The sequence below is a fragment of the Cupressus sempervirens genome, chromosome 1 (assembly GCF_028749045.1).
Source record: "Cupressus sempervirens isolate cs-2001-9-10 chromosome 1, ASM2874904v1, whole genome shotgun sequence".
NCBI classification, from domain to species: Eukaryota; Viridiplantae; Streptophyta; class Pinopsida; order Cupressales; family Cupressaceae; genus Cupressus; species Cupressus sempervirens.
The window spans coordinates 646614651-646758829 of NC_143118.1; the positions used below are offsets into that span (position 1 = coordinate 646614651).

Below are 144179 nucleotides of genomic sequence, written 5' to 3' on the forward strand. Positions count from 1 at the left end.
ATTATTTGTTAAATCTTTGAATCCAGTTGTAGTTGATCCCATTGGCACTAGCATTAATGAACCTTGTGCAAAAAAGAAAAAAGTTATGACAATTACACCGCCAACAATGCCAGTGGTTACTTAACTAATGTATGCACCAATAGCTTCTATACAAAACCCAGAAAAGAATCCTAAAATGCTAGGATTTGGAATGGGCCATCTTCAATCTATTAGCAATCCTCAAAATACAATTGTAGGTGGAGTAAGTTTAACTAGAGTTGGAGGAGCACACAAAGATACAACTGATAATTCACCTTTCAAACACTCAATTGTGTCAGCAAACCCAAATTTTAGTTTGAATGAGTTTGCATTAAAATTTGAATAGAAAAGCGAAAGAAATAGGCAAATTATGAAGACTTTGAAAAGTGATGTAGTTGTTGAATGTCAGGGATCTACTAACAGAATATTTCCAACATATGATCCAAACAATGAAATGATGAACTTCATGGCTATTATGCCCCTGGGTAGAGATAATAATCCACTACAAAATGTAATAAATCCTAACGATATACAAGTTACCAAACTTCAAATGGATTTGTCAAAAGTGAAAAATATTGACAAAATCAATATATCAAAAAGAGAGCAACAAAATGGTCTACTCTACACTTTTGAAAGTAGAGAGGGAAAACAAAAGGCTTACAAAGCAAATAGAAAAGTTATAGGTAGACCTTGATAATGTGAAGGAGAAGGAGAAAGCAGTAGACAATAGGTTCAAAGAATTGCAAAATAGGATAAAGAAATCTTCTCCTACAGAGGAAATTGTCTAGCAAGAAAAGATGAATGAACAAGTGCAAAAATTGACTAAAAAATTGGATGAGTGCCAAAAAAGACTTCAGCATGAACAAGCCTCTACTGCACAGTTGTTCAAGTCTGTAGAGAGTAGTGCATAGGTCAACAATAAATTGAAAACTAACTTGGACTATTTTGTCAAGGAAAATAATATTTTGAAGACAGAATTGGAGAATGAAAAGAAACATTCAATATCTAGGGCAAATATGGTTTTTAATTTGCAAAAGGAATTGGGGAATGAGAAGAAAAAAGAGGAGTCTAGTGCAAAAACAATCGATGATTTGAATAAGCAATTGGAGAATATGAAACAAAAAGAGGAGTCAACTACAAAAACTATCAGTAATTTGGATAAGGAATTGGAGAATGTGAAGAAAACAGAGTCTAGTGCTACTGCAAGCACTAACACAATCCACCACAATCGGAGGGAATTGGAGAATGCAAAGAAAAAAGAGGAGTCAGCTACAAAGAAAATCTTCAATTTGAAAAAAGAATTGGAGAACATGAAGAAAGAGGAGTCTACTGACTCTACTCGACTCCATGATTTGAAGAAGGAATTGGACAATGCGAAGAAAAAGGAGGAGTCCACTGCAAAGACAATCCATGATTTGAAAAGGGAACTCGAGGATGAGAAGAAAAAAGAGGTAACTACTGCAAAGACAATCCAAGATTTGAAGAAGAAATTGGAGGATGAGAGGAAGAGAGCAACTAATTGGCAAGGGCAACTAGAGGAAATATAGAAAAAGAGTGAAAAAGAGATATCTCAAATGAAGAAAAAGATGGAGAATGTAATGGCAGAAAATAGAGCGACCTCTTTCGAAGACCATCATGTGAAGGATACTATAATAAATACAGTTAAGCTTATCAAACAAGAAAATTGGGACAAAATAATGAAGAACAGTGATGGTTTGTTTGAATGGCTTGATTTAAATAGCAATATCAGACTTGTCTATGAAAATGTAAAAGGTGATATTTTTGGTAAAAGACAAATCTTCACCAATTCCTTAAAAAATTGTTCTGACCAAATTTTGAATAAAGTAAAGATATCCAATGACAGGGATTTGGCAAACCATGGAATAAAAAACCACTTGGATGCCTCTGTAATGACCATTGAAGTCAGTCACCATTGTGAACAAGTAACAGAAATAGGTGAAGCTCTCAAATCTGCTTCCAAAGAATTGAAGAAGATGAATAACATCATATTGAACTTGCTAATTGTTGGATTACCAAATCTAGCCAACTCAGATGGAAGATTCATTGAAAAAGAAAATTACATGAAAAGGTTGCAGGACAACATGAATTATGATTTAGGTAACTTGCCTGAGGAAACCACACTAGAAAGAATCGCAAGTTGCATCAAACAATTGTCAACAATGAATGAAGTTGTAGATAAATTCCTGGATTCATGTAAAAATATCTCTCAGAAGTATTTATTGTTGATGAGGTTACAACTATTTAGCTACAACCTCAAACAAATGGAGCTTCCAAATGATGCAAAATGGAGTACCCTAAAGAAATTCTTAGAAGCTGGCTCATCTTCTTAAACTGAAGCTATTACTATAGCTATCATTGGTAGTCATGACTCATAGCTGATAGTACTAAGAAGTAACAACTTAGTAAGTGATAGTACTATAATCATTTTTTTACTTGTTGCTCTTTAATTACAAATTTTGGATTTAATTTCAACTTTGTTTAATGTTAATTGTTATAGGAATCAAGAGCCAACATATCAGGATAGTTGGGCAGCCAAGAACTGGCATACTATTACTACACAAAGCAAATGGAAAAAATTTCCCTGGTCCTACTACTTGAAAAAATTGTACAATTGGCAATGTGGCAAATTGGCAATGTGATTATATAGTACCAAAGTAACAAGAATCAGAATTGGATCAGAATCGGCAAGCTCGAATTGAATCGTGAATCGAATCGTCGAATCGTGTGAATCGTCGTGATTCTTGGAACTATGTTGTATACACATAATGTATTATGTAGTAATAATCTAATTATATATACAATTACAAACCGACCTACAGCTATTGTTGCTCCCTTATATCTGCAAAAGGGAATTCAGGGTCATTTCAATTTGACATTGAGTCATTTGCAAAGGGTTGTAACTGTTTATAATTGACAATTGTTAAATGTATTATGTTGCAGGTTGAGTTATAATTATAAATTATAATACATTTTTTTTTAAATAGAGCTTATTCTGTTAAATGCATTATGTTACAGTTTTTTAAAGAAACTAGAATCAATGAAAATCTCAACATGTTAAAAAAATGCAATCAATGAAAATCTCAACATGTAAGTTTGTAACATCAACATGTTCAAAAAATAATAATTTAAGCGTCTATAAATGGACAGTGAATGAAGGCTATAAATTAACTTCTACAAACATTTTACATAATTAATTAGTAGGTAGAGTCTTAGATCAAAGCTACTAGCCTACTACTTGACTCACGCAGAAGTTAGAACTTGAGGTTGAGACGCTGCTATAGTTGCCATTCCGCCTAGACTGGCTCAGCATCACTATCATCAAAATCCTCCTTATTTATTGCATACAATATTTCATTGTCCGTTGTGTTTTCTTCAGATTCATTGTCAGCATCAGACTCACTATGCATGCCAAAGTCAACATCATCTTCATTGCTTACAATATCAGGATATGAACTACCGCTACTGCCACTACCACCACCACTGCCACTTGGGTTTAAAATGTTGGCAATCCATCTTCTTTGACATTGCTTTCTCCAAATGCTAACAACCCTATCATAAGGAAAATTTTCTACCTCATACCTAGAATTATAGAGCCTCAGACAATTATGCAAATTTTTCTCTAATTTGTTTCTAATCTTTGACTTCAGGAAGCCCAAAGTACTAAAAACTCTCTCATCCTCCATTGAACCCAATATCATTGTCAAACATAAATCGGTAAGCTTGAAATATTCTAGTATTGCCTCTCTCAACTAATTGCTCTCACCAAGGTTTTTCCAAAGCTTTGTTACCGCTCCCTCTTCATTTGGGTTCTCCATAAGAGCATATTGTTCCCTCATTATGTTTAGAAAAGAATATGATTGATCTCTCAGTTGAGATTCATCTAAAATTCCATTTATAGTGACTCCATTGATCACTTTAGGTTTGCAAAAATGTTAAATCAAAGCCGTCATCCTTCTTCGAAAATCAGTCAGACAGTTTAAAGACCAATATTGTGGAAAAACAATTGACATTGCTTCAAGCAGTTCCTCTAGAGGGAATCTAAATTTGATTTATGACGAAAGATTGTAGCAAACTCGCTTGACAAAGTCAAGCATAGAGTCTTTGATCTTCTTGAATTCTTCACTTGTAACACGTGAAAGTACCTTCTCTGGTACTGATTCAACTTCACTTCCTACTTCGTTGGAGTTGGAGTCAGGGTTGATGCGGGTATAGTACTGCATTGGTATGTGAACTCCACATACCTTGGCATATACCTCATCATTTGCACCAATATGTAAAAAGTTTCCAGGATTGTTCAAATCTGAGATTTCTAACCACTTTGCAAACTTTGTAATGGTATTAATTAGTATAGAGTATCTAGGCTACTACATGTCATTTTATGCAGCTTATTATATTCTTCAATGTACATAGCTCTTTGTTGAACCTTTTTTATAATATTTGTCATGTCATGTAGCATGGGGAGAATAGCTACTAAAGTTAAGAGTACCTTAACATTAGTTAGGCTTGAATATAGCCAAGGGAATCTATCTCACACAAAGTGGATTAGTCCAAGCAATGAAAAGTATTCAGACATTACTCGATGCACTAGTCCATCCAAAGAGATCCATCTAGTATCAATGTCTTTAAGAAGCTTCTTCCCATTAGTAATTCCTTTAGCAAAGTGTTGAAATTCCTAGACTCATTTTGGACTTCGACGGAAGTATTGGAAAATCTCTTTGATTGGATATTCCACTTTACTTACACAACCAAAATTGCTGACAATTCCAAAAGCTAGATTCATTCGATGGGCCATGCAATGAATGGGAATAGCGTAAGGTGCCAAATCATTCGTGATCTTTTTGCAAAGACTGCCTTTATGACCTTGTATAACCGAAGCTCCATTCGCTCCAACACACACCAACTTTTGGGCAATCTCCATGATATCCAAACCTCCAGATTCAATTAGAGTAGTCTTTAATAATTCATATAAATTTTCAGTTGTCGCACTACGATTCAATTTAGCAACAAATAGTAGAAATGGTTGACGACAAAGATTGTTTACAATATAAACATACATGCACACCTAGGAAGTATTATCAATTGATGTAACTTCATCTAGAGACAATGCAATGAAATTAGAGTCTTTAATTTTTTCCTTCATATCTTCTTTTTCAACCTATGAAAGACATCTAGCCCCTTCCCACCCATTGTTCACTGACCAGTGACTGTTCAGATAGTTTTGAGTTTTCAAAAAGTGTAATAAGGCAAGAATTGAAGGGTAGTTCATTGTAGGACGTCCTCTTTTCAATATATAAAACACAACACTTAATTGAACTACTTTTCCCATATTTTGCACTTTCATTGCTTTCCTAATGAAATCTTCAATGGAACCTTTTACTGCAGAATGCTTCTTCCGTAATTGCTGGTGTAACTCATATATTTTGGCATTCTTGATATGCAAACAATTCTCCTTTGTTTTCCAGGTTAGCATGGATTTTTCAACTCCATCTATAGTTTCCTTCTGGTAAACTTTACTGACATGCTTTTCTATGGTATCAATTTTAAGCTGCAACCTCTTCTCCTTCTTTGTTATCTCTGTGCAAATCTTGCATCTGCATTCTGCAAGAGACTCACCAATTTTATGGAATCAATTTTGGTTTTCTCACCCGATTGGTTTGGGACCGACTCCAACTCTATAATCTCAGTTTGTGTCTCCCTACTTAGGGGAAGTGCCTCCAAATCTTGTTCAAGTTCGTCCTCGACTAAGATATTAGGTTCACCAACTTGAACTTTAATACTGTTCGAGGGTCCAACTTGTGATGAATCTCCTTTTTCAATAACCACTTGAGATCTAACTTGTAAATCTTGTAGGTTGCCAACATTTCCACCACCAAAATATGCCACTATGGTTCTGCGTTTTGGTAATGGTGGCCTCTCTTGGCTTTCAAGGATCCTACTGGAACCCTTGTTACCCCTCTTGTTTGACATGGTAAACCGATAAAGGCTACAAAAAAATATCAACTTAGTTGTTGAACAAAAGACTCAACTACTTAGACAACATATAATAACAATAATATGATTCATTCTCAAAAAAAGTGTACTACTGCTATGGTACTACAGTCTACGATACTACCCAATATAATTCGCAAACCTATAGGCTATCCTAGGATGTGAGATGTCCAGTCACCATCAGACACTGGACAATAAAACTTAAAAAAAACCAGTACTATTGTACCAGTGGTCCAGTACCACTGTTGACATAAAAAAATAAATTAAAAATCACTTGCCTTTTACAAAAACCAGAGTCCATGAGTCAATGGCCAATGCACTCAGCATTCTGAAAGTTCGGCAGCAATAAGAAATGCCAGTCTCCAAACTAGAAAATAGCGAATTGTGTAGAATAATAATATCTTATAGTCCAATCTAGGTTGGCGAATTAGGCAGGATTAACAAGCAGGAATGTCAAATGCAGGCGAAACACACCTTCTTATGCAAGCCCATAGTATTAAACAGTTGGCTAAATGGGGTTGGTGATCAACACACATTGGTAAAATGGTTGGCGACACCCAACCCAAGGGAAAATTATTTGGTTGTAGTAATGGTGAAAGAACATGGGCCAATAAGAAATAACATGCAAGGGCTGGCAATATGTGGAGTTTGGACTGATATTTTTGACCAATCATGTTATAACTAATGGGCGACTCCCCCGGGCGTTGGACCCAAATCTGATAAATATCTGACAATGTGGTTGACCTGTGTTGCATGCACTATTCGCCAAATGACAATTGACTCGTCAGACGAGATCGCCAAAAGGCAAATATTCGCCACTAAAGTAATCCATAGAGATTTCTCTAATTCAAAAACTTGCAAGCTAGCTGCTAGGCTTTCCAAATAGACTATAAGGGGAAGGATGCTTTAATATGAAAGGAAGGGGCCAACATAATTTTATCCATCCATCTAACAAACTACCATCTTTTATTATCAAATTCATGGAAGATATGGAATTAAAAAAATTATCCCATAACAAAATTAGGCCAAAATGCGATCCCATGACTTTATCAAAAAAAAAATTGAAAGATATGGAATCCAACTTCACTAAGGAACCCATTTTGTTATGGGATAAATTTTTTTTGAGCCACTACTTTAATCCTAGTAGCCAAGGCTTTAGCAATAATTTTATAGGAGGTATTCAACAAAGCAATAGGGTGTCACCTTTATATTGTGTCCTCATTTTTACCTTTAGGAATTAGTTTAACAATTTCCTTGTTAATATCAAATCCTAATTAACCTACCTTAGTGTGTTCCTTATAGTAGGACCTCATATTGCACTTAAATGCATATTAAATTCTAACAAAGTTCATCCTTCCACCTTAATCTTGTTCAAACTTGAGGTTGGCTCTAACTTCTTTTTGGATTTCCCATTTTTCCACCTTTCACATTATTCATCTTAGACCTAGGTCCTTTACATGCATTTTTTAGAAATTTGGATTTGTCCTTACTTCCTAGAGGATTGTGGTTTTCACCACCCCATTTTGTCACACACCCCTAGGTCATAGGAAAACTTTCAAAAGCTATGCCTAAACAAGGTTGACTAATTTATCTTGTCTTCTAAAAGGTATTTTAAGTCAACCTTGTCTGAGGGTATTGTAATTTAATGGGATCCTAGGCTGATGTAGTGTTTTTTTCTTCCAAATCTTTAATCAGAGTAAGCCTTGTGTGTTGGAAGTATAGGTGGAGTAACTAGGGGGGGGTGAATCATTACCACAAAAACATATCCACAAATCCCTTAGATGTCTTATAAAACTAGTTATTATTGTCACTCGGTAGCCACAGAAAAATGTTGTAACTCGATAAATGCAATGTATGTTATCATTAACAGAACTTAAACATTCATAGTGATTAACATGCAACCATAAAGAAAATAACATGAACACAAGACACCAGATTTAATGTGGAAACTCAATATGGGAAAAACCACCAAGTAACTAGCTACTAATTTTCACTCTTCTGAAGTGAGCCCTGTTAGGATCCAACTTTGTTAAAGGTTACAAAACACACTGTTAGGTGTGACCTTGTTAAAGGATTTAAACACCATGGTACGAGTGGCCTTGCTAGAGGACTTTAGAACAATTCAATAGAACTGTCACCTTGTTAGAGGATTTACAAAATGGTTGTTAGACCAACTCTATTAAGAGATTTAGAAATCACTGCTACAATGGTGAGAAAGTAACAATGAATTGACGTAAATGAGATGCAACTGAATTGCTGATACAGATCTCAGTTCTGCTTCACTAGATCCTCACTGATTGAATAAATCTTTGCTGCTCCTCAAGTATATCTTATCCTTCTTCAAAATTTGCTCACACTTTCCTCTTCACACAATCAACACACTTGCATGCTTGCTCATTCATTCATACTTTAGAATTCACAACTTGACCTTTTATTTATACCTTACAAATTATCAAGTTGGCTCATTTACAAGTTAAAATTACCAATAATCATTACATCAGTCGGCTACAATCATTACATGAAACAATTAAACTTATTTCCCAAAACAATGAAATCCTTTATTGGTCGACCCTGCTCGGTAAACACTGCTCCAAAAATTATTTCCAATGTTAACCAGCTGAAGCTCAATGAACACTACGAACTTTGCAAAATCCCTTGGAGACCAAGTGAACTCGGTGAACACTAACTTTCTTTCGCTAACCTTGTGAGCTTAGTTACCACTGACTTCTGCCTCGAAATCCTTCAATGCCAGAGTGAGCTCGATAAGAACTGTTTCCATAGAGTAACTTCCAGGAATGCTTGGTAGACTTTGGAATTTTCTTTGTTGACCAATTGAGCTTGATAGATACTGAGAATTACCTTGCTGACCAAATAAGCTCGGTAGACTCTGTCTGATAATTGATATGACATTTGTGTAACATCAAAGACAACACACAATTGAACAATTGTATCCAACATTGTGATCTATGCTCTAAAATGTGTATAAAAGTTGATCCCTTCCTCTCATTTTCACATCACACACACATGCAATTTATCATACATCCATTGTGTACTCAAGAGATTCAAGTACAAGAAAGAATCCACTAAAGGTATCCCTTATCAAGTATTCAAGCCCATTAAGCATTCAAGTGCAAGGAAGCCATCAAGCATTTCGTGTCTTCATTCCATCATTTCCATATTGTATTCAAGGTATTTCCTTCCTTATATGTATCTCTTTTCCCCCATTGTATGCCAAAAAAGGAGTTTGACATGAAGGAAGGAGATTTTTATTCATCTATCAAGTCTTCTATTTCTTCCTCAATTTGGAACATTGTGATGAATTATAGCATTTACTATGTATGAGATTTTGTCTTGCATGATTTCCTTTTGGTTTCTATGTTGAGTTAGAGTTATTGCATCTATTGGAAACTATAATTGAAATAGTTGTTATGTTGTCATTGGTGTCAAACCTTATTGGTGAGACAGTTTTGCTATCTGATCTAAGTGTTGTAACTATTTGATTGATGAAGAGGATTTGAGAAGTTGTTCATAACAAAAGTATCTAGAGGATATGTTGAGTTATGAAGAGGAAACTATAGATGGGCACTTGATTAGTTAGTCTTTGATAAGATAAAGTTATTGTTTGAATCATGTTGTAAGTGAAGAAGACAGTTACATTGAAGCCTTGAAGAAGAGATCAAAGATAGACCAAATGCATAGGCTTGATTAAGCAATAGAGCAGAAGATTAAGAATTTGAAGTATATGTGGAGTGATGCTAGTCTCGACTGAGCCACAGTAAGTGTTGAGAAGAATTAGTGTTGACCAAGCATCAGTATTCACTGAGTGATAGTATATGTACTAAGCAAGACATCTAGTATTGATCGAGTAACACAGTGATGACCAAGTGTCAGAACATAGTGTTGGTCAAGGAACAACATTTTAACATTTTATGAGAAATTGTAATTTACATCTGACTAAGTTGATCTCTTGGAATATGGAAAGCATGTTGAAGATAAGGATGGATGACCTAGAACATTCAAATAAAGAAAAGTTATGTTTCTACATTTCTATACAAAGATTTGTGAAGAAGTTTCTAGAAAAGAAGAGGATGAACAAGGTGGACAGATTCATTGTATGTGTTAGATCTAATTGTAACCCTAAGATCTATGGTGGTGTTTAAGTGATAATAGATCAAACTTTCCTATTTAAGGAGGTGCAAGGGATATTTTTCAATATGGGTTGAATATTGGAGTAGTTGTTGATATTATTGACTAACAAATTTAAGAAAAAGGCTTAGATGAATTAAGTGGAGGTGAAGAGTTATTGCTTGAAGGGTTGCCAAGCAAATTAGAGACTGGTATGACAATGAGGGCCAAACAGTAAAGCAACTTGAGAGACTAACTGAGATATGTATTTTCAAAGTGAGTTTTACTTGACCAATGTAAACAATAATTGAAATCATTTAGTCAAGGTTGACCTAATAGTCATATGCAAACCCTTTAATCAAGGTGGCATTCTAATGGAATGTTCTAAAGTCCTCTAACAAGGCCACTCCTAACAAGGTGATTAAATCCTTTAACAAGGTCACATTTGATAGTGTGTTTTGTAACCTTTAATAGGGTTGACTCCTAATAGAGCTCACTTCATAAGAATGAAGATTAGTGACATCTTATTGGTGGTTTTTCCCAAATCGGATTTCCACATTAAATCCTAGTGTCAAACTAGTGTGAATGTTATTTGTGATGATTTATTGTTAATGTTTACATTTTGTAAGTCTGTTACATTTAGGATAGTGGACAACTAGTTGATGTTACTGAAATTTGACTATATTGATCGAGATATGGAATGTTAAGATTTGAAGTTGTTTAAGTGTTTGTTTATTAAATTGGTACATCTCGACCTTGGACAAATAGTTGGTACTGGTGATGCTACACTAAAGTTTGTGGACAATGCATATGTGGAGATAACAACAATCCCTCTGACTACTCAACAACTAAAAGAGAAGCAAGAACACAATCAAGCAATGTTAGAGATTGCTTTAGCCCTAAGTTATGTTGTTTTATGACATAAAAGATTGCAAGAATACAAAGGAAATGTGGGATAAAGTGAAGACCAAATATGGAGGAGATGATAATGTGATGAGAGCCCAATCAAAAAGCTTGAGAGGAAAGTTTGATGAAATAACAATGACAAAAGGTGAGAATATAGCTCAGTACTATACAAGAATCAAAGAGGTTATCAATGCTATTAGAGGTGCTAATGGAAAGATTGAGGATAAAACAATAATAAGGAAGGTATTGAGAACTCTACTTCATATTTATGTTATTAGGGTTTTTGCAATACAAGAACTGAGATGTAATCCAGGTAATACCCTAACTCTGGAAGGTGTACTTAGTAGGCTTACTACTTTTGAGATGTCTAATTTTGATAACTACACTCCTACCACTATTTAATATGCTTTTAAATCACAACTAGTTCTTAGGAAGAAAGGAAAAAGAAAACATGTGAAAAGTGACTGTGATACTTTTGATGATGAACTTGAAGCACTGATGGCTAGAAGACTTGGAAGAGGCAAAGGGATATACAGAGGTAAAATTCCTATAATCTTTTTTTATGTAACAAAGTTGGTCATATTGCTGCAAGATGTCCTAACATAGAGGACAAGGATGAGAGAAATGAAAGCAAGTACAAAGAGAGAAGAGAAGACCAAGACAACAAGAGAAAAAAGGACTACAAAGATAAAAGTAAGAAATCTCATTGTATTTTGATGAAGAAACTGATATTGGATCTTAAAGTAATGATGAAGAAGTTGTCTATGTTGCTTTGAAAGAAGATTCTGATGAAGATGAGAAAACTACATTAATCTCTTATGTGAATAAAAGTGATAGATGGATAATTGACAGTGCTTGTTCTAATCACATGACTAGTGATAAAAGAAAATTTGAGAACATTAGACCATACAAGGGTAGTTGTGTTAAATTTGGTAATGATGTTCCATGTCTTGTGAAAGGTAAATGATTAATAAAACTAACTTATAAGATCAAATGTGACAGTGTATACTTGGTCGAAGGACTTAACTATAATCTATTGAGTACTTCAGAGTTGAACAAATTAGGTTATAGAGTTGAATTCCATCATAGAAAGGCCAAGATATTTGATAGTGATGGTAAACTGATTGGAAGTGGTGATCAAACAAGAGGTAACTTGTTCTATTAAAATTTATCAAGTGAGACATGTTTGTTTGCACAATATCAAGATATTTGGTTATGACACAAGAGGTTATGTCATGTAAATTTTGACAATTTGGTTAGCATTAGTAAGATGAAAAGAGTAAGAAGTTTTCCAAGATTGAAGAAACCTGATAATGCCATGTGTAAACAATGTCAACTGGGAAAAATGAAAAAGTCTAGTTTCAAGAGCAAGACATATTCATTTTCAATATTTTAGAATTGGTTCATAATGACTTATGTGGACCTACTGGTGTTCAAAGCTACTATGGAGATAAATATTCCATTCTATTTATTGATTACTACTCTAGAATGATGACTATGATGTTTCTTAAAGAAAAATATGATGCTTTTCAATTATCTAAGTGGTATTTGGCCAGAGTTGAAAAAGAGACAGGAAAGAGTTTGAAGTGCTTAAGATCTGACAGAGGTGGTGAGTTCATTTCCAATGCTCGTTCAACATATACTGCAATGATAGAGGAATAAAAAGACATGTGTTAACACCTAGGAACCCTCCTCAAAATGGAATAGCTAAAAGGAGAAATAGATCAATCATGGATTGTGGTAGAACACTAATGATGGAGAAGAATGTATCACATAAATATTGGAGAGAAGTTGTAAGTAAAGCATTTTATACTTTAAATAGAGTACAAGTCATGAAAGGTATAAAATCTAGACCTTTTGAATTATGGTATAGATGTGCTCCTAATGCAAAGTATATTAAAGTTTTCGGAAGAAAATGTTACATACTAAAAGATAACAGAAATGGAAAACTTGATGCAAAAAGTGATGAAGGCATACTTCTAGGTTATTCCACTAGAGCAATAAGTGTTTGAACTCTAACACTAATAAAGTTATGGAAAGTGCAAATGTGAAAGTTGATGAGTATGCAAAAAAAAAAAAAAGTTGAATGCAAGATAGAACCTGAAGACTACAATTCATTCATATATGTGAATGTCAGTGCTCCTAGCACCCCACTTGAATGGAAGATCAATGATGTAAATCAACAACAAAATGAAAATGTCAAGCTACAACAGCCAATTGTTGAGCAGTAGACTATCGGTGTCGAGCAATAGTTGAATGATGTCAAGTCATAGATAGAACGAACCAAACATTAGGAAGACAATGTTGAGCATGTATAATTTGAACTAGAACTTGAACAAGAGAGGGATAATGAGCTTGAAGTCATTTCTCAAGATGAACCTGCTGAAGAACAAAAAAGGAAAGAACCTATACTAGCAAAATATGTGAGAACACATCATGCACCTAAGCAAATCAGTTGAGATAAATAATCTGGTGTTATGAAAAGAAAAAGACTTAGAAGTGATACATGCTTATTTTGTGAGTTTGAGCCTAAATCCATGAAAGATACTTTGGAAAATAAGGATTAGATTCAAGCAATGAATGAAGAAATTGAGAAGATTGAAAAGAACAAAACATGGGCACTGGTACCTAGACCTAAAGACAAAATATTATTGGACCAAGTGGGTATTCATGAACAAGTTGAATGAGAAAGGTGAAGTCACAAGGAACAAGGCTAGACTAGTATGCAAGGGATATGCACAAGAAGAAGGTGTTGACTATGGGGAAACATTTGCCCCTATAGCAAGACTAGAAGGAGTTAGAACACTACTTGCATATTGTTCTTATAAAGGATTTAAGGTATATCAAATGGATGTTAAATTTGCATTTTTGAATGGGCTATTTGAAGAAGAAGCGTATATAGAGCAACCTGAAGGATTTGTTGACTCGAGCAAGAAGAATATGGTGTGCAAGTTGCAGAAGGCTTTATATGATTTGAAACAAGCCCCTAGAGCATGGTATGAAAGATTGGATAACTATTTGGTTAAGATTGGATTTGCAAGAACTATTGATAACAACAAGTTCTACTTAAAGACTAGCAAGAACAATGAGGTATTTCTATCAAAAATATTTGTTAATGATATCATATTTGGAGGTAAGGAAGCATTGTGCAAATCACTTGCTGATGAAGTGAAGAAGGATTTTGAAATTCCAATGTTTGGTGATATCAAATTCTTTGATGGATTACAAGTATATCAAATGAAGCAAATTATCTTCACTACTCAATCCAAATATATCAAGGAGATACTAAAAAATTTTGGAATGGAAGATTTGAGACTAGTTAGTACACCTATGTGTATTGGACACAAGTTATCTAAGAATGTGATTCTACTGATGTGAACTAGACATTATATAGATTAGTGATTGGAAAACTATAATATGGTGTTCACAATAGACTGAATATTGCATTAATAGTTGGTATAGTTGCAAGATTTTCTTCAAGTCTTATGGAGAACCACATGATGGTAGTGAAAAGGATACTGATATATTTGAAAGGAACAAAAGACTATGCATTGTATTACAAGAAGAATGATAAGTTTGAACTGAAGGTATTTATTGATTTTGATTGGGCAAGAAATATTGGTGACAAAAAAAGCACAAGTGGAGGTGCATTCTTTCTAGGAAAGAGACCAATTTCATGGACAAGCAAGAAGCATAATTACATTTCCCAATTAACAACCAAAGCTGAGTATGTGGCAGCAGTAGTAAATTTTTCAAATATCATATGGATTAAGTAATTGTTGAAAGGTATGAAGGAAGAGATTACATATCTAATGGTTATCTATTGTGACTTGGCAACAACTAGCACTCGACAACAACTAAAACTCGATAACAACTAGAAACTAAAACTCGCAACAATTGGCACTCGACAATAACTAGAACTTAGCAGCAATTGGCACTCGGTAGTAACTGGAACTCGGTAGCAACTAGCACTGGGTAGTAACTAGAACTCGACAGCAATTGGCACTTGACAGTAACTAGAACTCGACAACAACTAGCAGAATGAACAAAAAGTGCAGGACTATAAGGAACCCTAGGATGCTCCTACATCAGACACCCCAGGTTCACAAAGATGTTCTAATAGTTGGAAGAACATCTTCTGGGATTTAACACATAAATCCCAAACTTGTTCTTCACATACATATCCTTGAAATCTTCAACTTGTACACTCTTTCCCTTGTTCTTCTTCTACTTCTTCACATCCATTTTAGGTGTGCTACAAGTCTTCTTTCCAGATTGATCAAGATCTTACAACCCAACTTCGTTGCCAATACTCAAGTTCCTCCTATCGAGCTCTTCATTTTGCAAAGGAATCAGGGAAAACTGCTTGCAACCTTTCTCAACAATAAACACATTCTTGACACAATCATGCACAACCTTGCAATCATATTACCAAGGTCTACCAAGCAACACATGACAACTGCTCATGTCCACAATATCACACAATACTTGATGCTTATATTACCCAATCTGGAAGGCATTGCTTTCTCACTTCCAAAGCATGTTCACCTTGCAACCAACTGATCCTATAAGGATAAGGACGTCTCACTCTCTTCAAACCAAGTTTCTAAACCATCTCTTTAGCAAAAAGGTTATTAGTACTACCACCATCCACATTCACTTTGCAGACTTTACCACCAGACTTACAGCAAGTCATAAACAAACTAGTCCTCTAACAAGGATCCAATGTCCTCTCACCAACCAGTACTCGTCAAGCCAATAAACTTTCTCCTTGCTTAGGCTGACTATCCTAGACCACAACCTCATTCACAATAGTAGTTGTCCTTCCAATTGGACATTCAAAAGATATATGCCCTTCTTGACCACACTTGAAATAATTACCTTTGAACCCACCTCCACCTATCCTTCTTTTCTATTCAACAAGTTTTGGTTCACCTTCTACTTTCAGTTTAACTTGTGTTGAACTATCTTGCTTCTCCTTCCCTTGGGAACTACCTTGATTCTTCCTCTTTAGCTTCTCCTCTACTCTCAAAGTATACTAATAAGCATCCTCAATTGAAGAAATATTCAACATACCAACCTCATCCTGAATATTGAATCTCAAACCATTAATATATCGTGCTACCTTTTCCTTTGACAATTCTCTATGACCAGACTGAATAGTCAACTTGTAGAACTCCTCTGTATAATCTTTCACAATCATATCCTTTTGTTTTAGATTTTGCAACCTCTTAAACAACTCAAGTTCATAATCAACAAAATGAACTTACCCTTCAACTTAGTCACCATCAATCTCCATCTAGTGATCTTCATTTCACCTTCCTCTTCTATGTCTCTTTGTAGTTCCTTCCACCAAAGAGTAGCATGTCCCTTCAACTTTGTTTGTGCTAACCTCACTCTGTGTGGATCCTTAATATCTCAAGCTCAAAGTAGTTTTCCAATTCACCAATCCAATCAATCATGTCTTTAGGATTCAAAGTACCTGAAAATTTAGAAACCTCCATCTTATCCTTCAGCTTCAACTGAGATCCTGGTTGAGCAAACTGACTAGCCCTGTTTCCCATAGGTCTCTCCATACGATCAGTTCTGGCCTCACCACTTGATTCAACAAATTCAAAGTCTTCAACAACTTCCTCATAACCATCTTCATGTCATCCCCAAAAATTTGGGCAAAAACACACTAACAAATTTTTATTTTTATTTTGAAGTAAAATGACCCCAATGTTTAAAACATGTTACCTCGAAAGATATAGAAGTTTGACCAAGGGTTTAAAGAGAGTTTGATTTCATTTAGATACAGGGTTGACCCTTCAACCAAACTACACAAATTTAGAACAATCAAGTCAAGATACAACTGATACATCTTGTTCAGACAAAATCTTGAAGATTACACCCATTACCTGGGTACATTCGGGTTCAAACCATAATTAAGGACTGAGTCAACCTTACTTTAACCATTCTGTAAATCACATTATTAAGTTTATATAATTTCATAAGTTGTGTTAGTTTATCAAGTTATCTCATGTGCATTCGGTGTGCTAACTCAAACTCCTAGGTGATACTAGTTACATCTTCAAGGAGTTGACCTATCACGTTAGCACTTGATTCTAGTTATTAGCAAAGGGTATATGTTATGGTGTTGTGGTTGATGTCTCTTGTTGGAAAAATCCACCTTCTCCCTAGTCTAGTTCAATGTCGAACCTGTTGTTCAAACTTGGATGGGAGGGAATGTTTGAATTTGTCTTCATGTTATGATTGGTTATCTCCCAATCAATTTCCATTCTCTCCATGATCACTGTGATGTATTGTGGACTTGATAATGGATTCCTTGTTAAGGGTCAGGAAGGAAATTTAGAATTGTATTGGATTTCAAATATGTTGGGAGGTTCTCCCTCAGGATAATATCTTGTGTAAAAATGTACATTTAAACTTATTGTTAAAGTGACAATGATGTCGGGTTTTCTTACTGGTTCTTTCCTAGTGGAGCCTCTGAATCAGGTGGTTTAATAGAAAAAGAGATTGAGTAATATTCTTGCATTTGAGTCTTATAGTATTTCAATTTATGCATGTGTGTATTGAAAAATAGATAAAATGGTGACATGCAATTTATGCAATTTTGAGTTCAATTATGTTAAGGAAAATTGATATGGTTGGAACTTCAATTCACTTTCATGTTTATTAGGAGAAAAATTAATCTTACATTATTGTGAAAATAAACTATTGAACTCTAAGTTATAAACACATTTAGAAAAGAAAAATATTAACCCCCCCAACTTGTTATAGAAATAAATTGCTTGAAAAAAAATCTATACTTAAAAAAAAAGATAGGCTTGAGAAAAAAATTACCCCCTCGAGTAAAAACTCTCTGGAGTTTGTATGGAGAAAATTAATTCCCCCTTTTTGAGCCAGAGAATCTCAAGAGATTCTCTCAAATGTCCTTTTTTGAGTTTATTAAATATTATTATTTTTTAAATAATAAAAGAAAAAATATATAACAAAACAAATAAAAGAAATAATATCTAAACTACCCTTCAATACCCACATGTCTAGGTACACCACCTAAAGCACTTACAATTTTAGTAATCATGTCACTCTTCATCAATGCAATCTTAGATCTGAATTATGCTCTCATCTTCTTTGAGATTTGTTCTTCTACAGTATTACTAAGATTAGCAATTGCCCTAGGGTCCAATTTTCTTGGAGGCATCTTCCAAAAATTTAGCAAACCCTAAGCAACAAATCCACCAATCCAAAAGATCAATTGGCCACCAGATCAACCTTCTTTGCAAAACCTAGTGTAAACTGCCTCAGCTTCGACGATCTGTCAACACACTCAAGAAGAACCTTGGCTATGATACCACCTGATGCAGTGCAAGGCAAGAGAATCCCCAAAGGAGATGTCCTAGCCCCCAATAAATAACCACAATGGAAACACAACACAAAACAACAATAATGCAAGATCTGATACCAAATCACAACTCTTTATTCATAGATATAACTAATTACATGCAATATACCCAGCTGTAAGGCCTTCCGAGTTATTGCCAAATACAAATAGCAATTACAAACAATCAGTTGTGCAAGATATGACAAGATCCAACTTACAAATCCAATCCCAACTAGTCCAGATACACAACTGGATAAGAACACCAAGAAGAATCCACACTTTTACCCATAGGTCCACCAAGAGATCCTTTAGTTCCTAAGCCACAACTCTAGCTCTTCAAAATTCGCATCTACTTCCTCCCCCAAAACTTCACTTCCAAAAGACTCAAGAAGACCCTTATTTATACTTGCCAAAATGGCTTATAGAACATTCTAGAACATACAAAATAGGAAGACCGACCCAACAACGGTCAGGACACATCCCAAGAAAAGATAAATATCACGATCGAAATAAATCTTGCAAGTCAACTCACAGAAATCACGTCCAAATGCTGACACTTGGCATAAATAGGAAAACTTAGCACACGAAGGGTCACTCAGCATACATTGGCTAACTCAGCACATGAAGAGTCACTCAGCATACACTAAGTAACTTGGCACATGAAGAGTCACTTGGCATACACTAGGTAACTCGGTAGTAACTGGAACTCGATAACAACTGGAAATTGGAACTCAGTAGCAACTAGCACTCGACAGCAACTGGAACTTAGTAACAACTAAAAATTGGATCTCGGCAACAACTAGCACTCAGCAGTAATTGGAACTTGGTAGTAACTAGAACTCAACAACAACTGGCACTTGGCAGTAACTGGAACTCAGTAGCAACTGGCACTCAATAGTAACTAGAACTCGGTAGCAACTTGCAGAATGAACAAAAAGTGTAGGACTACAAGGAAGCCTAGGATGCTCTTGCATCAAAAATAACATAAAACAACTTCCCCCCAAAAGAAAGCTAACTGTTGGAATTCAAGAATTTGAATTTCCAAGTTACATTTAATTGATTAAAACAACAATCTAACTTTGCCAACTTGCCTAATAGGTCCTCTAGACTGAATTAATAAATCCTAGACTCCTAAAGACTTCACGTGAATCCATAAGTCCTTTCTATCCATAAATCAAAACATTTGAGATCCTAAGGTCCTTCACATGCCCATTAGGATTCATTACAACTTTGTTATTTTGAAACCTCCTAAGGCCATGATAGGCTCTAGAACATGCCAATTAATTGGTGCATAGTCTTCTTTGCCTTCATCAACCTTCCATCTTCCATGATGATCTTTGCTTGTGCTGATGCTCCTGCATCACACTCCCCTCCTTCAATGAAACTATTGTCACAAGAGTTGATTGTCTTAGACCAAGCATTGACTTGTGGTGGTTTCTGATTTTCTAGTTTAAAGTAACCTTCCTAGGTGACTTTCTTCTCCATCAAGTGTCCTACACTCACACACAAAGAATTAGCAAAATAAGGTGCCCTTTTTTATTTCCTTGATGCAAGACAACAAGATGGTTTTAAAGCCTTCATTGTTGACGCATTCCTTGGATAAAACATATGCCCGTTCATTGCTAGTGTAGTTCCATGTTGTGGCCTCATTATAGGACATTTCATTGCCCCAACTTGAATATATTGTAGATCCCAAAGCTCTCCTCCTTTAGTATTGTTTTCACTTCCATTTGACTGCACTTTCTTCATGCCATTCCATCCAATTTCATACTGGATCAACACCTTTTATTCCTACCCAAAACACATAATGATTGGATCTTCTTGCTCCTTAACCAAAGAATGTAACGCATAATTTTTGCCTTCATGCTAGACTAAATACTTGTTGGTAAAATAATCATGTACAACTCTTCTAGATCATTGCCAAGGCCTTCCTAAAATCAAATGTCCACAACTCATATTAAGAACATCACACCATACCTTATTGTACTTTCCAACTGAAAACTCAATCATGACTTGATGACTAACAAGCATATGCTAATCCATGTACACCCAAGTAGCATAATATGGTTGAGGATGTGGAAACATTTAACTTCTTAACAACTTCATAAGATACCATATTATGACTTGCCCCTGAATCTATAATGAATTGACATACCTTACCTTGGATCAAACAAGTGGATATGAAAATGCTTGGATTGTATGGTTGTCCTCTTCCCATTAGCAATCATTCTCCTTCTTCAAGTAAAACCACTATGTTTCTAGACTCCTCTTCTTCCTTTGATTCTTCTTGGGTTAAAGTGACTCCTATCTTTTCCCTTGTCTTCAATCCACTTAGGACATTTGTATGACTGATGACCCATTTCATTACAAGTAAAACATCTCCCTGTGAATATTTTATTAGTTCTTCCTCCATGTCTTCCTCCCCTATATCTCCTCTATAGACTCCTCTAGCCTCTCATGTGTATGGTTTGTCTTTATCCTTACCATTGTTGTTTTGAAAACTAGTGGTACCTCTACCACCTCTTCCTCTCATGGATGAACCTCCTCTTGTGTTACTTTCTCTCTCTTTGTAGTGCCTCATGTTTTTGCATTTTATACCTTGTTATATTTTGATTTTGACAGATACTTTGATACTCATGTTAGATGACATTCAAGATGACCTAATGGTCAAATACTATATTTTGATTGACAGTATCATAGATGTTTGATGTTATGTTGTTTAGTTTGATCATATTTGCATGATGATGCATATTGATGTGACATGATGCTTTATGATGAGATTTGGGAATTTGTATTCAGACATATACTCTGTTTATGATTGTATGATTGACTTATTGGATTGTGGATACTTGGATTTGATGCTATGGTTATTTACTTCAGTCTTTCCTTGTGATGTTTTATGGTTTAGTGAGTGATTTAAATAGATGATTTAAATGTGATTTAATACATTATCGCTTTGACTATATTATTATATACAATTGCACTTGATCGTGTTATTCAATGTGCAAGATTCATATCCCTAGTAGTGGCACATGGAGTAAGTGATTTGACTATACTTAGCTAGCCAATGTTGTCCCTATATGGTTAATGTATCTTATTTAATTGATTAATTAAACCCTCTAGTGATTTAATAAATTTAGACTCATTTGCATTATGTGATTAGACCCATGAGCGTGTCTGTGCATTTAGAGGTTCACATTTGTCGCAAAAGTTATTAAGGAATTTTTTGATTTAATAGTTTAAAGGAATTTTGAGCTTAATCTTATTTAATTTAATTCTCAGTAGCTTTTTCGTAGTTGAATTCCAATTACTTAGAATAACATGTTTTTGTTTGGGTTGATTAAGAGTTTAACTAGGTGATCTAGTTAATTACCCTAATCCTTTTATTCACTTGAAAAGTGAATATATATCCAAAAAGGATTTTTATTCCTCACTTTTCACTTTTGAATTAGAAATTTGAGAGAAAATTCCAAATCCTCTTCAAGAGGAAATATTGTTATGTTCGTTTTAGGAGCTATGGGCGTGGGATCCTCATGAGGTTGGTCTTGTTGGATCTATCTCAAGGAGACCTTGGATTGCTGTGACTTTTGACAATTTCTACGAGATTTTATTTTACTTCTAGAGTTTCCATATTTTCCCTTTTGGTTATTAGGTAGGGCTCTACTGTTTTACTATTTCAACTTCATTTTTTGGTAGTTGTTTGTTAGGAGGTTGAGAACTAGTTTTCCCCTCCATTTCTAGTTGCTAGCTTTACCCAGTTGTGTAGGTATGAGCATCTCCCTATTTTTTGGGATAGGGGTTTGGGGTTTCAGGCCGTTATGCTGGTCATTTTTTTATACAGACTCTGAACCCAAATTTTATTTGATATTTGTGGCTTTTGTACCCAAAGTCATAATGGGTATTTCAAGTTTTTGACTTATTGGGTTTTTACCTTGATTTGTCTGTTGCTCTGATTATCGAGTTTTCTTGGCACTGTAGTTGGTCATGGATCCAGATTATCCGTAGGGATATCTTTCTGACCCTTGATATATTTTTTCTTATTGCATTGGGATTCATGTTGAATCCGTACTCTTGGATATAGGTTCGTTGAGTGATTTGTTTACTTGTGTCTCTTGTTTCTCATCCAACCATTGTTATTTATGATCTTCATATTGTTGATTTGCCTACACACTAGCACATGCATGTGCATTTGTTGGGTGCTTAAGAGGCCCGAACTCTCAATTTTCATCAATGGAGTTATGATATATTGGGGTTGGATTGGGAAACTGCATTGCCTACAGGCACTCATCATGTGATGAGCATGGGTATGTAGGGTAAACATTTGGAGGGGCTTCTCTCGCTATCCTGATTACATTCTTACAAGGTAGCATGAAGAAGTTTCTAATTAAGTGATAACTAAATAAATTACTAGGTAATAAAACTAAGATAATTAAAATTTGAGTACCTAGCGGTTGATCTGAGGGTATAGGCCTGGCGGTATATCTAAGGGCATGTGTCTATATGATTACCTTCTAAGGACACAGTGTGATGGCTTCGCAAGGGAGAGTTTCCGCATGATATTTAGCTTGGGCACCGAGATGCCAAGCAACCTACTCTCCACCAGAGTCCCTACATAGTAGTCCCATAGAGTATCTAACTAGGACTTATTGTATTGCATTGTCTCATGATCTTGGTTTTAGTCCTTTATATTGCTTGGCATGAGTGTTAGCTTTAGATGATTGTCTTGTGTGTGTTTGAGGTTGGATCACTATCTCCATCAACATGATAAGAGTGGGCCTAAGGGTTCCACATGGTTGGGAGGCATAGCTACCTTTACCATTATTGAGGATCAACATACAAAATTGGTCTTTCTCCCTATTTAGTTCTGGAGTTGGATGCTCACTTCGTTCTATGTATCTTTCAAAGTATGTTCCCTACGATTTATGTTATTTTGGTTATAAAGATAGTCGATTTGTGCTCATGTATGTTCATTGAGATGTTACTTTCTACATGTTACTAAATGCTATAGATTAGACGGTTAGATGGTTGATTTGTCCTTTCTAGCATGCTTAGCTATTTGCATTCATTTGAGTGTGTAAACCTCAATATTTGTGGATTCAATACTCCTCAATGTGGAGGAATTATTCTACTTTGCACTTCATTTTATGCTTTCCTTTTTGGCTATTCTCAAACCTTGTGCCAAAGAGGGGTTTCCTCGTGCAAGAATGCATTCTCTCATGTGAGAAAACCAATCTCTAGCATGGAGCATGGTGAATGCTCGCACAAGATTGTACTCTCTTGTGCGAGGCATGCTATTCACTCACGTGGAGGCAGGCATTCTCTCACGTGAGCCTTGGTCTTAGTGCTAAGAGTATTGCTAGCCAACTTTATCATTTCCTCACATGAGAATTATGTTTCCTCACAAGAGAAAGTAGTTTCTCGGATGTAGTGATGTACTTCCTTGCATGAAGATCACAAATAAGTGGTACTTCCTCATGGGAAGAAGTGTTCTCTTATGCGAGCCTGGAGGTTTGTGTCTCCTCGTGCAGAAAATAGGGGGTATCTCTGCTAGTTTTCAAGAAACATGTTTAGGTGTTGTGAGTACCCTTTAGGATTGCACACCTTTCAAGCCTTCGTCAGGTCAAAGATTCTAGGTTTCGTAATTGTCTCTATTCTCATAGTCAATTTGAAAGTGGTGGTAAGTAGTGATTCTTGGAGATCGTTGGTTATTTGGATTGGTTGGTTAAGTCTTCCATTGCAATCTAATGATCGATTGCATGTTGATGTTGTTTAATTCCATGCTTGTTATGTAATAATAAAAATATTAGCTTTTATTCATCCTTATTCCAAGGATCTTCAGGGCGGGGCATTACACTCTCACCTTCTTCTAATCTTTTCCTCAACCTTGATGGCCAACTTGTAACACTCTTCAACTGATCTAGGGGTAGCAAGACTAAGTTCATCTTGGATATTAAACCTAACTCCCCCCGTGTACCTTGTAATATTTTCTTCTACATCTTCATCATGACTCACCCTTATGTCCAATTTGTGAAACTCTTCAGTGAACTTTTGTACATCCATGTCTTTTTGTTTAAGACCCTGCAACTTCTTGCATAATTGTACCCTATAATCATTTGATAGAAATTTTTCTTTCATCTTATAGTAGAGTGTGTTCCTTCAACTTTGACTTTGCTATCTTCAACTTCTGTCCCTCTTCAATATCCTCATATTCAAAAAACTTCTCCATGACATTGAACCAATCTATCAACTCCTCATCATCCATCTTTCCTCCATACATAGGAAAATATGCTCTTGCCCTTGTATCTCCACTCTTTATGACTTTTACAAACTTAGCCATCTTTATGTCTTCAGGTTCTAGTTGTTCCTCCTCTTGGGTGCTTCTTCCTCTTCATCTTCAACTTCTACTTGCTCATCCTATCTTCTGCCTTTATCTCTTTTCTCTAACTCCAAGAGTCTTTACATCATAATCTCTAGTGTCTTATCCTTCTCATGACTCTCCTTCTCTCTTTGCTCTAGTGCTTCCTTCAACTTCTTGTTATCAACCAACTATTCTTTGACTATCCTTTTGAACTCCACATTTTTCATCCTTGTAGGAAAATCTCCTTCTCCTTCAAACATGGTTCCTAATCCCCTTGACAAGATGGATCAACTCAAGTGCTCTCCTTAAAGGATACTTCAGCCCTAAGGGCTAAATAAGGATCCAAACTATCAAAGTTCTTGAGACCACTTTCCCTACTTCCAAAGGATTCTTACTAAGCTCTAATAACACTTGATGTAGAGGTAAGGGTGGCATATAGATGGCCCAACTACAAGTTCAACAATTTGTGTAAGTTTCCTAGTATTCCCAAGGCCTTAAGTGCCCACCAAGATATCCTTCCAAGGTTCCAAGTGGTAGGGTTGATATATTTTGATGGTTATGACTTGTACTTAATTACTCTTGAGGTTTTACATAGGTTTCAACTCCCCAACCCTTCTAAACTCTTCAATTTGCCTTTTAGGCCTAGTTGCCCCAATTATGCCTCTAGTGATAAAGATGCTTGTTTTAATTCCAACTTTTCAAAAGCACTAACTCAACTCTATGGATTTTTGGATACCCATTTGTCCATTCTTGAATAGATCCAAAGATTACCTAGGGTTCTTTTGGACCAAATCTGACTGTCCTAGTAAGGTGGCTCTAAAATGTATAAGAAAATGGAAAATTAACAAAGGAACTATAAGTTCTCTTCACTTTCCAATCTCCCCACTTTATTAAAAAAAATCTTAGGTCTTCAATGTCATAAATGCAAAAGGAATTGGACTCAAAGCGTCTGCAACACCAATAGCCCCAAATTGCTTCCCCCAAACCCTTAAAACTAGGGCTTTCTAATTAAATGTTGTCCCCACACTTCTGGGATCAATCAAAGGTGGATTAACCTTTTCCTTGGTGTACTTAATCACTTCCAATCATAAAACAATAGCCTCCAATGGCTAAAACTTTTGTTGTTGCTCTGTACCTACAATTTCCTTCACCATTTTCAACCATCAACAAACTCTCATTTGCATATGTTAGGGTTAGTACATCATTGTACAGGTTAGGAATGATCCACTTCATGAGAATCAGAAAGTCATTCATGGAATGATCATCCAAACATCAAGATTTTACAAAATCAACAATAAAGAGCACTATACCTAATGTTGTTTGCACTAATATGCAAGACCAGAAATCAGCAAGCAACTTCAAAGCATGCAAAATGGATTCATATTCAATATACATTATTTTCCAATGGTAGAACAACTTCTAAACATAGAACTAAATGAAAAACATCAAGACTTCATTCACAAAATGGAGTTTTTCTTGATTTTCTTGCACAATCCATACAAATGAATGCTCTACAATTGTTGCCCCCCATACAATGCCTTCAAAGGTTCATAAAACCTCCCTCATAACTACTCCACCAGATTGGAATTGATTTCCAACCATAGTTATGCATAAAACAACTTTCCCCTCGAAAGAAAGCTAACCGTTGCAATTCAAGAATTTGAATTTCCAACTTACATTTTATTGATTAAAACAACAATCTAACTTAGAAAACTTGCCTAATAAGTCCTCTAGACCAAATTAATCAATCCTAGACTCCTAAGGACTTCGTTTGAATCCATAAGTCCTTTCTACCCAAAAATCACCATTTGAAATCTTAAGGTCCTTCATAGGCCCTTTAGGATTCATTACAACTTTGTTACTTTTAAAACCTCCAAAGGTCATAATAGGCTCTAGAACATGCCAAGTAATTGGTGCATAGTCTTCTTTGCCTTTGATCAACCTTCCATCTTCCATTATGATATTTTCTTGTGATGATGCTCCTACATCAAAAATCCAAGAAAATAGACCCATACTAGGTCAACCAAGTTGACATCATCCTTTGGATATGATATTTTCATGGATAGAAGTTATACGCATCAAAGTTCTAGATCGAGAAACTTACCTGATTTTGATAGCTCTACAATAGTCAAATTTAGATATCAAGGTCGATCCTCCTCTTCTTATTTTTAAGGAAAGTGCATTCCTTCTTTAGTCATTTATCACACTTTATATCATATTTACATCTGCATATCATTGTCATCCCTATCAAAATGATTCACAAAAACCCCACAATGTGTAGATCACAAATTGACACCCTTACTCTTTAGTTGATCCAATGTATATAGCAATTTTGGTGATCTAAAACTCATCACCATTTTCTATATCACTATTATAGAGTTTAAATGCACAACTTTAATATTACACCATATGAATTGCTATCTACAATTTTCATACATTGCATTTAATCTTCACATATAACTAATAAAGCCATATGAAAGTAGGTTTAGAAGATAAATCTTGGAAAAAAAAACTTATGCATCTTCTATACAAAATGAGTGTGTGGAGCTTAGGGGTTCTAGCTAATAATGTCTTGAAAATTTATAGTTGTAAATCATTACATAGATTACTAGTTGATAGAAAGTAAATTGTTGTAGTCATTGTTAATCCACATAAATCAAGGTTTGATGATTTCCCAAGCCTTTAAATTTTCTTGGACATGAAAGTTCTACAATGTTGAGATTAACATGAGAGATTATATGGAATGAAATCTATAGTGTTTATAGGATTATCTACCACAAGGAGAATATAAGGAGATAAAACTCCTTATCGAGAATTTATAAGATCCATTACCTTCAGTAGCACAAACTATCCACTTGGAACAAAGTGTTATTCTCTAAGTATGGACATCTCTTAAGACTTACACTACCAGAACCTTTGAGGAACACAATATAAATATCAAGCCATACTTTAGGATTCTTTATTGCGGTAAGAGTTGGACTAAAGAAATTTGCATACAATTTCCACTAACTTCTTATATTTGATGTCCTATAAGGCACTCAACATGAAGAATAGTACATATGCATAATAATTAATATTTTATAACATTTATTTGAAGTTCACCTACAAGTGAAAGTGACTTGTCAATCCAATAAGTCTTTTTTTTCCAATCTATCCATAATTTATTGCCAAATTTCAAATAGAAACCTTGGAAGGAAAATGAATAATTGAGGAATTTTAAGATCTTACCATGGTCAATATGTATACATTGCCCATAGTATTTAACCCAAAAAGTTAGGGTGGGGGCGGGGGGGTGCAGAGAAAAGGCATACCTATAAAATTGAGTCTTTCTCCATGAGATATTTGAACTAGATGCAAAATAAATAAGAAAGCATCCAACACTTGAATCTTATTTGATATTATTTTTATTTTTTTATCAAACTAAGGAAGGATTGTAAATGAAATATAAAAAGATGTTGTAGGTAATTCTAGGCGAGAAATACCTCTCACAAGCTTATGCAAGGTAGCATTAGGAAGAAGGTAACTAAGACTTTGATAATTGGAACATAAAGAGAAGTAACGCGAGTGTGCAATCGTTTGATGATTGAATGAGCCTACATCTTATTATTGTTATATTTATGTGACTAAATCTTGCATTGATAATATAAATTAATATCAATAAAAGGTCAAAATTAATACATGATGACATAAAACTACATTAAGAAATAAGAAAAAAGGAATGTAAGTTCGCTTCTGACAAACCTAAAATAGAGAAGAAGAACAAAGTAGCACAGAGAAAATATATGAAAATAAATCACATTTCTGATTATTTGATAGGTCACATCATTTCTATAATTCTAACATAAGATCTCTTCCTACTATTTTTATAAAAAATAAAATACAATATAAAGAAATATAATTGTAAGTATTAAAAGTTGTAAAAACAAATTTTTTATTAGATGTTGATTCAGATTAAACATCCCTCATAAAAAGAGCGAATTAGTTATAATCCTTATAAATCTTAAAGTCTTTAGAAAAATTATGCATGTTATTAAATTGACAAAATAACTCAACCTAACCTCATAATAATATAAAGAACATCTAAAAACAATTGACAAAATAACCCAACCTAACCTCATAAAAATATATAAGGAACATCTAAAAACAAAGTGACTATAAAATAAAAATATATACAAAAACACAAAATTTGATTGTCTTAAAGGATATGTGAACAAACTTTGAATTATATAAAGGGACACTCAAATTCTAAGATAATTACAATATTAGTCTAATGTACATACTAGATGATCCCATCCTCAAAGTCAAAATATATACACTATAATAGTGACAAAGCAAGTAAAGAGATTCAATTTGTTCTAATCACCTCTTGCTCGGCTATCTACGAAAGTCCTATGTTGTTTCTTGCTCGTTAGCTTTCTGAGTACCTCTGGTTATGTTTCCAACTTTAGAGCTTCGATAAGTCTATTGTTTTTCAACACCAATCACTAGTCTCTCTCATTTTTCAGTTTTGTTTTTACTTGTTTTTGCTGCTCTGAGAGATTTCAGCTTTTAGCTATGACAGATTATCTTTATCGATTGTCGATATTTGACTGGCAGTCTGTAGCCTGCTAGTTTTTATCCAGTGCTGAGTTTAAAGAGAGATACATTTCAGAGATATTTAAGCTAGTGATTTGTCATGTTAGAGAAGGGTCTACTTTAGAATGTCGACAAGCTTACACTTGATGTTACAAAAAAGTCATCACAATATATAGATTGAAATTCAAATGCTTAGTAATCAAGTTCTCATTATTTCACATTACGAGAGAAGCTAATAACAATTCATTCCCAAAACTAAGAAACTAGCCATGTTCTCACACTCTATGAATTAGATGTGTCATTTCCTCTAAGACATGGTGACTTCTATTTGTTTATTTATTGTTATTTGCAATGCTGTAATAATGTCTGTTTTAGTTTTGTTTGAACAAAAATTTATTAGAGGAGTGAAAAAAAAAAATGTGTATTAAAAAAATATAATCTAAATTTCTAAATTTATCTTTTCTACATTAAAATAAGTTCATAAGATTATGTTGTAATAGTCATATCGAATAAACATGCTAAATATTAAGTTTGAAGAGAAATTTGTTTGTAACTTTTATTTTATGCTATTTTTTAAATTAATGTTTCACATATATATTACATTTAAGTTAAAAATCTAAAACATGTATTACAATTCACTCTTATTAAGTTTTATTAAATTTTAATGTAAATGTGCAAAATAAGATAAGCAATATAAAAAAAATTGACTTATAACCAAGAACTACACAAAGTAAGATTTCAACAACAAAAACTAAGTCTTGACCATAAACTACCAAGAAACCTAAACTCACAAATGCTAAACTTTATATTTGAATATAGCAAATACTAAATACTTGAAAATGTTTAAATTTCATTCCCGATTCAATATGGTTTGATCCATAGAAATACATATTCACATAGGTTCTTATGTTACAATCTCTACATAATCTTGTCATAATACATCATATATTATGATGCAATACAATGATAGATAAAATACACATGTTCCACAAAGTAAAATTGTACTAGTAGAACACTCAAAATTATCATGATATGGACTCATTATGATAAGCAAATGAGAATGTGAAGATTTCTGTAACATGGTAGAAGTGTTCTTAAATGCTTACATGATCAATCACATACATGTTAGAACAAAATTAAAAGGGGCATCATTTCATAATGAAGATAGACCATAAACATAATTTTAACCTTTGATTCAACCATAAACACATTCTTCAATAAAATTTGATAGAAGAATAATAATTATAAACTTAGAATACATAAATTATAGTTTATAGAATGATGTAAGTGGATGCAATATGTCATTTGAGCAATATCTAATTACTTTATTCATATTCAAATATAACTTGAAAAAAAAAATAGACGCACAAACAGATAGAAATCATTATGATTCAAAGTAGGAATGAAAGAGAAAGACACCATAAAGGTAGGGAAGATTTGACAATTAAAGAACTTGATCGCAAGTGAAATACTATGGGAATGAGACATTGGCTACCATATGACCATGAAAGAAAAACTCAAGATGATCAAATTATAAAAATAAGAAAAAGAATGAATTAGAAGAGGAGTCTGAGATTGTGATAAAACTAGATGTTCAAACAACCATAAGAAAAACAATTGAAATATTTTATTGATGTATATATGTGTAATCCATATGTGATGGAAGGTGTTCTATTAATATATGCACTTAGGTATTAGGCATGTACAATCTTAAGTTTGAATGTCAAGAGAACAAATGTGAGAAAGGATTGTGATTATGATTATAAGGGTATTATCAAGGTTTGTCAACACACACACACATGCATGCATGCACGCACACACACACGAACGAACGAACAATAAGACTAGATGTTCAAACAACCATAAGAAAAACACACACAGACACATGCATGCACACAATAAAACTAGATGTTCAAACAACCATAAGAAAAATAATTGAAACATTTTATTGATGTATATATGTGTAATCCATATCACACACACACATGATAAAACTAGATGCTCAAACAACCATAAGAAACACACACACACACACACACACACACACACACACACACACACACACACACACACGATAAAACTAGATGTTCAAACAACCATAAGAAAAATAATTGAAATATTTTATTGATGTATATATGTGTAATCCATATGTGATGGAAGGTGTTCTATTAATATATGCACTTAGGTATTAGGCATGTACAATCATAAGTTTGAGTGTCAAGAGAACAAATGTGAGAAAGGATGGCGATTATGATTATGAGGGTATTATCAAGGTTTGTCTCTCTCTCTCTCTCTCTCTCTCTATATATATATATATATATATATATATATATATATATATATATATATATATATAAACACACGCACACACACAAACTAGACAAATAGTTGAATTTTGTTTGTCTAAGTTATTCCTGTAGATACCATTTTTATGAACTATATAGAGATACCATACTTAATGATAATCCAGTGACATTAAAATTCTAGTCACCAAATTATAATCCTTGGCATTTGGAATAGGGCTATATTCCATATAGTATTAAAAACCATCATAATTAGGAAATGAAGATGCCGAAAATAATAAGAAAACATGATAAAATGTGTATTCAAAAGCATATGAAGGCTTCATCCTTGGTAAATCAGAAAAGTAACATATATAAGTATAGATGGGTAGTTTAGAGACTAAGTAGACAAGATCTACACAATCATGAATTCCATTAAGAAGCATAAAACTAGAACAATTTAAAATTGATTAACACCATGAATTAGAATTTTTATATATAAAAAAGATGGCACATCATTTACTTTATCATATGGAGCCTTAAGTGTTAACGAAAATAACAATTTTGTGCAATCATGACACGTTATCATCAAGGTCTACAAATTATTCTACTACGCACGATAATTGAAGAAACAATAAGAATAGGGAAGTCATATATAATCAACACCAAAACCATTTGTATTTGTAAAAATAAATTTTGGCAATTACGCTATAATGTCATTTTATAATGCACATCCAAATAAACTTTAACTATATTGTTACAAAGGGGTTAGAAATTTCAATTGAACTTATGCTAGTTTGGGTCAATAATACACAAATCACAAGCCTTAATTTTGTTAAAAGCAAAAAATTATATAGGACATAGAGAAATGATAAGATTGACATTTATAGCAGTCTCACATGCTGATTTTTTAGAGTCTTTCCACCATTTGTATACACCTACCATAAAAAGATGAAATCATGAAACATTGTAAAAAAATAGAAGTTGATATTAGAAATTAGAAAGTTCTTAGAATTGTAAGAGTACTCTCTCTCTCTCTCTCTCTCTCTCTCTCTCTCTCTCTCTCTCTCTCTCTCTCTCTCTGTGTGTGTGTGTCTCGCGTGCGCACGCACACACACACACGCACACAAATCACACCTTTTATTGAATATTGGAATAATGCTCAATTCAAGTCATGGTCCTACTTTGAATTTGGATGAATATGATATGGTTTAGTAGTTCTCAGAGGATTTTTGTACATAGACAACAAATTTGGAGGTAGAATTAATATAAAAAATTAACACCTTCATATTTGGTAAACGAAAATATTTGATTCATTGAAACAATGTTGGAAGTTGAAATAATTAACTTTCTTTAAATATTTAATCCAGGAAAAGTTACAAAGACTAATAGCTACACAAGGTAGCTAGAAGAAAAATACATTGTTTAAAACAAATCAATACAATACAAATGGAGCAAGACAAACCACTAGCAAAATATGCCAACAATTGGCTTTACAATGAGAGAATGTGACAAAACACTTTGCAAAGATCCTCATGGCAATTACTTTGAAGATGATTCATTTGGTCTTTAAGTTGTTGTAGTTGAGCCATGGCTGACGGATTCCTTATAGATAAATCTAAAATTTGATTAGCGTACTACATTAAGATCTCCCTTTCTTAAAAATAGTTGTTTGAAAAAACTGCAATGCATCTAGCTTTCCAAATATCTCTTAAGATAACTTTCTTAATAGAATTAGCAATAACATCATTATGAAAGCCAAGGCCAAGGAGAGCTTCCTTCCAATTCCATTTATGGTGAAAAATCGCTGAAAAGGTTTTTAAAGATAACATTCCATTATTTTTTAATGTAGGGATAGTCCCATAATATATGTTTCATTTCTTTAGTGCGCATACAAAGGGGGCAACTAATTAGTTACACTGAAATATATTTTAATTTGTCATGTACAAGTAATTTGTGGTGTAAAAGCTTCCAAGCCAACAATTGAGAATCCACATAAGCTTTGGATTTCCAAACTTGTGCACTCATGTTGATCCATCTTTTTGCACTGAATTTGCATTGCCATTTTTTATTGAGATGGGGAAGGATAAATCAATGAGGTAATGAATGCAAATACACTTTCTTAAGAAGAAGATAGTTAAATAATATGAAGAGAACCATTTCCAATCTTTTAAAAATTTACATTCTCTTGGACTATAGATTTTAATGGATAACTCAAGTAGAACTAATGGCCGCACAAATATGATAAACAGTTTATACTTGTTATCGAGATCAAACTATTTTTTAATCTTCAGCCATGATGCCCACTCAAAAATACTAAAGTCCCAAATGTCTTTAAAGTCTCTCACACCTTTCTTAAACATATAAGAGGCATTCTTTGGAAAATAAATAACAAGGGGTTGATTGTGGTACTGAACCAACTTGTTTCACCAAATGGATGAAGAAGAAAAGCTAAAACCATGTTGCAAAGAGGAATCATTCCATTGAATAAAATGACAAACATGTTGCCAAACCCTCCAAATGAATTGCGGGGGAAAAGATGCCCTGATTTTTAAAAAAGAACCATGATAATCTTGTCAAGCCAATTGATTGTCTGCCATTTTTTATTTGCAGTAGCTTGCAACACTTTGTTACGAACAAGTATTTTCCATGTTTCATAGCCTTTAGAAACTCTCATTATCCATTTATTAGCAAGACATGCCTCCTGAGTCTTAGGATCAATAATTCCCAACCCACCCCTATGCCTTGGTTGAATGCAAAGAGAACAAGAAGCACGAATAAATCCATCATTGTCGTCCTTTTTAGACCAAAGAATTTTTTGAATAAGTTTCTTCAAATCTTCATATTTTCTCTTTGATAGCATCCAATACGATTAGTAGTAAACATGGGAAGTAATGCAAATTTTATTTGCTGCATGTATTTTCCCCGCTAAAGATAGGAATCTATTATTCAAACAATTAAATAATTTTTCTTTAAGTATACTAAGAAACCACTTCCACATGTTTGAAAGAGAAACCCGAATGCTGAAAGGAATGCTCAGATATCTAGTGATCTCCCCATGCCTAATGTGTCTCCATTCCTTAGGAATCCACTTTGGAAGTTGTCCATAATGAGTCATCATAAATTCAATTTTATTGTGAGCCAACTAGGAACTAGATATTGCACAATATAATTCCAAGATATCCAAAGCATGATTTAACTCTTCTTTAGAATTTTGCAAGAAAAACATGCTATCATCTGCAAAATGAGATTTAATAACCACCTGATTTTGAGGAATGGAATTTTTTTTATTAACTTTCAATATTTCTTGTATAAATGCAGTTACAATATCCATGACACCATTGTAAACTAAGATCTTGGTTAATATAAAGATAAATTCCTAAAATAAATATTTAAAGTAGGACTCCAATTAATTTAAATATTATAGGTCATGACCATATTTTTTTATAATTAGAATTAGCTAATTATTGGAAAATTATTGTAAAATACACTACACAAAATAACATTGAATTCCATTTTATTCTTTGATAGAAAGTTGAGATCCTAGATAATATTTTTTATATGATATATTATATTTTCTATGGTTATGAGTAAATGTACGCAACATAAGAGACTTTTAGTTATATATATATATATATATATATATATATATATATATATATATATATATATATATATATATCCATGATAATTAACGAACACTTGTGTGTTTTTTTGTACATATTAAATCTACATTGAATGTGTTTGTGTAGATGTAAGTGAATGCTTTCATTTTACACAAAAACACATAAGTGGAGGGAATGAGTGTGTATAGAAATTTGATTTCTCTTTTTATGTATATCTATTTGTTATATTAGTGTGTTACTAGGAATAAATTTTTATATAGAATTTGAGGTGTTTTCAAACATGTACTAAATTGGATTTGTTTCCCCTAATAATTAGGTGAGTGTATCTACATTATCTTTGCTCATATGAAAATATGGTGTTTGGATGTATCTATACTAGATTATTTTTTTAGATATGGGTGAATATTGAAAGAAATATTTCTACTGTACTGGTATGTATGTGAATCATTTTTTTTTTTATTGATAATGAATATATGCTAACATATATTTTAACTATCAAATTTAAACTTGGTAAACATTTGAAGGCAAAATAATTATTAGGCCAATGACTTTTACAATTTCCATTATGAAGGTATTGAAAAGGACTAAATTAAAGGAAGGTCAAGGAATTGTGATAAAAATAGATAAATTGGACAAAAAGCAAGCATGTGTGCACAACTCGAATCTGTGCCTAAGGTGGGGTAGGAGGAGAACATATATGTGCATAGACTTGTTTGATCATATTAAAACTAAGTTCCTTCTCACATTTCAATAGGAAATCAATAAAAAATCAAGAACTCTCCCATAAGGTTTATATTGTTAGAGTAACAAGACATTTTCTTATTATCTAGATAGTTTACTTAAACTAAAGTTTAGGCATATAATAATAAATTCTTCTATTAATTATTATCATGCAACCTAGGTTACTTAGCTTTTAGGGTTTTGATCTCCTTTTATAAGGATTGATCTTGCTTTGTAATTCATTCAGTTCCAATTTATCCTTTGCACATCAAGAATGTTTCATCTTTTGTGGATCTATGAATTGAAGCATCCACATCTTTGCGTCTCCCTTTCTATGACAAGTGTTTGCATGCAAGTGATTCTTGGAAGCTGTGGGTTGAGCTTTTCTCCATTTCAACATGGTATTAGAGCTAATGAGATATTTTCTTATTTATTAAATTAATATAGTGCATGTAGAATAAGGCACAATATATGGTAGATCTTAATAATACCTTATTACTCTAACATTGTGTTGATTAAGTGTCATGGGGGGTTGATGTTTTGCCTTTATTTGTCATCTACCTTTCTCCAACAAGTGTTCCTTTTGTGACATTAGCCTCATGACGTGTTTAAGATTGATCAGCTCAGTACACTATTATGTATTTATATGTGCATCTTGATCGTGGTTCCTTGATGTAGTTCTATTAGCCCACTTTTCCAATTGCATGTCACCTCACCCTTGTGGGCATTGGGGGGTCTCCTTGTTATTTCTTATGCTTCCTTGGTTTGATGGAGTGATCTATGTATTCAACATTTGTTCCTATCTACTAGGAAGATGTAGTGGTTGGGTACCTATAATTCCATTGAGATGGATCATTTACAATATAGACACTCTTCTTTTTGCTCCTACTTTGGTTGCAACCATCATGTTCAATTGACCAGATCTTCAAGCTTTGGTGTTTTATGTCATTTGTATCTTTAATTTTACTTGTTTGCCTTTGTGTGCCTCCTAATTCAAGTACTTTCATCTGAGGGCACTCATGCAGATTATTGTCTTTTGTACTGGAGGTCAGGTTCTATTTCAAGAGGTTCTTTAGATCAATAGTTACTTTTGACAGAATTTGTAGCTTTTGTATGCTTCATTGGTGTTCTTCATGATCATCCTCGTGTTCCTATTTTCTAGGACATTCACTAGTTTGGAGACTTCTATAATCCTTCACTAGTCTTTCAACCTTCTATCCATCTCTTCTTAGTGTAGGGCTTTTTGCATGTGGTTTTGTCTATTTTTCCACTTCATAGAGATTTGGTTGTGATTGGGTACCTCATTAGTTTACACCATCTATATCTTTGAGTTTACTTATTTACCTTTGTGTGCCTCCTAATTTGGGCACTTTCATTTGAGGGTACTCATGCAGATTATTATTATTTTATAACTAGTTAGGTTATATTTTAGGAGGTTCTTTAGATCAACAATTACTTCTGATAGAGTTTACAACTTTTATATGCTTCAATGGTGTTCTTCATGATCATCCTTGTGTTCCTATTTTCCAAAACATTCATTAGTTTGGAGGCTTCTATAGTCCTTCACTAGTCTTTCACCCTTCTATCCATCTCTTATTGGAGTAGGGCCTTTTGCACGTGGTTTTCTCTATTTCTCCACTTTATAGAGTTTTGGTTATGATTGGATAACTCATTAGGCCTTGTTGTTAGGACCCAAATATACTTTCACTGGTAGTTTCTAGCTACTCCCTAAGTTTATTTTAAGGGGGTTTTAGAGTAGTAAGATATTTTCTTATTATATCTGGTTTACAAAAATTGAACTTTAGGCATATAATAATTAATTATTTTATTGATTATTATTATGCAACCCAGGTTAGTTACCTTTTATGGTTTTGATCTCCTTTTATAATGATTGATCTCTCTTTGTAATTTATTCAATACAATTATAATTTATCTTTTGCACATCAAGAATATCTCATCTTCTGTGGAGCTATGGATTCAATCCTCCATCATTTCCTTTCTCTCTTTGTGTGATAGGTGTTTGCATGCAAGTGATTCTTGGGAGTTGTGGGTTGAACTTTCCTCAACTTCAACATGTGTAACTTGCAATCGATGCTTTCCATTGATATGTTGTGAATTTAGCTTTGTGATGTTTTCTATTTCTTTGATAACTATCCATACTTCATTTACTTCTCTAATTTTGAGTGTACACATGGGAAAAGTAGACAATGTTCATGAAATTTGCAAATAATCCCTCAAGTTTTGAACTTTGCAAGAAAACCCCTTTTGTGTATAGCCATCTTATCATCTTCCTACTTTCTTTGAGGAATCTTGTCAAGCCATTTACATGCCATATCTATGCTCTTTGTCATTTAATTTGTAGATCTTTGTCAATAACTATTTCTAAACAAATTTAATGAAATTTAATTATAGTTTTCGTGTAGGACCCAAAATTATTATTTCTTTTGATTTCTTTAAGTTTGGAGAATAATTTTTCAATAAGGACTAAATATAGTTTTAATTTTAAACACTAAATATAATTATGCTTGACATTTTGTAAATAAAGTGTATTAAGGCATATCTTAGGAAAAAATGTTTGGAAAAATAAGTACAACATATAAAATAATGAACCAAATTCTTATGGAAGGTATAATAAGCATTAATAACCTAAAAAACATATTCAAGTTTACAGCTTTCAAGATCCTAAAAGAAAAGACATCAAATAGAACTATAATGTAACTAAACACCTTCCTTCCTAGAAACTGATAAAATCTTAATTTTGGTAATCATGTTTATAAGTTTGTATTGATTATAAAAAAAAGCAAAAAAAAAAAAATAGAAAAACACATGTTGATGTACATGTATTTGCGTGTTGGCTCTAACTAAGTTTAATATTCACTAACAATGTAAAAGAGCTAGCTTCTATATTTGAATGACATTTGAAGCACTAGCTACTTAAAGAATTATTTCCTTAAAATTGAGACTATTTGTTTTCATGTAAAAATTGGCTTTATAAAGTTCAAGTTTTAGACATCCAACATAACTAGATGGGGATTACTTGAGTGTGATAGGAAAATTCAAATGATAAAGTGTGACCACAATAGTCAAATGATCAAGCTTTAGCATGTGATATAATGGGTTTCAACATTGCATGGTTGTGATCGATCAATAAGTACAACACTAGTAACATAGATGCATAACACCCTTTCCTATGATGACTTATAAATTTGAAGTACATAGGTGTCCTCAGTCACTGATACAGAATATTTGTACACAAATAAAATACAAAATCTACCACAACCAGTTGCATAAGGTCAAAATGAAAATAATTTACACAAGAAAAGGAATCTCCACTAGCACAAATACATGAATGAATTAATAAATAGGTTTTAACATATTGACATTAATTTTCATTTGATATAAACAACTCATATCTTAATTGGTTTAAAAATATAAGAAACATCAACGTAATCATATTTTATTATTCACAAAACCATATTAGGGCTAGAGCATAGAAGACACATTATCCTTGACCTTTCACATAATAGATTTAACTATATCCTTGGTCTAGTCAATGTGACTTTTGATAACTTTGACATCTTGCTCACCAACCTTGTCAACCTCGTGAACACCTCTTCCTATGACATTGGCTTCCTTTTCAACAACCTCTTCTACTTGAGAAATCACATTGCAAATATTGTGTCTTGTTAGCTCAACATAATTCACAGTAGTGTGAATGACATCATGAGTGCCCTTCTTTGCAGCATCCAAAACACTCTTTCTCTCACATTCCACAACAAAACTCTATGCCCTTCACTCCCCAAAACTATTGGTTTCTTTCTTTTAATGCTACCTCGATGAACAAGTTTTGGCGACCATACTTCATAGGTCACCAATGACAATAACACCAAACTCAATGTTGCTACCAAATTCAACATCTTCACTATTGCCATTTCTTTATTTGCTCATAATTTTAGTTAATGTTAAGTGTTCTATTTAATCTCATGTTAATGTTGCTCATAGTGTTCTATTCTTTGCAACTTTGAACATTTAATGAGATTTGACAATTGTCCATCGGTTTTTAGTTTGAATCCATGCATAAAACACGTAGGAGAGGTAGATGACATATGCACTGTCTGTTATATGCCAACTGGAAATTTTGCAAGAAGACAAAACAATGTACCTCCAAGCCCATTTTTCTACAAAATATTATGTTTATTAAAATAAAAAGACCACTAGAAAAAAACCCTCCACCAATGAAAAATTAGAGTTTACAGGTCAAAAATTATGTTTAATGAGAATAATGAATTCAACATAGTTTTGTGGGAATGTTTGGTTTCCTAAGTAAGATTAATTGTAAATAGTCACCTGGAAACTATAATCCCCACCTTTAGAAGACAGGGATTAATAATAAGTGTTAGAAGGAAAATATGATCTACATAATACATGATTTGATCACATTTTAAGGGATTCACTATTGGAGCTTGATTTTATGAACACATAAGGTTTAGATTCATTCTAGGGAGCTTTATGTGCATGTGTGAAATATCCTATTCAAAATGTTTGATGGGAAATTTGAAGCTATTTCCAATTTAATTTTATATTTCAATTAGTTTAGACTCCCCTAAAATATAGATTAAATGTTTCAAAAGTAAAAATTTTCCCGTTAATTCATGCTATTAGTTTTCCTATTTCCAAATTTATAGATAAGAGGTTCACTTACATACACATATAAGGACATTCTAGAGAATTTTTATAACTACTTTCTAAAGCACGTGCATCCACATTTTCAAGGATGTTCACACTTATTTATTTCAATATACGACTCTTTAAGAATGTTATGAATGAAGACCAAATGTGGGAAATATAGATTTTAGTTCAATCTATTATTATGAATCAACTATAATTAATCAAAATCGTAACAATTTTTTCTTTTATCCACCATTAAAATATTTATTGGTTCAAGTATTCATACATGTTTACATACTTTTTAATAGTGATAAATATTTTTGAATTCTGATATATTCTTTTTTTTTCTAAATAGTTGCAAACAAAATATATGAATTTTTTATTTGAGACTCTATGCTTCTAAAACAATTGCCAATCACTAGATAAAAAGAGTTATATGGCTCACACTATTGAAATATAAAGACTTCATGCCATCAATAGTCATTTTATTATTCTTGGTGTAAATGAGTATATGCTAATAATAAAGAATTGAGATGGAAAGAGAGAAAAAAATCTATAGAAAGAATGTATGGTTTGGAGGACCCCAGAGCATATAAACTATGCATTTTTATCATTTTTTTTAGATTAATCACTAAAGGATCTTGAATATCAAACATGCAATATGTGTTGATATTTTGGTAGCTTTAGTAGGATAAACTTGTGAGATCAAAGAGAAATTAATATAATTACAATGATATATATATCATATTTTTTAGATTAATCACTAAAGGATCTTGAATATCAAACGTTCAAGATGTGTTGATATTTTGGTAACTTTAGTACGATAAACTTGTGAGATCAAAGAGAAATTAATATAATTATAATGATATATATATATATATATATATTGTGGATCACACTACACCAAGTCATTTTTTCATGAGTAGTGAATCACCCAAATCCATCTCTCATGAGAATAAATAGAACACTTAACACTCACTGGATCTAGGTGATGCTTACAGAGGTGAAGCATTGAGACTTCCTGGGAGGTCACCCATCCCATTACTAGTTTAGCTTGAGTGCGCTTAACTATGGAGAAAACTTCATAGTTAGGTATGCTTATATTGGGATAGGTGATCTCCTGGGAAGTCCTGATGCTTCACCTAGATTCAATGAGTGCTAAGTATTGCATTTATTCTCATGAGAGTGGATTTGTGTGAATCACTCAAACTCATTGACTCATGTTTCATGAGTGGTGAATCACACAAGTCCATCTCTCATGAGAATAAATGGAGCACTTAGCACTCACTGGATCTAGGTGACACTTACAGAGGTGAAGCACTGAGACTTCCTGGGAGGTCACCCATCCCAATACTACTCTAGCTTGAGCATGCTTAACTATGGAGAAAATAGAGTGGGTTTAACTATGAAGAAACCTCTGTGGTTAAGTGCGCTCAAGTTGGAGTAATATTGGGATGGGTGACTTCTTGGGAAGTCTCGGTGCTTCACCTTTGAGAGCATCACATAGATCCAACGAGTGCTAAGTGTTTCATTTATTCTCATGAGAGATGGATTCGTGTGAATCACTACTCATGAAACATGAGTCAACGAGTTTGACTCAAAAACTACACAGTTAAATCCCGCTAGCATTATCACAATTTAACTTGTTCTGAAAAATATCTCCTACTTATCAATAATTCCAATGCCAAATCTTATAATAATTATGTCAAGAAATATAGCCTACAATTACAACTCTTCAAAGAAGAACAAAGCCAATAATAAACCAAAAAAATACAACACGCGAATGTCTCTAGTAAAAGATTTGAGTTCACATTTCATTTGATTTATTTTTTATATTTAAAAACAAAGACATTTCATTTTCATTTATAAAATTTAACTATCTCAAATTTGATTTGATTTTAATGACTCAACTTTTAGAACTTGGTATAGATATTTCTTACATACCTACTCTATATACTAATTTCTAAAGAAAACATAACAACCTTTACTTAAATTCCTTTCATACTCAATTTAAAACACAATTGCTACTTTAAGCTGCAGGTTGATAGTGCAACACAAGGCACCCCACGACACGCGTTCAACCACAAATTATAATTCCTTCGAGCCGTTAAACGTCAGATCTCAGAATCAATTTCAACTCCTCTAAAATTGCATGGAATTTCTAATATCACATCATTAAAAAAAAGCGCAATGATTCCATACGAGATAATGCAAGGCCAACGGTTTTAAGGGAATTTTAAAAAAACAACCAACAACATGTGCAACGACTGATTCGATTATTGCATTTCTGACTGGGCTTAAAAATAATTAATACTTAATTTTGACAACCCAACGACGTAATTTTGACATTTTCGTTGTGGACGAAGGGATCTTTCAAAACTCCCCCCGTCTGAGATACAGACGTCGCCGTCATGCCAGCTGGCAGGCTCGGCTCGCAGTACAGCAGCGACTGACGGCGATCCAACGGAGCATCATTCCCATCGGCCCCATGTTTGTCTGTGTGTGGAAATGCTGTTTCAGTCTTTCTCATAAGTTCAGAGTGAGCCAAAATACGGGGCTCTGTTGATGTTCTGTTTGTGTGACGTGACTAGAACACGCGACCTCACGGGAGGGGAAAATTGGAGAAAACGGTGTAGATATATGCTACTGGATCCGCGCAAGGTAAATGAGGAGAATAAAGCTGCTAAGCGGATAAATCAGGCGAATGCACAGGGATTTATGTGAGGAATTGTGAGGTTACTGTTTGTATTTTAGTTGTCCCTTTCGGGCACGCTTCGTCTGGCACCGCTTCGCTTCTCTTTGTCTTTTGCGCTTGTCTCTTGTGATGCTTTAGCTTCTTCTTCGTCGTCGTCGCTTCGATTCCCGTCAAATGACGTAAAATAGTCGGTGAGAAGAGAGGAGAGAGTCTGTGCTGGTGCTGCTTGCGCAACGACGGAGCTTTTCCTCGGCCTCTCTCGTTGCTCTCGGGGAGGAAGAGGAGGACAGGAAAGGGGGAGTAATACGGGGTCCTTTCGGCGTAGTGTTTGCCGTTTTTGTTGCGGCAGTGGAAGAGATTAGGGTTTCAAAGGCGATAAGATGATTGAGCAGTTTATCAATTTTGTGATTCGGCCTCCAAGGCAAGTTTAGCATTGCCTTTTTTGGTAGTTTTAGGGAGAAAATAGATTGAAGTTTTACGAGCTGTGATTTTTTTGTTTTTGTACTTTTCTGAAATTTGTGTGCACTGAAAAAGAACCAGGTCAAATTTTCAGCTAAATTTTCAACATTATCTGTCGTTCCGTGAATTTCTTCATTTTTGAGATTCAGTTACGAGAAACGGAAAAATATCTTACACAAAATTTTGGCGGCTCTTTGTTTCTGCCTGCGGGGAAATTAGAAATGGTTGTAAGGTTGTCTTTAATTTCTCCATCTGAATGTCCGGGTTTTATCTGCATAATATATTTCTAAAATTTTATTTAAGAGGAAATGCAAAGGTTTTTCTTCTTTCATTTTTCCTTTATTTGGTTAACCTGACTTTGAAGGGAAAGCCTTGAAGTGCCTTTCCAGAGCAGCTGTCTGACGCTTTTATTAAGTCATTTTAATGACACAGAATATAAATTAATTAGTAAAATTCAAAATATGAAAAGACAACCTAACCCAACTGATTCAACGTGACATGATTTTCTTCTCTGAATCCTGTTAAGGAATTCTTTTTTTTTTTCCAAAGTTCACACTCAAATGTCATGCGCCATTTTTACTTATCATTCTTAAGTACGATACATATTTATGCCGTCATTTTCAAGTTGATTGAAATGACTTCTTTATACATTTTGGTCTTTCTCAAATTCAAACAATTTTTTTTTTTTTTTTTTTTGGAGATGGAAAAAGTGCTTAAGCTTTTGCGCTAGGAAACTCAAATTCGATTTTCAAATTGGTAAGCAAGATTTACTCTGTTGAAAATAAGAACATGGTTCATGAGAGTGAATTATTTGTTCTGCAAGCCATTCTACTGTTATTTGCATTAGGATCTTTCTGAATTGTGAGAGAGATTTCACTCGTTAATATGCCACAGTAACTGCCAAATGAGATGCTTATGTTGAGCTGCAAGGATACATCGATTACGGGCTTCCCACTATCACACCTATTTCCAGTGTAGAATCTTGAAGGTGGTGTGAAGCATAATGGGGAAGATTATCAACCCCTTTGAAGGAATCAGGTTTGCAATTTACAAGAATGTAGCATTGATTTCTCTCCCCTTCATGTTTCTTGCAACAGATGCCTGTACATTGTGTCTGGGACATTATTAATCCCTCTGAAAACATTGGATTTGCATCGTGCATTCAACTAGAATTAAACTTGGATGTTGTTCAGTGCACGGATGATCATGGTTGAGATGATTCTTTCATGAATCCAGAGGAGGTAATTTACCAATTAGTTTTTCTTCTTGGGGAAGGTATTGGGTCAGGCAGTAAGTAGAAGTTCGTTACAGGGCAGTTGAATCTCTTCAAATTTAATTGTAAAGGACAATTAGTATGATATTGTCAGGCTCATAAATGGCCAAAACATTAAATGACAGTAACTGTGCTGCCTGGACACTGCAAACTGAGGTTGTTTATTCTATATAGCAACTTATGGGGTGTTCTAAATCTGGCAGAGATGAGGGCACAATGTTGAGCATTTGAGGATAAACAAATAGGAATCATTAAACTCTACCGATAAGTATATTGTTAGTGATAATTAATGTGCTCCCACATGTTACACGGGACATATGTAAATCAAACAAACTTGAAATAAGCTGAATTTAGTAAACAAGGTCATTAATGCCAGCGAAGCATTGTGCCTCAAAAGGGCATTATATAATTTGGAGGTGGATGAGGGAGAAGTTATGACAGAGGATTACACTAAGTTGAAAGAAATGAGAGATCATTTTGCAGCAGTGGGGGTGTAATGGATAATGAAGACTTACCTTCAATGATGCCAACCAAATTGCTACACAACTCTACGATGGCAGTGAATGCTGTTCTGGCGAGAAGCAGTCATTTGAACTTTGCAAATTTTATCTTATGATTTTTCAAGAATGGCAAGCTAACACTTTTAGCATGTTACACAGGCAGTCAAAGAAGCCATTAACAAAGGAAGGACACAAGATATAATTAGAGACAAAAAGGCAAAAGGTATTAATGATTTTTGTTGGAAATGAAGTTGGAGGGATGTGTCATGCAGGAGGAATTTGTGTTATATGCACTGTGGGGAGGATTGTGGAAAATGGTAATTGGCAATTACTCTAATATAGTAGAAGGCAAAACTTATTGAACATGATTGCATGAATGTGGATCATATGACGATGAAGGCTAGAATAATAAAAGTACTACAAATTTGTATATCCAACTGCGTAACATAATGGTGAAGTTTCGGTTGGCATGTGGTATTTTCAGTCTCAAGTAAGTGAGAATTTTACAAGCAGATAGGCTTGGTACCAGAAGTGCAGGGACACAAGGATAATACAGAGACTACTATGCAGTAATATCAGATGCAGGAGATACAGGAAACGAGGACAAGCTCCATTGATGCTAACAAGATGGGAGAAAAGTGAAATATGGGATATTCTGCATGTTCCAGTTTATTTAAAGTGAAATAAACTATTGTATATCTGGGTTCTTAATCTATATCATACGCTATTATGTTGATTTTAAATGGTGATTTGCTTGTAACTTGGGAGAATTGTATCCCTATAATTAGAGTTTATATTTTGAATCTCCATATATTGGCAATAAGTATGGTCTTAACAGAAAATAGCAATCACAAGAGTTATTTTTGGCATTGCTTTACAAACGACCTATGTGGTATATGCACGAATTCATTTATGAATGTTTAACTTGGGGTAAATTGTAAGCCATAGCTCTAAAAACCACACTACATAAAATTTCTACCTTGTTGACACCTTTTTGTGTTATCATACGATTCTTCTCAGTTTTGCAAATTAGTTTCTTCTATTATCATGTAGGTCTTTTCAGTCTTTCAATTTACTTGCCTTCTTATGTTATCATTCAGTTCTTCTCAGTTTCCTAGATTACTTTCTTGTGTTATCATTCAGTGCTTCCCAGTTTTGCAGATGATATGTTCATGCCAAAAAACTATGAAAATGGGTTATTTTAGTGTGTATAAGAATTCTATTCGGATCAGGGATGTATTAGTGGCTTGGTAATTGACTTTCTGAAGAGTATTTCAGGGCGGAGTATAGTCCAGATCAGTACCTGTGGGAGAAGGAATTTAGTCTTGCAGGACGGAAGTACTGTAGACAAGATTTAGAGGCAAGTATGATGGATTAGAATTTAACATAGTTTAATTAATTTGCACATTGAGAGCTCCCTTTTCTTGTTGGTACCATTTGAAGAGCAATAGAAACTTTTTGTAAAATTAGAATTCTTCAGCCCCTCAAGTTCTAAACTTCATAGCTAGTTATTTTTTCTTCTTATTTGCAGATCAAGAACGATCGAGGCCATGCCTTGCAATGCAGTCATTATCTTCCATCCCCATTTCTAGAAAACACATCACTTCCTTGTGTTATTTACTGCCATGGAAACAGGTTAGATAAACATCTCTTGTCTAGATTTTTAATTTCTGGATACATATCTGATTGCCATATTCGTAGCTGGCACTTACGTGTGAGTAATTCATGCAAGTAAATTTTGAATGTACTTATGTTCTAAATAAAATAAACATTAATGAGACGTAGAACAACATCAACCAAACTATCATAAAATAGTGGTTGTGTCTGTTCCTAGTAAGTTAAGAACTAAAACAATACATAAAAGTGTTTTGATTTAGAATGAACACTTTTTGTATATTTCTGTGCTTTAAATTATTTCATGAATGCTTTATTTAAATTTGTTAACATTATTGATTTGAGGAAGATTTGATTATTAGCTCACTATTGTTATGCATTGCATGCATGCCTGCATCAAACCTTGTTTTCTGAAGTTTGGTGGAATTGTTTCTCAGAATTGCTAAATCATGTTGAGTGGAAAAGTAATTTTCACATTCCTTTGTGGAAGTTCTAGAATCAGTTTGCAGAACCACAGTCCAAATTTTTCATATAATCATATATTGGGTTATGAATGGATTTTGGTTATTGGCTATAGCATTTGTTTTAGTTTAAGGACATCTTATTTTTCAAGGAGTTAGTTAGACCTTGCAATTATTAACCCAACTTTTTTGACAATCCAATCCTAAGGTTTACCATTCAGTTAGAATTTCATTTTTTATAAGGAAATTTGTTGAGATTTTAGATCAGAGTTCCACGGAGTGGCCTTTTATCCTGGTCTTTGATCTTCACTTTATCTCTATTATTATTTTTGAGTTTGGACTGACTCTATTATACCTTCAAAAGAGGGAATGCATAATCTGATTCATGTCTGTACCTATATGATCGTATGGAGGCTAAGGAATTTTAATTACAATGATCGAAACATCGATATTTAAATACTCCCATTGTTCAGAATTGCACGATTTTGTTGGTCCATAATTAGTTTTTCAATATGTTTTAAATTTTCTTCAAACAATTACCCACAACATCATCTTCACAGGAATCATACATTTTGTGATTGCTTCTTCCTAATTTGCTCTAGAATTTGCTAAAAAACCACTATGGCAACAAATTACGGTTTGCATCTCACCAATTTATATATCCTTGTGATAATGCACCTCAAGACTAGAATCTTGTAACCAAAGCAACATATACAAATATCCACACACACACACACAACCAGGGTTAGGCATCAAATTCTATTTATAGATTATTATTAATATTCCACAAATGTATTAGAGTTGGAAGGAGAGACATGATATGTCTGCCTAAAGCCATTTCTACACCAATCCCAAGAGGAATGCCTACCACAATCCTCTTACTTGGTGGCTTGTTCCTGTTTTCCCCATCCCGCCTCATCTTTCAGAAAACTCGCACCATTTTGTGAGTTGGGGGGTAAGGTTATGAGTGGGTTCCTTGTTTCTTTGGTGTAGACCCTCTGGTTCATTCTAAGATGGCCTATTACATAGTTTTGGCAACCCCTTTGCTTATGTTTCAGGTTCTTCCTTTCACAAGGTGGGTTCTAGATAGTATGCGTAACTATTCTCAATTACCATCTTGTGGAGTTTAGAGGAGGTTGCAAGTGTGTTTTTTGACTGTTCAACTTAAAGACACTGGTGCATTCTAGGATGGCTATTTTGCAACTTTGGCAACCCCCTTTGTTTACACTTAATGCTCTTTCTATTAGACCAGTTGCAGTCAATCAAGCACATCCTTTTTGATTATAGCTAGTCCAGATCCTAGCTAGATTTGATCATTGTGCCCTTTTATCAATCAATTACATTTTATATCACCTTCTGTGAATAGAATGGGCTGAAAGTTAAATTTAACTTGTAAAATCTATTGGCACCAAAGAGGGCTGTGTAAAAGTGTACAGGATCTCTGATAGAGTAAAGTAACAAGTTCTGATGATAATTCTCTGTAGGTCTGATGTCGAATAGAACTGATTTGAAGATTATATGTATATGAAAGTCGCTACAGAGAACAACTTAATTGTTGACTAAGCCTATAATATGTAGTAGTTCTTGTGTAACAGTAAGTTCTGTATGTGAATTTATGACTGTTGATTATTAAATTTGGACTGCAGACAATCACTACTGAAGGTGAATGCCGTTGTAATTGATTACATTTCTCATCAGCAGCAATTCATATATATATATATATATATATATATGATTGTAATGGGCACCCCTGGATGTCCCAAAAAACTAAACCAAATTGCTGAAAGGAATTATGTCAAACAGTTTGCATCCAACTTCTTATTTCTCCGTTTAATGTTTTAAACCCCTTATAATTCCGGAAATCAAACATTTATTGTTTGTTGTGTTTCATGCATGGAATTGGTATCATACAACATAAACAAGAAAGCAACTACAATGATATGCAAAGTGGAAATGAACTGCTGCTAATAAAATGTTATTTTCAGAATTCATAAAATCAAATACATAGCAGATTTATCAACTCACTAATTACTTCAGCAATATTGTCATAATACTCCAGCCTATGCTTACGAACTTGCTGCTACAATACTTTGTCCTCCAATCAGTCCACTACCTTCATAATACCATTCCCTCCAAGCGGCATAAGCGTCGGACAAGTAGTGAAGAAGATATGAGCAAAATATCAAATCTGCCTGTAGCCGGAAATGCAACTAAACTGCCTGATAATGAAGCCAATAAGAAAGAATTCCAAAGGCCAAACCCCAAAGGAATGACGTCTAGAATGTTACAAGAGAGGATAGACGTCCTCAAATGCCAAGAACAGAGCTGCAACTCACACACCAATTTCTTCTCATATTCAACCTGTCTAATGAAGCCACAAATGCTTCCTTTTATTCTATTCCCACGGGTCCCCTCAACTTATATGGGCAATGTGGGATAAAAGATGTGTAATATAAAACATATATTAAAATACCCCTTATGTCTCCCTTGGGTACACATCACCATAAAATAAATATTAAAGTAACACTTTAATATTTTACAATTAAATTAGACGTTACTTTAATAAAACTTCAGGCATTAAAATGTATTAGCAATCGGACTCCGAATAATGCGAGTGATAGCTCATCGGAAAGCTCTCACCGAGGAGTATTGAATCCAATCACCAAAATTGACCTGCACTATGTCCTGCCGACTTACTAAAAATAGTAAGTATGCCTGAAACTAAGTAAATCAACTTCGTTTTGGCCCAAACTGGAAATGACTAGGCCAAAACACTCCAAGATCCCATTAAACCCTTCGTTAGCCCTCGGGACCATGTAGAACAAGGCTAACGCGCACACACTTGGTCAACTGCTAAAATGGGGACATTACAGTCCGCCCCCCTTGAAATTGCTTGTCCTCAAGCAACCTCAGTCCAGCCTGCTGAATAACCTGCTCACTCTCCCATGTAGAATCTTCCTCCGGCAGGTCTTTCCATTTGACCAAATACTCCTTCACTATCCTGTTTCTAAGCTTCCTCTCTCTGGTATCCACAATAGCCTCAGGTACTAACACAAGCTTCCCCTCCTCATCCAAAGGGGGTAAATCTGCAGAAGGCACTACACTCTGACCAATGGCTTTCTTAAGCCTAGACACATGAAACACATTGTGCACTCGATTGCCCTCTGGAAGCTCAAGCTCATAGGCGACTTTGCCCACTTTGCGAATCACCTTGTAAGGACCATAAAATCTAGGTTTCAACTTTTCAGCTCCGCTCTTCTTGAGCGATGATTGTCTATATGGTTGTAGCCTCAAGTAAACCATATCCCCTTCCTCGAAGCTACGCTCTATTCGGTGCTGATCAGCATACAATTTCTGTTGATTCTGGGCCTGTTGTATATTCTCTTTGAGTACTTTCAGGATGTCCTGACTATCCTGCAATAAGTTTTTGGCTTTGGGCACTCTACTGTCCCCCAAAACTAAATCCATGAAGCTAGGTGCTTCATAACCATAGAGTGCCATGAAAGGAGTCATCTTGATGGACATATGATAAGTGGTGTTATAACAATACTCTCCCATATGCAACCATCTGATCCAAGCCTTTTGTTGTGTAGTTACATAGTTCCTCAAATATCCTTCCGCCCATTTATTCACAATCTCTGTTTGCCCATCTGTTTGCGGATGATAACTAGTGCTAGGTGTAAGATCTGTACCACACAACCTAAACAACTTTTGCCAAAAAACACTCATAAACTTACTATCCCGGTCGCTGACAATGAATTTGGGCAGCCCATGTAACCTGAATATCTCTTTAAAGAAAAGATCTGCCACCTGTGTTGCTGTGTAAGTGGACGGAATAGCAAAGAAGTGAGCAAACTTCGTCAAGCGGTCCACCACCACATAGATGCAATCCCTTCCCTGCACTCGTGGTAAACCAGTGATGAAGTCCATCGAAATACTTTCCCATTTCCTATCAGGAATGGGCAAGGGCTGTAATAAACCTGCAGGAAATGTGTGTTCTCCCTTATTCTGTTGACAAACCATACACTCCCTGACATACCTCTGAACATCATCCTTGAGCCCTTTCCATGAAAACCGCTCTCGGATCTGCCTGTAGGTCTTGAAGACCCCCGGATGTCCTGCTGTGGGTGCATCATGAAATGCCTTCAATATCGCCTCTCTCAAATGTGATGACGGAATCAAATAAACCCTGTCCTGAACTCTGATCAATCCATCTATCACCTCATAGCGATCATCCTGTATGGTACCTGAAATCAATCCAGAAGCCCAAGCATCTCCGACATACTCTGCTATAATCCGATCTCTCCAATCTCCTGAAATCTCTGCCAGAGCACATAAGTGAGGTCTCCGAGATAAGGCATCAGCCACCACATTTTTCTTACCTTTGACAAACTCTATGTCAAAGTCATAAGCCTGCAATTTAGTCACCCATTTTTGTTGCCGGTCATTAAGATCACGCTGGCTCATGAAGTATTTAATACTGTTGTGATCAGTCTTGATCACAAAACGTCCACCTACCAAATATGATCGAAATTTGGCCAATGCATGCATTATGGCCAACATCTCCCGGTCATAGACAGAATAACTTTTCTCAACTCCTCGGAGCTTCCTACTCTCGAATGCAATGGGATGCTTCTCCTGCATCAATACTGCTCCAATCCCATCACCTGATGCATCACAATGAAGCTCAAAAGGCTTTGTGAAATCCGGTAGAGCTAGAACTGGACATGAAGACATTACTTGCTTGAAATGCTCAAAACACCTCTGTGCTGCCCCTGTCCACACGAAGGCTCCTTTCCTGGTAAGATTTGTCAAGGGTGTAGCAATCTGTGAGAATCCCTTAACAAACCTTCTATAAAAACTACATAAACCAAAGAATCCCTTAAGCTGTGTAAGGTTTGTGGGAGTAGGCCACTCTACAATAGCTCTAATCTTTTCGGGATCAACCTGAACGCCATTTGCACTAATGATATGCCCCAGGTAAAGGAGCTCAGTCATGCCAAACTCACATTTAGATTCCTTGGCATACAATGACTCTCTCTCCAGAATAGATAACACCTCCTCCAGATGATGTAAGTGCTCCTCCCAGGTCTTACTGAAGACCAAGATGTCATCAAAGAAGATCAAGACAAATCTCCTCAGCTGCTTCCTGAATACCTGGTTCATGCAACTTTGAAATGTAGCAGATGCATTGGTTAGACCAAATGGCATAACCATGAACTCAAAGTGGCCATAGTGACATCGGAAGGCTGTTTTCTCAATGTCCTTTGCTCTCATCCTGATCTGATGGTATCCGGATCGCAAATCAATTTTGGTGAAGAAGCATGCCCCATGCAACTCATCAATCAGCTCATCAATCTTAGGAATGGGATACCTGTTTTTAATTGTTTTCTTATTCAGTGCCCTGTAATCGATGCACATGCGCATTGTCCCATCCTTCTTCTTTACCAATACTACTGCTGAAGCAAAAGGGCTCTTACTGGGCCTGATATGCCCCATCTCCAACAAATCCTTAATCGCCTTCTCTATCTCATCCTTGCGTTTCTTAGGATGACGATAGGGAGTAATCATAACTGGTTTGGCTCCCTCCTCGAGCTCAATAACATGTTCCATCCCTCTATCAGGAGGAACCCTATGAGGAATATCGCTAAATACTTTAGCGTGTCTATCAAGTATCTTCTGGACATCTAGTGGATGACTCTTTTCTTGTGGCTCTGGTGAAGTTGGCATAATGTGGCACTCTGCCGCCCACTCTATGTCATCATGACGAAAAAGTCTCTGCATTCTCCTTAAGGACACTATTCTGCAACCTCCATCTGAAAGCCCTCTAAGTACCACAGTTCTCCCCTCATGCTGGAATCTCATCTCCAATTTCGCTAGATTGAGTGTGAACTCAACTAGTGAAGCCATCCATGTCATGTCGAGGATGACATCATAATCTCCCATGTCCACAACATAGAACTCATCTTCCAACTTGTAGCCATCTCCAAACCTGATGCGAAGATTAGATATCTTCCGAGTGCATAATAACTTATCACCGTTAGCCACCATGACTCTAAACCCATCATGCTCCTCTGTCTGTAACCCTCTCCTGGCTACCAACTGTGCATCTATGAAGTTATGTGTAGCCCCAGTGTCAATAAGAGATATCACTTTCTGCCCCTGGATAGTACCCCTGACCTTAAATGTGACTGCCTTTTGGGCCCCTGTCAAGCGTGCCAACGATCTATCATCCTTAGGAATGTTGCTCTCCTCTATAGTGTTATCCTCATCTGAATCGGAGTGCTGATCCTCCCCTTCTGACTCTGACTCTTCTGCTGAAAAATACTCCATTTGATTTGCCATAGCCTTGAGAGAACATTTATGAGATAAGTCCCAAGGCTCTCTACAATGGAAGCACAGCTTCTTCTTTCGAAGTTCATTCAAGGTTTCATTGTCTAGTCCTTTTGATCCTTCTTTGGGTTTGCTATACTCTTTCTGAAATGATTTTTTGTCTTTGTCCTTGCGGTAGGAAGAATCTGTTGAATGGTTTTTTCCTTTGTATACCGAAGGGGCTAAATCTCGTGCCTTTTTAGTTGCTTCAGCTAACGTGAGTGGATCATGTCCCTTCACCCAACCTCGTAATGGATCAGCAAGACCATCACAAAATAACACCACCAATCTCCTAGGAGAGATATCAGTAACAAGTACAGACAAGCGCTGAAACTCGGCAATGTAAGCATCCACAAAACCTGACTGTTTTAACTGTGCTAGCTCCTTGAAATGTAACTCGGGATCCTTAGTGTCAAATCTCCCAATCAATGTTTCGGTGAATTCCTCATAAGATGTAATCTGATTATGCCCCAAAGTCACCATGCCATGATGCCACCATTCATGTGCAACGCCATCCAAGTGCATAGCTGCATACTTGATAGCCTCCTCCTCAGGCATAGGATTAAGCTGCAAGTATGTATCTACCTTCTGCACCCAAGCTCGTGCAGTCATCTTCCCTGAAGCATCATAATAAGGTAAAGAAAGTTTTCCAACTTTCTTCCTCAGCTCAAAGTTTTGATTCCTCCCTCCTGCTTTAGGCATGTGTCTCATCCTCAAGTCCATATAATCTCAAAGAGAAATATCCGCCTGAAACTCTGGTCCACTAGCCTCCCAATCCCTCCTGAATTGATCCTGTAACTCGGTAATCTGCGGTTCGTTTACTGGATGAACCGGATCTCTGGGTGGAAAAGTGGGTAGAAGAGGTCTCGAGCTCACAGTCCGTGCTGGGCGTGCAACGTGTCTAAAGTTATCAGCCTCATTCCCATTGTTGCCGTGTCCATTATTACCATTAATGTTATTCTCAGGACCATTGTTGTTGCCTTGGCCTTCATGGTTATTGTTTCCCCTGTTGTTATTGTTTCCCTCGTTGTTATTGTTTCTGTTGTTTGCATCACCTGGATTAATATTGACACCCATCTGTCTAGCCATGAGCTGCAACATCATGTCCATTCGCCTATTCTGCTCCTGCTGCATACGCTGCCCCTGCTCTAATGTATCGAGTAACTGTCGGAATAGTACCTCCCCTTGATCTGGACCAGTATTTCTGCCTCCGCCTAATCCTGTATTCCTGTCATCTCGATCACCCATATTATTGTCCTGATCACGGAATATCTCCTTTGTGTCTGTATGGTTGAATTCAATATCCCCCTGCACGGATGTACTAGACTGTTTGCTTTGCAAGTCTGAAATCCTATTTTGTCTTGCTCTGGTATCACGGAAATTATAAGACCCCTGTCGCATGCTCAAACATAAATGCTTAGCTTGTGTTTTTTTTACTTACTTTTTCCCTCTATCCGGCTGTTCCAAATTCCCTATAAGACCTCCACAGGATGGCAGGACTTATAGCTCTGATACCACTGTAATGGGCACCCCTGGATGTCCCAAAAAACTAAACCAAATTGCTGAAAGGAATTATGTCAAACAGTTTGCATCCAACTTCTTATTTCTCCGTTTAATGTTTTAAACCCCTTATAATTCCGGAAATCAAACATTTATTGTTTGTTGTGTTTCATGCATGGAATTGGTATCATACAACATAAACAAGAAAGCAACTACAATGATATGCAAAGTGGAAATGAACTGCTGCTAATAAAATGTTATTTTCAGAATTCATAAAATCAAATACATAGCAGATTTATCAACTCACTAATTACTTCAGCAATATTGTCATAATACTCCAGCCCATGCTTACGAACTTGTTGCTACAATACTTTGTCCTCCAATCAGTCCACTACCTTCATAATACCATTCCCTCCAAGCGGCATAAGCGTCGGACAAGTAGTGAAGAAGATATGAGCAAAATATCAAATCTGCCTGTAGCCGGAAATGCAACTAAACTGCCTGATAATGAAGCCAATAAGAAAGAATTCCAAAGGCCAAACCCCAAAGGAATGACGTCTAGAATGTTACAAGAGAGGATAGACGTCCTCAAATGCCAAGAACAGAGCTGCAACTCACACACCAATTTCTTCTCATATTCAACCTGTCTAATGAAGCCACAAATGCTTCCTTTTATTCTATTCCCACGGGTCCCCTCAACTCATATGGGCAATGTGGGATAAAAGATGTGTAATATAAAACATATATTAAAATACCCCTTATGTCTCCCTTGGGTACACATCACCATAAAATAAATATTAAAGTAACACTTTAATATTTTACAATTAAATTAGACGTTACTTTAATAAAACTTCAGGCATTAAAATGTATTAGCAATCGGACTCCGAATAATGCGAGTGATAGCTCATCGGAAAGCTCTCACCGAGGAGTATCGAATCCAATCACCAAAATTGACTTGCACTATGTCCTGCCGACTTACTAAAAATAGTAAGTATGCCTGAAACTAAGTAAATCAACTTCGTTTTGGCCCAAACTGGAAATGACTAGGCCAAAACACTCCAAGATCCCATTAAACCCTTCGTTAGCCCTCGGGACAATGTAGAACAAGGCTAACGCGCACACACTTGGTCAACTGCTAAAATGGGGACATTACAATGATGTTCAATAGTCATGTCACATAGGGACATGACTCTACGTGGCTATTGCCACATAGGGTCATGTCCCTATGTGGCACGACCAACCTTTAATTAACAATGGTCTTAACAACCATTTGAAAGGTGCTGAAGTTAAGAATCCAATCATCCTGTTCAAGTTATCGGGTGTTACAAAGAAGCCCAATCAGATCATATTTAATTTATTACATTGGATATATATATATATACACACAATTTCTTGATTTAACTTATACAGAAGCTAATAATATACATACAATATGATCTGTGGATGATTCAATTCGATTGATGCTATCACCTTTGACAGGCTGACTGGGCTGACTGGGCTGTGGCCAGAGTCAAAATTAAATTGTAAAATAAATTGGCACTAAAGCGGGCCGACCTTGTAATTAGATTTGTAAAAGCTCATATGAATATTATATGAGGCAGCGATCGGTAACTTCTATAATGCTGTGATCTGAATATTCTATAAGGCAGTGATCTAGTCTAAGAAAAGGTAGCGGCGAATGTGACATACTTGTGAGTTACAGGCTGCAAATTATAATTCCTTGACAGTGAATTATCATAAGGTCAGATCTGGACACACATCTCTTCATATATATATCATTCTTCTAAGGTCAACATCTATTTATGCATTGGCGATACCTCCTTGGTTGGCGATATTACGGATTTGCTTCATTGATCAGTGATTTTCAGCAAATCAATAGCTGACTGTTATCTAATTTGGTTGATAAAAGGGCAATATTAGATGATCTAATTTGGTGCCTCCTATTAGGAGGTTTTCCCAGGGTGATTGTGTTGTGTTCTTGTGTTTCTCTCTTTGTTTTCAATTTGGTGTTGCCTCTGATCACTAAAATTAACAATCTGATATTCTACTATGGGCATTCATTTAAGCATCATCTATTCTTTATATGCAGCTAGAATTAATTTAAAATTATACCCAATTACTTGTAAGAAGTAAGGATGCTGAAGTTGGTCAATGTTATTTAACATCAGTTTGCTGATCTGAATAATTCGATAATTTCTTGGATGTAAGTGCTGATCAATATCTACGAATTGACTTTAGTTATTTTTTGTGCTCTTCATGCTGATTACTTAGACAATCCTTGATGATTATTTTTGCCGATGCAAGGAATTGGTGAATGTATTAAGTGTTGGATGATCTGCTCATGCCTCGTATTCTGAAGTGTTGGATGATCTGCTCGTGCCTCATATTCTGCTCTGCTCTTTAATGAGTACTAATTGCTGATTATTTATTCATTCACAACTTGTCCCCTTCAATCTTTGAAATCAGTTCTCCCTTATACTTTATTTGTGGAAGGGTCACCACCTTCCATAAGGATTGGGTGACCATTTTTAATTGTTACCTTCGGAGAATAATATAATTTTCCCCAAATTGATCTCCCTAATGCCCTGCTCAATGAAACCTTCTGCCCTTTTATATCTTCCAATGTGGGGGAGAGTCACACTTCATCATCTTGTTTTCCCCTTTGCTATGGGTTCAACCTTTCACAATTACCATCCTTTGAAAGAGCCACAACCCTTCAACATTTCTGCCATTTGTAAGATTCAAAACCCTTCATAATTGTCCCTTTGAAAGAGTCACAACCTGTCATAGTTGTACCTCTTAGTAAGAATCACAACCCTTTCGAAGAGTAACAGCCCTTTTTAATTTTACCCCTTTGAAAGAGTGGCATATTTTCTTCACATTCTTTTCTTCTTCCATTAATTCTATGCTCTCCTCTTCATCCTTCCTACATATCCCCTTTTAAATGAACTCTACTCCCTTTTATAGCTTATTTTGAGGGCATCATAACTCTTCATTATGTATCTCTTTACCTTTATTTAACTTAATTTACTTGTACTTATATTATATTATTATTTATCTATTTATTTGTTTTATATATATATATATATTGATGGGTAATGGGCCGAAGTTGAGATTCATTATTAGTATTTGTTAAATTCAAGTAGACTCAAACTCAAGACCTCCCAAATTAGAGACTCCAACTTACTGTGTGCTGTAGGCTGTTACCTATTTGTTTTTATATTTAAATTTTGTTATTATAATTTATTATTTAATCCTATTTCAAAAAGGGACATTACATTGTATAAAGTGTCTTTATAGAGTTCAGATTTTTTTTTTTTTGCTAAATGGCAGCCTTTTAAACTGGCAAACACTCCACAAATTTAGACCCATGAGGTCAATGGCCCATCATTGTCACAAAGCTTGCAAGCACAATGTTTCTGTGGGGTTTGAATCTTGGTGGCAGCCTCATCAACAAAGTGTTTTTAGTGCTGTTTTAAATGAGTCACCCAGAGCTCAGTATTTGTCAACATAACACGGGATGTTTTTATAAAAGCAGAGTTATTCATATTTATAGCAACTAATGGTTTTCATATTGGAGGAGCTCTTATCCTACTTAGCAAGTATGTACCAAATGTTTTCAAGTTAAGAAACTTATTGTTCTAGGTATTTTTTAAAGTGAGATAAGTTAAATTTGTTTTTAGATAAATGATAAGTAGCAGGTATAATTGGTTGATTTTTCTGACCATTTGGTTGGTGTTGCAGTGGCTGTCGAGCAGATGCTAATGAGGCAGCAGTTATACTTTTACCTTCGAACATTACAGTTTTCACTCTTGATTTTTCTGGCTCAGGCCTGTCCGATGGTGATTTTGTGAGTCTAGGATGGCATGAGGTAAGTAGATTCTTTCCATACAGCTCAAATTGGTATGATTTTGAGGGATTGTACCTTCTATTTTCAGAAATTAGTTCTTGGTGTTTTCTATGCTCTTATGGTATGTCTTTGTACGCAGAAATAATTGGTATTTCTTAAATGTGCAGAAAGACGATCTTAAAGCAGCTGTCTCATATCTGCGTAATATGAAAAATATCTCTTGCATTGGACTGTGGGGAAGATCAATGGGTGCTGTTACAAGGTCTTTACTACAATGTCTATCAACACTCCCTTTTTAAATTTCCTTTTTTAACAGTGGGTAATATTTACAAATATAAGCTTATACAAGCATTTAAATGTAAGATTCTATGAGGTGCAGCTACCAAGGAGCACAAAATCAAGACAGTATAAAAGTAGAACAGCTCACAAGGAGCATAATATCCCAGCTACTATAAGTCTATTAATACAACAAAACAAAAACCAAAGTAAAGAGGACAGAACATCCACACAGCATCAAGGCTGCTTTCCTTCTGCCTTTCCCTTGGCTGATTCTCATTTCTCTAGAGTTTCTGAAACCTGTTTAAATAATCGTGGTGAGGACTCGTGAATCCTTACCTGAGTCAGGTTCTTTGACTCTCTAGCCTTGACTCTCAGACTCAAAATATTTGAAAATCAATTTGAAACAAAAAGATCCATGAAACACACAGAGATATATGTATATTTTTCCTTAATTGCTGAACTTTGGCACTGAATTTGGGTCCAAAACAAAAAAAGGCTTGCCAAGTCCTAGTCAAAGGCTCAACAGATATGATATAGAAGGGAAAACAGTTCATTAGAAGGGCATATGGAGGAAGGAAGAAGAGGAGAGTGTAAGAGTTGTGATTATGAAGAGTTGTGACTCGTCAAAAGGGTTGCAGTAATGAAGGGTCATGACTCTTGCCAAAAGTCAGACATGGTGAAGAGGTGTGACCTTCCTTTATACGGGAAGATGTAAAAGGGACAAATATTCATTTGAAATGATCCAAAAAGGATCAATGAAATAAAAGGAACTAAGTATTTGTTTTGTAATCAGAAAAGGAGGAATCAGAAGTACAGATCTGATCTAAATAATAAGTGTAGATCTGATTTAAATAAGAAGTACAGATCTGATTGTGAAAGGTTGTGTCCCTTTCAAAGAGCAGAAATGATAAACAGTTGCAGTCCTTAAACTGCGCTAATGGTGAAAGGTCTTGTCTCTTGACAAAGAGTGTTTATGATTAAAAAAGGGTGGGACTACTTCCTCCCATTGAGATATATAAAGGGAAGAAGGTTCTTTTAGGAAAGGAGACATCACACTTACCCATCAAATACTAATTCAAATTTTTTATGAAATAATATTTTCTTAATATAGTTATCTTTTAAGAGGAACAACTTCTTCCATTGGTGATGCCTTTCTAATTGCATGTGTGCCCAAATAAGAACAGTTGAGTTGAGCTGGAACCATCAATGTCTACGAATCCCCTTAATATGGTAGAAATCCATGGAGACCCTTGAAGCTAGAACCTTCTATTTGTATTTCAGTTTTGTGGGCCAGTTCAGTTCTTTTAATTAGTTTAGTTTATCTACTGCAGTTAGCACATTGATTCTCACTACAAATAGATACCTCTATTTTAGAAATATCTGAAAAGACATGCTCTACAAGAAATGAGGAAAACATTTCGAAAGAGAGACTTACCATTTTTGACTCCTACTATTTTGTAACAAATATTTTTAAAATTTTCCTTTATTTGGTTTCCCTCCAAGCCATCCAATAGAAAGCTGCTTGTTTGTCTTGAGTATTTTTGTCTTTCATTCTAGCTAATTCCCTACCATGACTTTATTCTGTCACAAGCCCTTTTTTTTTTCAGATGTCAAACATATGAAGAATGTGCATTTTTGTTCCTTTCGAGGAGTTAGGCATGACCATAGTCCATTCCCCTTGTCTCTTCCTTTCTATGTGTAAATGTGCTACACTCAATAATTAAAATTATAGATTTTAAGGTGAGATAAGCAATGACTACAGCCATGGTGGGGGGGTGGAATGTTTCTAACAAGGTGTTTTGGAGAGGAGGGTAGGGCATGGGATAAGAGAGATTTGGGGCATTGTCTCCTAAAAATGACCCTCATTTCTTCTCATACATTTAGTCTTTTTATATTGTAGTTTTTTTCTTAATAGAGAACTTTTGAACCACTTCCTACAATGATAAAATTCCCTTGATATCGTAAGTTATGCGCTTAGTGGGTCTAGTGCTGAGAATGTTGTTGATGTTAGTTTTGTACCACTGCATAACATATTAGCAATTGAATATCTGATACGGAGTATCAAACACACAATTCCTCTCTTGAAAAGTTAATACTTATGCAGACATAAGCAAGAACTCCAATGTTCCTTACACCTGTGGATACTGACTCAGTATATCGATGTGATTTTCTGGTAATCATGTAGGCAGGCTTACGTTATTATTCATTCGAATATAACTTGGTGGTACTTCGCTTGCTTGACTTATTCTTTTCTACTTGATCACTTTCACTTTCAACTACTACCACTAAATGCTTATTGCTCTACTACTACTCCTATGGATGGAGAAATTAGGAAATGGACAGGGATCTAACCAAATGAAAGCTTGCCAGCGACGCTACCTCTATTGGTGCAATGATTCTAAGGGATACTCTTCAGATTTTCACATTGACATCTATCTTCCAACGCAACTTGAAGTACAAGCGGAAAGATAATATGCAAGTAGAACTTAGGAGCGATGGACAAGATTACCACACAAGGCTTCCTAACAAGCCGCTAGGATGCTAGTGGCCTAGTATATAGGTCCCTATCAAACATTCACTAACATCACCATACAATTAGCCATCTACTTCTACTCTAACAACATGAAATGAAATCCTACTTTAATATGAGAGATGGGAAGAACCATGCAATACACCAAAATGATCATGTATATCCACCATGCAAGCCACAACAATGAATAGAGAACAATTTTGATAGTATTTTGGCAACGATTCTCCAACATAACTCTCACAAATGAGAGCAAAATGGCCTTATATAGAGGCTCCAAATTACAATGAATGGCCAAGATTAAGAGGCAAAATCGAGGGCCAAGATTATATCTTACAAACCCCAATTAGGGTTACCATTATTCAACCAATTACATGAGGGCACCAACTTTGTGGGCCAATGAGAAAATTACAATAATTTGTCAACCAATGAGAACATAGGACACTTGGCATGATTTGATTGCATGCACATGAAAGTGCCAACTCATCAACCTTATCTTATAAATTTATTCAATCCTTGAGATAAGGTGAAGCCTTGGATGCTTGAGCTTGTCCTTAGAAACTTTCTCATCATCACTTGAACTTGCTTGTACTTGATGTCTTGACCCTGAAAGGATGAGGTCTTCATGCACTTGGGGTAATCTTGCCTTGGCCTCGATGGCTTCCCTGGATATGAACTTCTTTGCAACTTGAGAGCCTTGCTCTTGGCCACTACCTTGAAATCAAACTTAACCTCCCCCATTATCCTTGCCTTCCTTAACCTTCCTGGTCTTCCAACCTTCCCATTCGAATCCAACCAAGCTAGCTTGCACGAATAGCCAAGACTTGCCTAGCCTCAAATATTTTCAAATCTCTTTTACTAATCCGATCTTTCTTGAAACTGTGGGGCTTCTTGAATCTCAATCTTCAATCAAATTCGCCCTTGACCCAATTTCATTCTTCACCAAAGCTCGCACTTCAACCTTTGCCGGCTTGCAATCAAATAGAAGGGCTAGGACCCCATGTAGAATTGCTTCTAGTTTTGTACTGCCCTAAGTTGTAACTCTAGATTCTTGCTTATAATTCTAACCCAATCAAATTTTCTCTTTCCATTTACAATTTCATCAATAAAGTAATACATCCAATTCTCGAATTGCATTCCTTGAGCTAAGCCCATGATCCGGCTGAGAAGCACAATGAGATCTCCATATTCTGATTTGAAGTCTGCCATTGTGAGCCTCGATGATCTGGTGACTCCTTTCCTTTGTGTAGCCAATCCTATTTTAGATGCATGAAATAAGCCTCTTGGTTATCTTGAAATGACTTGGCCGCTTGGTCCATCATTACCACTGTCATGCTCTTGTACTGGGGAATGTTGAATGCTTCTTCGATCGCTTGTCCGCCAATGTTGGCCAACACTCTTTCCCCTTCATCAAAAATGATGGATTTGCTAACCAAATCAAACCTGAATGCACATTCCATAACCAATTCTAGGCAAGGCAAGGTAGGAGGAAAGGCCGCCGAGTGTACAATTTCGCTCCTATATATCTTTTTTGCCATGGGGAATTGTCCTTTAGTTTGTCCTTTACCTGTATCATGTTTACTGCACTGACACTGGTATCAGTTATTCACCTTATTTTCGAGAAGAAAGTTGTTTTGGACATCATATCCTCTTTGTCTTTCTTAATATTTGTTCCCTTAGGGTTCTTGCTTGCACTAATATCTACCATCCTAAACGATTATTTTTTCGCCTTCGTTCTAAGTGATATGAACTACCCTTATCGATCTACAACCTTCTTTCTATCGATGGATTCTAACTTATTTCTGCCTCGCCAAGTCCTATCATTACACTTATCAATCTCCAATCTTCAACCCAGGGGTGGGACTACCACTTATTTTTGCCTCTTTGTGCCTTAGGATGGACTACACTTATATCTCCCAACTTCAACGTAGGGTGGTCTAGCTTATTTCTGCCTCTTCAAATGTCCTATCATGGATTCTACTCTTATCGATCTCTAATCTTCAACCTAGGATGGGATGATGAAGTGGTGGACGATGAATGCAAGAAGAACCAAGAGAAACAAAACTAGACAAGAACAAGGAGCGAAATCTACTTAAGGACCACTTTCAACTCTAAATGAATTGAATTTACCTTTACTAATGGCTGGGTTTTCTTTTGAATTTCGGATCAGACCTTAGAAAGTGCAAGCCCTTTGCTAATATTGATGCCTTAGTTGAAGAAATCAGAATTTTGTCCACTTGAAATTGCCCATGCATGTGCGACGAAAATCTAACTTTATCATTTGTTTTCTTCACCCACAAAATCGTCCAATCTCTAGGAGAAAATCACGTCTTTGCAAGTAAATCAGACCTTAATAAGAATTAGCTAGGGCAAAGAAAATCAGATTTGCCTTAAAAATTGCCCAAACATGGAGGAAATCAAACCTAAACCATGAGAAATTTGCCTTTATTAAAAAACCACCAAGCATGGAATATTCTTTTAATTCATAAATCTGCCCTAGCAAGAACTTAAACACTTGCAGATTTGCTTCTTATCAAGCAAAAAATCGTCCAAGGTAAGAGAAGCCTGTCCCCAACATGGAAGAAAATCACTAAAAGCTGCTGCCTTAGAAAATTGCCAAACAAAATGCAAATCTGTCCTTTGCCAAAATCGCCAAGGCACACTAAATCTGCTCCAAGCATAAAAGAGGAAGACGGAAGAATGAGGAGACAACGGGAAGGAGATCTCTCTTATACCTAATTCACTTGCCCTCCCTAGCTGGCCGACTTGCACTCAGGAGAGGAAAAGAAACAAAAAACATTAATTAGTGCACAATCTGGTCCCAATTAAATGATAAGCCAAAATTTAATTTTGCCACAATGAAATTTGCATTTTTAAATTGTTGGTTACACCAAATTTGCAAAAAATAAATAAATAAAGCCTTGGAGATGCTAAAATTTTTCATTTAATGATGTTTTAGTAATTAAAATATCATTTAAAATTGGATTTGGTAAGCCAAAATCGATTTTTTCAATTTTTAATTTACCAATTTCTTTAAAATTTTTAAAATCTTCAAGGCAAACTTGACCTATTTAATGCCAATTTTTGCAATTTAATCTAAATTGATTTTATTATGCAATTTTAATTTTTTAACAAAAATAAAATTATTTATCCAGAGTCTAAAATCGATTTTCCTATTTGATTTCACCATCACAAACTTAATTTTTTCACCAAAAAATTCAAGATTTTCCAAAAAACCCAATCTAACAAAAATTTCACTTCTTGAAAATTACTCAAGTTTATACAATCATATCCAAATTTTGAAAAACATCGTATAAGTACAAAATTCACAATTTTGTCTTGCCAAGTGTTGTTTGAAATTTGTTCGACCTAAGGATAAAATTGGTCGTTCCGGAAAATCAAGCTTAAAACCAGGTGAAAAATAAACCTAAACCTTCCTCCCTCTGGGCCTGAAGGTGTCCAAGAAGTAAAATTTTCTAAGATTGGAAATTTTTGGACAACTTCAAAAATTATTGCCAAGGCGACTGAAAAAGGGGGTCCCCAAAATTTTGGGGCGATGGTGTGAGAACCTCACAATAGAGTCTGTCTTGTTCATTTCTTGAATACATTTAACAAGGTTTAGAGATTAAAGGATGTGCTTAGTTGTTAGTCTATGGTAGGACCTGTACTAAAATTGGGTTGAACTCGATAAAGGTTCTTAAGTTATCATTGACATGGTTACAACATTCTACTGACACTTAATTGCTTTGAGTTCTTGGTGTTTTGAAGTGAAATTAGGCTTAGTAAAAAACCATACACTTGCTTCAACGCCATTGTGGTTCTCCAAACCCTTTGCAAGCTTCATTGCTTGCAAGCCAAACAAAAGATTGGAAAAGAGAAAAAAAAAATTAGAAAAGAGAAAAGGCAGTATCAAAGTGAAAATAAAGATGAAATTTGGTCTAAGGGTGTGCAATCATCTCTACCGGTGCTATAAAAATAATCACTAAAGGTAGAGCCATGATTGTGGTGCCATAGCGATAACTCCGTCGAGGCTATAGATACCTGACTGGCAACGAGGCTCTATCCAGGTTGCTTTTGAAGCAAGGATATTTACAATAGCAAGAGATTATCAAGTTCTTGTCAAGCGGGGAATACATCATTTGCACACACGTGAGTAACTTATGGTCAGGGTGCTTAGGAGCAACTTGAGAGTTTTGATAAACCATCTTGAGATTTTTGTTCTAAGTTATTTTATTTTTGAAATGTTCAGGAACATTTCACCAGTGGAGTCGCCAGATATTGTGAGGTTTTCACACCATCGCCTCAAATTTTGGGGACCCCCTTTTTTCTGGATCACCTTAGCAAATTTTTTGACTTTGTCCAAACTTTTCGATTTTAGAATTTTTTTTTGCCTTGGATGCCTTCGGAGCAGGAGTGAGGAGGTTAGATTTGTTTTTCACCCAATTTTAACTTGATTTTCTAGGACTGGTAATTTTATCCTTAGGCTGAACAAATTTCAAAGACAATATTTTTTCGATAATTTGGACCATACTTGGCATGATAAAATTACAAAATCCTGGACTTAGACGATTTATTTTGAAAATTGGATGTAATTATGGAATCTTTAGCATTTTTAAAATAAATAAATTTTTTAGATTTAGTTGTTTCGAAATTTTTTATTTTTTGGTGAAAAATTGATTTTGTGATGGTGAAATCAAATTGTAAAATTGATTTTAGACTCTAGAGAAAAATGTTTTTATTTTTGTTAGAATTAAAAATTAAAATTGCATGGCAAAATCAATTTTGGATTTAAATTGCAAAAATTGGCATTAAATGGATTAAATTTTGCCTTGAGGATTTTCAAATATTTAAAGAAATTAGTAATTTAAAATTGAAAAAAATAATTTTGGCTTGCCAAATCCGATTTTTAATGATATATTGATTACTAAATCGTCATTAAATGAAAACGTTTAGCATCTCATTACTAAATCCGATTGATTACTAAATCGTCATTAAATGAAAACGTTTAGCATCTCCAAGGCTTTATTTATTTTACTTTTGCAATTTTGGTCGAACCAGCAATTTAAAAATGCAAATTTTATTGTGTCAAAATTAAATTTTGGCTTATCATTTTATTAGGACCAGATTGTGCACTAATTAATGTTTTTTTTTGTTTCTTTTCCTCTTCTAAGTGCAAGTCGGCCAGTTAGGGAAGGCAAGTGAATTAGGTATAAGAGGGATTTCCTTCCCCTTGTCTCCTCATTCTTCCATCTTCCTCTTCCATGCTTGGAGCAGATTTAATTTGCTTTGGCGATTTTGGCAAATGACAGATTTGCATTTGGTTTGGCGATTTTGTAAAGCAAAAGCTCTTGGCGATTTTTTTCAATGTTGGAGACAGGCTTCTCTTACTTTGGACAATTTTTTTTGCTTGATAAGGAGCAGATCTATAGGTGTTTAAGTTCTTGCTAGGGCAGATTTATGAGTTAAAAGAAGATTCCATACTTGGCGGTTTTTTTTGTAAAGGCAAATTTCTCATGGTTTAGGTATGATTTTCTCCATGTTTGGGTAATTTTTAAGGTAGATCTAATTTTCCTTGCCCTAGCCAATTCTTGGTAAGGTTTGATTTACTTGCAAAGAGGTTGCGATTTTTTTCTAGAGAGTGGACGATTTTTGTTTGTGAGGAAAACAAGTGATGAAGTTTGATTTTTGTGCCACACACATGGGCAATTTCAAGTGGACAGAATTTTAATTTGTTTATCTAAGGCATCAATATTTGCAAGGGGCTTGAAAAACTTAAGTCTAATCCAAAACTCAAAAGAAGACCCAGCCATTGGTAAAGATAAATTCAATTCATTTAGAGTTGAAAGTGGTCCTTAAGTGGATTTTGCTCTTTTGTTTTTGTCTAGTTTTGTTTCTCTTGGTTCTTCTTGCATTCATCATCCACCACTTCATCATCCCATCTGAGGTTGAAGATTGAAGATTGATAAGGGTAGAATCCATGGTAAGACATTTGAAGAGGCAGAAATAAGCTAGACCACCTTAGATTGAAGTTGAGAGATATAAGTGTAGTCCATTCTAAGTGACAAAGAGGTAGAAATAAGTGGTAGTCCCACCCCTAGGTTGAAGGTTGGAGATTGATAAGTGTAGTGAGAGAACTTGGCGAGGCAAAAATGAGTTAGAATCCATCGATAGAAAGAAGGTTGGAGATCGATAAGGGTAGTCCATATCACTTAGAACAAAGAGGCATAAATAAGTGTTTAGGATGGTAGATGTTAGTACAAGCAAGAACCCTAAGGGAACAAATATTAAGAAATACAAAGAGGATATGATGCCCAAAACAACTTTATTCTAAAAAATGAGGCGAATATCCAATATCAATGTTGGTACAGTAAATATGATATAGTTGAAGGACAGACTAAAGGGAGGACAATCCCTCATGGAAAAGAAGATATACAGAAGTGGAATTGTACATGCAACAACTTTTCCTCCTGCCTTGCCTTGTTTAGAATTTGTTATGGAGTGTGCATCCAGATTTGACCTGATCAGTAAATCCATCATTTTTGATGAAGGGAAGAGGGTGTTGGCCAACATTGGTGGACAAGCAATTGAAGAAGTATTTAACATTCTCTAGTACAAGAGCATGACAGTGGTGATGATGAATCAGGCAATCAAGTCATTTCAGGATAACCAGGAAGCTTATTTCATGCATCTAAAATAGAATTGGCTACACGAGGGAAAGAAAGGAGTAACCAGATCATCGACACTCACAGTGGCAGATTTCAAATCAGAATATGGCGCTCTCATTTTGCTCCTCAGCTGGATCATGGGCCTAGCTCAAGGTATGCAATTTGAAAACTGGATGTACTTCTTTATTGATGTAATTGAAAAAGGAAAAAAAAGATTTGATTGGGCTAGGATCATAAGCGAGAATCTAGAGTTGCAGCTTACTACATGGGATCCTATCTATTTTTCCTAATTGCTAGATTGTATAAAAGTCCGGGACTTAAGGCCTTAGGAGAAATTGGTAGTGGGTCGAGGCAATATTTGGTGCATGAATGCTATCCACAGCTTCATTTGCACAACAACAAAGATTACAAAATGTTTTGTGATGCTTTTGCCATGAAGACAGTAAAGGTATTACAAGGGACACCTGCTAAGAGACTTTCATTGGAAGCAGAAGCAAAGATAAAGAAGAATGGGAGTTGGTTCATCCAATTTCCACAATTCACCTACATTAGAGTAGCAGGAAGCACAGTTTGTCCCAAGAGGCTTCCAAGATACCCCCCCGACAAGGTAGTTTTGATGGAATTGGGTGGGCAATTTGAGCATTATGACAGAATAATGAAACTCGAGGGTAAGTCATGGATTACCTTCTCATTCAGAATTGGCAATGATAGTTGCCCCAATCGTGTCACCTTTGCAGTTGCGGAGAAGGAATTGGAATGGTATCATCTAGGATGGTACAGAGCAAGGCAAGGATTTGATCCTAATGGTCTTATCAAGGTATCTTATGGAAACACATTTAAACATGCTCCCACTATAGAAGACTTTTTGGCCAATGCCAAGAATGACTTTCATGTGAGAAAGCTAGCTTTCTCAAGATTGTCGGTGAACATGATGAGAGATATTAGATGGAGAGGCATCGATACTCTCGATCAACTAGAAGATGATGGAGATGTGCTGAGAGAAGATTATGATACAGTAGAAGGAACATAGTTGAATCCAGTAGATTGGGATGACCATCAGGATCCCTATTTGGAGGCAGTTACAAGAACAATTGATTTACACACCGAGTTGTGGTACAATGAAAGATTAAGGAAGCTACAAAGTCAAAGGATACCCCTTACTTATGAGAAGATGAAGCCAAAAGAGGGTCCAATGGAATCAGTCGAACAAAAAGGTGAGGGAAGTAACCGGCAACAAGAAACAATTAGAGGCAAGAAGAGAGCTTCAGAGGTTGAGAAAAACAAAAAAAATCTGGAACCTCTAGCGAAGAGACAGCATGTGGCACTGTTAAGGGAAAGTATATTTGAGGCTAGAGGCCAAGAAGATAACACAAGTGAACAAAGGATTGCGGTAGAAGTGAGCTCTGGTTTAGAGTCGAGTGGTTATAGCAATAGCACCAAGTACTCTCCTCTCATAGAAAACCAACATGGAGATGACATGGTCGTTACTAGTGAAGAAGAAGATGGGCCGATTGATATTGAGGAAATGAGTCAGGCGCTTGAGGCCGTTGGTGATGCTTTGTCAGTCGAACCAAATCCAGATTTGGGAAGGTGCACTGCACCACTGTGGTTAAGGAAAATGCTTATGCCAAGAGGCGAGGTAGTAACTGCCCGAACAGTTGAAGACATCCAAGGACTAATAGAAAAGGGTGATGGCGAGAACCAAAAACAAATGGCAAAAACGGTGGCAAAGGTAATCAGGAGTGACATTGATGGTCACTGAAAGTTTCAGATTTCTATATCAACAAGGCATTGGATGAGATTGCAACTCAAGAATATGAAATAATAAAACATAATTTGGTAAGAAACACATATGACATGGAATGTGAGGATATCTAGGAGGGTATAGCTTCAATCAAAGAAAGGTTGAGAAAGACGAATGAAAGGATCATAAAGTTGAGGCTGAGAACAAATATTGGAGAGATTGCCAGCCTATCCAACAGCTGCACCAGGCAACCCTTCCTCAAGACAGCGGGAGCAATCTAGAAGAGATCGGCTCAGCTACATGAAGTCAAGGATTAGATCCATGATATAATCCAAGACGGGTGAAATTTCTTGCCTTCCTTTATCTCGACAGTCCAGTCATTACTGACTGTTAGAAACAAATTTAGAGTATTTGAAGAGGAGTGGAAAGATTTCCTTTCGGTCAAGGATTTAGCTTTTCCCAAGCTACAGGCTTTCATTGGGCTACATGAGACATATTTGGAAAGGGCCAAGTTGATTGATGAAGGAGGATTGAGTACGGTTGAGTCTTGGTTTGTTGCCTTAACTACTAGATTGAGAACACTCGAGGAGATACATAATGCAATTGCATAGTACATCCCAGGTGTCTACACTTCCATTTCAACCATGATGAGCGATGTTGGGGCAACACTTGATTTTCAAGACATCAGAGAAGAGGACATCAATGAGACAGGGCTTGGATCAAAATTGGATGAGTTAGGAAAGGCTGCTATGAAGAAGAAATATTTGGGCACCCTTTCCTCCCTCAATGCTTTTATTGGATACACAGAAGAGTATGAGAAGGACCATGAGAAGACACTATAGGCAGCAAGCAACATGATGAAATTGGCCGAGCTCAAGATAAAACATACACCTTGCCCTCCCATGGAAGAAGTCAACAAAAAGCTAGCTAAGTTCATTACCTTAGCTAAAAGAACAAAAGAAAAAGGGAGATTTATATTAGAAGATCATTTGATGTAAGCCCAAGTGGCAATTTCTCTTTCTTCTAAGGTAGGACAAGTGTCTAATTCTGATTGGCCACCATTTTGGTGCCTTCTCATTGGTTGCTACTTTTCCATTTTTTTCATTGGTCCATGGACGTGGTGGTGTCTTCTCATTGGCCGATGGGGTGGCAACCCTAATTAGGGTTTCTAGGATTCAATCTGGGTCGTTGGTTTTGCCTCTTTATCCCTACCGTCGGTTGTACATTTTGGCCTCTATATAAGGCCATTTGCTCTCATTTGCAATGGTCGGAGAAAAATGTTGCAAAGAAAATGCCAAAAAATCGCTTTTATTTCTCATTGTTGTGACTTGCATGGTGATTAAGAGCTTTTCGTATTGTTGCATGGTTTCTACTTCCACTAATTAGAATAAGATTTTTATTTTGAAATTGTTAAAGTGGATTGCATTTCAAGTTGTTAAGTAAAGAGTAAAGTAGATGAATATTTGCATGGTAGCATTGGTGGATGTTTGATAGGGATCTATAACTAGGCCACTAGCATCCTAGTGGCTTGTTGGGAAGCCTTGTGTGGTAAGCTAGTTCATTTTCCTTTGAATCATTGCATCTATGGAGGTGGAGCCGCCGGTGAACTTTCATTGGATTCGATCCTCGTCCATTTGCTAATCTTCCATTCATAGGAGTAGGAGTAGAATAGCAAGTAGTTTAGGAGTTGGAGTTTTGAAGAGGAAAGTTAGGAAGCTGTAAGTCACAAGAACATTCACCCTCCATCACCATCACCTTCTCCATCGACATCATTTAGCATTCACACTGAATCACCATCACCATCATTCCACCAAAGTCCAAGTCATCTTCAAACAAATAGTGTAAGGCTGCCTATGTGATTACCAACGAATCACATCGATATACTGAGTTAGTATCCACAGGTGTAAAGAACATTGGAGTTATTCTCATGTCTTAATGAGTATTAACTTTTCAAGAGAGAAATTGTGTGTTGGATACTCCGTATCAGATATTCAATTGCTAATATGCTATGTAGTGGTACAAAAGCTAACATCAACAAATGTGTGTAGGATATGCATTATAGTTTGTCAGGAATCAACAAAATGTGTTCATAGGTCTTCTAGAAGTCATCACTTGAGAGATGTTTTTAGAATGCTATATTTGGGACATTAGTTGGAATTATTACCTAGCTTAGTTAATTGGCCTTTAAAGTAGTTAACAAAATCTCAATTGAAAAGATAGGAATTCACATTGGATAGGCAAAAAGGATATAAAATTTTGTATCAAGTTCTGATTTCCTTATAGTAAAATTTGTAATTTTTTGTTTTTGAGATAGGGTTTAGTGCATTGATTATTCTGTTGGTGGCGTTGTTCGTGGGAAACATTATTCTTGTATAGGTGCTATTTGATTAAAAACCATTTGAGAACCATGAGAAAATGAAAAAATATATGGTTTATGCATATGCGAAAGTAACTTATTTGTCAAATCAACCCCTTTTGCATAAAGGTGTGGTAAGAGGAACTTTAATTCTTTATTAGTATATAAAAGATCCACATTGGTAGATTGGAGTTTGATAAAAGAAGGTTATGAAACAAATGAGAAAATAAAACATTTATTAGGGGTTGGGTCATCTATCAAAGTGGGGATGAGTAATATAAAGGTGGGCTTGAGGAGGTGACCTGATCTTAAATTGGTCTTTACATGCTACGGTAGGTAGAATTTTTGCTATGGAGGGAGCTTTCTTACTTTGTTTTTGTGAAATGTCCACTTGTTGAAATATAATTTATTAATAAATAAATATAAATTAAAGTATAAAGAATAAAAATAAAATTTAATATATTTAAACTTTAGGTGAGTTAAATGAATGAATAAAAGGCATGTAATAAAAAGTTGCGACTCTCACAAACATGAGATATAATAGGGAGAGAAGAGAACTTCATATGGGAGGGGATATATGGAGGCAAGAGGAAAGATGGGAATGGATTATGGAAGCATATATGGAATAGACATTGGAGGATGTGACTCTCTCTCACATTGGAGGATGGAAAACGATGAAGATTTTGTTGAGGAAGGGATTCAAGGGAAATCAATTGGGGAACACTATATTATTTCTCAAAGGCACCAATGAAGAGTGGTGACTCAATCCTTATGAAAGATGGCGATCCTTCCACTTAAAAAGTATTAAAGAGCATAGATTCCAATCATTGAAGAGGACTTATCAACCACCACTCACCTATACTTGAAGGCTTCAATCAAGAAAATCGAACCATTGAGCAATAATACTCTTCCAAGAGAGCAGCAATCAACATCCTAAGAGAGAAAAAAAGAAGACTTGATCTTTTTAGGTGCTTGGAAAAGATTTAGGGCAATCCTAAAATAGGGACACTACGAATTGTATCAAAGCTTTGGTATTGCCAACCTACAAGGTAATGATAGGATGATGGATACAATGATTAAGATGATGTTTTAAATAGTTATGTGAGTACTGTAAGTATTACAAAGTAATTGGAAAATATTTGCTCGTTATTAACAGAGACCGAGAGGTCAATTTATACAAGAGACTGAATGATATTCCCGTAGGAAACAATCGTAAAGAATAGAAACATTCTATTCTAGAAACATAAATCTAAATATTAGAAACATTCTAATATTTACATGAGATTACAGTAGATAACCATTAGATACTAAACAAAGATAATATAAACTATCTATTATCGTAATACCCTCCCTTAATGGTTAATGTATGTAGAGCATGAAGTTGTCAACAAGCGTAAAAGGCAAATTTTGTCTGCTCAAGGTGCTTCGCACTGTTCGCTGTGTGCTGCGAACCAGGTTGCTTAGATAGGGCAGCTAAGTGCTTCTGACATTCAACCTTCATGTGCCCAAACTTGTTGAAATAGTTGCATTGGATGTTTTGCTTCTGGGAGCCCCTTCTGAATCTGGAGTAGAGGATGTCTGCTGAAATTGGCAGCAAAGGCTTGCTCTATGGAGGTGGAGGTGGAGTTGCTACTGATTTGTTGTTTCCACCAATCTTGCTAAAGCAAAAGTGTGTAGAGATCAGTGTTTCAGATCAACACTAGAAGACGTGATGTTGAGAGTCTCAATAAAATGCTCACAGGACTTCGGTAAACTTTGAAGAGTGATAACCACAACATCCTCTTCCTCCATCTTGTGACCAATGGAAAGCAATTGATCACGGATCTCCTGAATCCTATTCAAGTGTGCCTAGAGCGAGGTTCACTCATCCATGACATTAGAAAATAGAGTGTTCTTAAAAAAGAAAGCTCTGCTTTTGTCAGAAGTCTCATGAAGACCTTTGTGATGTGTCCAGATCTTGACAGTTGTCTTGCCAGATGGAATCTGAGAGAGCTGATCATCAGCCACGGATAACTTGAGAAGCATCACTGCCTCTCGATTATTCAGATCCCACGTATCCTAATCAGGACTAGGAGCAGTCGGACGCTTTGTAACACCCAAAACAAGTGGATTGGTATTTTGATATTCAAAGATTGCGATGATCCATTGCTTCCAAGTGCCATAATTTCAACCATTGAATTTTGAGTTGCGCTCGAGCATAATGTTTGTTAGAGATGCCATGGCACATTTTTCAATGGAAAAATGTGAAAATATGTGAAGGCACGTTCTTCGAGAGAGAAAAAGGCCAAAGATATTCTCCAGTTATATTGCACTCGAGTGAAATTTCAAATTTAGAACCTTCAAATGTAAGAGAAGCTCTTCGACACCAAACTTGGAAGGATGCTATGATAGAAGAACATAATTCCATTCTCAAGAATGATGTCTGGGATATTGTTCCCAGACCCAAAATTAAGTCAATTGTATCTTCCAAATGGCTGTTTAAAATTAAATATGCAACAAATGGAAGCATAGAAAAACAGAAGTCGAGATCTATTGCAAGAGGATTCTCTCAAAAGGAAGGCATAGACTATGAAGAAACATTTGCTTCTGTTGTTAGATATACCTCTATTAGGACAATAATTGCCATTGTCACATCTAAGGATGGAAAATTCATTAGATAGATGTAAAGACTGCCTTCTTGGATGTAAAGACTACCTTCCTGAATAGAGTAATAGAAGAAGTTTATTGAGAGCATCCTAAAGGATTTGTAGCACATAAAAAATAGTCTCATGTATGTAGATTGAAGAAAGCCTTATATGGTCTCAAATAAGCTCCCTGAGCTTGGTATGAACGAATTGATCATCATCTATCTAAACTTGGGTTCTCCAAAAATGTCGTAGGTCTTCAATATACAAAAGGGAGATGTGTTGATTTTGGTGCTTTATGTTTATGATTTGTTGATTACGAGAGATGATCACCTCATAGCCAAGTGTAAACAAGGTCTAGCATCTGAATTTGATATGAAAGATTTGGGATTATTTCAGTACCTTCAAGGTTTAGAAGTGTGGCAAACCACAAATGAAATAATTCTAAATCAAGGGAATTATCCAATAGACATACTGAAAAGATCCAGAATGATGGACTATATGCCTATGTCGACAACTATGGAAACAAATTCGCACAAGTTAAAAGAGGCAACTGCAGACTTGGAAAGTGTTGACCCAACTCTCTATAGATAGATCGTTGGATCCCTGATGTACTTAGTGTACACTAGACCTAATATTTGTTATGTAGTAAATGCACGTAGCACAATTCATGTGCAAACCTAAGCAAGTACAAATGTCAGCAACCAAATACATCTTAAGGTATCTTCGTGGCACAATTGGGTATGGTTTAAAATATAGAGATATAAATCTTAATCTACATGGGTACATTGATTCAGACTGGGCAGGATGTTCAGTGGATTGAAAAAGTACTTTAGAATTTTGCCTTAGCCTAGGATCAGCAATGATATCTTGGTGCAGTAGAAAACAATCATCAATCGCACAAAGCTCCATTGAAGTAGAGCATATTGCAGCATCCACGGGAGCACAAGAAGCAATAAGGTAAAGAAAACTTATAGTCGGGCTATTTGGAAAACCACTAGAGCCTACCATCATTCATTGTGACAACTAGAGCTATATCAAACTCTCCTCGAATCTAGTGTTTCACAAAAAATCAAAACACATTGAGATATCATATCACTACATCTGAGACATGGTTGAGAAGAATATAGTTAAGCTGAAGTACATTTTTATGGACAACTATATAGAAGACATCCTTGCCAAACCCCTTGCAAAAATAAAGGTGGAAAACTTCTGAGGTAAACTTGGTATGATTGTAATTACTAAGAATAAGTCTCAGCATATTTGATCATTGTACTAATGAGATTATATTTTGTGTATTTGGGATCTTTGTACATCACGAGGAAGTGACGACTTCGAAATGATTATCAGTTGTTTTCTTTATAAGTTATTGCAAGGTGACGATCTTACAATAACTTAATCTCTTATCATGATGGGTACACATGATTGATATCAAATGCAGATCATGTTAATCTATATCTTGTAAATCAGTATCAATTAAGATATCATTTAATGATTATCTATGAGTTGTGTTGTATAGATATATCATGGTGGATTCATTATTTGTAGGTAGGCCATAGATTAAAATGTTCTATGGTATGCATCATATGAGTGATACGTGCGCACATACCTTATGAAAATTTCTTTGAGTATTTGGTTAATATCATTAGATTTGATATTTGTAGACCATTACTCTTAGTATTTTGTAGACAGGCCATAGATTAAAATGTTCTATGGTATGCATCATATGAGTGATATGTGCACACATACCTCATGAAAATTTCTTTTGAGTGTTTGGTTAATATCATTAGATTTGATATTTGTAGACCATTACTCTTAGTATCATTAGATTTGTATGGTAGATATCTTGTAATAAGTTAACCATGGATGTGCCACACAACATGGTGGAGATCTTGTAGTAATTTATCTTGGTTATGCCATATTATCAGTGTAACACTAGTATTGGGGTACGTCGGGGCGGAGGAATGCCAAGATGTGTTTTTGGGATGGGGGAAAATGGGCCTTATTTTCAGGATGGTGGGGGGATGGTGACAAGTGGTGGATGGGGTAGGTAGGGGTGTTGTATAGTATACGTATAAAACTTGAAATGCTAGTTATGAAGTGAGTAGAACATACCAAATTAAATACTCAAATAGCGAAATTGCAACATGAATTAGAACCATTGAACATTCAACATAGTAACATATTACATACCCAATAGTAACATTCAAAATTCAAAATATAAATATAAATTCAAGTACTCATCTTAGCGGTGGCATGGTTGCAGAATGGTGGAGGTGGGGGTACTTGGGTACTCAAGTACTTGGTGCAAAAACGTCTCAGGGATGGCTACTTAGAGGTTTGGGAGGGGGTGCGAGTCCCCGAGTTACATTGCATATTTTCTAATGATCTCTATGGTGAATATCTTGTAGTAAGATATCCTAGATATGCTATATTATCTAATGATCTCTATGGTGGATATCTTGTAGTAGGATATCTGTGGATATGCCATAGTATATGGTGGATAACTTATAGAAGATATGGGGGTACTTGGGTACTCAAGTACTTGGTGCGGAAACGTCTTAGGGATGGCTACTTAGAGGTTTGGAAGAGGGTGCGAGTCCCCGAGTTACATTGCATATTTTCTAATGATCTCTATGGTGAATATCTTGTAGTAAGATATCCTAGATATGCTATATTATCTAATGATCTCTATGGTGGATATCTTGTAGTAACATATCTGTGGATATGCCATACTATATGGTGGATAACTTATAGAAGATATTCGAGGAGATGCCATATTATATAGTATTATCTAATATCACATTAAGAGTAATTTATTTATTATCCTTCCTAGCTAAGAGGGAGTGTTGGTGATTTATAGCTTTAGTCAGATAAATATAGTGTGTAAATATGGATGAGACATAACAACGAATAATTGTCTATTATATATTCATATATTTATTGAAGAAGTTGATTTTAATAATTATAGAAATTAGATATACACATATATATTTGCATAGATATGTTCTTAGACACTAATTTCATAAAAATCAACTTAATCGAATGACAAATATCAGCTTGGGCATATATTTAACTAATGATTGTTTTCTATTAGCAATTGACTACTCGCATGGTCTGATATGGAAAGACACTCATGAATGCATGTTTCTGCCACGTGGGAAGCACGTCCATTCATGGGTGTGCCTTCCCATATCATGAACCTCCTTATTTATACATAGTCGCTCTAGACATATGAACACCGACGAAAACATAAATATCAAAAAGTCTTGTACGTGATTAACTTTCTGCTCGACAATACCTATCAAAACAGTCTAATCTGCAAATAAGGATTATACAAAATTGTGAAGTTTAATACACAAGAATAATCTAAACCATAGTTCAAAGTCTTGTTCTCTACCACTTATCAGCGAGGCAAAAGATAAAGTTCTCAGCAAATATCAGAGATAAATTGGCAACATCTTGGGAAAATATTGGGAATTTTAAAAGTGACTTAAATTTAATTACAAATTCATTTTTTTTGCAAAATACCATAAGGATATGATGAGTAAACAAGCCAAACAAGCTGAACTAGATATATATAAATGTAATATGTAACAAACTTGCATCCTCATGTGGAATGTCGATAGTTGGCAGCCATATTCAAATTCTTTGAACTCTAAAAAAAACTAGAAATAGAAAATTGTCTTTGTAAAAAGATACACAAATACAAATGTCAGGTAAAATATGAAACTAATCTACATCTTTCTCTTCCCCTTCCTATTAAAAAGAAAAAAGTATTTAGAAAACTTACTTGTGAATCTAAATTTGTGTGAAAAATCTTTTTTAATCTACTTTGAATCCACTTCAAATCCACTTGTGATCGATCTATAAGGTTGCCAAAAACTATTTCTCTCCGCCAAAACCCTTCTCTCCTCCAAACACTCAAAATTGCTAAATAAACAATGAATGGGCAAGTTATTGGGTGTCCCAATTTTACTGGCGCACCCAAGAGAAGTAGTTAAGCTATTGCAAGAAGATTGCTGTTTATCTGAGAGAAGTGGCCAACTTATTGGTGATAATTTAAGTTCTTCTCAGCTTGAAATTCTTGCCAAAAAACCAGAAGTTTTCTCATTTAGCAAAAGTTCTCGAAGTAGAGATATCTGCCACTTCTCGGAGAGATTTTAATCTATGATCTAAACTATTTGTGAGGTTCTGAAATTATTGTAACACAATTTCAGTATGACTTATCAACTATTATATTAAACAGAGATTAGAAATATTTTACAAATCTGATCTATCGATTTTATCATTTTAGTGGCATTTTGGGGCCATGAAAGCATTCTTCTCCTGTTTTTGAGCCACCCAAGAATGAAGACGCCTCATTTTCAGGCAATTTCAACATTGTTTCACTGAAGGACAAGTCAAATACAACATTTTTTGGCATTTTTAAAAATAGCAGGCAGCCATTTTTTGCAGAATAGCAGGCGACTTTTTCTGCTGCATTTGTTGTACTCACAAAGTTGTCTGGGTCATCTACCATCATATCTTTGGTCGTCTAGCACAATAAACATTTTCACATCGTCTAGCAACATTTTTTGTGGGTTGTTTAGCACAACAAACATTTGTGTGTTTTTTTGTGGTCATCAGTGGCAAAGCCACATATTTTTCTAGCCATGCAGCTACCTGTAAGGCTTTTTAATTTTTTTTAATTGATCACTTATTGTTAGGAACTTAACCAATTATAAATGTGCATTATAGTGCTACATATCTGCATATATGCTTCAAAGCCTCGGACTATAGATGCCCTATATGTTTTCTTTTTATTTTTTTAGTAGTGCCACATATCTGCACATACACCTCAAAGTTTTAGAAACCATTTTATTTTTTGATTCATGAATCAATTTGTTTTTTAATTTTTTTTGCTTTGTGTCGTTTGTAGATTCAAACAATGGTTGTAAGTGCTTCTAGCACCGATAATGCTTGCTTCAAAATAGACAAATGCTTCCCACTATGGAAATATGTGGAAATGGTTCGACCAATGCTAGGTGGAGGAGGTTATTTGTGAACTTGCAGCCATTGCAAAAAGGAATCTAGCAGCTCTTATAGTAGAGTGGAAGCACATTTGTGGTTTATTTCTCAAAAAGGCATTAATTTTGTACATGAAACCCAATAGTTAATGGGGTGCTACCTAAAACCTTACTTCCAAACCACATTGTAAACAAATATATATTGCAGAATAGTAGGCAACTTTTTTTGTCCTACTCTCATGAGCATGTTGGTTGTCTAACATCATACTAGCACAACGAACATTTGCATGTTGTCTAGCAAATTTTTTTTGTGGGTCGTCTAGCGCAACAAACATCTTTGTATTTTTCTTTGGTCGTCTAGCAATAAAGCCACATATTCTTCTAGCTATGCCACTACAAGCAAGGCTTTTAAACGATTTTTAATTTATCACTTATCATATTAGAAACTTTATCAATACTAAACTGTGTTATAGTGCCTCATATCTGCACATACACTTCAGAGTCTCAGACTGTAGAAGCCCTCCATGTTTGCTTTTATTTTTAATAGTGTCACATATCTGCACATACACTTCAAAGTCTTAGACTGAAGAAGCCATTTTATTTTTAAATATTTTTGCTTTGTGTTTGTAGATTCAAACAATAGCTGCAGGTGCTTTTAACACCGATAACGCCTGCTTCAAAGTTGACATGGAAATATGTGGAAATGGATCAACCAATGCCAGGTGGAGGAGGTCATGTGTGCATTTGCAACCATTGCAAAGAAGAATCCAGCAGCTCCAATAGTAGAGTGAAAGAACATTTGTGCTTTATTCCTAAAAAAAAAACATTGAATTTTGTACATGTAACCCAAGAGTTAATGAGATGCTACCTAAAACCTTTCTTCCAAACCACATTGTAAACAACTATATATGTTATGGTTTGGTCAACTTTTTTGGGGTTGGGTTAGGGTTTGTTATGGGTTGAACCATACAAGTTTATCTATTTATATATATGTAAAAATGTACAGCAACAAATAAGTTCATACACCACTTTGCTAATATTAAAGCAACTTAGCAAAATACACCATCACATATATTAATGATTTAGTTTAAATGACATAACAAGATTTTAAAACACACCACCATATGAATGTTTCAATTCAAAAACAGTAATCTTAACTTTCCTAATCAGTCATTTGTGATCAAGTATCATTAAAAGTTATGAACTAAAGCATACATCATTATGCTTTTGCAGATTAGATGCACTAATAGTGCCACTAGCATCATTACTAGCAGCCTTAGGATCAACTTCAACATCATTAAGTATCTCATAATCACCATCATTGATAGCAAGTGCATCAAATTGGGCTTCCAACTTTGCAGACTCTGGTTCAACATCCCACTTTTTTGCCTCACCTTTGTTGTAAGTATTCTCTTTGTTTGTTGTGAGCCTCAATTTTGAATGCACAAATACCAAGTTATCTGCCTTCTTGGAGTTTAGTCAGTGGATGGAGTATGTGCCCTAATTACTCCCAGATGATGATGAGCTAGCAACCTATCAAGACTTACAATTTTAAAAGTAGAGAGTTGAGAATTTTGAATATTCATCAACAAGAATTTAGAAATTAGAATGTTAAGATTAAAGAACTTACTCGTGATACAATATTGATGGCAATGGGTTGCAGGTGCTGGTGCATTTGTTCATGGAAATACCACCATTAAGTCATTAGCATTGTTCTCGTCTTCAAGAGCTTTGAGACCACAATTTATTGGTCCTTGCGAAAATGATAAATTCATATCTCATTGCAGGTCGTAGGTGCTCGGGAAAGAGTCTTCAAAGGGCTACCTTGTACCCTTAACAACTTCAAGATCTTTGTATTGGGCAACTTTAGTGTTACCCCCTTGAGGATCGATTGGCTATAGAACCCGGGGCTCAGTGCAAAGGCAAGTAGATGCAAAGGGGTAGTCATTTTGTTCCATCTCTCTACCATGGTTACTTGTAGCTCCTTGAAGAACTTTTTATCAGGATCTCCCTCTTTCATTTGTTATATTTCTAATATTTTCAATTAATAGGTCAATGCCATTATATACCTCACCCAAGCAAGACCTACCCATGTTAGTGTGTTAGATGCTCAATATAGGCTAGGTGAACTCCAAAATGTACTCATAACAATCTCACCAAGAGTCATCTAGTATTACTTCCTTTATGACAATTGCCTTGGCACTATCAGATTGTCTCCATATGCTCCAATTGGCACTGATTGCCATTCTAGACAATACCTCTTTAACCTTGACATCACACCTCTTATGGACATTGTAGTAACATTCACCAAAGAACAATTTCTCACATTTTTCCATCCATCAGATACTATTGTCACACCTATTTTGATAATGAGTCCTTGATGGGCTGTGTGGAAGCCTTTGCACTAGTCACCTCTCTATCCAATAAAGTGGTGCACACCTTCAATTAATTGCTCGTACCAATTTTTGCTAATATGGTGAGTGAACAATATTAAATGACAACCCATTTGCATAGATGCATCTTGCTATGGCTTGCTCGACAATGTCTCTAGCTTCATTTTGAAATGATGTTTCAAAGGGCTCCATTTCTCTCTTACTTGCACTAGTTCTTGAGGGGAACACAAGAGTGGATTGTCGTCCAGGGTGTTTCATTGGAAGTGGTAGTTGAAGCCATAAATGACATTTTTGCTTTTTTCCTAACATTTTACAAAGGATGAGAATTTTCCTTCCCAACAGCTTCATCTGCTTGTGTTTGTTCTAGAATATATTTGTTTACCATGTGGTTTGGATAGGTAACACCCCATTAACTCTTGGCTTTCCTATAGAAAATTTAATGCCTTTCAGGAATAAAGCACAAATGTGTTTTCACTCTACTATAAGACTACTAGATTCCTCTTTGCAATGGCAGCAAATCCACACATAACCTCCTTCGCTTGGCATTGGTCGAAGGGGAGCATTTGTCTATTTTGAAGCAGGATTTTTTGGTCAAGAAGCACTTGCGTCCATTGTTTGAATCTTCAAACAACACAAAGCAATTTTTTTTAAAACAACCAATGAATAAACTAAAATAAAATAGTGGCTTCTACACTTCGGGACTCAAGTGTGTGTAGATATGTGTCACTATTACGAAGAATCAACATTTGAGGCACTAAAAAAAAAAAAAGAACCAAACATGGGGGCTTCTATAGTCTGAAACTCTGAAGTGTATGTTTAGATATATGGACTATAACACACATATTTTAATATTGATTAAGTTCCTAACAATGATAATAAACACATTAAACAATCGTAAAAAAGTTTTACCTTTAGTAGTGTAGTATAAGAATATGCAACCTTGCTGCTAGATGACCACAAAGAATGCATAAATGTTTGTTGTGCTAGATTACTCAGAGAAATGTTGCTAGATGACACAAATGTTTGTTGTGCTAGACGACCAAAAGATATGTTGCTAGATGACCTAGATCCCTATGTGATGGGTAGGAGAAATGCAAAAATTGGGTGTTCAGTTTTCTGCAAATGCCAAACAACACTATATTTGACCTGCAAAAGACATTGTATTTGACCTGCCCTTCAATGAAACAATGTTGACTTGGACCGAAAACGTGATGTCTTCATTATTGCGTTGCCTAAACAATATTTAGGGTTGTATTCTTGCATGTTTCGAAAATGAGAGAAGAATGTAATTATAAATCTATAAAAATAACCGCTAAAACTTTGCAAAAGTTAAAAAACTTTATTAAAAAATCAAGTTTACTTGACGATTAGGACAATTCACTCAGAAATTACTGCGAAATTGTTTTGGAGTCTATTTGGAATTTTCAAATTCAATGACACTCGTTAGAAAATTGCATAGGGTCCTACTGACCGATTTGGCAATAAATGACAGAGAAATACCAAATGTGTAACGAATCAAAATTAAATCGAATGTTGAACTAACTACCAACTTTCGGGTTCAACATACAAATGTGGTAACTTAGTTTTTGAAAGAGTACTATAGAAGGCAAAGAGTAAAATGATATACGAAGTTCTTAGTTCATTTTTTTGTAAATGAAAAGGATTTGTTTTCTCTTCATTGTGTGTGGGTCAGTGTTGGGTAGGACACCATTGTTGTTAATGAAAGTCTTTCTATTCAGCCTTAATATTACAACCCAATTAACAATCTTGGAACTTGTTTGATATAAGCAAATGATTAACTTGTAGATTGTATCTAATTTATTATTGTGGTAGAGTCTTTTGGTTGAAAAAGATTCATTTGGAAGAGACCATTGAAAGGATGAAATGAAAGACCAAGATAACTTCCGCAAGAGATTGTCAAGACAATTGCATGAAGATGCAAGAATGTTATTATTGATAATGGACTTGATTGGCATCTAATGGATTGATTTAAAATGTACATAATAGGCCTCCTTATATAGGAGAGGCGATAAGAGACAATGATAAGGAGAAGATAAGCTATCACCTACACAAGGTGGAATCACATGTCCACCAAAGGTGAATCATCCTCTATTATGCAATGAAGTATGTGCAATGATGAGGATAATAATGTGATAAATGCACTAAAGGTGGAATGAGATGACAATTATGACCACCTAGTGTGGAATTCTTGTACACCATGTATTTAATTGAGATGCAAACTCCTAAGTCTCTCAATCACAAACTACTATGCAATGCATTATCCTAAGTAAGCTTAAGTAAATGTAATTAGTGAATATTTAATTGCACTAACAGCCCCCCCTAAGTGCAACTTGGGGAATGCACTTATATTCACAATGCAAGACGGGTCCTGTCTACTAGGCCATTTTAGGTACCCATGTACAATATGCAATGCAATACATGAAATGTAATCTCTCATAAAGTGGAGAAAGGGAGAAAACCTCATGGGAAAAACCCTCCTCCAAAAGGAGAGATGAAAACAAGATGCATAGATGGATGGAGTATTCAAGACCTCCCAAAAATTGCATACATTATGTATATACAAAGAATGATCCCCCCCATAGGAAGGAAATAATGAGACATGATATCTACCCCATAATGAAGAAGCTCCAATGTAGATGAAGAGTACCTGCAAACAAGAGATAATCCAATGCCTGCAAGAAACATCTCCCCTTATGAAGAGAAAAATACATCAAATGATGAAGAAGCCACTCCATGTAAAAAGTGGGGGAGGAAGAAGGTCTCCATGTATGCATCTCCGAAGACTGAATAGGTGTCTCCAAGCATGAAGATTCTATCACACCATCAAGCCGACCTATGAGATGTGAAAAAATAAGAGAACATGAATAGTTGGGAAATCCAATCTCCAAAGAAGGTGAAGAAGTATCTCGAAGAGAAACCTTTTTAGTTGTATTGACCAAATTTGCATTATGAGACTCATCTGAAAGAGCATCTAAGAATTCATCCCACATTGCAAGATCTAAAGCATAAAGATCATCTTGTTGAATAGTAGAACTCATGTCTAAAGAAGCAGGAGGTGGAGGAGTAGGAAGTTCAACACTGGTCTCAAGAACAAAATGATTCAAATGTCCAATGTTCTCCTCACATGAATTATTCACCCTTGATAAAGGGTTAGGTACATCATTAATATCATCATCATTATCAACAAAATGTGCAAAAGAATACGAGCATGATGTATGATCAACAACTTCCATAGCTATAACATCTCTAGTCCCCATGTCCCTAATATAGATATAATCAGGAGTGAACTCAACAATTTACCTTGTGCCCCATGAGTAATTTGATAAATGGAAAGGAGATTAGTGGTCAAGGATGGTACACAAAGAACATCATTAAATGTACCCTCTCCCATAGGAATAGAACCTTTCTCATAAACCTTCATATATGTATTATTACCCATCAGTATAGGTGGAGAAGTACAAGACTCAATAGAAGGAAACATATCCATAGAAGATGCCATATGATATGATGCACCTGAATCAAGAAGCCATTTACCTTGCTCAGGATGTGTGGAAGCAATGAGTGCTTGTCCTTTGCCTTTGGATGATGATGTAGATGTAGAAGTTGCCCAATGTGTAAAAGGAGTAAACGTTGATGAGGGCAGTTGGATATTGTTCTTTTGAAGAATGTGAGTGAGTTCATCAATTTTCTTATGGAAACATTTATGCTCATCATGTCTTAACTTTTTGCAATTAGCACATTTATCTCTCTTTCTTCTAGATGATTCCTCTCTTGAAGAGGACTTGGATTCAATATTATGTTGTGAAGGAGAGTCATCATGTTTCCCTTTCCTTTGGGAGCCTTTAGAGAGGAGTCATTTGCAACCAACGCTTGATACTTGGAAGGCTTCAATCGACCCATGTGTGCTAACTTTGCTTCTTCCCTTGTGAGCTGAGCTGCATATTCATCAAGAGAAGGTATTTTGTATGGACTGCCAAGAGCATCTATAGTGGCATAGAATGTGGAAACAAATATTGAATATTCAGGATCTAGATTGGAAAGAATAGATAATATCAATTGCTCATCATCTTTAGTAATGCAACAATTAGAAAGTTCCAATCTAATGAAATTGAACTTAGAGAAAAAGTCTTGAGTATTGTCAAAATCACACAGACTTAGACCTATAATCTCATTCTCCAATTTGAATTTTCTTATTTTATGAGGTTTACCAAAGATCCCTTCCAATGTTGTCCAAGCATCATGAGGATGTGTGCAAGATGCAGTGTGATATAGCAAATCATGAGAGATGGTAGATCTAAGAGAGCCAAGTGCTTTATCCCTTCGATAAAACCATTTCCTTCTTTCTACAACAGTTGTAGTTGGTTCTAAATCTAGTCCAAGAATCATTCTAAGCAATCCAATACTCATCAACTGAGTAAAAATTGCTTGTTTCCATTCGTGATAGTTATATGGAGTGAATAATTGAACTTTTGAAAAATCTATAATGAATCAAAGAATGACTGAAATCAATTGAGAACTCCTTCAAATTATTGATTCAATTAGGAAAATTGAAACTCAAGTATTCACCAAGTGCAAATGTAGCAAAAAAAGATCTATTTCTGAAAGTGATATGTCCACTCCAAATTACTGAAATTTGATTACAGATCTGGAAATTATTTTTTCTGAATTATCGTCGCCGTACCTTCAAAATTAAATGGCTTTAGATTTGGCCTTAGATGTCTGATTTGGATGAAACAAAATTCAATTTAGGGGTTTTTGGACCTCTTCTATATGATGCCAACCTTTGGTTTGCACCAACAAACTCCAATTTTCACTTGTAATAGAAGGTGACAAAATATGAATCCCGAAATCTCCTCCAAATTGTAATGTCCAAATTGCCAATGCTGCACCAACAATAAGTCAAGCCAAGATTGCACTTCTTGAGAAGAGGCCTTCACACCTTGAGAGATTTGATACCAAAAGACCAAGATAACTTCCACAAGAGAAGATTTTGGGATTCATATTTTGTGAGCTTCTATTGTAGGTGAAAATTAGAGCTTGTTGGTGCAAATCACAGGTTGGCATCATATAGAGGAGGTCCAAAAACCCTTCAATCAATTTTTTTTTCATCCAAATTGGACATTTGAGGCTAAATCTAGAGTCATTTTATTTTTGAAGGTGCGGTGGCGGCGATTCAAAAAAAAAAATCTTAGAGGTGATTTTCAAACATCTCCCTCATACAAACTCCTTTTTCCGAGCTTTTTTTTTTTTGTTTTGGGGTAGAATTTCACAATCTACACAGTGGTGTAGGTGATATTTGGTCTCTATCTCTGAATTTTTCTGAAAATCGCACATCCCATTTTTTGCAACTTTCAAGGTTCTATTTGGGCACATTCGGTAACATTTTCATATGCAATTGTTTTGAAAATGCATGATTTTTCCTCTACTAATCTGATTTGAGTGATTTGGAGTGGACATATCACTTTCAGAAATAGGTCTTTTTTGGCTATATTTGCACTTGGTGAATATTTGGATTTCAATTTTTTTAATTGAATCAGTAATTTGAAGTAGTTATCAGATTATTTCAGTCATCATTTGATTTCATTATTGAGTTTTCAAAAGTTCCATTGTTCACTTCCTATAACTATCATGAATGGAAACAAGTAGTTTCTAATCAGTTGATGAGTATTGGATTTCTTAAAATGATTCTTGGATAGGATCTAGAACTAGTTACAGGTGTTGTAGAAAGAAGGAAATAGTTTGATTGAAGAGATAAAGCACTTGACTCTAGATCTACAATCTCTCATGATTTATTATATTATATTGCATCTTGCACACATCCTTGTGATGCGTGGACAACATCGGAAGGAATCTTTGGTAAACCTAATAGAATAAGAAAATTCAAATCGGAGAATGAGCTTATAGGTCTAAGTCCGTGTGATTTTGACAATATTCAAGACTTTTTCTCTAAGTTCAATTTTATTAGATTGGAGTTTTCTAATTGTGGCATTACTAGAGATGAACAATTGATATTTTCTATTCTTTCCAAGCTAAGTCCTGAATATTCAATCTTTGTTTCCACATTCTATGCTACTATGGATGCTCTTGGTAATATGCATACAAAATGCCTTCTGTTGATGAATTTGCAGCCTAGCTCACAAGGGAACAAGCAAAGTTAGCACAAATGGGTCAATTGAAGCCTTCCAAGTATCAAGTGTTGGTTGCAAATTACTCCTCTCCAAAAGCTCCAAAAGGAAAGGGAAACAAATAACACAAGGATCCTAAGCAACATGACAAAGGTGATGACTCTCCTTCACAACATAATATTGAATCCAAGTCCTCTTCAAGGGAGGAATCATCTATAAGAAAGAGAGATAAATGTGCTTATTACAAAAAGCTAGGACATGGTGAGCATAAATGTTTCCATAAGAAGATTGATGAGCTCACTTACATTCGTCCAAAAAACAATATCTAGTTGCCCTCATTAGTGTCTTCTCCTTCTTCCCAACATCAGGCATCTTCTACATCTACATCATCATCCAAAGGCAAAGGACAAGCACTCATTGCTTCCACACATCCTGAGCAAGGTAAATGGCTTCTTGATTCAGGTGCATCACATCATATGGCATCTTCTATGGATATGTTTCCTTATATTGAGTCTTGTACTTCTCCACCTATATTGATGGGTAATAATACATACATGTAGGTTTCTTAGAAAGGTTCTATTCCTATAGGAGAGGGTACATTTAATGATGTTCTTTGTGTACCATCTTTGACCACTAATCTCATTTCCATTTACCAAATTACTCATGGGGCACAAGGTAAAATTGTTGAGTTCACTCTTGATTATGTCTATATTAGGGACATGGAGACTAGAAATGTCATTGCTATGGGAGTTGTTGATCATACATTATGCTTGTATTCTTTTACACATTTTGTTGATAATGGTGATGATATTCAAGATGTACCTAACTCTTTATCAAGGGTGAATAATTGATGTGAGGAGAACATTGGATACTTGAATCATGCTGTTTTTGAGACAAGTGTTGAACTTCCTACTCCACCTTTTGCTTCTTCAGACATGAGTTCTACTATTCAACAGGATGGTCTTTATGCTTCAGATCTTGCAGTGTGGGATGAATTCCTAGATGCTTTTTTAGATGAGTCTCATAATGCAAATTTGGTCAATACATCTAAGAAGGTTTCTCTTCGAGATTGGATTTACCAACTGTTTATGTTCGTTTAATTTTTCACATCTCATAGGTCAGCATGATGGTGTGATAGAATCTTTGAGCTTGGAGATACCTATTCAGTCTTCAAAGATGCATACATGGAGACCTTCTTCCTCCTTCCTCACTTTTTACATGGAGTGGCTTCTTCATCATTTGATGTATTTATCTCTTCCTAAGAGGAGATATGTTTCTTGTAGGCATTGGATTATATTTTTCTTGTAGGTACTCTTTATCCATATTGGAGCTTCTTCATTATGGGGGGCATATCATGAATCCTTGTTTCCTTCCTAAGGGGGCATCATTCTTTGTATATACATGATATATGCAATTTTTGGGGGGTCTTAAGTACTCCATCCATCCATGCATCTTGTTTTCATCTCTCTTTTTGAAGGATCGTTTTTCCCATGAGGTTTTCTCTCTTTCACCATTTTATTAGAGATTACATTTCATGTATTGTGTTGCATATTGTACATGGGTACCTAAAATGGCCTAGTAGCTGAGACCCATCTTGCATTATGAGTTTAAGTGCATTCCCCTAAGTTGCACTTAAGAGGGGGTGTTAGTGTAATTAAATATTCACTAATTACACTTAAGCTTTTTTAGGATAATGCATTGCATAGTAGTTTGTGATTGAGACACTCAGGGGTTTGCACTTCAATTAAACACATGATGTAGGAGAATTCCACTCTAGGTGGTTATAGTTGTTATCTCATTCCACCTTTAGTGGACATATCACATTGTCATCCTCATCATCACGCATACTTCATTGCATAATGGAGGATGATCCACTTTTGGTGGACATGTGATTCCACCATTTGTGGGTGATAGCTTATCTTCTCCTTATCATTGTCTCTTATCGCCTCTCCTATATAAGGAGGCCTATTATGTGCATTTTAAAATCAATCCATTGGATGTCAATAAAGTCCATTATCAATAATAACATCTTTGCATCTTCATGCAATTGCCTTTACAATCTCTTGTGGAAGTTATCTTTGTCTTTCATTTGATCTTGGGGGTGTTGTAGAGTCACCTAAAATTCTAATAGAAAGGGTGGATGAAATTTAAGAAACACCAATTCAATAGAATGGCAATGAAAAAGAATCAGAACTTGAATTGCATTATTATTGGAGATCGGGAATATCCCAAACAAGCTTTTATCAAGGCAGAAAGAGCTCGACTTAGAGAATAATCTTTTGAAACATTTTCAAAAGTTCCTCTAGGTGCATCAATAACTTGTAATATTTTATTTGCACACGAAGAAGAAATCAATAATTCCTCTCTTATTCAACCTTAGAGTAGAAAATTTGCTGATTCCCTTCCACTTAAACTCATACCCTCCAATCAGAACTTGAATTGCATTATTATTGGAGATAGGGAATATCCCAAACAAGATTTTATCATGGCAGAAGGAGCTTGACTTAGAGAATAATCTTTTGAATCATTTTCAAAAGTTCCTCTAGGTGCATCAATTACTTGTGATATTTTATTTGCACTTGAAGAAGAAATCAATAATTCCTCTCTTATTCAACCTTAGATTAGAAAATTCGCTGATTCCCTTCCTCTCAAACTCATACCCTCCTAGCTTGGCCTCCCTGCATTCCACCACCCTAGAGCTGCAAGACATCATTTAGGTGAATACTAGTTCCATAAATCAGAGTTCTGAAAGTATTAGGGGTATAAAGTGAACATATACCGAAAGTTTTTTTCTTTAGAGTGAAACCAAGGGTTGAACCTTATTGCAAGGAAAATCCCTAATCTCAACAACAATATTAGTCCATCAAGAACTAAGCAACACATAAGCTACTATTACCTTATCATATTTTGTTGAAAAATAGATGAAGTCCAGCCAAATATCCCAGAGAGCACAACTTAATCCAAAATTGACAGACTTAGTTTCTTGTAGCATAAAATAATCTAACCAAAGAATTTAGCATCACATTTCCTATCTTGGGCTTTAAGCTCTCTTAACATTCAAATGTAAGTTACAAGATTCTCTCCCACTACCCTCAAAGTCTGGTTCAATTTTGTACAAGGTCCGGTCGGTGTCAAATCCTCCCCAAATTTGCATATAGAGCCACATATTCATTGCAAATTTTGTAGAGGAATTTGGGCAGAATATTGAGTGAAATTTGAAGAATTTGCTGCCTAATGGCCGAACCTAGGCTGAATTTGGTTCGAAAACATTTTTTAGCTTATTGATATGTTCTTTTGCCCAATTTGGTCTATTTGATCCTCCCAACCCTAAATGTGAGCACTAAAAAGGCCAAAAAAGATGGTTTATACGCCATTTATGCATTTGCGAGTGAAAATGAAAACTTGCTTATAGAGGAATTCCAAATTGACAATAGGTGAATTCCAAATTGACGATTATAGAGGAATTTCTTTAAAAAAAGAATGATATCTTTGAATCCAGGGCTTAAAATTTGATTTTGAACTTTTGTTCTAGCCTGGTTAGAAATTCTCTAACCAATACAAAATAAATATTCAGATAACTGTAGTTATCTTTTGATGATTCCTGTCATTCTCACACTGTCCCCTTGATATAGAAGTATGTCCCATGAATGTGACCAAGCAAGTGTTTCATGTTGTATGTATGGCTAAATGATGCAATTAATATCCCATTGAACTGAAACATAGATATGGTGATGTATTATGCTATATTGGTTTACTATTAGCAGAGTGGTGTATGGACTTATTTGATGTTGCATACACACATAAAAAGAAAACATAATTTTTTTGTATGAAAAAGCCCAAAATGAATCCAAATTCAATTGGTAAAAAAATTGGACGAATTTTGAACTCGAATTTCGAATTTGCATCCGTACCGGAATCCGAACCGGCAACTTCGATTCAAATCAATGATCTTAATCCAAAAAAATCTACAAAGAATTAGTACCTTTCCATAATATTTCAAACCAAGAGGGAAGAGCAAGAGTGTAGGCATCCATCACTTTAAAAGTAGTATTTAACCCAACTTGACCTCCCCCAACTTGCAACTATTCTCTCCAAACTACCAACACGAAGGACCTCTTTCCATGAACAAAGGGGCACTCAAATAAACACATTTTTATCTTGGGCAAGTATGCTAGGAGTTTAGAGGATTTCATTTCTTGTAAGTCAAAAGTGACCTTTGACTCATTCATATTAGCTTCCAAATCTATGTTCATCCTAGAAGGGTTAAAACCCTTAGTAAGATTTGACTAAATTAATTGGTATATATTGTGAGGAGAGGGCTAAGATTTGACTCAAATTAATTGAAATCTTTTCTAAGGAGAGGGCAATTTCTTTTAACATGCTCATCTTTGTATAGAGAAAACATGAGTTCAAATTACCTATACCATTGAATTTGCATTAAGATATTGAATGATTAATTGTTTAGTTGTATTTCTGGGATTTTATTGTATTAGTTGTATTAATGATTAATTGTTTTGTTATACACTGGATTTTATTCTTCAATATCCTTTGCTTGAGGCGGATATCTAACAATTGGAGAGACTCTTCACATTGTAATCAAAGGTCTCTTGAGATTCCCATAACTCCTATATTAAATTATAACTCTTCAAATATTTATGCTTCAATGCATGTGAATGACACATGTCATTTACATTTAATATTACAAATTAAACTTAAGTGTCCTTTTCAGCTGAAGATGACAATAACGGTAATAACGTCCAGATTTCAAGAGAAGAAGATCTCTATCGCAGCTACAATTTTAAACATTTATGACATTGATGTGAGTATGCTCATAGAGTCATAACCCAATCTGTATGCCATGTAGCCTATGTGGCTTGAGATAAACACTATCAATAAAAAATTCAGAATGTGATTACCATCTAGTCATAATAAGGTGGCTATTAAGCCAAATCCATCAGTGTACAATATAACTGTTCTGTATGATTTGTATACAAAATATTATTGCATTGATTTGTTGGGAGTGACAGGCTTGAATCTAAGTGTACTTTTGTGAAGCCAAATTGAATGTGAATAGGTCTTAATTAAAGTGATTGGACCTTGTTTCTCTTTACCCAGCTTATTTTAGCATCTTTTAGTTAGCCTTGTTTTCCCCATTATAAGCCTGAAAAATATGTTCTATTTATACTTTTGGTTTGCTGTGCTGTTACGTTGTATGTATAATGTGACTATGCTTAGAACACACAAAGATTATCAACAAATCCTTCACAACATTCAAAAAACTGAAATGTAAACGAGTATTTATATATACAATTCTAGACTGAATCAATCCAGTCATACAAAAACGTCCTAGAGGGAAGAGAATCTGGAGTAATACACAGTTGCAACAAAGAAATCCCAACATTCTTTAACCTAGTTTCTTCATCATTCAAAATAGAGTGCATAGCAATATTATCAGCGCCCTGTTTTGTAGAATCAAACAGCCAGTGAAAAAAATCACAATTGTATGCTAATATTGATTCTTGAGGTCAATCTGTATTCTTTAACTTTGTTTATTATGTCAATTAATTAATTTCAAACTCATTGATAACATTGATTTGGGAAATGGTGAAATGAGATATGTAATACCAAAGTCCAGTATTATTGATTCTTGTGCTAAGTTGTAACCCATATGTTGAACTAACTTTCTATACACGGTGTTTGGTCTATTGCAGCCTTCTTTATGGAGCAGAAGATCCATCAATTGCTGGGATGGTATTGGACAGCCCATTTTCTAATTTATTTGATCTCATGATGGAGCTGGTGGATGTCTATAAAATTCGCCTTCCCAAATTTACTGTATGTCTATAAAATTCGCCTTCCCAAATTTACTGTATGTCTATAACTATGTGTATTACTACCTAGTTCATGTTTTTCAGTTACCTTCTTCATTTGAAAGTTATACTTTTAAGCAAGGTGCACTAATTTTCTTTATAATACTTGTGTGATCCCCCAAATTTTATCCAACCATATGTTAGAGTGCAGTTAAAACTTAGAAATAAATTCAAAATAAAAGTTCCTTTAATTAGTGACCCGTATTTTCCTATATAGCTGCCACACCCATGCCCAATCCTTGTGTGGCTAAGTTACTGGTTCAGGTATTGGTACTGGAACCTGGTAATGGGTTAAAACTATTCCCTTGGGTATATATGTTCAATATTACAACCGTGCTATTCATAATTCCTAATAAGTATATTTCTTGATCAATAAGAATTGCTGAATAAGGATACATGTCCACAATTACCATAAACATGGTTACTTGTTTGTTTGATGATGGGATTAATTGGCTCACTTATCCTTTGCAATGGACTTTATATTACCTCATTGTACCATAGTTCTAGGTCTACAACTTGGCAAAGTGAAAAACCCAAGAAATTCAAAGATTTTTAAGAATTCAAAACTCATTTTATGCACTCTTTATTGAATAAACATTAAAGACACGATATCACTGTCATCAAATAGAAGCTAATTTGATGACATACACAAGCATACATTGATTGCATTAGTGTAAATGCAAATTGTAGCTGAAGGAACAACATACATAGATATATAGAATTATAAATATTATCAAATATTTATAGAACTCATGGAATATGAAATCCACGACATCAAATTTTCCAAAATATATCAAAACAAAAGCAAGTCTATGGTTCAGCTTGAGAGGGGCCTGTATTCCTCCAACAAAGGCATCTAGGGTATGTCTGGACTGAATGAACAACCATTGTCTCTGTCATGGAGATGCCACTCCGACCAACACCAGTTGTGCCTGTATCTAATCATGCTCTATCCTTCTCTACTATGTCTACAGTCTTAGCTTCTCTATCCATCTGGTCAATCCACTTGAGGCAAATTTTTATGACCTTAATCCATTCAAGCTTGCCAATATACTCTAATACGAGGCTAAGGCAATGCACAGTACATGGAGACCAAAATATGCTCAAGTGTCTATCAAAAGTTTATTCGCAGAAACGTAGTCTGCTGCATTCTTTGTCACCACTTGAACTATGTTTTCTTCACCCACCTTACCTATGATTTCCTTGATAGCCTCACATAAGTATGTGACACTTTTGACTTGTGAGGAAACATCAATTGACTTGAGGAACATGGTGGAACCTTAAAAGAAAGCAATATTTATGATCAATCAATAAATCATAGATTACAATCATAAACCAATAAATCATAAATCGTAAAATTAATGTTTCAGTTTTTTATTTTATTTTTGCCTTTACTGTATAAGACTTGCAACTTGTTTGGTTCTTTAGTTTAGTCTTTTTCGACTTCTCAAATGAAAATTCTAGGTTTATTTTTAATTAAGTTTTTAAAAGTAAATATATTAAAATCTAATATTCAAATTAGGTTATTATAATAATATATGTATATATAAATTTTAATATATTTATTATCTATATTTTAACAAAATTTATATTAAAATTTAAAATTTTATTTTATTACTTTTTATAATAATATGTACATACAACATTAATATATTTATCATTTATATTTTAATAAAAAATATTCAAAATTTAATATTTATTATATTATACTCTTTTTACAATTTTTTTTATAAGGAGAAGGCCAAAGCCAAATGGAGAGGAGGTGAATGTTAGATTTTAACTAACCCATTTAACTTACATTTTCAATGGTCATGTTCTGATCTGTTCTCCTTTCAGGAGCTCTCACCAATCCTGCCAAACTCCAGAGTCTATTTCTTTCATAATATTCATTTGACAATGTTCTATGAGGCTTCCCATGTACAGATTTCTTGCATATGAGTATCTTCCTGCTTGTAGCTTTATCTAAAGTGGCTATCAACTTTTCAGATAAGCTAATATAAATATTTTCTTACATTTTTAAATCTAATATAATGTTGTTCTGTATTTATGGACTTATTAAAATATCAATTTATATAGGTTTTTTTTTTTTTTTGCTTGGTTTATATAGGTGGATTCTATGGGAAGCTTTTTTGCAAGTTTTTTTGCCTTGTAGAACTTCAACCAATTTTTTTTTGAGGGTTATCTCAATATAATTTTGCAACTAAATCACTTTAGTTCAATTTCGGATCTATGATCCCCTAAAAATTGGAATAAAAATTTCCAATTCCTTTCCCGAATGCGTACCCTTAAAAATTAGTTTATGTTTTATAGCCAAACACACATTTTAGTATTTGCAAAATAATTGTTATTTTTTATCATTTCAGGCTAACTTCAATTTTCATACTTTCGTTGACTTCTTGTAATTTCAGGAAAATTGAGTTTTTGGACAGAAAGGCTTTATGGTCTAATGTGGGTTTTGTTTGTCTCAGGTGAAAGTGGCTGTCCAGTATATGCGACGGGTTATTCAAAAGAGAGCTGGCTTTGATATAATGGATCTAAATGTTGCCCAGGTTTGTCATTTGAAACAAACATTATCCATTATACTAACCTTTGCTGCTGCATGGGTGCATCTTTTCAAGTTCTTTTAATTATTTAACATTATTTCATGTCTCATACTAAAGGCATAGGTTGATTTTTTCTACGCTTAGGCTGTATTATTTGTAATTTGTTTATTATGATATAATGTAGTTGAAGTGTGAACAGAAATAAAAAGAAATATCAATGATATAACAAAAATTGGGATTTATGCTAATATTTAATTTGTATTAAAGTTTGTAATCCACAAATTGAGTTGACATTGCAGATAGCTCCAAAAACCTTCATTCCCGCACTATTTGGACATGCAACTGAAGACGTATTCATCCAGCCACATCATTCTGACAGCATTTTCAAGTCATATGCGGTATTGGATTTAAGTTTTGTATTATTTACTATTTCTATTGAATTTGAATAGCTCCTGTTATGAAGACAAGTGTAGCATGCATAAAACAAGTAATCAAATTCCTCTATTGTATGTGTTGGGTGATTTTATAGGGAGACAAGAATATAATCAAGTTTGAGGGTGATCACAATTCTGCACGTCCCCAGTTCTACTATGATTCAGTGTCTATATTCTTCTACAATGTCCTTCGCCCTCCACAAATGGCAGCTACAGGGACTTCTGCAGCTGACAAATATTTTGAACTTGGTGCATTACGGCTGGGCAATGCAGTGGATGAGGTAAAATTTGTTGAAAGCTCCCTGTGTTTTATCACCTCATTTATTATCAGATGAGAAATAAAAGCTGCAAATAATATTACATTATTGAAAAGGTGAAGCAAATAATAGTAAAGTAATCAAGAAATTGAATTAGAATTACTTTTGGTATCTTAGAGGTAAACCAAAACTAACTTGCTTTGATACTAGATTCAGGAAATGAAGAGAAGGTAAGAACAAGTGTCTGAAAATGCAGTCAAAAACCATATTCTAGAATAAGAGGGATATAGTTGAGGTACAATATTTGATGGTTGTGTTTTGTGAAATATATCTATTGAAACTTTGTTTTACTCTTTAGAATCTACTGTACGAGATCATCACTGGAATACGTATGCTAGAACCTGGGGCAGCTAGCTCTTCTTCAGCTCCTTGCACAACCAATGGTGATATAAGCTTTTCATTTAGCATTTTGGCCCTTTGTATTCTAGTTCTCTGAAGTCTTGCTTGGCAGCTTTAAAGCTGGGATTTGGATGCTTATTTGTAGCTTATGTTTTGCAGGATCTAACATGCCTTTACCAAATGAAGCACTTCATGAGTCAGAGTCTTCTACAGAAATCCAGAAAATGATTGTAAGATGAAGATGACAATGTAGCTTATGAATGTTAGCTTTTTAATTTAATTCTGGACAATGTAGCTTATGACATTGTTTCTTCAGGTACCAGAAGGAACCATAGAACAACATGATGTTGTCTTTGAGCTAGGGGGAGATGAGGTAGAATCATGTTCAGGACGGGTAAGTGTTATTAAGGCTAATGCTCTGGTGTTTCTTGGATGTGATGTCCTTAAAAAATGCCATGAATTGCCAAATATTCATAGGGGTTGTATGCTTTATTCTCTTATAGCCACAACATTATTGTGCTTTGTGGAGATTTTTTTACAGGTTTCAATTCCTCCCAGTTCATATAATGCATGTTAAATAAGTTGATTTACATATGCATAATCATTGTGCAATACTTTTAATCTGTTACAATTGTTTCTTTTTTCGATAGTTAATATGGGTTTGAAACTTTGACATGATAGGGACGACCTGTGAAGTTAGGATTATGTTAGTTAGGTGGAGTCATTGTCAGTGCTTTCATTGAAGGCTTTTTTCAAGACATTTTTTTTTCAGTAAAAACATTGGAAATATAGTAATTTTTCTGTTGAAACTATTAGAATTTTTAAAATTTGATTTAGGCCTGCCCTAATCTTAGTTTTGACATTGCAAAATGTACTATAAAAAACAAACTCTAGATTTATAATCTTCTAGAATCATTACAAGGTTGCCATTTACTTCATGCATCATTTTGATCCTCCCCCATATGCAAACAAATATAGATAATTTTGTAGCACACACTTGACGATTATGCCTGTGAGTACCCAAGATTTGCCCTTGATTGCAATAATTTAAAGCTTGTATGGTTCTGGAGATAAGTTTTTTTTTTTTGGTTTGATCAAGAACCTGCTAGCAAGCTCTGGAGACTCCTTAGTCACATGAGATGAGGTGGTGTGCTTAAAAGGTGATCTTATCACAGTTGCCTCCAGTATGCCATCCACTTATTTCCCCTATAATGGCTGATTACAGGAGTTAAAAAGTGCACACAGTATTTCACACAACAAGACCTGTGATAAAATATTCTCAGAATGAAATGGTCTATAGATTAAATCAAAACTGTGCATATATCAATAAATGAACAATTACATAATATCATGATTCAGAACTGTATATATAATAAAATAAAGATAGTCACAAATATATTATTAACGATTCATGGAATATCATGATTCAGAATTGTATATATAGTCACAACTATATTATTAATGTACAGTATGTGCCATATAATATCCATGCTCAGATATATATAGTCACAACTATATTATTAATGTACAGTATGTGCCATATAATATCCATGCTCAGATGGCAGCTCTGAGTTTTTGTCATCTGGTCTTTCTATTTTCTTCTTTTTGTCCATGATGCTGAGAGGAAAGATTTAGTCTTCACTCAATATCGCCTAAGATCAAGAGTTGTAATATTTGAATGCCAAGGGATTTATCTCATAATAGATCAAATCCCTCATTGTTGGTCAGTTTATGTTTATTGACAATTCTTAATCGCTGCATCTTAACAGTCACTATTAATGTGATTGTTTAGTTGAAATTCCAACTGCCTTCTTAGCAAGAATATTCATGGTTTAATCACTTCACTTAAGACACTTCACCATGATCTCTTCCATGACTATAATATCATTAAGCAGCTTAATAATTCAACGGTGGCCAAATAAAAGAAAATTGTGAAGCCTTGTATTAGGATGATTTTCTTAGATGTGAATCGGTGACTGGTTTTACCGTTTTCCCCTTTTCAGTGACCGTCTTTGTTAGGGTTCATGACGATACTATTTAACACATTCTCTCCTTTCTTATATTAATTTACCTGTGGTCCTGTCTAATTAAACAAGATGCAGTGCAGAAGTTGCAAAACATACCACTGGAGGAGGAGAACAGAAAATGGAAAGAGCTTTAATCTACCTTATCTGGAATTTTATTGGAAAGTCTAAAATTTTGGTAAATGGATCAATGCGAAGGAGAAGCACGTTGATTCTCATTTGAATAAATTTATTTGCCATTCTCTTCAGAAAATGATATTGCTGGTATTTTTCAGAGTCAATGTCTTAGTGGGTCCTTTTATGGACTGCTGGAATTTTGCATTCAATACTACTGAGAATCTTACTGTAATTATTTTGCTATTATCTATTTCTTTCTTTTATACTTCCTGATGAATTTCAAGGCAAAGCTTCCATTAATGATTTTTCAGCTCTCCAAACCTACTTTCTAATGGATTTTCGCCTGACCACGTAGATTGTGTTGATTATAATCTCTTAAAAAAGGTGAACTTATGTTTATAATTTGTTCCCGTTGTCATTCTCTTTCACTTGTTCATTCATATCATTTTAGTCTTTCTGATTTGTATTTGTGCTTCTCAATGAAAGCCATATAAGCATCTGGGCCATACTTGTTTTAAGATACAGCATGGGTATGGTTGGCAGGCCTATTAGATACGGCTAGAACAAAATTTGTATTGGAAAAAAGGCTGATGAGAAAACCTATGAAAACAAAAGACACATACTCATTATGGAGTGACAAAATACAATTCTCTACTCTCTATAGTCAACTAGGAGGTCATAGATAGATGTTCTTAGCAATTAGAACATTTCCTTCCACTTGGATCCCTCCCCGCTAAAGAAGAGATTACATCAAATTGTAAAGATTGATTTTCAACTTCTACATGCAGTACTTCGAGATATTTTAAAATATAAAATGCCGTGGACAGCCTATTGAAAAGACTACAGGTTTTTTTTCCCATACAGAATAGATATACAAAGTAGTATGTTAAATCTCTCCAAACTCTGTTGGTATATCAAAACCTTTTCTGAACAGTGTTGGAGCATAGACAATGGTAGAAAATGGCACCAACATCAAGCATTGTCAGATTGTTGAGAAAGCATACTGGTGTAGAGGCCATAATCCAGTCTATCATCATTTCCTTTCATACCAGCTTCAGAGAATATGGAGGATTAATGCCTGTATGTTAGACACACCATAGTCTCTACCTTCTCTCACTATCATATTTCTGTTGTATTTCTCCAACCAAACTGATAATCATAGTGATATGTGGTTCCATGATATCCTCAACTTTATTATGAAGTTTAAGAACCATGTGATATTGAAAAGAAGAGCAACTACTTGCTACAAAAGAGTTGATATTGCTTTAGACAGAGTTTGAACAATTGAAAAGTTGCTTCTGATGTGACTGAAGTCGGGAACTGGAATATTTTTTTTTGCAGTATTATTCAGGCTGATAAAATATTGTATTACAGGTCTAGAAAAGTTATTTGGAAGAGATCAAATGAGTATAGGAAATTTGCATGAGCCTATGCATTTTACAGACATCACTATGCATAATTATATACAGGCCTCGGATTACACCATTGTTTTGCTCCCACCCATCATATCCCTCCAAGGTTTATTGCAAGAACTAATGGAACATCTCCCATTTTAGGGTTTACGCAAATTGGTGAATGGGATTTTAATTTTTTTATGTTTATATTATTTCTTTGGCATATGTACATATTTGTAGGATCCTGGATGTATCATATGTAATATTTTGCACTTAGTTTCGCTTTCTTGGTCTTGGTCCTAGTTCATGATGTTTTTTTTATAGAGGAGGCTCTTTGCTCACCTATGTGACATTTGTCAAGCATATTTTGCTTTGGAACAAGCACCTCCTCATTCATCCGATGTTCTTTTAGTGGATGTTAATGTTCTGATTAGTGGATGTTAATGTTCTGATTGTTGAAATTTAGTAGATTTTTACCTCTAGTAACTTTTCCATCCTCAAATACTTAGGATATGCCATGGCAAGGGTCCAAGAATCTATTCATCTGCTATCCTGAAATTCCAACTAGTCTAAGTTGAGAGAGAATGATATGCAAGGTGGCGTGTCATGATTATAGTTGTTATGAGCTTTCTTGATCATCCATGTATCTGTAAATCAGTTGTGCTACGAATTGGCCTGTAGGATACTTGCACACACAACAACAAACACAAGATAAGTATTCCTGCACTACCATGCTTGTTAAATCCAGTATGTGTAGGGTGGAGGAATACCATAGTTAGATCTCTGGTAGTAGAATAGATCTAAGAATCTATTCATCTGGAGTCCTAAAATCCAATTAGTCCAAGTTGAGAGAGAATGATATACATGGTGACATGTCATGATTCTAATTCTCTATAAGTTCTGTTTGATCATCTATCTATCCATTGATCCATCTATCTACCTACCTATAAACCAGCCGTTGTGCTACAAAGTGGCCTGTGGCATATTTCCATATCCTAGAACAAATGCAAGATAAGTCTGCCGGCACTACCATGCTAGTTACATCCAGTGTGTAGGCTGGAGGAATACCATCACCTATCACACATTAAAGTAGTCTTCTCATTCTCACCACCACAATGCATTGATCATATGAATCATCAATTACTTTTAAAAAGAGCCAAGAACAAAGTACAGAAACCCACCTCCAAATATGAACAATTTGGAAATTTAATAGAGCTTATTCCATATCAGACAGGGAGTTAATCAATAATAGACTTCTTAATATGATTGAGTCTCAAATAAGAGCAATTTGGAAATTCAGTAGAGATTATTCCAAATTGGATAAGGGGTGTTAGTTCTAGACCGTCTCAACAAGTAATAGTCAACCAGCCCTAATTTGCATTTTGGGATGAGGAAACCATAATAAATCTAGGGCTCTTACTCTGGACACTAAAGAATGCTGATGCCTTGTCTTGAGAGACACAATATGCTAGAACTGGGCCCCATCACATGTCAAGGAATAGTTTAAATTGGGGACTATTCCCACGACATGGTATATACCAGAAATGGGCTACAATTTCAAGAAAAAGAAAGAAAACCAAAATCAGTCTCCCTCATGACACAATAGTCAATATCAACTTCGATAAGTGAAACTAAATTTAAAAATTCCAAGTCAGTTTATACAGATATTCTGTCTCACTTGTGGTGGAGTAGCTAGGATGTATGTGATTCATAAGAAGTATAACACATCAATCGAAACATATTGGAAAGTTGGATATATTTAAAATGGGTCATTATTACTGCTCTTGGAATCTGATATGTTGAGTCTCTTATATTCTATTATTTCATAGTGGTTAAAACTGCACATGCACTTGTGTCTCTTCTATTCTGTTCTAGTCATGATATTGATCTTATTGCCAACTCAGTCCAATCTTCCTCAGTACAAAGGAAGGTTACACTGCTCTACTCATTTGAGCTCGTCACAAAAAAATTGCTAGGAGTATTTATTAGGGAAGCTAGCACTAACCACTGGAACTTCTACTCAGATCTCTGTATCTGATTAAGATTAAAATATTTATGATAGTGATACGGTATCCAATTATTTGCTATTAACTTTTTTCCAAACATCTTGGTGAGCACTTGGTGATCAGATATTAGATAAAGTAGAGAAATTGAGATTTTGAAAAGAAGTTAGTGCTCATTCCCATCAAACCTTGTCAACATAGTAGGAAACACTCCAAAGGACTCTAATGCCTGGACTTCGGCTGAAATTTTGTTGGATTTCATTAAAACTTTGCATAAATTAGTTAAATTGCACCTCTTTTAGCAGCAGCTAAATTGATATTTGTTTTGTGTTTATTTGGAATGTCTGTTGCCATTGCTCTCAATACAAATGGTAGCTTAAATAGCCTAGTTTGGTGCAAATATTTGACTAAAATTGAGGTGCCTCTGAGACACTCAAATCTGTAGGAAGTGCAAGTATGAAAGTTTGATATTTCTGGCACTCCCATGAATGAATAGTTGAGTTTTGAGATTTTCAATTTCAATCTCATTGACAATGCACTGGGAGTTGCTTGAATAGCCTATTCCAAGGTTATTGAGTTGCACATATCCAGCTAAAATTGCTGGCATTGCCAATCTCATGAAATGGTACTAAAATTGAGGCTCAGATTACACAAAGTCACTTGAGGTGCTTCTGATTAAAGCCTTTACCTTATCTACACTCCATTAACAATTCAATAATCTGTAGAGAACTTAAAATTGGGAAGGAAGAAATTGTAAGATATTTATTATGTATACCTGATTTCAGTTTGTCTATTTTCATGATGATATGTTTCAAGTTTCAGTTGTCAAGTTTAATGTTCCAGTTTATATCATACACAGGTTTTGGAGGTTCAAACCCTACATGGTTGGAACTCTTTCACTTTGTATATCCATATACCTTGCACATAGCCCTGCATCTTTCTACTAATACAGCTTTAGGCTTTTCGATTTATTTGGAATGTGTTGGATGTAATTAGTGGCAGTGTTGTTGTTAATTGGATACTAATACTCGCTCATTTGGCTTGACTTTATTTTAATGTTTTGTTGCGTATAGCCCTGCATCTTTCTACTAATATAGCTTTAGGCTATTCAATTTTTTTGGAATGTGTTGGATGTAATTAGTGGCAGTGTTGTTGATCATTGGACAATGGATACTAATAATCGCTCATTTGGTTTGTCTTTAGTTTTATGTTTTGTCTACCTGTGCCAATGTACTTGTCTATAGTATATATTATTTGCATTCTGCAGAATAATGAAATACATATTCTATTTATACTGGGTTGCAGGGTCATTGATCTTTTGCACTATGCCTAGTTATCTCATTTACAGCCAATAATATTAAGCTGTATATAGTCTATATACTGCTTAATTAAAACCCAAGAAACCACTGAGGCAAGGATATACATAGGCCATTAGTTGGATGATTGAATCACATCCAAATGACTGTCAATGCGTTTGCACCTACCCACAAAAACACACACAGTGGTTGAAAGATATGTTCTGGACATATATTGCGTTAGCTGGGTTATGATGCAGGATTGGGTCATGCAAGTGGGTATACAAAGAGTAGCTTCATCTGCTACTCCATGGTGATTCTACATAGAAAGACTGGTTGAATTGTAGATGTTTTTAGTTTCCTCTCTTTTCTGTAGCTTGATGGCCATAAAGCCTCACAACTCATGAATTCTCTGAGTATTCTTATTACTACATTTTGTGTGCTAAATTGGATGGTATAAAAACTAAATATGGAGTGTTGGCTACTCTCTAACAGATACAAAAGTGTCATTAAAGGTGTAAATCATCTATAATCCATTCTAATGTTTATTGAATTTTCAGGGTAAAGGGAATGGTCAAAATGATGACTGCTCCTCTTATTCAAGCTCAAACCGTGAAAGCTGGGGAAGATGTTCTTCCTTGGGAGTAAGTGATGAAGAGTCGTCCATTGAAAACTTTGCACCTTTTTCCTTAAATGCAAATGATGAACAGGTGATAAATTTGCTCAAAACTTTGTTGAACAAATTGAATTATATAAAATATTTGCGTGCTATAAGAACTCTTGTTAAACAACTGTTATTTTGTAGATCATAGTTTAATGAGTAGTTGTCAGTTGGAAATATCTGTTCAGCAATTTGTGTTCGGGTGTCTGAGACAACTTCATATGGCAATTATTTTGCAGGCAGATAAAGTAGCTGCACTAAAAGGGTTAAGTGCATCCAGGAAAGTTCCAAAGGCAAAATCTGAGAAACTGGAAGCTTTAGGTCAGCGGGTAAGATTGAGCATCCTAAAACGGATACGCCACAAGAATAGCAGTTCTACATGATTGATTGCTGTATTATTTGGTAACATATTAGTCACTTCCAACTATTTTTGCAAAGTTTTATTCTTGTATGTGTAGCAGAATTACTTTCTGCTCGATGGAAATCTATCGTATTTCTCTGAGATGTACATTACATTGTTCCGTTGCCTAGGGCATTGATGAAAAAGAGGAAAGTGCAATTTATTTGTATCATAGACTGGTCACTCATGTATAGGACTGCATCATTGAAGAATGTTTTCAGTATCTGTTGAGATAAAATTCATCCTTTCCCTGGTGTTTTGAGGGAGAGGATAGCTATATTTCTGTAAATTGCATCCTTTCCAGTGTCTTGAAAGACTGTTCTTCCGTTAGTCCTAATTTAACTGTGAGAAACTGCAGTGCCCTGTGTAGCTTTCTCAATCTGATTTCAAATTCATGATTAACTCACTTTCCTCTCTAGAAATGTTCATTTTCTTATGTTCCAAAGTTGCAGATCATCTTTATAATTTTTCTTATTTAGGGCATGCAATGGTCTTTGAGTAAAACTCCAATGTCTGATTTTCCATGTTTACAATTTCTATGGTCTACCACTACGAAGGTAAGAATCTCTCATGGAAATGGTTTCTGTTTTGTTGTATTTTAATGAATTTGTTGCACAGAAGGGGCAAGTATTGACATATAATGTGTTAAGCACATGTGTGAGCACGTGCCTGACTGGAAAGACAAAACAACACATGAATAAATCTTAATTAAAACTAGTAGCAGCTGTGCCATTAAATAAACAAATAATAAGTTGTCTATTCTCAAGCATATCTTGAATGCAAAAATATTATTCAACTATTAGCCCACTTGGCATCTCACTCACCGTGCTTAGTTAACTTGATTGTCAATGAATGAGAGACCTTAAATGCAGCTTGAAATAATTTAATGTTATCCATTAAATCTCATGGCTTTTAAGGTGTATACTATATTAGAGTGCACAGACATAATTTCCGAAGAGATCAGGTTATATTTTTCGTTTGACATTGTATGCTTGTAGATGGGGGTCTTCATGCAGAGATTATGGCAAGTACGATCAATTTAGGTAGGTACTGTATGGTCTGCTAAAAATTAAAGGGGATTCTGCCAATTTTTTATCCTTTTGGTGCTTTAAACACTACACGGTGTACAGGAAAACTAATTAACAATTAAAACATGCAGTTGTCAAAATTAAAACTTAACAATTTTATGGTAATATACTGTTAACGTATGCTGGATGGGCATGCAAAGAAAATTTCCACCATTATGTGTGACTTTTTAATGTGTTCCTGCTGTTGTCCTCAAAGACTGGTATACCGAGTTTAACAATATATCACAAATCATGTCTTATCAACATGCCAATAACAAAGTAACAGCCACTGGCCTTTACATGTTACAGCAACTGCCCTTGTTAGAGTAGCGTTTGATCTTCTGACAGCTTCTGGACTCTTTGTTCAACAAGGGTCAGGCTTTCTTGTTTTGACTCCTGATTATAATCGAAACATACCAACAATAAATAAAAAAGCGATTGATGGTTTATTTATATTCTTCAAGTGAATGTGGATGGACAGTGGTTTAACATGGCATGTTTGTGTTGTTTTGGATAATGCCAACTATTATCCCGCTTGGCATATCACTCACCGTGCTTAGTTGACTTGATTCAATGAATGAGAGACCTTAAATGCAGCCTGAAATAATTTAATGTTAGCCATTAAATCTCATGGCTTTTAAGGTGTATACTATATTAGAGCGCACAGACATAAATTTGAAGATATACAGGTTATATTTTTCGTTTGACATTGCATGCTTGTAGATGGGGGCCCTCATGCAGAGATTATGGCAAGTACGATCGATTTAGGCAGGTACTGTAGGATCTGCTAAAAATTTAAGGGGATTCTGCCAATTTTATTCCTTTTGGTGCTTTAAACACTACATGTTGTAAAGGAACACTAATTGACAATTAAAACATGCAGTTGTCAACATATACAGATTAAAACTCTTGAATCTGCTAATGCTGCATGGGCATGTTAAAGAAATTTCCACCATTATGTGTGACTTTTTAATGTGTTCCTGGTGTTGTCCTCAAAGATTGTGGTATACCGAGTTTAAAAATATATCACAAATCATGTCTTATCAACATGCCAATAACAAAAGTAACAGCCACTGGCCTTGACATGTTACAGCAACTGCCCTTGAGTAGTGTTTGGTCTTCTGATAGCTTCTGGACTCTTTGTTTTACAAGGGTCAGGCTTTCTTGTTTTGATTCCTGATTATAATCGAAACATGCCAACAATAAACTGTCATCGGTAAACATTGTGTAGCCAATGGGGTGATTGTCGTCAGTGTTTTCGTATTCTGTAGCCGACATCATCGGTAAATAGTTTGTAGTGGATATAATGTTGTGGCCGACAGACTCCTTCGGGAAGGTTCGGCGGGTAGTATTTATACCCCGTCTGGGATCATTGTAAAACATCTTCTATCATCTTATCTTATCACGCATAATGTAATATTTTGGCATATGCGAATAATCTAAAGAGTTATGCTGTTTGTATTTCCATTGTCTGTATGCATTGATTTAGTTTACCTGTATTGTAAACATAAACAAAAAAGTGATTGAGGTAATAACATTTTATTGTAATTTGGTGAGGCAAAGCGTAACTTATACTATGTCTCCCACTCTCGCTGCTTCTGCGTTTGAAAATGTGTCGGCTTGTGTTCCCGCTTGTCATTCGGGTGAAGGCGCTGCATGTTTTGGTGGTGGTGGGCGTGCTACGGGTGGGGGTAGGGTTGCATTTGGCACCCTTCCTTCTCCGTTTGCCCCTCGTTCTGTTTCAGGGTCTCCTGGTTCTGGGTTTGGCACCCTTTCTTCTCCGTCTGCCCCTCGTTCTCTTGGTTCTGGGGGAAGGACTTTTGCAGAGATGGCTGCCTTTGAAGTTGGATTACATGGTGCTATCCCTCACGCCGTTTCATTTGGGCCTTCTCATGTTTCCCCTGTAAATGTTTTAAAGCCTATTAGGGTTTCTTTAGACCCAGAAATAGTTGAAGATGTTTTCCATACGGTCGAAGATCATTCTTCTTTTGCAGCCATTTTTCGCTTTCGGGGTTTTTGGCCCTAGCTTGCTGATCTACACGCTTGGATCTTCAAGCATTGGGAACCATTTATAGACAATAATGTCCACATCTTTCCATCTGCAAAAGGCTTCTTTATAGCTAAGTTTGAAAGTACTAACGACAGGAAGACTATTTTGTGTCATAATAGTTTTTCCTGGCAGGGCAGATATCCACTTATGGCCAAATTGTGGCATATAGATTTTGATCCACTTTCAGAGTCCTTTAATAAGTTCCTTATCTAGGTTCGGCTTCCAAATCTCCCGATGCATCTTTGGCAAGATTTTATTTTTGAAACTATTGGGAATGCTATTGGTGATTTTTTATATGTGGATTCTGATACTTTAGATATTTTCCATTCGGCGTGTGCACGAATTCTTGTAGAGTTGGATGTTTCTAAGGGCCTTCCTAAGGCGATTTGCTTGGATTTTCCGAGGGGTTCTTGGACTCAAATGTTGAATTTTGAAGGCATCCCTTTTCGTTGCAAGAATCGTCACATGATAGGTCACATTGCTGCTCGTTGTGTTGCTGGGAAGGCCAAATCAAGGCGGCCACCTTCTTGGTGGTCAGGGGCCTCTTCTGAGCACTATACGGTGAAAAAATCCTTGGTTGCTCCTGTGGATTCTGTGGCTGTGTTAATTATTGGTAGTTGGACAGCTGTTATTTCTGACCCGGAAATAGCAGTTGTATTTATGGGTAGCTTGGACAACTGTTCGTCCTTATTTATGTATAGCAGCACTATTTATGGGTAGTTTGGACAACTGTTTGTCCACTTGCCAAGAATTAGTAAATGGTTGTTGCAAGGATAATTATTTACTAATTTTAGAGATTCCTTTTTGGACACCTTGCAACCAATTCTATTATTGGCTGTCGAGTTGTCTTAGTCTCCGCCGTTGATTTGATTTAATCTCGGTCGTTGGTTTACCAACAGGAGTAGTATAAAAAGGGGTCATTGGGTCATTTGGATAAGAAGTTTTGGAGAAACGTTTGCAGTGTTAGCAAACAGTCTTGCAGTGTTAGCAAGGGCGCAATGTTAGCGTGGGGATAACAGTGGGGAATATCAACGGGAGAAATTAGGAGGTTGTCGGAGTTCTGCCAGCGAGAGGCAAGGAATTTTGTATCTCTTGATTTGCTGAAGTTTAATATAATTCTTCATTTGTAGAACTGGTTTTCCCTTAGGGGTTTTTCTAGGGACAATTTGTCCAAAAATATTGTGTTCATTGTGTTGCGCATTTCTTTCCGTATTTTATAAGTGAAGTTGCAGTTGTGTTATTTTTCGATATTAGCTGAGAATTTATTTTCAGCAGTATAATAATCGTTTATGATAGGAGATTAATAATCAGTGACTGCAATAGTTGATTTTTCACACTGTGGTCTCTTTTGGCGATCATTCAGTGCCTATGGTAGAGGACGATGTCCTCTCCTCGATCTTTACTCCTGTATCAAATGCTCTTCCTGGGGGCCAATCATCTTCTAATTCTCCTAGGGAGATTGTTGTGGCTTCTGTGTCCCTTGGGTTCCATTGTTCTATTTCTTCAGAGGCTTGGGTTGTTGAGGCTACGAAGGTTGAGGACGGTTGGATTGAGGTTAAAAGAAAGAAATCTAAGCCTTTTGCTCCCCCTATAGATATGAACCTCCGGTCACGCAAGGGAGACTTTAAATTAAAAGGAAAATCATAAGTTCCCTTGTTCTGATTGGTTTTTTTTGTGATGGTGTGCTGGTTGTGGTACTGGTATGTTGGTTACTGTTTTGGGAGGTTCTTCTGGTTGCTTTGTTTACCAGTTTGTTTACTTTCTAGGTTCCAGTGTATTTTCTGGTTGCTTTTTTTAGTCATATCAGTTGGTTTCAAGTCCCTGTAAAACTTGGTTTAGATGTTCAGTTGGTTTCAAGTCCTTATAATACCTGGTAGTGCTTCATGATTTATCTTTCTTTTTGTTGTAAAGGGTTTCAGAGCCCTTCAAAACTTGCTTTTACCTTAATCTAAAACAAAAAAGTGATTGATGGCTTATTTATGTTCTTCAAGTGAATGTGGATGGATAATGATTAAACAAGGCATATTTGTGTTGTTTTGGTTGTGTTATTGGCATAGCATAATATAATAATATTTGTCTCTAGTGACAATGCTAATTATTAAGTTTTTATAAATTTGATGGTTAATATAATCTAATTTTGGTTGATAAATATTTAAAGATATGCAACGTTAAAATAATATAATAATAACAACTATTAGTATAATAACTATTAATCACAAGAAATATATTTTATACTTTCTTTGAAGTGATAATCTATGTCCACACGAGAGGAATAGGAGTTAGTTTGGTAGCTTGAAGAATTATTTGTCCATATTGTTGGTAGCTTGGAGAATTTAATAAATAATATTTTTACTGAAAAAATTGTTAGAGCAGGGACAATTATTTATTAAATAATCAACTTCTTTTTGGAAGCACCTAGAAACTAATTTGTTAATGCTCTTAAGATCTTATGAATCTCAACCGTTGATTGAGAATTAATCTTGGTTGTTGGTTTGCCAATGATAGTAGTATAAAAGGGGGTTAGGGGGTATTTGGAGAACAAGAGCTTGAGAAGCATTTGTAGTGTTAGCAAATGTATTTGCAGTGACACCAAATAATCTTGCATTGTGAGCAATCTATTTTTCACTTGCAAAACTGATTTCCCCTTAGGATTTTCATAGGGATGATTTCTCCAAAAATATCGTTTTATTGCGTTACATATTTCTTTACACATTTTTTATTGGCGAAGTTGTAGTTGTGTTATCTTTCAATATTAGTTGTGGATTAACTTTTAATAGTTAAATAATCTTTTGAAGATAGGAGATTAATAGTTGGTGACTGCACTAGTATTTTTAAGATGGTATCTAGGTTGTGTTTAGGGTAGAAAATATTTACCCTAGGAAAGAAAATTGAGGGTTTATAAAACCTAGTTGACTTCTTTATAATTACAATTTGCTTTTATCCCTTGAGATAGCGTCAACTTGTTTGAGAGATTATGACAAATTGGATGGTGTCTCAAATTTTGGTGTTTGGAAGGCCAAAATTTCTTTATTGCTGGAAGAAAATGGTATCAAGGATTATGTTACCAGTGTTGTAGTTATACCTATAGATCCAACATAGCTTGCATCATACATGAAGGACAATGCCAAGGCGAGGAGGATAATCCTTGATGGTGTCAAGGACCATATTGTTACATATATCTCGGAGCTAGGTACAATGAAAAAAATGTGGGATGCCATTCTTAATGTGTACTGGAATGCTACCACTAATATGGAGTTGATTCTCAAAGAAAAGTTGAAGAATACTTGGATGAACAAGGGAGAAAATGTCACAAGTTACCTTGCCAGGCTTAGACTTGTCAGGATGCGTTAGCAACTGTTGGAGATATCCATAGTGATGATGAATTGGTACAAATAGCCCTAAATGAGTTTACTAAACTATGAGATGTCTTTGTTCAAGTTGTTAGTTGATGAGACACCTTACTGAGTTGGGATTATTGATTTCACATAGGAGTTTAGACTAAGTCTTGTCAATGCGGCCAACAAGAATCATAAAAGTGAGTTGGGACAAGAAAACGTTGCCCTAGCCAAAAAAGAGAAAGGAAAAAAAGGGTCTAGCAAAGGATCTCACAAACTGAGAAGAAGAAGGACCTATCTAAGGTCGAGTGTAGTGCTTGTCACGAGTTTGACCACTATGTTAGTGATTGCCCACAAAGGAAGATGGGAAACAAGTAAGCGACAACTTCAGCAAGTGTAGAAGAGCTGTCTAATAGAATGGAAGATGAGTTGGCATTCATAGCTTGTATGATTAGCTCAACCTCATAGTGTGCTTGGTATATAGAGAGTGGGACATTATTTAACATGACAAAAGTTAGAGAGTACTTCTCCAATTATAAGGGCAACAATATCTAGATTTCTATGGAGAATTTGTCCAAACTCAAATTAGTTGGGAAAGGGACTATTTAGTTTTAGAGGGAGAATGGAAAGATAATCCCACTTAATGATGTTTATCATGTGCTAGGCTTAAGTGTGAATCTAATTTCCACATCTATCTTTCAGGATAAGGGGTATAATGTACTCTTTAGAGGGGCACATGAGTTGATCAAGCATACGGATTCGAAAACACCCATAACTATTGGAGTTAGGAGTGATCACCTTTATAGGTTGTAGTTTGATACTCCTAAGGCACTCATGACTAGTAGTAATCCTAGATATCTTGGAGAGCTATAGCATAGGATAATGGGCCATATTCATCATGGAGCACTTAAATTGCTATGTGAGACAATGACATGTGTCCCAAAGGTGAGCACAAAGCTTGACGATGTATGCAAAGGTTGTGTTAGGGAAGTTTGCAAAAACATATTTTCCAAGGAGTGACACCAAATATGAGGGAGTTCTTTATCTAGTACATTTGGATGTATTTGGATCAATGTGGACAAAGTCTCTTAGAGGATGAGTACTATGTTACTTTTATTGAAGATTTCTCCAGGAAGACCGGAATATACTTCTTGAAGACCAAGGATGAGGTTTCAGTCGCTTCCAAAAGTTCAAGGCTCTTGAGGAGAACTCAATAAGGTTCTTCGATCAAACAATGGAAGCAAGTACAAAGGAAATGACTTGATGGAGTTCTTTACTAGGGAAGGAATAAAGAGAGAGCAAATTGTTCCTTATGATATCCATTGTGGAATTGAGTTGTTGAGAGGAAGAGTTGTTCAATATCGGAGGCAACAAGAGCTATGCAACATGACTAGGACATGCCCCACTACTTATGGGCATGAGCATTTAGTACAACAATTTACATTTAGAATAGGGTTCCATACAAAATGCTAAGAAAGATGGCACTAGAGGAAGCTTTCACAGGTAAGAAGCTAGATGTTAGTCAGTTTAAGATTTTTGGGAGTTTGGCATATTGTCATATTCCAAATGATACACATACCAAGTTAAATCAAATTGTAGAGAGGGGGTACTTGGATACGATAAAACCTCAAGGGCATATAGGATTTTTAGGGGCCAGAAGAATTATAGTCAAGCATGATGTAAAGTTCATGGAGGACGAGGCATTTATAAGGTCCAAAAATTTGCTAGTAGATGATCAGAGTGAGCAACCAACAGATGCTGTAAGGATAACCAAGTCAAGGACAACAAAGCTCAAGTATAGTTACTATTACCAACATAGGCTTTAGATGGTGAAGATTCACATGATATGGAGGAACCAGTGCAACAAAAAATGCATCAAGAAGACACAGAGGTTGATATTCCATCCTCTATAGTTGGCAGTGGGAATTGTGAGGTTCAAGAGATGCAAATGGATACTCAGGAGTTTGTGGGAGCTACTATGAAGAATACGAGACAAGCAAGTTCAATGATTACGCGGCATTAGTCAATCTATTGGTAGATAGTAAGCCTTGCAACTATTAGGATGTTGCACACCATTAGGTAAGGTGAGATGCTAAGGTTGAGGAATATACCTCGATAATGCAAAATGATGTGTAGGAGGTAGTAGCTAGACCAACAGATAAGTTAATAGTTGGATCATGCTGGATCTATGAGATAAAGCACGATGCAAATGGTACAATTAGGAAATACAAGGCAAGGTTTGTGGAAAAAGGGTTCTCTTAGAAGGGAATAGACTATGAGGAGACATTTTCTACAGTGGCGAGCTGTACTTCTATATGAGTTGTGATCTCATTTGCAACACAAATGTGATGACAAATCCATCAAATAGATGCCAAGACAACATCCTTCATTTCCACTTCTTGGGTCGGGAAGTTGAGATTGCTTCATCTTACACATACCTTGGGGTTAAGTTTTTTGGGCCCCGTTTTAGCTTACGACCAACCATTCAGCCTTAGATTTGCAAAGCATTGGGTTCCCTTACCATGCTTGAGAGATAATGCTCTACACATCACTTCTAGGACATCTTGACTAAGTTATCCCTCATGGATTCCTTAGTCAGACTCACAATGCTCTATGGTTTGGTGGTATGGGGGCCTTCCCTTTTAGACTCAGATTGAGCCTCGATTGAGCATATCTAGATTTTGCTCCTCTAATGAATTATTAGATACCAAAGATCCACCCCCATAGTGTTATTTTGGTTGAGTTTGGTGCCCACCCTTTTAGATTTGTTGCCATTTTTGACTTGATCTGGTTCCTTCACTGCCTTCGTGGCTTTGTAGACTCTGCTGAAGGCCAACATAGATACCCTCACTTGGCATATTGCTCTTAAGTTGCTATTACAAACTCCGATCTCGCCTCTAGGGCTCGATGTTGGTACACTTTGGCTACTATCCTACTGAGATCAGTCGGGATAGACATCAACCATCTCCCTCCCTACTAGTTCTCATTAGATGCTCCAACTCACCTCCTCCCCTTTTGGCAGGAGTTGAACACATATGTTTTTGATTAGATAAATAGGTTTTATAGGGATTCTGAAACCTGAGAGTTAAAACATAATAGGCTGAAAATAAGTGTTAGAAGCCCAACCACAAAAGTAACAAGTCTAAAGGCTGATAATAAGCACTAGGGCCAACTAAATAAACAAAGGCCAAAGAAAGGCCAAACAGAAAATACAAGACAAACAAAATAGTCAAAAGCCAGAACAAAAAGCCAGTGAAAAAGGAAAAGACATGAACTAATCCACGATCTTTCTTTCCAGCTCCTGCATGACCTGGGCAGCCTCCTGGGCCATCTGGTTCTCCTCAGCCTCGTGCTGGTGAGTCCTGTGTTCTTCCTGGTCCAGAGTAGAAAAAGTGATACTAGTGCTATTATCATCATCAGATCTAGCTTTACCCCTGTCTTTTCCATCCACATCCCCCTACATGCCTCTATCTTTAAGCTAATCAGTTAAAGATAGAATGTTGTTATTAATCGAGTTGAGCAGTGAGATCATCTAGCTCGACAGATTGTGATTGTAATTTTCCAGGTTGTGGATCCTCCTATCTGCTAGGCTATGCCTATCATCATAATCTGTCCCTTTCTCTAGGCCCTTTAGATTCCTGGTTACTTCCATTTGACCCACCTTCTCCTTCACCTCCTCCAACTCATGAAAAAGCCACTTGATTGACCTGTAATTGTCTATCATGTTGTTGCGGACACTGTTCAAGAGGTTCATCCCAAATTCCCTAGCATTATCAGAGATTGCCACAATCACAGGGTTAATGAGCTCTTCAAGACGCGGTTCCTCCTGGCTGTCCACCAGGATTTGGAGGTTCATCACTTCTCTGAAAATACCCATTTTTGAAGTCCTCACATTAAAATTTTTCCAGGCTTTCCTCCTATCTTTGACCAGCACCCCCCCGCCCCCCCAGCTCCAAAACTATCCTTTATTTGCTCCTCTGGGTGGGCTTGGGGATTGATAGGGGAGAGAGGGAGCAGAGAAGAGTTCGGGTCCTGCTGCAACTTCTCATCCTCTGTGCCCACCCTCTTGTGTTTCTTCCCACCCTAGGTTTCCTTTTTTTCCTCCTGCCTCTCCTTTTCCTCATCTTTAGACTCCATAACCTCCTCTTCATCACAGTTGTCCTGCTCCTCATTCCCAAGCTTCTTCTGACCATGATCTCTAAGGCTTTTTCTTCTAGGGGTAATGGGGGAGGGCGACTTCTTTACATTAGGTGTTGCTTTTTTACCAGAGAAAGAAAGCTCCCCTTCCTCAGAACTAATGCTTTGTATATCATCTGAGTTAGAGGAGTAGCTAGAGCTTTCGATTTCCTCATTCCCAACCTGTGAAGGAATGTTACTTATCATCTGAGCCTTGAAGTGCTCATAGATGAGCAGTAATAGCCCCTCATGTAAAGCAAGGTTAGCAGAGGGTTTCTTTTTGAGGCTTGACACCGCCTTGTTCATAGAGTTCAACAAATAGAAAGGGAAAGAAACTTTGCTAACATGCTGAAAATGATTCAAAAGAATGAAATGGTGGGTGCGAATATGATCAAATCTAGGGTCAAGAGTAATGTATTCAATGACAACACGTAGAACATACCTCCAAATCTTCATTATAGAATTCAAATCATAAAATGTATCACTCTTTTTCAGGGAATTCAACTCCTTAGAGTTGTCGGCAAAGTCCTTCACTACACTGGTCAAAAGCTTTTTGTCCCTAAAGAACTTAAAGCCCACCATTAGAATCTCAGTGATAGCCAAAATCACCTCCTCCGTTCAGAAAAGCTATCCCATTCACCTTGACTCTACCATCCTTCCATGAATTGACCATGCTGTTAGTCACATTTTGGTCATAACCATGCAGCTTCATGATATACCTTGAAATCCCACCCTGAACCAGCTTCTCCCACACTTTCTCCCTGCTTCTCCATTTCTCCATTTTTCCCACCGGTTCTTTTCTGCACCTTTCACCCACCATATCGACACTTTGCCCTCCCATAATTCTCATAAGCACTGCCCTCTGAAACCTCACCACCTAATAGGGTTCTTTGTGTTTTAGAGAGAGATTGAAGAAATAAGCCTTGTCGTTGCTCAGGTTACAAATGCAAAAAATGACCCATAAAGCATGCCGAATAAACTATAATAATTCCCACTTCTTGCATTTACCAATACAACCTTTAAGATTCGTACCCTTTCCCGATAAGCCTTTCCTATTCATAATTGCAGATTGATCTCCTCTGTACTCCCTTGGATCTTATCCAACTTGATTAGGCTCTTAACATACACCAAAAAACTCTTTCCTAGTTGCCATGTCATTTTTTGGCTAGACTGGACACCTTTATTTGCGAACCAATCTGCTACCTGGTTTGCTTCTCGGAAAATGTGACTGACATGGACTCTATCAAATTTAGCAAGTCTCACGTGTCTCATCAATAAGATTTGCAGTCCACCATGAATAATGAGATTTGCCATTTAAACATTTAATAATGTTATTCGAGTCCCCTTCAAGCCATAGATTAGTAACTCCAACTTCAAAAGCTAGTTTCACCACATGGCAGGCCGCACTTGCTTCCGCAAAGTGATTAGTTTGGAATCCTAGCAAGAGAGAGAAGGCCGCTACTCCGTCCCTGAATTCATTCCTAATTATGCCTCCACATCCCAAGGAGCTAAGATTTCCCTTAGAGGCCCCGTCAAAATTGGTTTTATGCCATCCTTTTGGGGGGAGAAGCCACTTGGCTTCTTGTCTTTTTAACATTCTTTCTTTTTCCTTCTCCATTTTTCTACTGCCCACTTCGATATCTCCCCCCTTCCTTACTAGGTAGTTTTCCTTTATATTTTTGTGAATCTTCTTCTCGAGAACAATGGATGGCTCCTCTCTATCTCTAAAGATTCTATTGTTTCTCTCCTTCCATATGCTCCAACAGTAGTGGGGTAAGATCTAGGTTCCTAATTCCTGCAAAATAGGGGATTTGAACTAGGATTTCCATTGGCAGAAAAAATCCAGGAGATTATCTGGCATGCACTAGCTAATCCCTAAGTCTTGGGTCAAGAAGTCTCATACCTCCCTAGAGAAGGAACACTTGAATGTTTCTAGCTGGTTCTTACATAAACTACATTTGCTTGGCAAAATCTGTCCTCTTTTTATAAGGTTATCCTGAGTGAGAATTTTGTTCTGTAAGGCCAACCAATAAAATATATTGATTTTAGGAGTGAGGCCTGGGATGCAAGCTTTCGACCAAGGCGGCTTCTCTTTTAAGCTCCAAAGAGCCATATACCCAGAAGCAATAGAGTAACTTCCACTGGAGTTGTCCCCCCAAATCATTTCATCCCTCTTGTTGCTGAGAGCCATTGCATTTAACATTAACATGATTGGATTTAGATGATCAGAGATTATAGACAAATCTATCGAACCCTAGTTGTTCCTATAGTTATAGACTTTCAGCCCAAAAAGTTGAATACAATGGTTCACCCAGACATTATAGACATGATTGTTCATTAGGGGGCCTTGAATAAGCCAACTATTAGACCAGAACTGGATATCCTCCCCATTCCCCAATTTCCAAGATATTTTTGCCTTTGCTAGGTCCTTAGCTTTCAGAAAACCATTCTAGATAGCTGATCCTCTAGGAATGTCTTTGCTAAAAAGGGTGAACTGAATAGAAGGGCTCTTAATGTACTTGTTGACCAAGATGTCTCTCCATTCCTTAGTGCTGTTGAAGATACACCATAATTGCTTTGCCAAAAGAGCCTTATTAAGATGAGTAAGCTTCCTTATGCCAAGACCTCCATAATTCTTAGGGAGACAAACTTTGTCCCAGGAAACTAGTGGGTATCTTTTTTCCCCTTCAACTCTTGTCCATAAGAAATCCCTCTGAATTTTCTCCATCCTCTTCGCGAATTTAACTGGAATCACAAAGAGGCTTAAAGCATATAGTGGAAAATTTTGAAGGATGGATTTAACCAACTAACATTTGCTAGCTTGACTGAGAATAGCTCCTTTCCAGCCAACAAGCTTTTTGCTGAACGTATCCATAATACTGTTCCAGAAGGAGTTAGGAGAAATCGGACCCAAAGGAAGCCCAAGGTAGGTAGAGGGAAACTTTCCCACATTACAACCCAGAATCCTAGAAATTTTCCTTTGTCTGTCCTCTGGGGTATTAATAAAATATAAAGAGCTCTTTTCCTAGTTAATTAGTTGGCCCGACCCTCTAGAGTAGATATCCAGGACATCCTTCATGGCTTTTTCCTCCTTCATAGAAGCCTTCCCCCCCATGATAGTATCATCAACGAAATGCTGATGCGAGAAATGATCACTTTTAGAGGAAGGTTTTATCCCTTTGATTCTGCCTTCTTTCTTCTTTCTCTCAATAAGCCTTCCCATACATTCAGCCAAGATAATGAAGAGTATTGGTGAGAGAGGATCCCCTTGCCGTAGTCCTCTTGAGGTTTTGAAAAAATATGAAGGAGCTCCATTAACCAACACATCAAGAGAGGATGTAGAGACAAGCTGAGATATCAGTTGACAAACTTTTAAATCAAACCCAAAAGCCTTGAGCACCATATCAAGAAAAGTCCAATCATTTCGGTCATAGGCTTTAGATAGGCCCAGTTTAAGTAGCATCCCTTCTCATTTGCCAGCTTCCATAGAGTGGATCACTTCGTGCACCATCATGACAGAGTCTAAAATCTGTCTGCCCAAGACAAAACTCGTTTGATGCTGCGATATAATCAAAGGGAGGAGCTTGAGCAACCTAGAGGTAAGAACCTTCGAGATAATCTTGTAAAAGGAATTGCACAAGCTAATCGGTTTGAACTTGTCCAAAAAGTTAGCCCCGGGCACCTTAGGGATGAGGACCAGCAAAGTGGAGTTCATCTCCTTAAGAATGCTCCTGGCTCCAAAGAATTCCTGAACCGCCTTCACCACATCATCCATCAGCACCTACCAATACATCTGAAAAAAGAAGGTAGGGAACCCATTAGGGCCAGGAGATTTATCCGTAGGCAAGGAAAAGAGAGCTTTACGAACTTCAACATCAAAAGGAATGGCTCGAAGCATTAAGTTATGATGAGGTTGGATTATCTGAGGATTAGAAACAACCAAGTCTTCTTGGTCCACCTTTGACAGAAGAGGATCCCAAGACAAGAGAGAAGAGAAGGAGACAACTTCAGCTGATATTTCCTTCTCCTTAGTCAGCAGATCCTGCCCTTTCATGATGCCAACAATTCTGTTATTAGCTCTATGCTTGAGGCCGATTAGATGAAAGAACTTTGAATTCTGATCACCATCTTTAAGCCAGTTGACCCAAGATCTTTGCCTCCAAAACTTCTCCTCTTTGCTGATGATATTATGTAAGTCAGTAAGAATAGACAACTCAGCCTCCCTATTAAGCTCATCATACCCGTCCTATTGAATAGAGGCTTGAACAAAAATAAGTTTGTCAAACAAGACATCTTTCTCATGAAAGATATGGCCAAAATAAGTCTTATTCCAAACTTTAACGATTCTCTTAACATTACTCAGTTTCCTGGCAACTTTGAACATAGCAGTGCCTTCCACTTCTAAACCCCACCAAAATTTTGCTTTATCTAAAAGATTAGGATGAGAAGTCCACATTTTTTCAAATCTGAAGGGGGGGTTCCTTCTAGGTTCTATAGGAGCAACCGAGAGGGAGATAGGAGAATGATCAGATCCCACTCTAGGCAGGAGAGCTAGCCTACAAGAGAAAGACTTCAACCAATCAGGGGAGATTAAAGCTCTGTCCAATTTGACCTGGATGCAGTCCTGCCCCAAGCATTTGTTTGACCAAGTAAAGGCACCTCCCATAAGATCCAGATCCAGAAAAGCCAAACCATTGATGAAGCTAGAGAGGTCTTGTTTACTTTCCCAGTCCGCGATCAGACCACCCATCTTCTCCCCATCCACAAGAAGAGTGTTGAAATCTCCAATAATGATGCGTTTCTTTAAATTACTACTTTGCACCAGGTTTCCTACTTTAGTCCAGTGATTTTTTCTATCTCTTTTATTGTTAGGAGCATATAAATTCAGCAAAAACCAATTTTCATTGGATTGAATATGACGAACATGACAGAGAAGAATATTACCCTTATTAAACACTGCTTCAACTCTGAAATGCTTGGTATTAAACAGGGTTAGCAGACCACCAGATGCACCCTCTGCATCCGAAGCCTCCCCACTCATCATGCTACTAAACTTAATTTTCCTTAGAGATTCTTTTTTCATCTTAGTTTCTTGGATCATCAAAATATCAGGTCTTTGATCTTTGATCAAATTCCTTATAATTTCCTATTTGTGGGCTCCATTTAAGCCCCTTATATTCCATGATATGATCTTCATTTTCCATTCTTGGAACACTCCGAAAGAGTTCTCTGGTGCCCATTCTCCAAACATCTTCTGGTCTCCTCCTCTCTGGTTTGCTTCTCTGTTTTTCTACCTTTTCTAGCCATTGTTCCCACATCCGGTTTGCTGCTGCTTCTAGTCTCCATCGGAGAGGCCAAAGAGGGTTCTCTACAATTTTTCTTCCTAGGCTTAGGGGAAAGAAAAGCTTCTCTTTCCAAAACAGAGTCCAAATACCTAGATACTATTTGAGCTTTCTTTGGAGTTCTAGGATGATCCCCCCAATCATCGAGCACCCTCATCAAAAATTCTTTCTCATTCTCCACAACACTTTCAGCTCCTATTCTAGAGGAAACAAAATTATCCTCTAGGCCTTGATAGATAATTATATCCTTATTAACTCTATCCTTTTCTTCATCTTTGGTGGCCAAAACACTTCTCCCTTCAGACTCAGGGATCCCTTCCAGATCTGCTTCCTTCATAATCTGTTGAGGAGCTCCCTTGCAATCTTTAATCATAGGCTTTACCTATTGCAAATCTACTGCCCTTTCCACAATCTGAGAGTCTTCTGACTCATGAAAGTCAACTTGGTTTCCTTCTGGGGCATTTGCCTCTGGCTTTTCCTTTAGATCTGCTGATACTTCACCATTTGAAGTTTTTTGGGCATGCTCTTTAGAATGGGGAACATCCTTCTTATCTTTGGTCCAAGCTATAGCAATAGAAGGTGCTGGCTTATGTGTAACGTCCTTCTTAACTTCTCCAGCCTTCTGACCAACCATAATAGGATCAAGCTTGTGGCCTATGCTGGTGGTCTTCCTCTTCCAAATTATCTTGTCCCTATTGAGATAAGAGGAAGGGAGAGACTTCTTCTTCTTGTCCATCTTTGCTTTCGGACATTGAAAATCCTTATGTCCAGTCTTAAAACAATGATAGCGACCAAAAGGTACACTCTCATAGTCCATCTGCTGTATGTGAGTGCCAAGCTTAGATTCGAAGCACACCACTTCCAGCAGATCATCCCCTTCCCTTACTCCTATGCATATCCTCGCATAGGTAAGTCTGCTCTTAAAAGCAGTAATATGATCAATTGATAATAGTTCTCCAAAGGAATTGGCCACACCCATAAAAACATCCTTGTTCCATAATTCCAAGGGCAACTCAAGGAGTCGAACCCATACTGGAGCTTGCTGAAAAAAAGATTCATTTAAATCCAATTTTGAAGACCATTTCTGCAACACCAAAGTTTCCCGTCCTATACTCCAGGGCCCTTCACACAGAATATTAGCCATGTCCTCATTATAGGAAAAGTCAAAAGAGAGAAACCCCTTTGCCATCACAGTAACGCTAACCTGACCTTTAAGATGCCATTTCTTCAAGGTGAAGGACCACACCACATCAATGTTAGCTCTCTGACCGATAAACTTTCCAAATAGCGTGGATGCCATCGAAGCTATGCTATGATCAACTAATTCGTCTAGAATAGCAATCATGCATGATCCCTTTTCCAGACTTGATACAATCTTAACTGGAGGGAAAGATGACTTACCAGATGGTTTGACACCGAAGAGCGAGGCCCATTTCGTTGGAAGATTCCCTGGCTTGACCACATTGGGTTGCATTTTTGGCTTGATTTGGACTTCACCATTAGCACGTGGGTTCCCATCCCCATTTTTTGCCTCTCTACACTCTGCTTGAAACCCCTCCTTTGTACCTGGTTTCTAAGATCCTCCTCCTTGAGGACTCCCACCTGAAATCGGGTTTAAATTTTGAACAGATGCTTCCCATCCACTCCCCTGACCTCTCCGTCTCCCTCTCTCCATTTATTTTACTTGAGTTGAACACATATGTTAGACTTGACATCTACAAACAATATATTATTGAAACCTAGGTTGATCCTCTTAGGGGTTTACGCCTAAGGATGACACTCTATGCTGAGCACTTCTTCGATATTCGAGATGAGATCATTTGGTGCCTGAACTACTTACATAGACAGTGGACCTGTGCCCTACGTACCTCTCTTTGCTCCTTTAGGGTGGGCTCTCACCGACTCTGGATTTAGATCGACCACCATATTGATAGAGAGGATTGGCACAACAGAGACATAATCTGAGAGCCATTTCCTTTTCAGATGCCCTATATACTATGAGATTAGAGAGAGATTCTATTGTTTGTTTAGAGAGGGCAGATCCCTCTTAGATTTCTTTAGGTACATAGATTAGCATTTTCTTGCGCTCTATCTTCGTGAATCCATACAACTTCATGACCACACTTTACATCTATCTTTCTTGACAGGCCAGACTAAGGTACAACTTATCACGACCTTCATCTTCCTACTTGGGGTACGAAGCGACCATATAGTTTCTCTGACACCAACTAGTCTAGATCAATGCAACCTCGTGGTGTTCCTCTTCACCAGTGACACTCCTCCCACAATACTTATCAACAAGACAAAACCCCCAGTTGCCCCCGTCCATCTCATTCATTGTTGTCCTTCTTCCCTTTGAGGAAGGATCCCTAAACCCTAATCCTGTTCGGGGTGACTCTTTCTCTCTTCTTCATCTTCTATTTTAGGTTTGTGCTTGCTCTTTTGTCAGCACCATTTGGTGCTATCTTCTTGGTTGTAAGCTCCCTATCCCATAGACCCATGTTGTGATCTCTTGTTGGACATTAATATTATCTTATCTTAAATGATGAATTCAAGGAGAAGGTATACATAGAACAATTAGAAGGCTTTGTAACACATTATAAAGAGGCCCACATGTACAAATTGATGAGAGATTTGTACAAACTCAAGTAGGCTCCTAGAGTGTGGTATGAGAGCATTGATACATACTTGTAGGAAATGGGCTTTGTGAAGAGTGAGGTAGATGCTAACCTCTAGTACTTGGTGGTTGGGGGTGAGGTTCTCATTCTTGTTCTATATGTGGACAACTTGTTTCTTACAGGTTTGCTAGTGCTCATAGAGGATTGCAAGAGGGACTTTGTAGAAGAGTTTGAGATGAAGGATTTGAGACTTATGCACTACTTTCTAGGAGTGGTGTGGTAGAAAGATGGAGAGGTTTTCCTTAGTCAAGGGAAATATTGCATTATAACTTGAAGAGATTTAGAATGAATTGCAAATCCATGTCTACACCTGTGATCATGGGAGAATGATGTAGATCCCACCTTATATAGATAGTTGATTGGTTCACTTATATATTTGGTAAACACCAGGCCAAATTAGCATTTGTAGTAAACTCTCTTAGGCAGGTGGTGGTTGAGCCAAAGGGAGTACATTGGACAACAACTAAACATGTGTTGCACTATTCATGTGGTACATTTGAGTACAGAATCATATATTTTTGAGGTGAAGGAATCAAGTTGATAGGTTATACTTATGTAGAATGGACAATAAGTGCAATATACAAAAGTAACACTTTGGGGTGATGTTTCATAGGATTAGGAGTTGTTTGTTGGTTTAGTAGGAAGTAAGAGTTTGTGACTCTGAGTTTTGTAGAAGCAAAATACATAACAACTAGCATGGTGACATGCGAAGCTATATGGCTTCAAAATTTGCTAGTATCCTTGTTCGGTCAAGGTTAATTAAATATTTGTTTGATTACTAGTTTCTTGCATATGGTTCAACTCTAGTTTTGAGAGAGTTTTTATCTCGAGCGTTGATTGATAATTAATCTCGACCATTGGTTTTCCAATGAGGGTAGTATAAAAGGGGCCTATGGGGCATTTGGAGAATAATTTTTTTGAGGATCATTTGCAATGATAGCAAACAATTTTGTAGTGTTAGGAAGAGTACAATGATAGCGTTAGGGAAAGAAGTGGAAGCATATTAGTGGAAGAAAGTTCTCCCAATAAGAGGCAAGAAATCTTGTAACTCTTAATTTGCTAATATTTTTCATATGCAGAACTAGTTTTCCTTTTAAGGGGTTTTCCAAGAACAAATTGTCAGAAAATAGTGTCAATGTGTGACAATTTTTTTTTTCATGTTTTTGCTGAAGTTGTAATTGTGTTATTTTCTAATATAAATTATGAATGAGTTTTTAGTAGTTAAATAACCTCTTGAGATAATAGATTATTTAATAAAAAAATTAATCATCATTCCCTTCAATTTACATTTTTGTTTTTTAAAATATTAAAAGAATAACTGTCAGATGAAGAAAAATAGAGCATTGTGACATGTTGCTTTCATTTGTTTGGGAGAGCAGTTAAAGAATAATATGTAGCTACCTTAATAGTTTGCAATAATTTATCTTCTGTGAACCCCTCCACTTTTTGACATTAAATTTAGTCTAATTCACTAAGTGATTATATAACCGATAGGAGATCATTGACTTGCTACGTTGTGGTGTTGAAAGCTTTTGGAACATGCAATGTTGTTGATAATTGATGTTGGTGATAAAAACAAAGTTTTTTCTTAGAAATATTTTAGTTAATTTTTCAGTTTTTATGTAAATAAAGAATGTGTTGAAACATATATATATATATATATATATATATATATATATATATCGATAAACGATCAAAGCCTAAATTAATTATTATTATATTTTAAGAGAAGGTAGATTTGAATCTAAGACCTCCCACATGAGAGGCTCACAAGTTACTATTGTGTTATATATATATATATATATATATATATATATATATATATATATATATATATATATATATATATATATATATATATATATATAAACGATCAAAGCCTAAATTAATGATTATTATATTTTAAGAGAAGGTAGATTTGAACCTAAGACCTCTCATATGAGAGGCTCACAAGTTACTATTGTGTTGTAGGCTTTTTCCTTGAAATATGTATATATTTGAGATTGAGTTTTATTTGTTTTAAACTTTATTCTCTTGCAAATAAAGCATGTCTATATACATGAGTATCTAGTTTTTTGCTCATTTTTTCCTCCAAGTGTGAGTTCTTTATATATTCAAGCCTTTGTAATCTTTTCAGAATTAGTTCTTTAGATGCAATAAAGAAATATGTTTAGAATTTATTCTTTTGTAAATTCTACATTTGGTATCAGTGCAAATGAAGACCTTGGGGTGTAAAGAGCGTCTGAGATTTTTTGGGCTGAATATTTTGAAAAATATCAGAACATGAAAAAATGAGATTTTGATTACAAAAGAGAAAATAAAGATGTTGAAAATAATTTAGGGAAAAGTTTTAAAGTTGTGGAAGAGCATAAATCATGGGTAGTATTGAAAAACAAAAATATTGAAGATAAGTGTTTTTTATTTATCTAAAGAAGATATAAAGTTAAGAGTGATTAAAGGGGATCCTTTTTGTGCATTCCAAGAATAGAGCTCACCAACAAAGGCAATTCATTTGTGTAAGAATTTTATTTATTTCAATGACAAAGACATGCAAAAAAGTAAAGAAAGAAAATGAAATTTTGGTTTCTGAAAAAGTTGTGTTGAAAGATGAATTGATGAAATTGGAGAAGAGTATTTCAAAATTTTTAGAAACTATAATGGAATTGAGGAAGGATGTTTATGAGAGAATATGCAAAAATGATAATCTCGAGGAGGAATTGGAAATGGTTAAAAATAAAAATGTTGAATTAAAGAACATTTTAAAATTGTTTGATAAAGTCAACAAGGAGAATGAAGATTCGGGTAAGAAGGTAAACATTTTTGAAAAAGACATTGAGATCTTCAAAACAAAGCTATCATTTTGTGATGTTGCTGTTAATGTTGTAGCTTTAGTTGGATTGAATTGATGTAGAGACAATTCTTCTATGGTTATTGGTCAATCATCAATTAGACAAACCCTCTTATGTCTACTTTATATTAATATTGTCTAATTAATGATTGATTATTTTATTACTAAAGAGATGTCTCTTCTTGTATATTTATATAACTTTCAAATCTGCATTTGAAACATGACAGTGCTTAGTACATTTCAAGAGATCCTTTCACTTAACCTGATAGTAGAACCAGACTGCAAATAAAAATTAACGATAGCTACTATTTTGAACTTCAACATTTATACTATAACAAAGGAATCACAGGCTGGAAGGGCACCACACATCATTGGTGGAACTGGGAAAAATATATGAAATAAATACATACACGAAGTGAAACCTTTTGACTATGTAGTTTATAGATATATAAGAAATTGATTCATAATTATAGATTGCTTGTAACACAAGTAAATGACTGCCATTTGTTTGTATTTCAAAATGGTAATCTATGATAATACTAGAGGTTTGGAATTCCCTATCGGTCTCCATAAAAGAAGGTTGAAGAAAATTCTTGTTAAAGATCACAGATAAAGACTCTCATTTTGACATGCGTACAAAATTTGGAACCGTTAAGTACACACAAAGTGTACATGCAATAGTATCATAAATATGGGGAATTGAAAGAAGTGGACAATATTTTAATATATACAGAATTATCAGGTATATAGTACCTAGTCACATACTGTAGAACTATTGCCTTATTAGCCATGCAGGAATCATTTCATATATCAAGCTTTGTAAGCAATTCAACCAGCACCAATGAAGCTGAAAGTCCATGATCCTGCGTGACCGAATTTGGAATCATTGGCTCGTCAACATAGTTAACAATAACAAAATGCTTCACATAACCATCTCATAGAATCAACCTTTGTAGGCTTTGCAACATTTAATGTGTTCAAAAGCGTGATGAGAAAGCATACATTCAAACTATTTGACCAAATAATATGTGGTAATGAATGAATCTGAAATCCTTACTCTACCAAGACCGTATATGAGATACCTTGGCAAACTAAGGCTCTATTAAAATAGTCTTACCTGTCACCTGTTTCATCGTGATTATTGTCTCTTTCAGCATCTCCCCCATTATCCATTTTGAACAAACCTGAAATATCTTATTCTGGAAGGGAGAGAATAAATGTTATTTTATTCTGGATGATCGTATGATGCAATTAAGTTTATCTTTTGGGACAATATTTGATGAAATTGGCGAGATGACATCTACTGAAGTGATAAAAGGTGTCATGGTTATTTTGAATATTTACAACATTTAGAAGTGAAGATTACAAAGTTTCTTTTGGGCCCAATATATTGAAGTTTGCGCATGAACCAAAAATTAAATCTTTTGAGAGACATGCTTTCGTTGACGACAATATATGTTTATCGTGCCAATCACATATGATACTGTATCAGACATTCTAATACAATATGGAATGGATAATTGAATTCTTTGAATCAGAAGCATGACACAACATTATTGGCTTTCCCGACACAATTCCTCATCCGACCCTTTGCTACAATCCCCTACAACAACAACTATCTCCACGCGTACTACAATCACAATCATCACGACCACTACAAAAGATTATAACACATGGTCTGTACACGTACCTCCAGTTTGGGCTTTGTTCATCACAAGTCAGTCTTCAACCACGAGGCCCCACTTCTCCTTCAGACTAGTTGACAGAGGCAGTCCAAGCTAGCAGACCCATTTTGGCTCTCCAAATCATGCCAAATCTGGAGGTAAGCGGACTCCCAGATCATTCTCGGTTGACTTCAGACACATTGGACGCCTAGTTCATTTAATTTTGTATGAGAGGCCCATTGTTGCAGTAAATCGATTTATATTTGAAGATATTATTGAATGCAACAATGAAAAGTAATCCAATATTAGATTATCTTTAGTCAGCAATTTCAACCAAAGATTAATTTAAATTTCAGTGAAGGAAGATTCCTACGATATAAGATGGGAATTCTATGTTGTGGAAATAATAGATGTAAGAAACAAGTCTTAATAAAAAATGCCACATCACATAAGAACGGAAAATGCTGAAAAGAAACCAATCACAACTAGAGTTGAAAAGTCAAGATTTCATTCGTTATCTATTAACTAATAAGATAAATACAAGTAATTTATCAACAAATTCAGCATAGCACTAACGTGCTGATTTATATCGCATGAACATTACATCATATAATCTATGGTGCTGAATTACAATGTATGCCCATATTATACAAAAGGAAAAGTGCATCTCAATATTTTAGGATTACATTACTCAATAATCAGAGATTACATCAATTGAATGTTACGGTGCATCATCGCTAAGATGAAAAGTACAAGGCCATGCGAAAGGTTACTGAAGCTTGTCATTTATTCTTTAGTGTATCCGGTCTCCAAAGCCATCAGACATCATCTATCTACTATCTAAGATGAGAATGTGGCTTAGGCGCTTTTACCTCGCCAACCATAGAGTGTTTACTCCCCCAAAATTCTTCTCGACATGAAGAATTCCCCAACCTTGGTATGAGAAGCCTAGCTTCCCGAAACAAGATGGATCAGATGGATCCGGTGCAACCATGAATATGCTACATGCATCCATGTGCCTAACATCCTAATCACAAAATGTGACAGGGAAAGAAAAGAACACTACACATATACCCATATGCAGTGAAATAAAAACTATAACATATCTACCCACATGTACATTTCTTTGAAACTAATGCATATCTACACATGCAAAAAAAATAAAAAATGAAAGAAAGCATAGTCACACACATATCCTACATGTCAAAAAAATAAAAATTTAAATGCATAAATAAAATAGCTTGGCCAACCGCTAAAATGTTTCAACAATACTGAGATAGAGACAAAATGTAATGAATCATATTATCAGAATTTTGATAGGCTAAGAGAAGCAAAACATAAGGCATCCATCCCCACCCTTCCTATTGCCACATTACACCCATCCATAAGGATTTAAAGATCAACACTCAGTCCATCGACAAGTAACAACTATCTATCTCTGGGTCTACTTGTTCGTATACAACATAAGTAATTTATGAACTAAGATTTCACTAAGAGCAGTAACAACAATATAGAAAGAATGTCAAAACAATACTTAAAAGAGTGTGCAAGTTTAACCTAAGATGTTTTATGAATTTCTAAACAAACCAGTTAAGTTTTAAGATGAAATTGAAAGTATATGCTCATTCAACCATCTACATAAAGGTAGTAAGCTCTACGTAAGAACCTTATCCATGAACTATTAAGGAATATATAGTCTGTACAATCACTAATGTGCAAAGGTTAACTCTATAAAAGTTTGGTGTTAGTTCAATCTCAAGACTTTAGGTGTTCATCAAGAAGTATATTAGTAATAGACTCCTCATTCAGGAAATACAAAATGTTTGAATATAACAACAACCAATGAACAAAGTTATTTAAGTAACCATCCTCCACATACAAGTATATTAGAAATGAACTTCATGTTATAATGCTCTTGAGGTAGATTTGCAAAAAACTTATTTATCAAGCATATGTTGGTGTGAGGCTAAACTATGTTTTAAGGGTATCCTTCTATTACTAGTTCAACTGCAAGAGTATGGTTCTATGTTTACAATCATTACTAACACTTTTAATTCTCGTATGTATCATGAATAACAATTTACAATTTAAGTAGAGTGCTTTAATAGAATTTCTCTCTCTCTCTCTCTCTCACACACACACACACACACACACACACACCCACCCACACACACACACACACACACACACACACACACACACACACACACATTTGCATTTTAGTATCTACCCATCTGAACTCAATTACATACAAAGAAATTTCATAGACAATAATCATCACTTCACTAATGTTGGAATACCGAGCTTAAAATTCCCAAAGAAAGAAATTTGAGCCCAAAAGAGAAAAATGAGATTATCATAAAGCAATCTTCTAGGGAATTTATGGTTTCCAACTCGGAGTTTAGTTGTCAATAGGAATGGAGTTTGTTCAAGTATCACATGAAAATTTCCACACAATTACTCCTTTATACTCTTATCTTTTCTATAACATGGTTTCTAATCAACATATAAGGACACAAATCTGGAACCTAGGTTAGTCTCATAAAGAACTTGAGGTTGAGGAACAAATATAGCCAAGTGTCAGCCCCAATATTTTCACTCCATGGTCAAATGCCCTCTATTGCATTTTTTGGGACTCGGATTTCATACTACCAACCATCCAAAGTCACCTTCTCATTGTCAATGTATAATTTTTCTATCTAGCAACAAATGGTTATCGAGAAACAAATATTATTCTCAAAAACTATATCTTACCTCTAATTTATAGAGACTTTTAATTGTCAATGAATGAACTATGATTAAATCCCTTTACATTTCATAGGAGGTATGATTGACACCACACTACAATCCATGCAAATGAAGAAGTGTGAAACATAATAGATTTCACCCCAAAATTCCCAAAAAAACAAGGTTTGGACACTAGTAATTACAATCCCTTACACAAGCATTCTACATCCCCAGTAGCTTCCACTCAAACTCAGGAAAGGCTGACTAAATTGTTGAGTTTTCAAGATCTTATACATGTTGTGAATGCGACAGTCAAAGACATAAATAACATTTATACAGACACTACCATTGATTTAAGAAAAATAAAAACAATAGATGTACATTCAGGCACACCATGGTTTAGCAAGATACACACATTGCCTAATGACAATAACACACATGAAGTAGACATTTTAAGCTAAAATGAACAACTCATTGCAAGTAATGAAACTTGGTGTAATGTCTATGTATATCCTTCTTGCTCTAGCACTTTCCTTAAAAACCCCTCCTTCTGTCCTCCTTGCTCTAGCCGTAATTCCCTTCCTCTACATTAATACCTCTTTTAACCCTTTTTCCCCCCATAAATGACCCAATTTCAAGTATTATCCCCTTCCATTTTATTTTATGTTTTTTTTTTAACTCTCCACCAATGACATAAATGTACACATCCCCCTCTACAAAATACAATTGTAGTATATAAAACAAGCATTTAAATGTGCATATCCATATATTAAACTAAAACTATATTGCTGTGTTGGAATTATTTTAGAATAACTTTGGGGGGGGGGGGGGGGGGGTGTGAATTAGTTATTCAAGGTCCACATGTACAAAATAAAACTTTTCACAATTCAGTGAATCATATATCATTCTTAACCATGGATGCATTCTTTGTGTGTTAACCAAAATTGATATGTTACTGTAATATTAACATGTAGAAGTATAAATCATAAAACACAACATATCCATCAACACACTTGACACAATAATTTAACGTGGAAACCCAATTTGGAAAAAACCACTAGTAACATGCTACTCCTTTTTCACTCTTATGAAGTGATGCCCTTTTAAAGGCCAACCCTCTTAAAGGTTACAACACACTGTTAAATGTGACTTGGTTAAGGGATTTCAATTACCCTATTAAAAGTGAACCTTTTTAGAGGACTTTAGGCCATTTAATTGGAATGCCACCCTATTAAAAGATTTTCCAATGACTGTTAAGTCAACCTTTCTCCAAAGGATTTACCCTAATCTAATACAATTGTTAGAAAGTAACAGTAGAGGTTTGATCTTATAAAACTTACAACCTTACTTGCAGTTTACAGATCACTATTCAGTCCTCAACTCTGCTTGGCTTCCAATCTTTGCAGTTCTGACATCTTGCTCACCCTTCAAGCATTCATCCTAATTAAGCCTTCTTGCTTTGTTTGCCATTGCAGACTTCTTCTCTTGGGTCACTTGATGAAGCAAACCCTCTTCCTTCTCCTTGTTACATTTTCATATCGAAAACTCTCCAACCTCTTAAACTTTGCTTCATGACAAGATATCCCTACATTTAGGAAATTAGAACTCTTTTTCCTACTCATTATCCATCTTGAAATTAGGGTTTTCAATGGATTAGGTAGGATACAATGTATCTACCCGAAATCTTGCCTTCTCTAGAAACTTCTCTTAGAATCTAATTGAATATACCTCCAAAAATGGTTTAAATAAGATTTTGTGCCACTAGCTCATCAGTCTTATCTTCCTCCTGATTTACAAGTTCCAAGAAAACAAACTTGTGAACTTTTATTTGGTGAATCTTTGATCTTTTTCATAATGCAACAGCTCGACATTATCAATTTTACTGATGCTCAACACATACCGTGTTACTTAGCATCTATTGTAAAATCACTCGGCATCAACTAGATTTTACTAGTGCTTGACATCTATTAAAAAACACTCGACATCTACTATCTTGCTCAACACCTACTAATTTGCTCGACATCCACTAGTTTACTCGGCATCCACTAGAAATTGCTTTCACTCGACTCCAACTGACTTTTTGCTTGGCACCTTCTATTAACTTGGTCAATCTTAGCAAATGAACTTTGTCCAACCTTATTCTTTTGAACTTTCTAAGTGTATCCAATCATCTTGTAATCTTAAGTAGATTATCAATACATTATGTTATCACTATCTTAATTGATTCTTGCACTTCAATACATAATCATAACTCAACCTTTCCTCTAGGTACTTTTGTTACATCTTATTGATCAAATCCTCCTCATCCATCAACTAAGTGATAGTGCTTGAAACATATAAGCAATTGTCTTACCAACATATAGTAGGTTTGACATCAGTGACAAAATAATGATTGAAAACACACAATCTTCTTTCAACAATCTTTCTACTCAAATGATCTTTTCAATCATATATCAACATGCTCTCCAACATATTAAAATAAATTCCTTCCTATACCGATCATTTATAACCTAGACATACTTCCTTCTTATTTAATTATCATAAGGAAAATTAGAAGAAGAAACATGTTGCATAAAATTAAATCATGTTAAACTAAGTGTGCATGTAGGCTTCTTGGGATGATTTGACCATCCCCTTCCGAGAGCCTAACCCTCTCTATCTCAACCAAACTCTCATCCTATCGATCTTGCATCAACTCAGACACTCGAAACAAGAGAGGAGTCAGTAACCATTAATTAATAACTAGACTGACATCATGAACATCAATGCAATAACATATGAATCTATATTCACAATTAAATCAACATCATGTAACATAACTCATTACACCTTCAAATCCATTATATCATCATAAATTTATAACATAATCATGTTTAACATTAAAATGATGTACCCATACTTTTCAATGCATTAATTATCCATTTAATCACACTAATTAACACATCATAATGTAATAGTTAACTTAACCATTAATTAATCCATGTTCAAATCTAGGGTTGACCATGTCAAAATTGATAGGGTCACCTAGAAGAAAGGACAAAGAAAGTCGCAAGATGGGACATGACATCCCTCCCCTCTAGGTAGAGGCATTATCTTGATGTCAAATCACAACAAAATAAGCACATAGACATCCAAAATTAACATCTAACTGAAATAAAACAAGCTATACAAATAGATAGGGAAAGGATTTTTGTAATTCCTCTTCATCCTCCCAAGTGGCGCTATCCACACCAAATTGGTTCCATTGGACTTTATACTGGAGGATGTCCATGTCTCGTACCCTGATGGTATGCTGTTCAATGAGTCAAGTGGACTAAACTACCATTACCCCTAGATCTTGTACCTGTAATGCATGCCATTCAAGCACATGAGATATCTCAAGATGGTATAGATTAAGAAGAGAAACATGGAAGACATTATGAATATAGGCTAATTTAGGTGGCAGAGCAATCTGATAAGCAATTGGGTTGATGATTTCTAAAATCTCGAAAGGGCCAACAAATCTCGACACAAGCTTTGAGCTATTATGTTGATCTTGAACTGTCAGAAAGTATGTTTCTTGTTAGCATAACTCTTCTATCGATTTGCAGCCTCTTTCAATCAACTATAGATTAAGATCACCTGCTCTTCCATATCTTTTAGAATCTTAGGACCCACAATAACCTTGCCCTCAACCCTATTCTAGCTAAGAGGAGTCTGACATTTCTATCCATAAAGAGTCTCAAATGGAGCCAAACCCAAGGAAGAATGATAGGAGTTGTTATCAGAAAACTCCACCAATGAAAGATACTCTTCCCATTTGTATTGGTAATCCATGTAGTACATGCGTAACAAATCTTGAAGCACTTGGTTCATCCTCTTAGTCTTCCCATCAGTCTCAAGGTGGTAAGTTGTGTTGAAGTTCAAGCGTGTACCCAAATCGAAGTACAAGGTTGTCCAAAACCTTGAAGTCATTTGGGTATCCCTGTCATAGATCATGGTCTCTAGAATACCATGCAGTCAAAATATCTGGACAAATTTCCTTGCCAAAGCTGGAGATCCATCCTTTAGACTACTAGGAATGAAGTGGGCAAATTTGGTTAATTTTTTGACTATGACTAATATGACATCATGCTTGCGTCGTGTCATGGGTAAACCCTATACAAAGTCAATGCTAATAACCTACCATTTATACTACAAGATCTCATGTGGGTACTAGACACCTAGTTGTTGGCACCAGACTTTGTCTACATCCAGTCAAATTTAAGCATGGACATCACAAGTGGAGACTAGATAGTGAAGATCATGAGAAGATATTACATGTTATAAGTGAACATCATGGTTGAATTGGGCCTTGAGATGGTCTAATTTAATTTAAATAAAAGTTCAAGACCTTTAAATTTAAGCATTTTGTTTTTGTTAATTATTGCTTTGGATATACTTGAGCACCATGGTATTAAGGTTTTTAAAAATTATATTTGAAATTCAAAATAAATTTCAAATTGATAAAATATATGTTTATTGTATGTACAAATTGATTTATATGTTCATCAAGTATACAAATTTATTTATTACGTGCAATAATTTGTTAGAAATAATTACATAAATTTAATTAATTATTATATATTTTTCTTTTAAACATGCATTTACAAAATTAACATACATGTTAGAAAGATTAAATTGTAAGCTTAGATAAATCTTTGTAATCTACTAAAAATATTTATTTCTCTTTTCTTTCTCCCTCTCTCCCCTTTCTCTCTCTTCCCCTTCCCTGTCTTCCCCTTCCCCTCCTCTTTTCTCTTCCCCTCTCCCCCCCTCTCTCTTTCATAATTTAGTTCATACAAAAATTAAATTAATTAATTTAATTATTATATATATTTCTTTTAAACATGCATAATTTACAAAATTAACATACATATTATAAAGATTAAAATGTAAGCTCACACAAATCTTTGTAACCTACTAAAATACAAAAATAAAGATGTACGTCTCAAGAATGAACATCTAGATCTATAATATATACTTAAATGTGTGTATACAAACTGTGTGAGTAACAAATGCATGTAAGTCTTGATTAAACATGTATACATAAAATATACATAGTGAAATATATGTAGTCCAGGTACTGAAGTACTAAATAGTAAAATTAATAATGAAATACATGTCATCTAAGTACTGAAATACATGTATGTAATTCTATAGAATAGGTAAACATGTATACAAAGTCTTGAATATATAAATGCATCAAAATATACATATATCTAGTACTACTAGATGGACCCCTCAAGATGCATATGAACATAACAACCTTTTGATTGAGTCTCCTATACATCCTGCAGCCAAGGCGCAACAACTAAGCCCTACAAATATATGTACATTAGATCTATCTAAACATATATACATGTGTAGATGAATATGAGTGCATATAGTTTGAAACATAAATAAATTTTCAAAATATTTAAAACTTGTACCTAAACACTACTGGGTGTCTCAATAGAATCCTCTCTTTGGTGTACATGCCCTAACCCAACACTAGATGTAATAATGTGCTCGATGACTTGTGCCTACAAAATTTATTTAATTTATATTATTTATTATAATTTTTAATATCTATCTAAACTACTTTTAAATTTTTATTTATATTTTAAAATATTATATATGTACCTAGGTCTCAAGAGCTGGAGGATGATCATCACACTCCGTCGTATCATATATCGATGCACCTCTACTACTATTGTCAACATCCCATCCTAATACACTAGCAACATCTCTTGAAGCTCCAACACCTACTAAAGAACCCTCATTGCCACAATCTCCTAAAGTACCCAACCCAACCCCAAAGTCTATAAATCCAGCTACTAATAATGACGAGTGAAGTGGCATGTGTAACTGGTTGGGTAATGGTGTAGAATCAATGCCCTGGAATAACATGTCCATGAATGATGATAATCCCATGCTGTGAATACTATCAATTTGAGATAGCCCTCATAACTACTCATTAAAATCATCAAGGCTCTCAGCTGTGATCCTAACATTTGCAACTTGTATGCCTGAGACATTTGTCGACTGTCACGAGCCTAGTGCAGAATGCTGTGAGCTATGTTGTGTGGCAACTGTCGATGGTGTGGTCTATGCCTATGAAACTATGGGGCCCTAATGTAGTCTAATGGTGTCCATCACTGAGTGAATTGGTATCCCCTATATATCAAAAATATACCTGATACTCTACAACAAGTCCTCCATAAAACATAATGCAAGACCCATGTGTGTGCTGTCCAAAAAGAGAATGAACATCACCTAGTAATGGTAATCCAACAACTCTATATGCCTCATTAGGAGAGGTGCCTAAAGTGCTACTTGATGCTTGTAAAGATGATTGACCTAGATGACTCCATTGAGTGTGAATATATTGACCAAGAGAGTTAGATGTGATATTGGCAGCCACAGATGTGATGTGTCCAATACTGTCAATTGCTTCCCTTTGGGAAGTAATCACAACACTATTAGAAATAGGAGCCAGAGCTGGAATCACTGAAGGAAGTCTCTGCCCAACAAACTATCTGACATCTATGATCTAACCATGCCCCTATCCACAATAATATGGAATATCTAAGTAGTTGATGTTAAGTCCCACGTGAAACTCATCATACTACTATTCTACAAAATAAAGAGGAATGTGATCATTGTTAGGATAACAACTATGCACAACTAAGAAATGAGGATATATCATACTAGCGACAATAGGATCTATGCAATGTGTCACTCAATAGCCCCTCACCCTACCATGGGTACCCTCATATGATGGAAATAAATCTCGTTCAATGACATCTTTTGGGACCACCCTCTTGACATCGTCAAAAGATGCATCTCTCAAAATATTAGGTCTAAGCTCTGTAGATATGACAACTAATACATCAGGGGTAAAATAACAATGTTCTTTAAATATATCAGTTAGATCTTGTAAGCTCCTACATATGGTTGCACAAATTTCTCTATATACACCATCATCTAGCTCTGCAAATGAAAATAGTGCATCAATATCAATGCTTGTAGGTGCCACAACAGAAGCCACAATAAGACCTGCACCAGGAGCCACACTAGGACCTGCACCGAGAGCCGTAATAGGACCAACACCATGAGTTGCAACACGAACCCCATCACGGCCACACTACGAGCCCCACCACAGGTCCTACTATAAGCTGCACCATGAACTACACCATGAATTGCACCATGAACTGCACCATGTGCCACACTAGTAGGAGTCACAGTAGGAGCCTCATTACCCTTAGGCTGATGACTAGGCTGATCATGTGAATTCATATCTACAATGATCAAGCTAATATATATTGTATATACATACATACATACATGTGCAGAAATCTACTATGATCAAGCTAGAGAAATATTTAAATTTACAGTTGTGTAGTACACAAATTTATATTTAAAAGATACAAATCATACATCATCTAATCTACACATCTATATCATACATGAGAAAGAGCACCCATTTTGTGAGGAATGAGATTATGAGGCTCAAGAGAAATTATGAATATGATCTGAGACAGGATTAGGGTCAAAGTTAGAGTTGGGGTGAGGGTTATGGTTAGAATTAGATTTAGAGTTAGGATTAGGGTTAGGGTTAGAGTTAGGGTTAGGGTTAGAATTAGAGATAGAGTTAGGATTAGGGTTAGGGTTAGGGTTAGGGTTACGGTTAGGTTTAGAATTAGTATTAGGATTAGGGTTATAGTTAGGTTTAGAATTAGTGTTAGGATTAGGGTTAGGGTTAGGATTAGGGTTAGTATTATAGTTAGGGTTAGGGTTAGAGTTAGGTTTAGAATTAGTGTTAGGATTAGGGTTAGAATTTGACTTAGAGTTAGAGTTAGGGTTCTAGTTCAAGTTAGAGTTAGAGTTATAGTTGTTGTTAAAGTTAGGATTAGATTTAGGGTTAGAATTAGGGTTACAATTAGTGTTAGGATTAGGGTTAGGGTTAAGGTTAGGGTTAGGTGTAGAATTAGTATTAGGATTAGGGTTATAATTAGGTTTAGAATTAGTGTTAGGATTAGGGTTAGGGTTAGGATTAGGGTTGGGGTTAGGGTTAGGGTTAGGTTTAGAATTAGCATTAGGATTAGGGTTAGAGTTAGGTATAGAAATAGTGATAGAATCAAGGTTAGTGTTCAGATTAGGGTTAGTGTTAGTGTTAGGGATAGAGTTAGAGTTAGGCTTAGAATTAGTATTAGGATTAGGGTTAGAATTTGACTTAGAGTAAGGGTTCTAGTTCAAGTTAGAGTTAGAGTTAGAGTTAGGGTTATAGTTAGAGTTATAGTTGGAGTTAAAGTTAGGGTTAGAGTTAGGGTTAGGGTTAGGTTTATAATTAGTGTTAGAATTAGGGTTTGAATTAGGTTTAGAATTAGTGTTAGGATTAGGGTTAGGGTTAAGGTTAGGGTTAGGGTTATCTTTAGAATTAGTGTTAGGATTAGGGTTAGAGTTAGGTTTAGAATTAGTGTTAAGATTAAGGTTAGGGTGAGGATTAGGGTTAGTGTTAGGGTTAGGGTTAGGGTTAGAGTTGGTTTTAGAATTAGTGTTAGGATTAGGGTTAGAATTTGACTTAGAGTTAGAGTTAGGGTTTGGTTCAAGTTAGAGTTAGAGTTAGAGTTAGGATTAGAGTTAGGATTAGAGTTAGGATTTGGCTTAGGGTTAGTGTTAAGATTATAATTAGGGTTATATAGGGTAGGGTTAGGGGCAAAATTAGAGATAGATTAAGTGTTAGGGTTAGGATTAGAGTTAGAGTTAGGGTTTGTCTTATTATTATGGTTAAGGTTACTTTTGGGGTTACTACTCCTATAAGAGTTGACATTAGTGCTATTATTACACTTTAAGTTAGTGCTATGGTAATTGTTAGGTCAATTTTTTATGTGGGTTAATATTCTAGACTAATTTTTAAATTTTTTAAAAAATATTTTCTAATATTTTTCTAATAACACTAACATGTAATTAACCAATAAAAAATAATTATGACCTTTAGCACTCAAAGAAAATCTATTTTTTTTCTTCTCTAATGTTATAATAATATTTTTCTTATACATTTTACCAATGTTCTCCTAATTTTTGGTAATGATTTTTTTATATTATTTTATTTTTCTAATGTTATAAGTTAATATTTTTCTAATTTTTTCTTTCTAATGTTATATACTAATATTTTCTAATATTCTAGAATAATATTTTAAAATATTTTTCTAATGTTCTGTAATGTTATTTCTAATATTTTCTAGTGTTTCTCTAATAACCTTAACATGTAATTAACCAATAAAAAATAATTATGACCTTTAGTGCTCAAAGAAAATAAAAAATTTCTAATGTTACACTAATATTTTTGCTATACATTTTACCAACGTTTTCCTAATGTTCTGTAATAAATTTTTATTATTATTTTGTGTTTTCTAATGTTATACTAATATTTTTCTAAATTTGCTTCCTAATGTTACACTAATATTTTTCTAATATTCTAGACTAATTTTTAAAATATTTTCTAATGTTTTTCTAATATTTTCTAATATTCTAGACTAATATTTTTTCTAATGTTTTTCCTAATATTTTCTAATGTACAAAAGTGTCGCATGGTTACTTTAAACTCTATTGCACGATATTATTTATTGTCCTACTTTCACCTGGCTCTTTGAAAAGTATCGCTTGGGTTCTTTTGCCTTCAAAATAGGGTCTAAAACACATCTTAGCTAATCTAGGGGTATTTTTTGATTCATCCTTCTTGAATCTGGTCACAAATCTCCATGTTAGGTATTGTCCTAAGTAAAAAAGATGGGTCTAGTCTGCCAAATGTAAGTCGCAAAACATCACTAATGATCAACTGTCAAAGCTCATTTACCATTCTATGCTAGGTCTTTTCTATTGAGCTTCTTTCTCAGTCTCTTAGCTTGAGTCATTAGTGCTCTAAATTCTTGAGCACTCTTGACAAGCCATCTATTTTACTTAGACAAGTGATTATTCTTGATTGTACAAGCTTCAAATCTAAAACACTATTCTCATCCTACAAAATAAAGACATACCCTTACATGCTGGTCACAACTAGGTTCCAAGTTGGTAAACATAGTCATCCCTCTTTCACCTTTGCACAATTAGAAATTCCACCTAGGCACCCTCATGGACAACCTTGTGTGGAAGATCTTGACTCTAATCAAACACAAGAAGCCAACATCTGACATAATCTACTCTATAGCTTTGAAAACCTATTTGGTACACCCTTTGATATATCTACAGGTGAAGAAAATGTCTTGATCATCATGCAGCCTAAGGAGATCAAACACTATTTAGAAGAACAAGTGCAAGAAATTGAAAGATTCAAGGAGACCATACACGCTAAAGAAAAATCTTATCAACAACCTAAGCCTGATACTCATGCACACAATGAGGAAAATAGAAGAGGTTACTACAACAACCCATTCGATAACATCCCCCTCGGTGGGAATGATGGCAACAACACACCTCCTAGGACTCCTAGAGTAAACATAGGAGCATGCCCATCACCACCTAGACAGTCACAATCACATTATGAAAGTGATGATGACATCACTAGTGAAGATGTGATGAGATTCCAACAAGACGAGGTCACCCAAAAATTGATGCTCAAAGCCTTAGAATAGAATGGGGACCAATACTTTCAATATATGACAAGAAAGGGATGGAAACTCCCTCAAGATTTTGATGTGCAAAGGATAATAAAAAAATGAGATCCCACCAAGGCTAAATTTTTGAGAGAAGAGATGTAATAAATTAGAAAAAAATTGCACAACTACAAGTCTCCAAAGAACAACTAAAAACTTCCTTTGTCAAATCAATATGTTCTCTTCCTTTCAATAGGTGTCTTTACATGCTTTTGTTTCCTAGGGATATAAAGGTTCCCACATATGAAAAATATGATGGAAATGGTTACCCTTATGATTAGAAGAATGTGGTACAACTATGATAGCAAATAAAAATTTTCCTTAGGGAAAAATCACCCAAGATCAAGGAACTCAAGAACAAGCACAATAGTAGACCAAAAAGGTATGATTAGAATAAAAATATCCAAAATTGATTTATTATCATTCAATTTTCTGTGGTGTTTAGTCATTTACATACACACTAGGAGTACTTGAATATAAAGGCCTTTGGAATGCTTCTAGAGTGCCTAGGAATTAGCATACTGATAAGTCTTACAACAAGGCACATGTCCACCAGGAGTGGATTATCCTCCATTAAGCATAGGAGTAAGCATGATGATGAGAGGATAAGCCTGCAAAGGTGTAGCATGTAAAATTATGTCATAGATACCATGTGCTAAAATAAGAGTGCATATAACTATGTTGTCTACATGACAACTCAGTTAATTATGCAAACTCCAATGTTGTAGACACCATGTGCTAAATTAGAGTTGCTTACTCTAGTGTTGTCAACATGAAAAATTATAAGAGTACGCAAACTCGTAGGTGTCAAACTAATAAATAGTAAAATAATGCATTGACCTAAGTAAACTTAAGTAAAGTGTAATAAGTAAATACTTATTTACACCGACACCCCCCCTAAGTGCAACGTAGGGGAATGCACTTAAGCTTATGAAAGCTAGGATAAAAATGCATGATGGATCCTAGCTACTAGGTCACCCATGTACAAAATGCAATACAATCTCTCATAAAGCAGTGAAAGAGGGAAAACCTGGGAAAAACCCTCCCCCAAAAAGAGAGAAGAAAAATCAAGATGCATGGATGGATGGAGTGATCAAGA

At 35.4% G+C, this 144179-nt stretch overlaps 1 protein-coding gene across 1 annotated transcript; it reads left to right on the forward strand.

Moving 5' to 3' along the window:
* Positions 1–42940: 42940 nt before the first annotated feature.
* Positions 42941–106960, forward strand: LOC149579564 (uncharacterized). Its single transcript, XM_089785902.1, has 14 exons — positions 42941–43790; positions 46880–46961; positions 47133–47236; positions 59293–59419; positions 59566–59660; positions 94853–94976; positions 97480–97560; positions 97854–97952; positions 98084–98269; positions 98604–98688; positions 98804–98874; positions 98961–99038; positions 106038–106187; positions 106378–106960. The coding sequence occupies exons 1-14, from the start codon at positions 43750–43752 to the stop codon at positions 106519–106521; spliced, it is 1467 nt and encodes a 488-aa protein (XP_089642028.1). The 5' UTR covers positions 42941–43749; the 3' UTR covers positions 106522–106960.
* Positions 106961–144179: the final 37219 nt, after the last annotated feature.

Bases quoted from the DNA above. Each gene is read 5' to 3' on its own strand.
- LOC149579564 (XM_089785902.1), top strand. From the start codon at position 43,750: ATGATTGAGCAGTTTATCAATTTTGTGATTCGGCCTCCAAG. The intron at 97,561-97,853 runs GTTTGTCATTTG...TTGACATTGCAG, and splicing joins TGGATCTAAATGTTGCCCAG to ATAGCTCCAAAAACCTTCAT. The intron at 98,875-98,960 runs GTAAGATGAAGA...TTGTTTCTTCAG, and splicing joins CAGAAATCCAGAAAATGATT to GTACCAGAAGGAACCATAGA.